Source organism: Thermobia domestica, chromosome 12 (assembly GCF_964235325.1).
Source record: "Thermobia domestica chromosome 12, izTheDome1.hap1.1, whole genome shotgun sequence".
Taxonomy (NCBI): domain Eukaryota; kingdom Metazoa; phylum Arthropoda; class Insecta; order Zygentoma; family Lepismatidae; genus Thermobia; species Thermobia domestica.
The window spans coordinates 102,758,305-102,885,855 of record NC_137465.1 but is presented as its reverse complement, the minus strand read 5'-3'; the positions used below and the strand labels follow the sequence as shown (position 1 = coordinate 102,885,855).

Sequence of the window (127,551 nt, the reverse complement as noted above, 5' to 3'; positions counted from 1 at the left end):
GAGAAATCAGAATGGGGCGCTCCGTGGAACTCACGGACTTCAAACGTAGTCAGGTGATTGGGTGTCACTTGTGTCAGAAGTCTGTACGCGAGATTTCCACACTCCTAAACATCCCTAGGTCCACTGTGTCTGATGTGATAGTGAAGTGGAAACGTGAAGGGACACGTACAGCTCAAAAGCGTACAGGCCGACCTCGTCTGTTGACTGACAGAGACCGCCAACAGTTGAAGAGGGTCGTAAAGTGTAATAGGCAGACATCTAACCAGACCATCACACAGAAGTTCCAAACTGCATAGGATCCACTCCAAGTACTATGACAGTTAGGCCTGAGGTGAGAAAACTTGGACTTCATGGTCGAGCGGCTGCTCATAAGCCACACATCACGCAAGTAAATGCCAAACGACGCCTCGCTTGGTGTAAGGAGCGTAAACATTGGGCGATTGAGCAGTGAAAAAACGTTGTGTGGAGTGACGAATCACGGTATACAATGTGGCGATCCGATGGCAGGGTGTGGGGATGGCGATTGCATCTTGCAACACGATCGAGCACCTGTTCATACTGCACGGCCTGTGGGGGAGTGGTTACACGACCGTAACATCCCTGTAATGGACTGACCTGTACAGAGTCCTGACCTGAATCCTATAGAACACCTTTGGGATGTTTTGAACTCCGACTTTCTGCCAGGCCTCACCGACCTACATCGATACCTCTCCTCAGTTCAGCACTCCGTGAAGAATGTGCTACCATTCCCCAAGAAACCTTCCAGTACCTAATTGAAAGTATGCCTGCGAGAGTGGAAGCTGTCATCAAAGCCAACACCATACTGAATTCCAGCAGTACCGATGGAGGACGTCACGAACTTGTAAGTCATTTTCAACCAGGTGTCCGGATACTTTTAGTGTATATGAAGGACGTTAACTGATACGTAGCTCTGTCTGTAGAAGATTTTTAAATTAGAGGACTAAATATTCTATATGTATATAACGTCCTTATTTTAATATTTCTTTTAATTCATTCTTCTGATGTTAGAACAAAATGGACTCGGAAACGTCATGAAACTTCTACTTTCGTTTCTGAATAATAACGCTGACGACATTTTTCAGTGATATAAGGAGTGTATCGAAAAGTAGTTAGCAACATTGCATATGTCAGGAAAGTCAGAAGAAAAGATAAAAAGTGAAGCAAACCCACATTTTTATTAATAGAGAACCTATATGTATCTACATTACAAAGAAAATACAACTTACATGTCCCGTCGTACATATGAACGTAGTTTCTGTTAAATTCCAGCCATTAACCGTTGCACAGTCTCGACGGTGCTTTCCTCGATGCTGCAGCCCAGTTTCTCTTGAAGTCCGCCATGTTGCGCACTGGTTTATCATTCTTTCGGAAGTTGCGTTTGACAATTGCCCAATATCTTTCGATTGGACGGAGTTGTGGACAGTTTGGTGGATTCATGTGTTTCCCTACAAACTCGATGTTCTGTTCATTGAGCCACCGTACTGTCGTCTTAGCATAGTGTGCTGTTGCTAAGTCTGGCCAAAACAAGGGGGGGATTGCATGCCTTTTATACAATGCCAGCAGTCTTTTTTGTAGACATTCCTTTCGGTACACTTCTGCGTTTATGGTGGATTCTACATAAAAAAAAACACCGGAGCGCAAACCACAGGAGCAGATTGCCTGCCATACCAGTACTTTTTTCCCAAATTTTTCTACGTCAACGTACCTCTGTGCAGCACATACATCCCCAGCATTGCGTGAAGTATAATATTGGGGTCCCGGAAGTGTTTTTGAGTCCTCTTTTACGTACGTTTCATCGTCCATCAACACACATCGCTCTGGTGACTTTACGATATTGTCATACAGCTTGCGGGCTCTTGTTTGTGCCGTTTGTATCTGCTTTGGTGTTTGTTTCGCACGTTTTTGCTTCTTATAGGTCTTCAAATTATGTCTGGTCTTGATACGCTGAATCATTCCTATGGACGTTCTCGCTTTGGTAGCCAAATCCCGCACAGACATTGATGGATTTTGGTGGATCAACTGCACAACTTCACGGTCGAGTCCAGGGTTTATGGGACCCTTTTTTCGCCCGGATCTCGGCATATCTTCAAAGCTGTAATGTTCACCGAATTTCTCAATGACCGATTTCACAGTTGTATGATGAACCCCACACTTTTTTCCTATCTGATTGTATGTTATGCCTTTGACGGAGCACCAATTGTGCAGGATTTCCCACTTCACTTCCCGTTTCACACGCGACATTTCCCATTCAACTCGGAACACAGCAACAAGCACGCATCTATCCGTTTACGAGACATCAACTGACCAGGTGCTTCCAGGTTTTGCCGTCTATGCAGCCTCGCAAGTGCACACCGACACCCCCAATCTTGCTAACTACTTTTCGATACACTCCTTATATATATAACTAGGAATGCAATGGATATACCCGATTGCAATGAAATGAGCTGAGCGAGCTTAAACTACGTAATCAGGAAGCGTTTTTCGGTGATTATTCCTCGATGGTACATCGGATTTTTGATTTCGACCTATGTTGTCACTCAGCACGACATACTCTATCAGCGTGCTAAGTTTGGTTGAGATCGGCGAAACGGTCTAGGAGTAAGCGTTTTTCGGTGATTATTCCTCGATGGTACATCGGATTTTTGATTTCGACCTATGTTGTCACTCAGCACGACATACTCTATCAGCGTGCTAAGTTTGGTTGAGATCGGCGAAACGGTCTAGGAGGAAGCGTTTTTCGGTGATTATTCCTCGATGGTACATCGGATTTTTGATTTCGACCTATGTTGTTACTCAGCACGACATACTCTATCAGCGTGCTAAGTTTGGTTGAGATCGGCCAAACGGTCTAGGAGGAAGCGTTTTTCGGTGATTATTCCTCGATGGTACATCGGATTTTTGATTTCGACCTATGTTGTCACTCAGCACGACATACTCTATCAGCGTGCTAAGTTTGGTTGAGATCGGCCAAACGGTCTAGGAGGAGTTCGCGGACAACCAAACGGCTAACCCGAGTATAAGAGCTTCGCTTCGCTCAGCTCAAAAAGTATTCTTTCATTGAATTCTGTTATCGTTTAATGACATTTTCTAAAGTATGGATTACATTTATGCAGTTATATCAGAAACCTCAAAACACATACAACATATACACACACACAAAGAAATGCAACGATTATCTATTATTTCACTGCATTCCTTAAAGCAATAAATTTCGATATTCTTACATCATATATTAATTAGGGTACTTCAAAATACATAAAAATTAAAACATTTTATTCAAGCTTCGAGTATAAAAAATAAAATTAATTAATTTGAAAATCCATTCCTATACATTTATCCATTATTCGATTTTAAAAAGTAAATCAAAATGAACACAATGAGAAAAATGATTTAGAGATGGACAAATAATTAAAATTCTTACCAGATAATTATTATCGTACTTAAATTTTTACCATTATCGTTAATACTATATTATCTTTAACAATAAAAAAATGTATGTTTTCGCGGAATAGTACTTTTGGCCCCTTACTACGAGAAAACTCCGTACTCGTACCTTTCTATAACTCCGCGATTTAACTAAATATTTTAAAGCCTCTAAGGCACAATTTCTGCCAAAAATCGATAAATATATATGGTCTTGTTTTTTGCAGCTCACATAAGACACTACAGAAATAGCATAAAAGTTAATAAAAAAGAAAACAAGACTTGTGAGCAATTACATTTTTTATACAGCCTAAATCAAAACATTTTATACGTTACATGAGCGATGCTACACGTTTTTCCGTGGATCGATTAATCCACACTGGGCTATCATTCGTTCGGCCTTTGTTCGATTCTTCGTTACATTTACTTGTTTTTTTTTATTATTATTTTATTCATTTTTTCATGAAAATGTGAATGTGTTTACCTCAGCTTATATAGGATAAAATGTTGACAATGCAATAGCGTTTCCCTGTAGCTTATTATTATATTTTGATATTTTATAACGCATGCGTAAATACTATTTTCGTAATAATCCTATATTCTGTCTATTATAAGTAGTAAATTAAGCATTATATCTTAAATTATCAAGGTCAAACTCGGAAAATTAATTCCGAAGGGATGCGTCTTCTACTACTACTATTATTAGTATTATTTATTTATTTATTTATTTTTAAAGAAAACAACTTGAAACTGACTTAGAGTGCAGTTTTATACACTGTAAATGTGAGATTTTTTTGAGTGGGAGGGGAAGGGGTCCTCTCGCAACATCCTTAGATAGTCCTTGGATCCTCTAAACCCTTTTTTGTCCCTCTTCTGAATAACATTACATTTTGAAGAGGCACGCTTGAATTCGGCAGTGAAAGTTGAACATACTAATAGAAAGAGCTCTACCACAATAATGTATAACACTGCTCTACAATGATTTTGCTGTTTGGAAATTATTAATTAAGTTTTTCTTAATGTTTTTGCCCTGAGAAATCCAAAAATGTAGTTAGTTTCGCCCTATCACGTACAGTTCTCTTAAAATAGAGGGGAAGGGGAAAGGAAAATAGCCGTATGTATGTATATTTCGGAAGAAGTACTGATTATAATTACAAATATAAAAAGACACTTTCTATGGCATATCCTTCTGATTATCTTTGAATTTGTAATAAAAGACGTGCGGTTACTTATTCTGCTAACATTGAAAAAATATGTACTGTATCTGATAGCACTGAATGATATCATAAAGCGTTACGCGTTGGGAACGCAATAACAGCGCTGTGTAAGCTGTGATTGCGAGAACTATAATGCAGAAGAATGGAGGCTTTTCATTGATTCCAACAAGAGAAGTTTGAACGATCTGCTTCTTCACAACAGCAACCAACGACCCTCTGCATACCCATTATTCATTCTGTACATTTAAAGGAGACTTACGAAAATATGATAATGTTTAAAAAAATACGAGGATCATCAGTGGTTATTGTGCGGCGATCTGAAGGTGATATGTATGCTTCTTGGACAGCAGTAAGGGTATACCAAATATCCATGCCACATTCCGCGAATGGAATACCAGAGAACACGATAAACACGACTCAAATTGATTGGCTTGTCAGGGAAAGCTGCAATATAGGAAGTAAAAATGTAGAAAACATCTGCCTCGTAGACCCTTCAAAAGTCATATTACCACCTTGCATATTAAACTGTGCCTAATGAAACAATTTGTCAAAGGTCTGAATAAAGATGGGAAGTGCTTCCAGTGTCTAGTGACAAAATTCCCAGAACTTTCAAGTGCTAAGTTAAAAGAAGGAATATTCATTGGTCCTTAGATCAGAAAGTCTCAGATCAGTCAGACTTTGAACATTGTATGACGATTGTTGAAAAGAATGTATGAAGTGCATTCAGGGACGTGTGTCATAATTTTCTCGGGAACAACAGAGACAAAAATTACAAGTATATTATGTCTAATATGCTCCAGAAGTTTAAAACATTAGGGTACAAAATGAGTCTTAAGATTTATTTTCTGTATTCACATTTAGACAGCTTTCCTTCTAACTTTGGTGATTAAAGTAAAAAACATTATGAAAGATTTCACCAGGTCATCAAAGCAGTTGAATTCTACTATCAGGGACGTTGTAGAACAACAATGTTGGCGTATTATTGTTGGACTTTGGTACGTGAAGATTCCCGAACTACTTACAAAAGGAAGTCTAGTTTTAGGAGTTTCCAAGTGAAAAGGCAGAGACAAAAATGAGGTCAGTTGTTTGTCAATGACCTTCAGCGACGTAAATACGCTAGTTGTCACCTGGTGCAAGAACGCGCCTTAGCGCCCCCCTGACCAACTAAACCAAAACGCTCTCTCAAATATTTGCCCAATTTGGACACTTCCAATCCGGCGCCGGAAGCACAGGCCCCGTTTTCCCCCTAGTTACGTCACTGATGACCTTAATTATTTAGAATATCGATCTTCAAATTAGTTCTGACACAAAATAATGTTCCTTTGTAAGAAATATATAGTCATGATGTTGCTTTAAATTAGCGTTGCTGTGTAAATAGCACAATTTACGCAATCATGTTTTCCGATTTGTGAAAAAAACTGACGTAATGGGGGAAAACTAATTTCATTTTCGTAATTAGCAACCTCAAATTATATAAAATCAGGTGTCAAATCAAAAACAGCTTTGAAAAAGTTTCATTTTGTTGAGCAGTGTAATCAGCACAAGCTTACAGTCACGAATTCTATTGCAGTTTATTTGTTTCCACTCCTCTTCTTAGTCTAGTGGCCAGAGTGCGTTCAGTTAGTTTATCGGATCTCAGATCGAACACACACAATGGTCAGATCCCACTTTAAACTGCAGGTCTCGTCTTCAACAGCTTAATACTGATATAGGACGTAAATAGAAATCAATTAATAATTTGTTTCGTTTCACCTTACTGTACTAGGGCTTTTTCTCTTTTGGGACATCATTTAATAAATATTAATATTTTAAATGATTGATCGGTTTTCAATCAATAGGAATTACCGTGAATTGGAAAGCTATTGAATTTGATGCTGAAAATACCCTGAAAAGAGGAATTTCTCTTTTGTGAGTAGTAGGAGTACATGTCAAGGTAGGAAAAAAGAACGAACCGCTATTACAGGTATATTTCTGCTATTATCAATGTTTACTCTCCCCCTCAACACATGTATTAGCACCTATTAGCAGCAAATATCGTTAACCCAGAAACAGCACCGTAACTTGGAACTTATCCTGGGAGAGCAAGTATTAATATTTGGGACCCTAGAAAAATATGAAATGTGAAATTTGAGCCGCCTAGAATTTAAAACCATAATAAGCATTGTTATTACTTCCAGTAAAGGGCCCTAGTTGACGTTTTACTGAAGTAGAGGCCAGATTACATTTATGCTTCATCTTATGGGAATATATTTCGTACAGATGGTTGTACAGCACCGTAAATTATTTTCTGTTGTTTTGGAAATGTTGTGTGGACCCATTCCATGTTTCACATGTTAAATCCAGAAGGAAATATTTGACATAACTTAACCTTAAAAGTATATAAGTCTTATATAATTTTCTGGGGCCATAATAGTAGGCATTTTACGATGTGATCCTACTTCAAAATTTTCTTTCATTTAAGTTTTTTTTTTTTTTTTTTTTTTTTTAAATTTGTAAGTCAACTCCATGCTTAATTTATACATTTGTGTTCGTATCGTGTAATATGGAGTAAGAAATTTTGTTTTAAAATAGGCCCCCTTCAAATGGCTGGAAGGGGGCACGGTGGCTCAGTGGTAGAGCGCTTACTGGTGCGTAGGATCCCTGGTTCGATCCCTGGCCAAATAAGTTTGTGGTGGAGAACACCGTGTCCGTCGATTTTCTCGCGGTACTCCCGCGTCCTCACACATTCTCGTTCCACCAATTCTTGCATCATCATTCAGATACCTTAATCATTCGTCTCCTTTAGGCAAAAGGCATAAACGTGGGACGTTGAACTGAAAGATTTCGAACGGCTGGAAGCTTAAATGGGAAACAGTTGCATCCTGCCCTCCACAAGCTTCGACACTGCCCAGAAAAGTATTTGAAATTGTATATCCAGCACACTGTGCCATCTGCCCCTCATAACTAAATGTCTGCTTGAAATTTAAAAACGGATCACATTTTTTATCCATGCATTCAATTACATTTTAAGTAATGTATACCAGGGTGTCTATCGGTCATGAAAGTCATGAAAAAGTCACGAAATCAGAAAACGGTCATGAAAATCAAGACAAAGTCACGGAATTTAGCTTTTGGGTCAAGATTTTTTTTATCTGTACAAATATAAGTAGAGACTGGAAAATTTTCTTCTATAAAACGTCAAAATTCACTGCCAAGATGTCGATGGTTAGCTTTGGACGCTACCAAATCGTAAGCAAACCACGCTTCTATCACAAGCATGAAAATTCGGCCCAATTCGTACCCAAATTCGCTCTTGAGAATGTTACTAAATTTTACAGTTTGGGAAAGAAAGGATCACGAAAAAATCACGAAATTTCATTTTGGAATTTTAGTAGACACCCTGTATACTCTCTTCTGGAAAATTTTACATATAGAGCGTTTAGAGCACAAGGGATTGGAGTCCAGGAAAAGTGAAATACTGGGTTTTACATTATGAGAGTTATTTACAATATCTGAACATGAATCTTTTAAGCACTGAAAGGAGTTTCAGGTAGAGATTGTAAATACGAAATGTGTTCAAAATGACCAAAAGTGCACTCGAATCCTTTGTATACTGAGCGTACCATAGCTTCAGCTGATTGAATTCTACATACGACAGGCTTGACGTTTCAGACAAAATATAGAAACAGTTAAAAATGCAACTAATCAAATTTGTTACTGTTGGCCAGAGCATTGTGTACTCACACGACAAGTACTGGGCACTCTTGACCCTAAGACTGTATCTTCTCTAGTGAACGAAAAATAATTCTATGGCGTATATTCATTCAATTTAATTCATTAACACATTTGAGCTAGAAATTCGCGAAAGTGAATTTTGTCCAGCAAGATAGAACCATTGTGGATTGATCCGAATGCAATATTTGTTTTGACGACTGATGAGAAAGTCATCCCAGTAATACAACACAGGGATGCACTAAGATTATGCATCCATCCTTACAAACTCTGTACACGTCCAGCAAACAGGTTGGAGTACCCAGACAGTCAGACCCTTTGTTGAACAGGCTTGTATATAACTGCATCATGGTGATCACATTTAATATGACCACATGGTGACCATTAAGAGTACATTTGGGTCAGGAATTGCGAATGAAAGCACTATTCACTGTTGGTTCGTCAAATTTCGTTAAAGTGACAGCATTGCGAAATAAGCTCCATGGGTATTGTCCAACAGCAGTTCGGATGAACTCCTTAGGTACACCGTGGAAGAAAACTCGCGGAAAAATGTTCGTACTGTTCCAGACGAGTTAGGTATACACATACTACTGCATCGGATTGCCACTTTAGATGAGAAATGAATTTGCTATGATAATCATAAACGATCACAAGAATGATTGGATCGTGATCGACGTCCAGGGCAGTTTTCTAATCCACCTTTCCATCCACACAAGGTGATGTTGACATAGTGATCTATGATGCGAGTGATCCATCATGTCTTCCTCAGGTGAAGTGGAACCTCAAATGCAGATCGTTACTGTGCTAAACTACACGAAGTGCATCGCTAACTTGTCCACAAGTATCCAGCAATGATCAACATAGATGATGTCCTCATGTTGCACAACAATATTCGCCCACATGTCGCGCAAAAGACTGTGTAGACTTCCCATAAGTTGCAGAATGAAATCTTTCTTCACTACCCATCATATTCCTCCGATGTCTGTCCTACTGACTACTACCTTTTCCGGCATTTCTATTACTTCTTGGAAGGGAAGACCTTTCCTGATAATCGCGTGTAGTTGAAGACCTCTTTGCATCTCAAACTCCAGGCTTTTGTCACGGAACCCAATCGTTGACTGAACGATAGCAAAAGCGTGTAGTTACAGAAGGCAACTATCTTGATTAACCAGGTATTGCAGTTACCTTTTTTGCCTTTGGAAATGATACGCTTAAGACAGACATTTCATCTGTACCAATCTAATATTACGGTCTGATAGCTGAATCTCCAGCTACAAACAAGGAAAACTTTGTGAAATTCCATACACTTATTCGATATAAGTAACCTTTCAAATAGACTCAAGTCGGCCTCTTAAAGCAATGCGTAATGATTTAATCATTAACAGCGGAAAAAGTAAATCGTAATGAAATTATTCATTGGTCAGAATAAATTAATAACTTATCGATGTTTCTGATCTGTCAAAATACTGGTAGACAGCTCTGAGATTCATCCTCAGTGATCGCTTATCTTTTTCCGATTCAAGAAATTTTGCTGCCACCTGCTTACCTAACTTATCACTAAATCCCAGAATTAATGGCAATTTTCATGATATTTTCAAGAATCGTGCAATTTCACAATTTGGAAGCAATTTGTTGTCATTTTCCATGGTCTCTTTTCCTGTTCTTTATATACGCATGAATGACAGCACGCCAAAGATTTGGCTCGCTCTTATCCGGCCAGACGATAGGAGTATGTGATAATAACTGCAGTCTTTTGCCGTTGGAATGTGGCAAGTGAAAGCGGGATACTAATGTGTCTCCAGTTCTTGGAATTTTGAATGACAATGATAAATGACGATGCTTACTTTAAAGAAACACCCAGGTATGGACAGTTATTGTCAGTCGCTGGCGTGCGTGACATATAGCTACTGTTGGTGTGCATTTCAGTGTTTCAAGATGCCGAAAGTAGGCCTTTCTTGTAAAGAAAAGATGGAAAAAATTGTGAGTGAGTTTAGATATAATGTGTTTCCAGCAGATGGTTCTGTACTGTAATTTAACGCTCCCCACCGGAGAGTGTGTATGTTGACCAAACCAAATGGCACGACTTTCTGGAAAAAAAAAAAAAAATCAAAGGTAGGAGGTAACAACTGAATTTTGATTTAAAAAAAAAAATCTCAGTTTTGTTTATCTTTTGGTATTATCTTTTGTGTTACATTTCCTTAAACGCAGTTTAAAGGACAGACAATATAACCTATGTATGAGTAACCTGAGGAAAATGTATGTAATATAATGCAATCAGAAGTGAACTATGTGTTATTTGACATGGTTGCTTTATTAAATGTAAAAGTGTTGTTAACTTAATATAAACTAAGTGTTGTTTTGCTTCGTCTTCTTCTTCTTCTTCTTCTTATTCTTTTTTTTTTTTTTTTGTGTGTGTGTCACATTCGTTATTATATTTTCTCTGCGTTTATGAGATTAGTATTTCTGTGATTTGTAATTTTCTATCTTTTTGTCTTGATGAGCTGTAGTTATTCATACTTTTAAAGTCATACTTATCAATCAGTGCAATGTACAATCCTTAGTATAGATTAACGCATTTAGTGTGAACTTTCGGTAACTTAATGTAATAAAAATTCAATGAATATGTTCAATGTTGCACTGTAAACTGCCATTTTTAAAATTTGCTTTGCCATTTTCGGTATTTTATCTGGTCACAACTTCCAGTCTTTACCGATTTTACTATCAAAAATTATACTTACAAACATAAAATATTTTAAAATTCTACGTTCGTCGGCTGAAAAACTGTCAAAATCTCATGTATGTGAGAATAGAAAAAGCACACAGATCTGCACCTACTGCCACCTGATAGCTGTACCACCCACTAGAACCATGTCAAGATTCGTGAAATTTCATTCCCTCGTTTTGTAGGAGTAGCTTATGCTATAGAGTTAAGTGTGACTTTTATATGAAAACCAAGAAATAAAAAGTTTTCCCGTTTAGAAAAAAGTTTCTGAAGAATTAAACAAACTTACAGAATAACTTTACTAATAATAATTTGCTATAAGAAACCCTTTCAAATTACGATTTAAAAAAATCTGTAAAACGTAATTTTGATTCACTTTGTGATATACAACATTTTAGTTTTCGGTCAAACAATAACAACAATGTGTATTCTATAAATAATTTGTTTAATTGAAACACATAAGGAACTGTCGAAACACATACTTGGTACATTTCGTTTACTACTGTTATTCGTCCTCTTCGTAATGACTTTCAATTGATATATTAATAGTTATTAAAATCTAAAAAAAATTCTACTTAATAAGCAGATTGTAATATGTGTATAGAAACAAAGGTGAATTAACAAATAAATAAACATTTTAAAATTTACTTAAAAATTTTAGTTTAGGAGAGGACTATAATTTATTGATTATAATGCTAAGTTAATATTTTAGCTAGAACCAACACTAGCTTAGTAAATATAATATAAATTAGTTACCTATAAGTAATGTTCACTATATTAGTCTTCATACATCACATTTTATACTGTTAGAATATAGTTTGATACAATGATTGGATATAATAAGCAGATGGTAGTTGGTTAAAGTATGCAGTAACGCACTACTTCAAATTAAAAGAATAAAGAATATTATACATAAGGCATGTAAGATAGATAGATATAGATATCTTCTAGATTTATATGGCATTAATGTATACTTCATATGTACTACCACTGAATCTCATCATAAATAGTACATATTATTATAAAATTCCAAACTATTTTATGGAATTTATTCACAAACAAATAACTAAAATATGAATACTAGTATATACAAGTGTGTCGGCCTAACCACTCGACTGAAAATGCAAATACACATGAATTCTCAGACAACAATTGACATGTAACTTCTAAAAAAGTTGTAGAAAGAAGTGCCATGATCTAAAAATAAACGAAAACGAAAGTTGCATAATGAAGAACATGAATATTTGTACTTTTTTAGGTTTAAACTTACTTTTTCGTAGTATTACTTCTATAAATATATTCTAAATGAGTCCAGACCCAATACATTCCAGTTAAAAAGATTACACTCTAAATCAGTTATTTCTGCATGGAAGGTATGATTTCATTAGAATTTTCTTTTCTCACACGTGCGTTAAGCAGTGCAAACCATTAAAGAAGGAGACTAGTTTCGGATTATCGTCTTGTTCTAACATTGAGTTACTGTTAACAAACAAACAAAAAGTTACTTTTAAAAAATCAAAGCACAACATTTTTAACAGATTAGAATACTAGATTAAAATAGACAACAGTTTGTAATAAACATGAAGAATTTCCCTCAGTGATATAAGTAAGTAAATATATATATATATATATATATATATATATATATATATATATATATATATATATATATATATATATATATATAATCATCTGTTTCTAACATCAAGTTTCTGAACTTAAACGTTAATAAAAACTCACTTAAAGCAAAATTTCTGAATAGATTAAGACAGATAACATTATATAGTAACAAAGACATAGAATTTCTACCTCCATTGCTGTACTCTTAATTTGCAGGTCAGCAGGAACATTAAAAAAGCGATCTTTTTCGGTATGATTGCGTAATAGTACTTTTAGTAACTGTAATTACAGTATTCATAATTACAAGCCATTTTTGTTTGAGTTTAATTTCTTTATTTAATTGATCTAATTAAGTTTTTCATGGTCTCGCTGATACCAAAATTAATCAAAGCTATAATTATCTGTAAAATTTTAAAGCTTTAAGTATCTAAATGATGTCAGATAGAAAGAAAAAGTAGGAAGAAACATTAAAGATTTAAAGTAGCGCGTGTAATTAAACTACTTAGTATTTTGTCACAGTGTAATGAAATTTTAATTACCAGGTGCAAATAAAATTTGCAACTAGTTTCTAGTGCAAAGCGTAATTTTGTATTAGGCAAGTGATCATAACACTCATTTGCCGCTGCCATGTTACAGTCTTCAATAGACTAAATGGATGAAAATTTCGCGGCCCATTGCATATAATCTTTTCAATAACTTGAGATTTAATTTGTAAATAACTTCTAAACAGAACTGGACAATTTAAGTACATGTTTTGCTAACAGTGCAACAAATTCATTTTAATTTGTAGAAAACTACATTGAAGACGATTCAATAGAGAAAGAAGTGTTTTCTACAAACATTACTTTAGAAGTTACTCGAAAGACATCTGCAAATTTTATTAGTTACATAAACATAGGGTTTGCTTGAAACTGTTAGATCCATTTACGGTAATGACCTTCTAGACTTCTGGAGTACCAAATGAATCAAGTTTTTGATTTCGGATATAACAAAAATATTGGAAGAAAGTCCGGAAATATTTTATTGTATTGGCATTATCTTTTTCGCTCCAAAACATGTTTCTGACGAAAATTTTACATTAAGTTTATGAGTACATGTTATTAATGAAAAAAGAAATCTAAATAAAATATCTTATTCACATTAATTCTTTTCTAGTTTTGCTTTTATTCCTTAAATAATTCTAGTATCAGGCCATAACAATACAGAAGTCAATAAGAAAATTTTATGTATACGTAAAACAAATTACTTACCAAAAGAAAAAAAGCAATAATATTTTCATAGAGTACAGAAAACATTTGAGAAATGTATACTGTAAACATTTATGCCAAATGCTTTTTCAGATAGGAAGAAAAATTAAAGAATAGAAATGCAGTTGGGATGTGTGTGTGTGAGTGCCATCTTAGAATGCAGCCACGTGATAATGTTGCATGGTTCAAAGTTGTGTGTGTTTCAGGGAGAGGAAGATAAAAGTAATGTAAAGAGTTGGTCGCTAAGACAATTCGTGAAAGAAATGATAATATAATGAGAAGAAAAAAATATCTAATTGTATAAAAAATATAAAACAATTGAGTAGAATTTTAAAAAAATACAAAATTGAACAATAATTGAATTTTTTTCAAGTTATTTTGTACAGATTTATTGCATATTTATGTGTCACATTTCAATACATGTTTATACACAATATAATACATTTTCTCATTCATTATATTGTTCTTCATTTATATAAAACAAGAATTAGCACCTATTTGCACATTTTCTTTTTTTCTTTTTGTTTGTTTTATCCACGTTTCACATCAGCAAAACATAAATATGATTTTAGGCACGCAATGTAATTTTTCTTTTTTTTAAATTGAATAATCATTCTGATTTTTTAATTTTTTTTATTATTGATGAATAATTTTAATTGAATGAATATTCAATTGAATAAAATAATCAGAAGCAATTATTACGGAAACTATTTACGAAAAAATAACAGTATATTTTTTTAAAATGTTCATTTTTTAAATGCTTTTCTTTTTGAATTATCTTTATTTAATTTCTCATATATTGGCTGTCTTGTATAAAAGCACTCCACATTGTAGATGCTGTATGTGTCATGCGCAATGATGGACAATGATGTATCAGGACATAGGCAGTAATTATAATGAGATTTAAGCCACATTATCCACGCTATCTGGCGCGTTTTACTGAAGATTCATACTAATTTATTTTGTTTTATAATTTTGTATTTAATGGAAAATGGTCAAAGTTTTGCTTGAAGAACAAGTAGACAATACGGGAATTTACGTAAAGATGCGCCTCATTAGACGGATGAAAAACATGTTCAGGCAAAAAAAAAAAAAAAAAAAAAAAAAAAAAAAAAAAAAAAAAACTGATTTTAATAACCTTCCATTACAGACAATTCAAGGTCTGTATAGGAATTTGAGGACATCATTATTATTATTATTTTATTATTATTATTATTATTATTATTATTATTATTATTATTATTATTATTTTTATGAGTACGAAGTACAATAAGCTTCCGAAATTAAAGACCCAGTAGATTACTAAGAAATATTAACAGAATTCCCGGAAAATCAATTCGGAACTTAAGTCAATGAGCTGGTGTATCCTACTCAATATTGCCCAAATGTTGAAGAACTTTTTTCTCAGCACATTTGTGATCGTAGTGCATGAATTCCACAGAAAAATAAAATGAAACTTTTTTTTTTTTTTTGGTTCTATTATGGTAAGGTTATTTCCCAGAATACCAGATAATGGCCATAGATTAACACATATATATCAAAAATAATTTCCAACTACAGACGATACGACGTTTGTTGTTCCATATCAGGAATGCCCATTATTATCTGTATAATTTTTATTGATATAATTAACAACACACGCTATCTGGAGATATCTGAGTTATTCTACGCACAGTAAACTGAAGATGAAAGACAGTATGGCATATGTCAACAAGATGGTGGAACTGTCACACATTAAATGAAATGTGGCGCAGTATTTCTCAACAACATGGTTGTCAGCAAGTACCTGTGATCTATTAGTGATCTATCGGTAGTATACACGATTAGAGGAACGAAAGTTCGTACAATGAATGTGGACTTGTGGCTCGTTGATGAGCGCCTGGATACAAGGATTGTTCATACAGTCTTGTGATGGACAACTATTATAAACTTATATTAAAGGTGTTGGTTGAATTTCACAGTGCACATTTTTAATTTCTAAAAATGTAAAACTTAAAGAATAAGATGATAATTTTACAACTCAATTTTATAATGCTTAAGAAATTATTATGATCTGAATTGATTAATATTCTAGAAGGTTCTCATGACTAAGGTTAATTATAGTCTTTAAGTGAATACTGCTTAACAAGAAGGAGCTCCTTAAAGGTACTCTATTGTATTATAGTCCTTTTTTGTAACTACGAAAAGGCTTTGTTCTGTAAGCATGGTGTCGAATTCTGAAGTGTATTTTCACATCTTTCATAACATTACAAATGTACTGTATATTTGATTACACCAGTCACGAGCAACATGGCGGTGATTTTTTATGCCTCTCAGATTTTATCCTTTCTCTTTATTTATTGCCCCTACTTCTTCCTCTCTCGGACTAATGAAGCATTATATAAAAATCGACTACAAGTCTTTTAATTGTGCTTCGTTTAATACTTTCTATTATATGTTAGGATTCAATATATCAGAACATGACGAAAATTCCAAATTGACGAAACTTCTAATTAACTGGAAGCAGGACAAAAACAATAGTTACTTATATTACAGTAAACAAACTGAAAATAAGGCCATTGGTAATGCTTATTTATTATTAAATATGGTTTTTAACAGTGGTATGAATGAGTAAGTAAGGGAAAAAGAAAGTTAAACACCTACTTGTCTGCATAAATACATTCACATAATTACAGTTTAATAGTTGTCAAGTACTGTATTTACACGTGTGGCAAATAGGAATCTTAGTAAGAAATTCAGAGTAAAAACAACTGGAAAATAGTTATTGTAGACGTTTTTTATGTATTTTTTACCACATGGAAAATAACTTCATATTACTAGGATATATATACACACGTACTTAGAAAAGGAAAATTACCTTTTATGCTTGACAGATCGTTGATATCCTATTCTTCGCATCTTTTAAGTGGGTCTTACGTAATCTTAGCTCGAAACGAGAATATAATAAGCTGAAGATACAGGCACATTTATATATATATATATATATATATATATATATATATATATATATATATATGCCTAACTTATAAATTCTTTTAATTTACTTGATAATACTGTCTAACTATTACATTATGTATTTAATGCACAAATGGTCTCAAACCCAATGATACTGCCGACCCACTTGTCTTATATTGCATACAGGACAACTCATGCTTTCAATAATAAGCAGAAAGTTATTTAAAAAAAAAAGATTGGGAAGTACAGAAAGATCAGTTTGGGTTTAGAAATAAGAGCACAAGATATGATATTGGCTTATTAAGAATAATCGATGAAAGTATAATGCACGAAAATGCGTGTAGTGTATTATTGACTTAGATTTTGACCAAGTGATTTGAGAAATATTGATGTGAGTGCTACGTGAATATAAGTAACAGTAATAGGGAAAGAAGTGACAGAGTTAGATAGATGTACATGAAAGACAGTTCGAGAGTTAATGTTGCTCTTTATCATTATTTAATATCAACTTAGAAGAAATAAGGGTCTATTGGTAGAAGAACGTTATTTTGATAGCAAGTAGAAGGAATAGATGTATACGGTTTGTAGATTATATGACTCTTACAACGAAATTTAAAATTGAAATATAATGATATTAGAAAAGTTGAAGGAAAGATCTAAAGAATGTGATGTGAAAATAAACATGAAAAATATAAAATGGTGATTAGTAGAAAGCGGTCTGTATCAGCTTCAGAAGTAGAAGAGGAGAATACAGAACAAGCCACAAGTTTTCGTTATTTAAATGGTATAATGAAACATAAGGACTAATGTAGAGAAAGATTATGAAGATGAATTGTATTGAACAAGAAATCAGTAAGGACTTGCTAGGATAGTAGAAGAGAAAAATAACAATATTGAGGGTAATTAGAAAGATGAAATGAAGCTGATTAGTACTTTTTCAGAAGAAATTGTAATCTGAAACAAATGAGAGAAGGCATAGAGAAAGGAGAATCGGAAGCTGGGAAAGACTACAACTAATGAAAGATAGATCAAAAAGATATGTTGCTTAAGAGCAGTGTAGTGTACGTATGGAGGCTTCTCAATTTACATTAAATCGCATCTGATGCACGACAGTGGTAGAATTCTCATTATATATATATATATATATCAAAATTCCATTCTCATCATTTTCTATATTTTGTCAAAAGTCTGTTTATTGGTTCTTTAAAGTAATAAAATGATAGCCTATGTTCTGCAGATATGATAATTGTGTTGCATGTTCATTCTTTGTGTTAAAATACGTAAGATTTTGATCAATATATTTGATAACTTAATGCTAAAAATGCGCTCTACTACCTCTATTCATTTTGACAGAAAATAAGTTAATCCATATTAGCTGCTTTAATCCATTCTCTTCGTTATTGTTCTCTAATAATCTTCCTCAGGGCCAGTAACAAATGGCATGTGTTCTTGCTTCTGTAAAATAAAGGACAGTGAGATTATTAATGTGTTACAAGAAACCTAATACAGTTTACTCATGCTATTATGATCATTGTAAAACTTACCTCATAGGTAGATCTTACGAAATCATCCTTTGTAAATGCAAAGTGAAAATTGTCAACTCTGTATCTACGGAATTCTGTAGTACGAATTCAATTGCCAGATATCGGAAAATTTCCAAGAAATTTACACAGTAAATTTGGATTAAATCTCAATTATTAGGGTAAGAAGTTTGTATGTAGAATTTTAGAAATGTTGCAAACTAATTTTATTGTAAACCATTGTATTTCATTGTTGTATCTAAGAGAAATAGATAAATTGCTACATACTTGTCTTTTAGAAATTATAGAAAGATAATATTATTGTAAATATGGGTTGAGCAAGAAATATTATATAGAAGGTCGTTTCAAATTTATAGTAACAAATTCGATCGCTAGCATGCGTGAGTACCCCCAAGAAGTTATTGTAGGTAGTTCGAAAGTGCTATGTGTTGACTTGCAGGGAGGATGGCTGTTGGGTGTATGTGAGTGGTCATTTGGCTCAGAAAATTACAGGCTTTTGCAAGGCCGATCTGTTCCGTTTCCGACATCGGTTATAGTTATAACCAACAGGGTACGAAAAAGATTTCCATGTTTCAAAGAAAAGGATTATCTCTGTATTAAATCGCAACAAAACGGGTACCTCTGCTGTTGCTGCGCCTTCTAATATTAGGTATTGTAGATATAGGAAGGCTGGCGTACTCTGATAAGGGGCAAAAAGTCTGTTCCTTGGTGCGACGCTAGTTTTGTGCATGCTAATAGTCATTGCACATCCGGATCCTGCAATTTTACGAAGGCTGGATAAGGTATTACCAAAATTAAAAGATATAATAATAATAATAATAATAATAATAATAATAATAATAATAATAATAATAATAATAATAATAATAATAGGTTAAAAATTACGAAGACGAAATTATACCTTCAAGTATATAAGATAATTTATTGATGAAAATATTAATTGTTTTAATTATGTACTTAGTCAAGAAATCCGCCTAGACATTTTTAGTTTGTTGATATAAATCAAATTTATGATGCAGTAATAAAAAACCCGGTTAGGTCTAGATTTTAAATGCCCTTTCCCTGGACTAAGAAAATCTTTGGTAGCAAGAACAAAAAGAAATTACTTTTGAAATAGTTAAAGCGTGTTCGTGTATTATCTTATTGTCATAAGATAAATAAGCAGCATAAAAAGAAACAAATCACAACTGTATATAAACAATACACTAAAAAATAAACTTTGATAAAAAAAACTAAACCTAAGCAGTACGATTCACAAACTCAACCAAGTTAAGACATAATAAGAGCTATGTGAAATATAATAAAAGATAAACTACATATGCTAAAGAAATCTGAAGAGATCTGTTTTATTAATCATGAAAGTAAGAGTACAGAGTGTCGAAGTTGCAGAAACATTGAATAACTGTTTCGTGAGTGTGGTTGAGGATTTTTCTATTAATAAACAAGACGCACTAGATAATAAGAAATTTTAGAAAATTTTATTTTTTAATTCGGTAACCGAAAACTAATTTTAAAAACTGCAATAAAATCGTTCAAAATAATAAGTCATAGGTATGGATAAGGTGTCAGATATTTTATTGAAATTGGCGTGTAATTTTATAGCAAAATCTTTAGAGAACACATAGGAAATTCGATTTTTGCACATCCTCCTCCAGGTGACTCTTCAACCGCTTACTAACGACCTCGGCCTATAACATCATCTATGCAGGCGGGTGAGCCCACAGCAAATGAGCATACTAGCAGTCAGTGAATGCGACGTTCACCCCAACAATCAAAATTGGCCCGTCCTTTGAAGTTTCACCGACGGTTACGGATGTGTAAATTCTCGTAGAATATAACATTGAAACAACTAGGAAAATAATACAAGTATGAGAATCGTATGAGAAAAAGAATGTTACATGAAAACAATAAATAGTACATTAATATCTGTGAACAAACAAAATTAAAAATGTTGAATTTTTTATACTAGCTCAAAACATATTTATAAGCACCTTCTAATGAATAATGAAGTAATACCTAAACCAATTTGGGATAAATTTGTTTTCAAAGGTAATTATATTATTTATATTTTAACTCTAAAACAATTTGTACTTTTTTAAGGAAGTAAATAATCCCCTTAATTTATGTTTTTAAAAACCTATCTTTCTCTCGTTCGAAATGTGCTTGCTACTGTTTTTCATCCCTCTTCTCTAGTATTTAAGTGTCTGAGACGTTAAATCTTGAGAAGTGTGGTTAAGAGGCCTTTCAAAATATATTTAGAATTTTATTAAATGAAATGACATTTTATTTATTTAATTTAGGGACGAACTTGTGATATAATGAAAGTTCATAAGAAAAAAGTTAAGTAATTCTTTTTCTTGTATATTTTGAAAGTACTACACTTAATTTGTTCCCTTCAAAGATTTTTTTATATGTATTTGGTAGGAGAAAATCTTTGAAGGAAACAAATTAAGTGTAGTACTTTCAAAATATACAAGAAAAAGAATTATTTGACTTTTTCCTAATGAACTTTCATTATATCACAAGTTCGTCCCTAAAGTAAATAAATAAAATGTCATTTCATAAAATGTCATATATATATATATATAGTGACCAAAACATCGAGAAATTCTTAGTGGGTGGTAATCGGAACTGTCCTAACAGTTGTATCCTTTTACTAGTGACATTGTAACTTAATGTGTGTCCAACGACGTTGCCGTAGTTTTGGTAGCAGATATACTGTGATTAATGACTTACACATGTGGGTTTAAGAGGTCACTTTCCTTTTTTCTATTTCTTTTTCCCCCTTGCCAATGAAAGATAAATGCTTCCTTTCGTGTTACTTCAAGTAAATAAATAGAAATGAGAGACTTTAACGTATACTACCACACCAATATTTTAATATTTCAGAGTGCACTATATTTTTACTGTTTGCTCTATCCACACCAAGAAATTATGTGCTGAACAGTTTAAAATCAATTTTTGAAAATAGCACTTGGGTATCATTTAATTTCGATTCAAATACCTATTCTAAATGCGGAAAGAGGGTTCAAATATGATACACATTGTTCAAATATGATACACTCTTCCTGTGAACGCCGGTTCTTCAGCCAGTTAATACATAATTTTATGATTAGCGGTAATAAAATTAATAATTTACTAATGTTACAGATCACCAAGAACTAATGAAGACAAGTTGTCATGTGTAGTCATCACATTACTTTCTTTGTTGTTGTTCTAGGCCAAGGTTCCCTGTTTCTTAATTTAATTGTCTAAGGATGTAGGTTAAAAACTGTGAAAATTCTGTGTGCTTGATCGGAAGTCGATTCGAAACAAAGCATATTAAAAATAACTATAATAGTAAAACTACATTTCCTGGTGTTAAAACTCACATCACAATTGGGAATTTTTCAGAATTACGCAGCGGGAAATCTTGACAGAATTCTCCACGATTTTCATTTTCCCATCAAACGAATTGTGAAATACTATCTTTTACTTATTACTTGTCAGAATCCTTTCCAAGTTTTCCCCCATATCTCATTCTAATGTTAAAATGTATTCAAACTATATCTAGACTTCTATTAAATACTCTCTGCAATAATAATAATAATAATAATAATAATAATAATAATAATAATAATAATAATAATAATAATAATAATAATAATAATAATAATAATATTAATAATAATAGTAATAGTAATAGTAATAATAATATATAACAGTGTTCCGCTAATAACAAGCCATGTTCAATCCTGGGTACACACAATCTATACCCCGTGGCCTATACACAACACTAAGCATCTTAAGTAATATCTTTATTGAGTAGCGAAGAGAAAGAAGAAATATTAATATTATACCAACGTTCTGATATCATGAGGAAAAATCAGTGAAAGAAAATTAATTAAGACGGCCTGTGCTCTCGTGTTGAATTTTATAAAAATAATCGATGTAAAATATACTTTAATTATGTAATAAAATAAGTATAATGTAATAATTTAATAAAATGTAAAATATAAGATAATTAAAATTCATTATTCATGAATTTTTGATCTCTTGTTACCTTATCTATTATGTAAATGAGAAAGTTAGTTACTTCTTCATCATGCATTTCAGATATTATTATTATTCGACTAGAATTGAAGAGACTTTTATATAGATTAAAAACTTCTCTCGCGCTTTTTTTTCAATAGATGCATTCATATTTATTGTTTTTTCTTAAAAAATGTTCAGTCCCAAATGTATTTCTTGCCTTCTTTCTTTCTATATAGAGAAGGGGGAAATGAACAAATATGCTGAAAGTGTCAAATAACAAAGCATACACTAAACACTGCTCATCCCCCTGTTTTAACCGAGAGCTGTCTGGGAGTTCGAATTTTGTTGGCAACAGTGCCGTAACAATGAGCGGTGCAACACACCGGGGCCCCGTCTAGTCCGTTAATTACTCAGTAGGCTACTGAATATATTTTATTATTCGTTTCTTACAATCATTGTTTCTTTTTAAAATCATTGTCAATTTTAAAATTGCCAGCAGTTTTAGTAATATTTTTTTCTGTTTTTGGGGTTCCCAACCCTAGAGACCTTGTTGAATCCGTTTACTACTTAGTACTGAACACGTATATTGTTATTCACTTCTTATATGTGGGAAAAATCATTGTCAATGTTAAAATTGCCAGCAATTTTAGTAACTTTGTTGTTGTTGTTGTTGGTTTGGGCCTCTCAAGCTTATAGAGTAATTTTTTATGTTGAAAAGTAATCATTGTGGTGAAGTTCTAGATTACTAGTAACTTTCGTAGCATTTTTTTTTTTTTTTTTTCGTTTTTGGTGTCCCTAAGCCCAGTGGTCCCTGTTAACCCGTTTATTATTGAATACTTATAGGAGAAACTATACAGTCGTGGGCACCTTAAGGTAATTTTTGTTTAGTAATTAATATATAACTTTTGTACATTTGACCAAATGTATCTAATATTTTGTAAATAATATTGTTAAAGTATAGGCTCTAAAATAAACACGATATTGGACTGAAATATAACATTAGGTACATATAATAGTTTTTTTAAAAAAAGTACTTTGACTTTTTATGGTGATGAGTCCTACAGAGACTAAGTTGAGCACTTTTGATTATAATTATGGGCACCTGTGCATAACTTTCTAAATTTAACAATGTCAAGATACATTCCTTTGTTACATAAATACATAATACAGCAAGCCGTTTGTTGTTTTGAAGTTTTATAAAATTAATATTAAGTTTAACAAAAATGAAGGACGTGTTCGAAATAAGATACTCTGTTTAATTACTGTCACTTTCAGCTTCCTCTAAGATCTGTAGACACTAGATACAATAAAGTATATTATCATTATCAGAGTCCTCGCCGTAGGCTGTACCTCCAGCAAGAAGGCAAGCTTTATGAAAAGCTTGCCCACAGCGATCGCAGTTCATTCCTGGTAAACGAGGCCGTGCACTCTGATCACAGTGGTTACATAATCCAGCAAGTGGGAAAAATACTGTTTTCTAATTGTTCCGTACTGTTTTGCAGCACCCTCACTTTCAATATGTTCGAATCTTCTTTACATGCTAAAGAGGAAGGAACTTTCTCACTTTTGTTCTCTTGCACCTCGTCAAAAAAACACTCGTTTAGCCGGAGGGGCAGAAGATAATTTCTCCACATTAGCTCCAGTTATACGTTCAGAAGAAAATAGACTAACACTAGGAGTATCTTCCTGTTCTTTTCCTCGTTTTCCAACTGGACCCGACTGCTTAACTTCTCCTTCCCTCTTTGTTTCCTTTTTCCCCTTCTCCTGTCTCTCTTCTGTATGTCTTTTCTCTTTGTGCATCTCTTGCCATTTTTTTGGTGTTATTGCAAACGGGAATCTTTGAATATTGTGACCTTTCCGCCTTGGCTTTTCTAACCATAACAAACAGTCCTTAAGAAGCGGCATATCTGATGTCTTGATTGGATACATTTGACCCTGATCAGTAGGTCTACTTTCCTTTTCTGGTGTGTCCTCAACCTGTAGAGAAGTGCTTACTTCCTCAAGCTGTTCTGCTAAAACAGTTTCAGGCTGTTGTAATCGTGCTGAGCATGATGCTTCACCTGACGGCAATTTCTCATCACCGTTAGTGTGGATTCTTATGAGGTTTTCATCTTTAGAAAATTCTTTAAATATCTTACAGAGAAGGAAAAATCTTCACATTTCTCTTCATGACCATTTGCAGCTTTATCTTTAAACTGTTTTATTTGGTTACACTTAACAGGTCAAAGCAAAACACGAAACTTCTCACAAGTCAAATCACAAAAACTTTCATTGCTGGAACGACTCGAAGCTTAATTATAGTATTACCTGTATCTTTTCCCTTGCGTCCAAGACACTTGCTAAAATCAATGTTTTTAGGGTCCCACGGAAACATACCACAAGCTTTGAACCCATTCTTAAAAGTTTGTGGTTCATCACATTTATCTATTAGCTCCGCTAATACGGGAGCAATTTTTTTTTTTCGTGAGGGATTGTGAAGAGTTTTGACGACGATCACTACTTCCTCTTTCCCTGCAAGTTTAATTGGTCGGAATGCCGAAAGGTCTGTTGGTTGGAGGATTCTAATAGCATTCGGATATAATGATATCAAAATGATTTGAAGTTCGGAGCAGTGCTAACTTTCCTGAAAGGTAAGATCCGTTTTATGATCATCAATGAAAGGAACTGGAAATTGTGTTCCACTTTTCACCAAAAAAGACTGTACAATATTTCCTTCAAATTCGAAAAATATTTCCGACTTCATCCAGCCTGTGTCACTACAGCCGATCCCCCATCCAACAGGAATAGAAATGGCTATATCGGTCGGAAGTCTTTTATAGCTGTATACTATCATTGGAGGACACATTACGCCATTCGCTGAGAATGTGAAAAGTACTGTAAGTGATTGCTTTTCATTTCCTCCAAGAACTTCGGAGACCCTTTTTACTCTTTTTGGTGCCAAGTCCTTTTGACTTTTAGGACACAATTGAAAATTGGTTTTATCTGCACTAAAAATTCAAGAAGGGTCTTTAACAATATCAAAGAAGTTATTCTTCTTTAGGTACTGCTCAATTTCGTCAAACCATTTACGAATATTTGATTCACTAACACAAGACCTGTAGTCAAAATTGAGTATTTCAGAAGCATATCAAGAGAAACGTAAAAGTTTTCCAAAGAAATATTTTGATAAACTGGCTAGGATAGTAGACTAGATGTATCGGAGGATACTTTTAGTGTCTCTGTATTTCATCCTGTTCTGGATTGTATTGTGTCACAACTTAGCACCATTTCCGTGGCATGACTGAAGTGCTCAATAGCTTTTCATTTTTCTCCCCAGCAGCATTGTCTGCATCTGAGGAAGACATTCATAAATCTGGATATTACCTTGCTACAAAGTACAGTAGCGATGTAAGCTCAGATTTTCCACGGCAAATACTGGAATTCAGAGATTGAATAGGGCTGAAATTGGTAAACTTCGAACAAATCGGGAAATAGCTTTATTCTTAGTGGAAAATGGGTATTCCACGTCTTTTCCTGATATGTTTAGTGCATGTAGTGTGGCTTGTGCTGAACGCTCGTTCTCAAAATTAAAGCTTGTAAACAACTATTCGAGAAGTAGTACCTCTCAACAAAGGTTGCTATTTTAAACGTAGAACGAAAACTAACTTCAAGACTAAACATAGACAAGATTGTTTCAGATTTTGCTGATGCTAAAGCTAGGAGGAAAAGCTTATCGAAACAACTTTAAATTTTCGATGAATTGTATGGTACCTTGCATGTTTGAATATTTGAATCCATTACAATAAATTTATTTTGAAATTGTTTCAGCAGTTGTGCAACATCCCTGATATTCCCTTTTTATTTCTTAATCATGATGTTCTTTTCTTTAAATAACATGTATATAACTATAGTACACTATGATTAACATCATTTCTTATATTTTTTGCTTTCTTTTAAAAATGTATGTGATTAATACCTTTTTTCACTTCGACTAATATTGAAAAGACATTTCACTTACTTTACACGATGGATATGATACTGTGCTTTTTAAAACCCCGTAACATTATCGTAAATTGTGAAATGCTATAGTATGCAAATATACCCTTTCTACCTTATGTTATTCCATTATTTAAGATTATTTTCGAGGAAAGTATTTCCGTGTACGTGTGTAATATTGTGTTCATTTCTTTTACTGAAAAATACATTCGCTTGTGGGGGCCCTCAAATATCCTCTTGCACCGAGGCCCCGAAGAGTTTTATTACGGCACTGGTTGGCAACACCGAATTTCAGAGAAAACATTGTTTCATTACCATACAGTGAGAGGAAAAGGCTAATAGGTGAATTTTCTGTACCACCGACTAAGGCTTATACATTCCGAGGAGGTGATTTTATGCATTATATAAGTGTGAATTTATGATCCAAATTTCAACGAAAGAGAAACAGTTCCGCACTTTATTAACTATGAGTGAAACCAAACTGTGAGTTTTGAAAATTAACAGTTTTTTAGAAAAGTTATTTTTGAACCTCGAGGTGTCATATGACGCGAAAGACTACTTTTGTTTTAGTCAATTTAATCTTCCAATGAAATCTAATATAAACCAACTATAGGCACTTTTACAATATATTTTTAAATAGAAATAAATATAATTGGAACTAAATTCTAGATACTATATTATGTACGTACCCTAGGGTCCGAAAGCAATGGATAAAATTTATCTGGATTTTGAGAGTTCCACAACATATCTTCATTGATTAAGGAATATTGCATATTCGCATAATTTAATTTCCTGTTCTGGTATGTATGATAATTATTAGGCTTATTTTGCTTTCGTGACTGAGAACAATTTCTGTACTCACAACAATAATCATGAATATCTTCCATTGGAACATTTATGTCGGATTGTGTGCCACTTTGGTGGTCACTAATATTATTAGTTTCACACAGAACTTCTTCAGACCTTTTTGCTCCAATAACACCTGTATGCACATTATTTACACCTGAGCAAGACTTAAGAGTCGTGGATGTCTTTGTCAATTTTAGTCCATTTATGCAATAGACATAACCATCTACAGAATTATTCTTACACATCTGATGATAATAATCAGTCTTACAGCTAGGGTTAATTTGTGCGCTTCGAAGTCTGTTAGAATGTAAATTGTATGGATGTGCATTACAGTTTTTATTCAACAGTCTACGGTCTTTCTGTACCATTTCTACATCATTCGACTGATTCATACACATAATTTTATCTTTTATGTTTACATTATACTTTGAAGTATTAATATTGGCACTTTCATTGTAGTTCTGACATTGTATATCCTGATCATTGCATAAGATGCGTTGATTCAGTTGATTGGTTTCTGTATCACTAACACCACTATTTTCCGTAATGTCCGATTTCTTACCAAATTGAGTATTACTTCTCTGTATGGAAGACGGAACTTGAAATGCTTTGTAATCCCTGTTATTTACGATCTCAAAATTACTGTAATTATCAGAAACTTCTTTTGCCATTTTTACACTGATTCCATAATCAATACGTACGCAAACTGCGTCATTGATGTCCCTCTCCTTTTCACACAAGTAATTCATTGTTGACAGACGCAAACTGTCTGGTTGATGGTCATAAGTTGAATTGTGTAAATCATCATGAAAACTATTATTTTTGCACGACTTTAAAATACAATAATTTTTTCCCACAGTGGAACTAAATTGTTTAACCTCATTTTCTCCATAATTTTGTTCATCATCCATTATCATGTTATCTTCAGGTGTGTACACTAAGTTGGTTTCACTATAGCCACACTCTGGCAAAGCAGGATGAAGGAAATTTTCTATTGCAGTGTAAAAATTTTGAGCTTGGGTGACCTTTGAGGTTATTGTTACAGGATGGTATTGGTTTGAAGTTATATTTACATCCTTAGTTAAAGGATATTCAAAATAATCTCGATTTTGTTGTAAAACTGCTTTTGGTGATGATTTATTGTAATTATTTGAAATTGAGTCACAAAATTGACATTCTAAATTATCCCGGTTAGAATTTTGTTTGCTATCAACTAAAAGACTTTCTGAAGTGGCTTCTTCCAACACTGGACTAGGACAACAATTTTCTTCCATTTTATAGATATTATCACTTAGAATTTTGTCTTCCAACTCGGCTTTACAGCTTGAATTGTCGCTGAAGCTGCTCATGCTAGATTGAATTATTTCGCTGTCAGAAGACAACAGAGGATCTTCATTTACTATAGTATTTTCACTATCTTCTGCGGCGTCTTCTGATTTGCATTGCTCACTTGTCCTGAAATAAAATAACAAGAGCGAAGGTGAAGTAAAAGTGGAGACAGATGACTTCATAACTAAACGGTGAAAGTAAAGAAATATTAATGGAATGACGGAATGAATCATTGTGGTTATGACAACAAATTTTAACCTGAAGAATTATACCTAAATCTAATTTAATTAGTTTTGAGGAAATTCGATTCTGATAAAATGCATTATTTAATTTGATTTTGATATAACGCATTATTTATAAAGCTTAACTGGCAATATTTTGAAGATTCAATCATGATTTTAATTTTTTGTGCTTTTGTAAATTATTATTTAGAATCTTTACTTGAACGAATTGTACGAATCAAGCATAACTGAAAAATAAATTTAAAATTTAACGTATTAGAATTGATATTAGGACTAGAAAATTAATTAATTTCAATTAAAAATTGTTGATTAAAATTAAAAGTAAAAAATTTCAATCTGTAAAATATAAATGAAGCGGAAAGTAAAGTAATTGTAGTTAAAAGTAAAGTTCAAAAACTGCTAAAATCAAATACTAAAAAATGAAGTGGCTAAAATTACAATACCACAAAAAAAAATCAATTCAGAAAGATAGAACATAACATTTTTATTAATTTTCAACAATGACGATTCGGTTATTATAAAGATAATAAAAGAAAGTTTCAGTGTAGTTATTGCAGCAATACAGCGTAGATATTTTTCTCCAAACTAAAACCCTTTCATTCCTTAGAATATGCACTTCAATCAAAGTGAAAGGATAAAAAGAATCATATCGCCCTAAGTGCTAAGTTATTCAAAAATTTCTTTCAAGTGGTTTAACTGTTTTCCCACAATGATGAAACAGATAACCTTGAAATCATTTGAGAGAAAAATTAGAAACTTTCCCCCTTCTCCTGTTAGAAGCGGAATTTCTGGAAACGCTGTGGCAGTGCTCACTTGTGTTGAATAAGCAGTTTAAATACTAAATTTCATTTCGCTAACATGCCTTAATGGATTTTGAGATATGGCCATCTTATTATAACATTTGTAACCCATCCCTTTTCTCCCCTTCTATCAGACATTTAAAAAAACAATGAAAAATGAAATGAAATCTTTCAGTTTTACGTCCCACAGTTATGCCGTGCAGGTTTAGGTAGACAGTAGTGAGGAGAATGATGGGATGGTATAATAAAAAATGCGGGATGAAATGGGAGACCTCTGATAAAACTCACGCACACGGTGTTTGTACACCACAAAGCCCACTTGGCGCGAGTGGGATCAAGCCAAGGGTCCCAAGAACAAGAGCTGATTGCTCTACCACTGAGCCACTGCAGCTTCCTCAAAAACTCTGAAACACGCCTTTAAGTATTTTAAATAAAAAGTCTAAATACTAAATTTCATGTTTCTAACATGAAGAGATTTCGAGATATAGCTATCTTATTACAACAACTGCAACTCCCACCCCTTTATCTTCCCGCCTTTTCTCTTCCCTTCTAAGGAACATCAAAGAATGCTGCAACATGTCTTTAATTAATCTAAGTGGAAAGTCTAAATATCATGTTTGTTTCGTGGCTCTAACTTCAAAAGGTTTCGAGATACGGCCTCTTAATAACAAATGTGACTCTTACCCCTTTTTTCTTCCCGCCTGTTTCTTTTCTTTTAGAGGAAATATTTTAAAAAAAAATAGCTGAAACACATTCTTTAATTATTTAAATTAAAAGTTTAAATACCAAATTTCATTTCTAACCTTAAAGGATTGGGAAATATGATATCTTGCAAATTCCATTTCCACAAGTGGGCACGTGCTCCACAGGCTTACCAACTGCTTGAAAATTTACGTGGGTTGCATCTATTCAGGCATTTATGATAGCATCTGACCTATGGACCTGACCTAATGGAATTATGGCAGTCAGAGGGTCAACTACTTTTGTCGTGGACTGAATACGTAAAGGAACAAATCTGAAATTCCAAATTTTCCGCTCCAAGGAGGAAAATTAGAGGGCAAGGACAAGCTTGTGAGAACGGTTAGAAACTTATAACGTTCTTCCTACATACGTGGGCACTTTGAGTTAACTAAAATATAAGACATAAGCTATAATTAAAGAAAAAATGCAAAAACTCTAATTTCTCCCTCCAACGGGTAAAATAAGAATTGAATATTCATAACTATTTAATACATGTAAGAAGATCATTCTACTGGTTTTTCAAAAAGTATTGGTATCATCAAAAATATAAATATTAAAAAGAGAGCAAATTTTCGTGCGTTTATTACTTTGTTGGGCCAGAAAAAGAATAAAAATATTAAAGAACGCTAAGTTCTATTGAAATTCGGAAACCGGAACAGGACACTTTCAACTTTCTGTGCTGAGAACAATTGCCAGTTAAAAGTCTCTCGAGATGAAACTGTATAGAACTTCCTCTCAGCACTAAATCTGCAAATTTCATTTTTCAATTTTCGGATTTCAGTCGAATTTGGCATACTTTTACTCAGAATACTTTTACAGAAACTTTCAATTCCGTCAAAAATAATAGAAAGAAGGGTGTGAACTGCGGTAAACTTCAAACTAAATTTACCAGAAACATAAATGTGCAAAACAGAGTCAAGTACTAGTACATTTTTCAGTTCGTTTGAACAGCCAAGTTGTGTTGAAATCGTAAAATTGGAAAATGAAATTTGCAACTTTAGTGTCGAGAACAAGTTATACATAGTATCGCCTCGTGAAATTTTTGCTTGCTTAATTGCACAATATAGAAAAATTGTACTAAAATTGCAAATTCCATGTTCCGGTTTTCAGGTTTCAATAGATTTTGTTATTTTTCAAATCTCAATTATTTTTCTAGCCGAATGAAGTGCTAAACATACGAGACTTTAGCTCTATTTTTCACATTTATGTTTTTGATGGGATAAATATTAATTGACCACATACATATAATTCCATTTTATAGAACATAGTTAAGGTCTGAGATATCCAATCATACAAAATTTACTATGAAAGAAAAGGAGAACACTAATCACATCAAAGTGTTCTAACAAAGAAAGAAGCTAATAAGTAATTTTTTTTAAAAAAATATTCTATTTAAACAAATACATTTTCATTAGTAAAATTAGTTTTGTAAAAATCGGTCTTTTACTCTGCAGAATTATTAACTAGTAATTTTCACATATCGACTGGATAACTACATTTCTTATTGTACTCACCTGTACATTGTACCGATCTTCCTACGAATCTCGTGGAGAAAATATGGTTCACAAGGACGTCGTCTCTTACTTTTTTTGTGTTTTAGATTTTCTGCAAGAGGCAACCTATGGGCATAAAATTATAACTATTAAAAGACATGGGTAAGATTAAGAATATTGATACCGGTTGCTATCTTTGGTTTTTCTTATAGCGTATTCCAGAACAAAGTTGAATAATAATGGTGACAACGCATCCCCTTGTTTCAGGCTATTCTCGATTTGGAAGCTCGTGAAAAAACAATTTTCGTACTCGGAATTTACTTTAGGATTCATTTAAACACGTCTTAATTAATCTAAATAGCTTTTTTTAATATAGTATACCAAATTCTGTAAGAATGTTGTACAATGTTTCCCTCCTAAGCAAGTCTAAAATCAATAAATAATGGATGTATCGGGTATGAATTTCCCACTTCTTTTCGTGTATTTGTCGAATGGTGGTAAACATCTGATCGATAGTTGAGCTACCAAATGCTTGCCTTATTCTTAATTTTCTCGCTATTTGCCAGAGGAATTTATGTAATAGTGATAACTGTCAGTCTGTGCGTCCAGAATGATCTGACACACAATAACAAAGGATTCGACTAGCATTTAATGAAAAATGGAATACATAATAATTATATTCAAGCTCGTATTGAATAATTGCAATAATTATTTGCCTAAGAATAAGTAGCGACTAGGGTAATTACTTGTTTCCTTAACAACAACAAAAGTAGGCCTACCTAAATCTATAAGTTTTGTGAAAACTTTAGATTCATATCTATATATATAAAAGAGAACGTACAAATCCTTTGTCCGCTCATCACGCTAATACGGCTGAACCAATTTCTTTTATTTTTGGGGGGTTATTAGGATTTGGACCCTAGATGGTTTTTATCATATCACTTTAATTTTCAATTACCAGTGTCTTGATATAATTGACCATTCAGGTGTCCATTACGTACAAATCCTTTGTTAGTTCATCATAGGTATAAAAATAAACGTATTTATATGCAACCCGCATGACCGTGTCACTCGGCGGGTTAACATAAATGACAGGCGTTATAATGGTTTTTATCATATCACTTGAAAGCGAAAAAGTAAAAATTATCTAAGTAACAAAGTTTATTGCGTTCCGGGGTGACCGCAGCGAAGCGGGGTGAACGCTGCTAGTCAATATATAAAATAACAACTGTTATTTACCTCTTAAATTCATTTATTCAAAGAAATTGAAAATCAAAATGTAATGTTCCTGTAGAGAAAATTTTCCTGCTAAGTACGAACTGGGAACTCTCCCCTCTAATTTCACTAAGATAACCTCACTAAGATAATCTTTATGTTTTTGGTTCTCTAAGGTTCTCTGAGGTTACTTGCCCATCAACTAGCGTCTGTGTGGTTATGACAGTAGCGGTTCGTGATCTGTACACGCACCGGTTGCAATGTTGCAATATCAAAGATATGTAGGTACGCGCAAGCAGGGACGAATTCAGGGATAGTCCGGGGGAATGTCTCCCCGAAGAAAATTTATTCCCCCAGGAGAAATTCAAAATTTCAACCACAAAATGTAGAAATTACTTCACCCAAACTCCCCTTTCCCCTGAGAAGTTCACATTCTACCCATGTGAAAATGTCTGAATTCAACACTGCGCGCAAGTGTTCCACTCTCCCAACATTCTTGAATCTTATCCAAAAAATATTTAGGAAATATGAAGAGGAAAGTCTTTTAAGCTCTATTTGTATATTATTGATTAAAGTATATCTCTAATATTGATTTAATATATAAGCTATTTCTTTTTTAAAAAACAACCACTATCAATGTATATCTATACACTATTTATATACAAAACTTCTACACTCGTGTTATTGAACAAGAGATAAATCGAGTATATAGCAGGGGCGGATCCAGGACCGACTTCTGGGGGGGGCGGTGGGTTGTCATAATGCTACTTTTAAGGACTCCAAATTCTGGGATGGATTTTATTTATATATATAAAACAAGAAAGTTTCCTCTCCGGGGGGGGGGGGGCGATCGCCCCGATCGCCCCCCCTGGATCCGCCCCTGGTATATAGCATGTACTGTAAGCCATGAATGATGGCGTTAACCCAAAAAGAAGAAAAAAAAGCAACAAAATTGCATATATTCATGCATGCAGTTAAACAAAATTAGTTATATAAACTATGCATTATTTTAAAATGGAAGTTCTTTCTTTGTTCTTTTCGAGCTTCAAATTTTTCTATGGCTTCATTGAAATCTGAAATGCTGCTCGCCAAATTTTTCTGAATAGAGTGCATCGCTACCGCAAATATTTTCCGCTTTCTTTTCTTTAGGGTACAGAAACACCTCTCTCCTCCGACAATATGCATTTTGTTAGCATTTCTTTGTATGAATATAAGGAACAAAAAGTCCATTTTCAGAAACCACGCATTTTTGTCTGCTATTCTACTATAAAGAAGTATGACATCTAAGATGTTTTCCTTCGAAAATTAATAATAATAATAATAATAATAATAATAATAATAATAATAATAATAATAATAATAATAATAATAATAATAATAATAATAATAGTTTAACATTCCAGCAAATTAGGCTAAATAAGACAGATGAGTATTGGAAGTGAATGATTTGATATTAATTTTTTATTCTCTCCGCCGAAATCGAACACGGGATCATGTGCACGAAAGACACAGAGCTAGGAATTAGACCACAGTGGTAAGACATTTTCTTCTTCGAGACTCGATCTTCCCCCCACCCCAGAATAGGATTTTTTTTTTATTTTAAAAATAAAACTTAACCCAAGAATTTTCACCTTTGTATTATAAATGTTCAATAAAATCTATTGACTTCGAACGACCGCTACCCAAACTTTCAGCCTAGATCCGTTCCTGCTACTACCAGACCTGTATTTGTTCTTTGCAAGTTCGTGTTTTGTGAATAACTTCTTTCTTCCGAGCGTATGTATCTCTCTCACCCTATCAATTGAGTCAAGCGCTGCCAAGTGGAGGAATTCGTAACTATTACAAAAGCTGACCAGTTGCGGTAGAAGGTACAACCAGTACAACTGAAAGAAGGCAATACGGGAAGATAGGAGCGATGCAAGAGTAAATCCACTTCCCCTGTTAACAGATAAGAGCTCGCTGCCATATGCTCAATGTTACTGCTTCCAGTGACAACGCTCTCTGCAACTGGAAATGTAAATCACTTTCAGTTTTTTAATTATTTTTTTAAATGCATCAATACTGTTTTGCGCTCAAGAGCAAAGGTTTATTTTTTACTGATACAGTACTTTAATACTTAAAAATATTTTTAGTATTAAAAAAATATCCAGTTGCACAACCATGCAACATATAGTACCAGCCACCGCTGGGTTATGAAGTGTGGATTTTAATATTTGAATATTCTATTTTTATCTAATAGATTGAATTTGGGAACGGCAGGGAACAATTGTTCTCCTGAGTTTCAGAAGTCCATACTTTTAAATCTACAGTATAGTATAATGATATAGTAATAAAAAACGGAACTCTTCTTGCTCTCCGTGGAAAAATCTGAAGTGACGTTCCTGATTTGATCTTATCGTAATGTTATCATAACAGAAATGTCATCTTGTTTCAGGGGCGGATCCAGGACCGACTTCTGAGGGGGGGGGCGGTGGGTTGTCATACTGCTTCTTTTAAAGGCTCCAAACTTTGGGATGAGTTTTATATATATATATCTATACAGGGTGCGGCACGTACATCCGGCCCGTAAAGTGTACACATAAAATGAAATGTAATGTATTGAATATGATTAACTACAACACATAAATGAAATGTAATGTATTGAATATGACTACTCATCTTTACAGCAGGTGCTGAAAGTGTCCTCCGCCCACTTCAACACACATGTGAGCACGATTGAGGAGATTCATATATACCCTTGTCAGCTCTTGTGTTGTAATGCTATTGGTGACATCCTGGATCCTGGTCTTGAGTCCTTCAATTGTGTGTGGATTTGTTTCGTATACTCTTCCCTTTAACAGTCTCCATAAGTAAAAGTCACACGTGGACAAGTCTGGTGACCGAGGAGGTCACAAGCCGTTGCTGATTGTCCTCTCTGGTGTAAACATCTCATGCACAAGGGACAATGATGCAGCTGATGTGTGGCATGTTGCACCGTCCTGCTGAAAGTAACATAACTGACGCTCCTCTTCGGTCAAGTGTGTATAAAACTCCTCCAGGATTCCCATATACACGTCACTGTTCACTGTCGTCTCAAAGAATATGGGCCCAGTAACGCGTATGGCGGAAATGGCACACCAAACACCAATCTTCTCATCATGCAAGGGTAGCTGGTGGATTGTGTGTGGATTTTCTGTCGACCAATACCGGTTGTTTTGGGAATTTACGTACCCAGACAGGTGGAACCACTCATGATGAGCATTAGTGGATCCAAGAAACCACTGGCAATATTGCTCAACAGCCATGAACAGAAATGCACCCTCTTCTGCAGGTCAGGCTCCTTCAGTTCTTGCACAACACTTATCCGGTACGGTTTTAACTTCAGTCCCCTTAAAACACGTCTGCAACTTCTCTCACTCGCATGAACCTGTTGACTCAATCTCCTGGTTGACTTTCGAGGACTTCTTGTCATTATCTCCTCCACCTGCATCTTTAATTCAGGTGTGCAGACAGATGGTCGTCTGTTCCTGGGAGCATTTTGAACCGATCCTGTACACCGCCATTTTTCAATCAATTCCTGAATGGTGCTTTTTGCTGGCACAGAACGTCCTGGAAATTTCTCCCGAAACAAATTCTTTGTTTTCACAAAAGATCCAGTGAGAATAAACCCTTCAACAATGGCAACACGCTCGGGTATCGAATACGGCATTATCACACACTGACACTCACCCGACTTAACACAACGAGGCCTTTTTCTCAACTGGTTTCGACAAGTTTCACTGGCTGCGGCTGCACGTGACTGCTGCAGGTCACGTAAGTCGACCCGACCTCGACACGCCATCTCTTGGTAGGAAGGTAGATTATTTAAGTGTTGCCAAAAACACAATATACCAGAATATTAGGACGGGCCGGTTTTACGTGCCGCACCCTGTATATATATATAGATATATATAAAGAGAAAGTTTCCTCTTCTGCCCCCCCTGGATCCGCTTCTGTCTTGTTTCTAGTATATATATTTTATTGTTATTATGCTATCTTGAAATCAGTAGTGTAATTTCAGATTTGGCCAAGAGAGAGGCAAGAATCTCCACCGATAAAGAATTTTGTGTTCTTATTACTGTATTAATGTACAATTTTCCGCATGTCTTTCTCAAACACAGTGGGGGGGGGGATGCGAAATGCTCTCCAAAATCACGTCCCTCTTAAAATGACGTTCAAATGATTAATGGAGGGCACTTAGTCTTGCAAGAGAGAAAACACCTGTGACAATTTAAGAAAAGATTACTTGGTAACTCTAATGCAACTCATGAGAATCACGTCTTAGTTTATAGAAATCTGGTGAAATTTAATATTTACGACCAACAGTTCTGTTGGTCTGTGTGCAGAAGCCCTAACTCTGCATGTGAAATACCTAAAGATCAATTTAACTAACAGGTAGCAAACGTATGTTAATTTACACAGCTGAGAAGACTGAAGATCACAGTTGATTAACATATACATACATATATATATATATATATATATATATATATATATATATATATATATATATATATATATATATATATATATATATATATATATATATATATATATATATATATATGCACATATATATATGTATATATATAGGCCTGGCTTGGATCTACAAACATAAGATTAGAATCTTTAACGAGAACTGTCAAAAATACATGTCAGGCAACTAATCATTGCAATTTTATTATTTATGTGTTAATCAGTTATAGCATCGGAGATAAACATAAATATTTATATTATTTACCTTCCTTTGTTTCCAAATATATGATCATCATTTATATTAATTGCTTCTAAAACTTGTTCAAAATCTTGCTCCCGTTTGGCAGTATTCGATACGACCATATTCATTGGTAATTTGGTTCCAATCGCTTTAAAATTGAAGTTGTCAGTACAAGTCTTAGGGGCTTCGTCTCCTTCTCTTGGACTTTGCTGCAAAATTGAACCCTTTAAAAAAAAGAATGAAATAATGGGTACGTTATCAACCATCACTTACGAATTATTTCAATCTCAGGAATTAGATATATAATTCTAATCCGAAACTAAGCTTGAACGCACAACAGAAAATTACACCAAATTTAGAAGCCACATATTTGTATCTGGCATTATTATTTGGAAAACGAAGATAAACTTTAGTTTTTGTAAATTAACTTCAGTGTATAGATTCCCTTCCCTATGATCAAAATTGCGTAAATATTATAGTCATTTCATAGCATACTGCATTCAAAGCAAGTGCTTAAAGTATGAAGATGTATTAATTTCTAAGTTGAGATTTTTTATTTGTACTCTTTAATATTTCGTATATACAGGTAGTCTAAAACCACTAAGCCTTTTGCACAAAAAATGACGTTAGCGTTCCATATTTCAGGGTATTTGAGTTGCAGTGGACTAGATCTAACGTCATTTGACAGCTGACAGTTGAAGCAAGTAGATGTACAAAAAAGGTTACATTTTTGAGACGTAAGGGAATACGTTGTGAAGATGAGTAAACTTTTTGCAAAGCTGTGCTATATTTCACAATTTTATTTCGATAAAGGTGTAAATGCTGCACCGGGCCATGAATAAATTTGTGTTTTTTATGGGCAAGATAGATATCAAAAGCAATGCCCAAAAGTTGATTTAGTTGCTTTCGTTATGGAAAACCCGATGTCCAAAATACTTGTCGCAGTGAGTGACCCATTACAGAAAAGTGATTCAATTTCTGGCAAAAGTCAAGCAAGACTGGTACGTCACTAGTCATGACATCCCCAATAACTTAAGCATCCATTACACTAATCAGTATTAAACCATTTAGAGAATAATAGATACAAAAAGAAGTTCGATGTTTGAATGGCAATTGATCTGATTTTTAAAAAATACTCGAATTCCTGTCTAGGATAATTCCATTTCAAATCATCTAGAGCACTGTGCTTCAATGTCTCAGATTCTCTTCAAAATTTTTTCATACATAAACACCAATGAAATTATGCTAAATTATTTTTTCCCAGTTTTTTGGATGAGAAATAGGCCAAGGAGAAATTTTTGAAAACTCTGAATTTTGCGCCAACTTCACTTTCTGGCACTCTGCATCATGGAACTGAAATGACTTCCTTATTTTTGAAGTTATTGAGCTCATCCAGGTATCAAATGAAAGCTTAAGTTTTGCCTTTTCAGTAGATTATAAGAAACTTTGCAAAAGGTTACACTGTCAAACATTAATGGGCATACAAAGCAAATTTTATGGTTTTTTACAAACTGTGATATTGCTCAAAAGTTACAACTATCATCTTAACACGTACATGGTATGGTTAAAAAATAAAGAGGGTGTTTTTGTATTTTTGTAATTATATTTTTTTAATATTTTACATGTACGGAAATACACACTTTTAAGTTTGGTTACAAATTATGTCTTTGCTTGTAAGTTACAACCATGAAACTTTTGAAACTTTTTAAATAGAATCATCTTAGCACTTACATGATATGGTTAAAAAATAAAAAGGGTGCTTTTGGTATTTTTGTAATTATTATTTTTTTTTAAATATATTTTACATGTACGGAAATATACAGTTTTAAGTTTTGTTACAAATTGTGTCATTACTCGTAAGTTACAACTATGAAACGTTTGAAACTTTTTAAATAGAATCGTCTTAGCACATACATGATATGGCTAAAAATAAAAACATTGCTCTTGATATTTTTGCAATTATTATTTTTTTGGTATTTTACATGTACGAAAATATACAGTTTTAAATTTTGTTACAAATTGTGTCATTGCTCATAAATTACAACTGTAAAACTCCTGAAACCTTTTTCATAGAATCATTTTAGCACATATATGATATGGTTAAAATATATATAAAAAGGTGCATTTGGTATTTTTGTAATTATTATTTTTGTACGTCATAGTGCAATTAATAAATAGCTCTTGGCCTTCTATATTCTACTGGCCAGAAAATGAAGATTTTTGTTGGTTACCTTTGGAAAATATCATCTGGGAAGTTCCTGTTCCATCTCTTTTAAAGTGAATCAGCCCGGACTTACGCAACTAAAAGCAAAATTAAAAAAAGACATCATATCATCAAAAAATGAAAAGAATGAGCTGTGAAATATAGGACACAACATTTTGTATGCAAATCTATGTAATTTTAAGAAGTATTACCGGTATGTATGGTTATTGTTTTCATCTATGTACATTAGTCTATAATAGGGTTTGAAATAATCACTCAACCCCTTACATTGCTAGGCCTATATTTTCTATTCACAAAACCGCAAAATTATTACAAAAAAGGTATCCCTTTTTGTTATTTAATCATACCTAGTAAATGCAAACTAATACCATAAAAAGTTACAAAAGTTTGATAGTTGTAAGCGATGGTACAATTGGGAAAAAAGTTGAAAGTCATAGTTAAAGTACAAAAATATAATATTATGGTAATACTAAAACTACACATTACACGTTCTATTTTTAAGCATACCTAGTATTTACTAAGATGATTATTTAAAAAAGTTTTAAAGTGTGACAGTTGTCACTTCAGAGTAGGAATGGCCAATAGTTTCCGGAATCGGAAATTTCACTTTCCTGGATTTTTCCGAATTCCAGATTTCTTCCGAAATCGGAATTTTTCTGAATTCCGAAATTTTCCCGATTTTACTTTCCGGAATCCGGAAAGTAAAAGTTCCGGAATTGGTCATCATTACTTCAGAGGAAAGGCATAGTCTCTTAACAACATTAAAACTATATTTTTGTACATTTAAAACACAAATAATAATAATAATAATAATAATAATAATAATAATAATAATAATAATAATTGCAAAAATACCAAAAGCATCCTTTTTATTTTTTAACCACATCATGAATGTGATAAAATGATTCTATAAAAAGAAGCTTCAAAAATGTCCCACTTGCGACAGTCCTACTAGCGGCAGGAACTGTTAACTGTCCTATGAGCGACCGATTCGATCTGTTAACTGCTCTGAATCACCGATTCGTTCATACTAAGATAATGAAAGAAAATAAGGTTCTCTCTTCTTTAACTTGTTTCATGCTAATGTGATTTAAGAACCTAACAAAATGTACTATGAAAAATTTCGCTCTACGTGAATTTAATACGTGAGAATGCTCTCATTACATTAACAATCTTTTATACATTTTTCCTAATATTATATTTTTGAATTAATTTTTATGAATACACACTATATCGAGGGGAAAACTAACTAAATATTTAGAGTACATTAGCCTTTAAATTTAATGTTAAAATGATACGGAGCATAAGTTTAGATTGAATATGTTTATGGCATAAGAAAGAGATCAGAAAGAGATAGGGGCGCCATAAGAAAATTTTGTAGGGAGGGGCATCTCCATTGTTACTGTATTACGTCTGGTATATCTGGTATTTAATATACGTGGTTTGCTATATTATATATACATTTTCGTGAGCAAGGGGGGCGATCCCTGACTTCCCATCGGGCGCCATGGAAAGAGGGTGTTCACCACGTAAGGATATCAAAGAAATCTTAAAACACGGTGTATTCGAAGAAATTATTACACAAGTTACAAATCTCTCGCAGGACTTACAGTTGGTCTAGTTATAAGGGATTATTTCAGATTGCTATACGACAAGCTTTTATGTATATGTCAAAATAAGGGAGGAAGGCAAATTAGGCAATTAGTTTACGTTTTAGTAGCTTACAATAGGAGGGAAGGTAGTTTAAAGAGTTTGTTTACCTTTTAGATTGTTTAGAGTGAACGGCAATGTAATTGGTGGGATTGGTTGAGAATAGCCAATCAGGTGTAAGGGATCTCAAAAGCTGTCTTTTACCATTGATATTTTTTAAAATTTTATTCACAGTGTCTTAGGAAGTTAAAAAGTAGATAGTTGGCGAAACAGTTACACGTTTAAGTTTTTCAAAATAAAATATATTACTGTCCTTAGTGAGTAATTAGATTTGAATCAAATTAAGTACAGAAAACAGAGCTTTTGAAGAAAGGGGATATTACAACTGGATTTTCAATAATTACATAGGAATATACTTTTCATGGAAATATCCCTGTTGTCTCGTTCAGTTATTTGATAAGTTTCATGTCAAATCTAACTCAAAATTGAAATAAGATTTCACAGTAGAGGAAAAATACATTTGACGAACAGTATTACTGGCACGTACATATTTCATACCAATGTTGTTCGGGCGCTAATAACGCCAGAGGCAAACATATTTTACGAGAAGGAATCATATCATCTTCCATTATCTTAATGTAAAAGAATCAGTCGCTCATAGGATAGATAACAGTCCCTGTCGCTAATAGGACTGTCGCTTCTGGGCCAAATTCCATATTTGCAACTTATGAGCAATGACACAATTTGTAACAAAACATAAAACTGTATATTTCCGTACATGTAAAATTAAAAAAAAAATACCAAGAGCATCCTTTTTATTTTTTAACCATATCATGTATGTGCTAAGATGATTCTATTTAAAAAGTTTCAAAAGTTTCATAGTTGTAACTTACGAGCAATGACATAATTTGTAACAAAACTTAAAATTGTATACATATTTCCGTACATGTAAAATATAAAAAATTATAATTACAAAACTACAAAAAAACACCCTCTTTATTTTTTAACCATATCATGTACGTGTTAAGATGAATGTACAAGAAACATTTCAAAAATTTCATAGTTGTAACTTTTGAGCAATATCACAGTTTGTAAAAAAAAAAACATAAAATTTGCTCCGTATGCCCATTAATGTTTGACAGTGTAATCTTTTGCAAAGTTTCTTATAATCTACTGAAAAAGCAAAACTTAAGCTTTCATTTGATACCTGGATGAGCTCAATAACTTCAAAAGTAAGGAAGTCATTTCAGTTCCATGATGCAGAGTGCCAGAAAGTGAAATTGGCGCAAAATTCAGAGTTTTCAAAAATTTCTCCTTGGCCTATTTCTCATCCAAAAAACTGGGAAAAAATAATTTAGCATAATTTCATTGGTGTTTATGTATGAAAAAAATTTGAAGAGAATCTGAGACATTGAAGCACAGTGCTCTAGATGATTTGAAATGGAATTATCCTAGACAGGAATTCGAGTATTTTTTTTAATCAGATCAATTGCCATTCAAACATCGAACTTCTTTTTGTATCTATTATTCTCTAAATGGTTTAACACTGATTAGTGTAATGGATGCTTAAGTTATTGGGGATGTCATGACTAGTGACGTACCACTCTTGCTTGACTTTTGCCAGAAATTGAATCACTTTTCTGTAATGGGTCACTCACTGCGACAAGTATTTTGGACATCGGGTTTTCCATAACGAAAGCAACTAAATCAACTTTTGGACATTGCTTTTGATATCTATCTTGCCCATAAACAACACAAACAACACGACCTCGAGCCATTTCTGACGCGGTTGATTGCCAATAATGAAAAGTAGATACGTTACAACAAATGTGCGAAAAAGATTGTGGTCGAAGCAAGAAGCTTCACAGTCTGTAACAAAACCCACATTGACGCCCAGGAAGGTTATACTGTGCTATTGATAGGATTGGAAGGGCATCATGCATCACAAGCTGCTGTCGTTGGGCACAACAATATACTCGGACCTTTAGATGAAAGTCACCAAAGCCGGGCCTCTTTATTTCTGAACTATAAAAATGAAATGAAATGAAATCTTTAATTTTTACGTCTCACAGTTATGCCGACTAGACTAAATGTGACGCTAATGATGAGAAATGAATAAAATGGTGGAATAAAGAAAATGGGAGGAAACGGGAGAACCCCGAGAAAACCCACACACACGGTGTTTCTCCACCACAAAGCTCACTTGGCGCAAGCAGGGATCCCATGCACCAGAAGTGAACGTTCTACTACTGAGCCACCACAACTCATGCATTGGACCGTATCTCTTTGTATTTCATTGAAATAATATCTTTGGTATGTTGTCAAACACTAGACATTAGTCAATGCAGCATATAGCTCATAAGAATTTGCTGATGAATTATTTAATGAAAAGTTACGAAAATAGCGTTTAGGGAAAAGGTCCCCAAAGTCGGACCCCGGTAATGACTGACATGAAAGTCACAAATAAAGTATCAAAATAGCACAAAACTTTATTTTACAAATACGATACACATCTCTGAACAACATAAAAAATTCACGATACACTCTTAAGTCAAATGAAAAATAAAAACAAACCTCATTAGTCGTCTTCTTTACGACAGAAGTCAAAAATGTACATCTCACGATCATTTCCCGTACATGCATTGTGTGCCAACATAGCACACATCGTACACTATATCCACAATTCATTCCTGCTATCCATAGAGAAGTTCTCTCCACAAAACAAGCAATCAGCATCATTGTCGTTGGGCATTCCTCCTTGTGGCATATCCAAGTTGCTGTCTCCGCTAGAAATAAATGAAACGTAACCATTCTCTGAACCGTCGTCGTCCCAATCACGAACTGTGCACATAAGATCTCTAGTTCGCTTGTTACATCCTCGTGTTTGTAGTACGTTGTCTTGAGATGTAGGGCCAGCCTTAGGTAGTGCGGGGCCCGGTTGGGAACATTTTGCGGGGCTCTAGGTTTACAACTAATTTGCACTAAAATCTGTAGAACCAATATATATATACGAGGGTTGGGGCAAAAGTCATGGCAACTATTTTTTTCTTGAAGATACCAGTCCGGTTGGAAAATGTGACATATGCAGACGAAAGGACAAGGTGTTATCTACATGTGTGGACAATGAATAGCACTGAAATATCGTAACACACTTATTTATTACGGTAGTATACAGGGCAATATGGCCTTTACGGTGCAAAAGAATAACAACACAGTACACATACAGTTGACATGACAAACCTGGGTCTAAAGTCCCTTAAAGTAGTCCCCTGCTACTTGCACCATTCGCTGCCAATGATGTGGGAGGTGCTGAATACCATCCGCCTCAGTATTTGCCGCACCATGTGTGAATCGGGTCAATTGTTCGCGCACAGCATTAACAATGTTGCAAACCGCCTATCACGTAGTGGTTCCTTAATCTTTCGAATGAAATCAAAGTCATAGGGTGAAATGTCAGAAGAGTACAGTGGGTACTCCAATTCTTCCCATCCTTAACGTCGCATTAGCTGCCCTACATACTCTGCTTTACGTGGTTTTGCATTGTCATGCAGGATTATTGCACTGTCCACAAGATCCGGACGTTTCTCTCGATCGCCACGTCGTACCTGTCGCACCAGGAAGTCCCTGAAGTACTGTACGGTCACTGTTCTGCCGTGTGAAACAAAGTGGTAAACAATGACACCCCTGACGTCATACGCGACGATCACCATCAATTTGACTGGGGAAGGATTCTGACTGAACTGCTTGCTTGGTGATCCAGCCTGTCGCCACTCCGCGGACTAACGCTTCAGTTCTGTTTCGTATGCCCTGGTCCAAAATTCATCGATGGCGATTATTCGTGACAAGAATTGATCGCCGTCCTGCTGCCAGCGTGCAAGGTGGTCGGAGCATATTCCATAGCTCATCCACCTTTGAACTTCCGTCAGTGCATGCGGTGCCCACCGCAATGCGATTTTGCGTAATTGCAGCTCATTACGCAATATCCTGTGAACGGTGCGTTTCTCGATGCCACTTGCTCCGCCAACTCCAGTAGCGTCAATCGTCTGTCTTCATCCAGGAGCTGCTCGATGACGGTACGTGCCAAGTCGGTTCGCACACTGACAGGCACACGTTGTTCATCACTGGTTGACACACGTCCTTGCTGAACCTTTTCTTCCCGCCGTGCTACTATCCGGTATGGTAGGGCATTATTCCCGAGGGCTTCCACTAATTCACTGTGACATTCCATCGCATTTATCCCTCGGAGAACGGCTATTTTGATGTAAGCGCGCTGCTCAACACAGGTTACTTCCATCTCGCACGACACTCACCAACTGACTGATTTCACAGCCCTCGCTGTGCTACTAGTAGCTATTGCAGAGCCATCTGTTGTTCTGCATACACACTATGCCTGCATAACTTCCACATGACACATAGAAGTTTGTGATCCGCTCACATATCTACAAGAAAAAAAATAGTTGCCATGACTTTTGCCCCAACCCTCGTGTATATATATATATATATATATATATATATATATATATATATATATATATATAGCGCTCTCCCTGGTGGTCTACCTACTTCACTTTATAACGTTTTTCTGTCTGTAAAATGTTCTGGTGAAAACGCTCACCCTGTTCATTGTTTATAGCAGCTAATTTTTCAAAGAAATAGCTCCAATGGAAATGCAGACACCGGACAGTGAAAACCTATTTCACCCTTGTGCCTCGTAATTTTTCAAGAAGGTTCTGTACTAGTATTTCATAATTTTCTTTCCTTACAAGCGCACCTATCGATGACAAAATCTAGTTTCATGACCAAACTTGGCAGACAAGTTTGGAATATCAAGAAAAGAGCATAAGCAAAATTTAAAGTGCTTCCATCCATAAAGGCGACCGCAGTAGCCAAAAACCTGATTGATCAGACAGAATAAGCCATAACAGTGTGTTTCAATGGAAAATTCAACTTTATTCGTAAAACGGGTAAAGGGATGAAAAACAAAAAAACACATTAACCGACACCGGGAGGAAGTAGACATCTATTTGAGGGTATGCTTATCATGGACGCCATCTTGAAGTCGGCCACCTTGTATCTCGCTTGACTGTTTTTAAATAGGAAGGGGGTCATGTAATATATGAAATTGAGCTAGAATTTTACGAGAAATACAATGGTAAAGACTGTTTCCATAAATTTATATTTGTAAGACATAATAAAATGCACACTGATATGAATTCGTTGGTCCAAAGATTTCTTAGCAGCTGTATCTTTTGAAAAGAATTCAAGTCAGAAAAACCTAATGTACGCTAGTGAGAACATCGTAGGTAGCTATTTATGAAAGGTATAATCAGCTTGAAATCGTTATCGACGGCAGACAAAACGAAATGGTGATGAGACTATCACAAACCTTAAGGAACTGATATAAGATAGATCATATATTTTCCATTGGATCATTCGAGTCAGAAGACAAACCTTCATAAGCAGCCACATATTCAGTACGCACTAGTATACATTCGGTTTTCCTGACTTGATTTTTTTTTTAAACACACCCACGGAATTTTTCGCAGGAGAGGGCAAAGTTTATCCTCTGGTTTTGTATTTTTAATATAGCTATAATAAGAGAAAGGGTATGCAAAGAAGTCGAACTGAGGCTGATTTTTTAGATACCATATTGGTATTCACAGTAGTATAACACAGGCACGTAGTCAGGATTTCGTAAAAGATGGGATCTAGGGATGCGCACGAGTCGAGACACACTTTGTAAAATTCGAGACGAGTCGAGACAAACATATTTCTCGACTCGAATTTTCGAATCGAGACACGAGTCGAGTCGACACAGTTCGTAAAATTCTCGACTCGACTCGGATGTCTCGAAAATCTTTCTATAATTTTTAATATTATTTTTAAGAAAGTACTCATTCAGAAATACTCGGCACGAGGATTTCGGAAACGGCAGGACTTGTCAGGTGTTCGAGGAGTGCTGTGGTGAATGTCTTGAACAAGTGGCGAAACCAAGGGGCAACGACGTCCAAACGTCGAGGTGTTGGGCGCCCCCCACCTCATTACATATGTCGGACGTTGTAGGCTGAGGAGACTAGTAAAACAGGAAAGGCAGCAAACTGCTTCGGAACTAACATCAGAGTTTAATGTTGGGCCAAGTAAAATTGTGTCTGAACTAGTGTTGTAAAATTTCCGGAAATTTTGAATCTGTTGGTAATAAACCGTTTTTTCGATTTCTTTTCGAAATAATTGTAAACTGAAAATAATAAAAAATGTTTGTATTAGGTTAATTTTACTAGTAATAATATCCTTTTTTTTTCAAACGCGTGAAAAATATGTCCAAAAATTTCAATATTGGGAATATTAAAAAATAGCACTCGAAAATAAAACTATTCCAATTATTATATGTATTAAAATATTTGATTTACGCGTATATGATTGTCCCCACAGAAAAGTTTATATTTTTGTCTCCAGTCCTTTCGACAATGAGATATTGAACCCACAAGTGCTAGGAACGTGCCGTTTTCATTGGTCGATTCCAAATTTTGTGCAAATTGTTCAGTTCTAATGAATATTTAAACAAGTATGGCCATTAGTTCTTTATTACATTTTTAGGGTACACTGGAAGTACCGAAATTTTTGAAAAAGTAAAGCTTCATACCCCTACGAGTTATATATTCGAAAATCACATAGTTGTATATAGGGGTTGTATATCTCTCAGGTGCTTGTTTCATGGCCAAATGATAAGAAAACGAAGGATAACCATTTCTCCAGTCTAAGATGAATCTTCATTCTTTGAAGAGTTTTTCTTTAATGAACTCCGTATTTAACTGACATAATTAATTGTGTGTGTAATTTATTTACTTATTACATAATGCATGCAAAAAGAAAGAAAACACTGGCCATATGTGAATTAGAAATTCCATGATATCCCTTGCCGAGTTTTATGAAGGCGTTCTTCACTTGTATCTGTAAAGGGACATGTACAGATATGAGGAATGACAAGGAGATTCATGCGCTGTGTAGAGAGCGAAGGTTCAGCTAGTTGAAAATTAATAGTCTGCACTTATTTCTGTTATGTCCTTTATTCGTGGATGTGCATTAATTACAGAAGTTACAGTTACATACAAGCCTACCAACATGAAGTGTTCTGTTGCAACAAATAGGTCTCTTGAATAAAACTGAGTTCTCAATATGCTCTTTGGTCTGGTGAAGTTTCGTTAATTTTAACCAAATTACTTCTTAAGAGAAAGAGCAGTAGGCAAATTTCACTAATACTCATGCACTAAAACATATAATTACGCTTAATTAATTTCTTAACTATATATAAAACTACAGGAGCTGACATAAATTATTGAGCACTTCCTGTAGGGCTACAGTGATTAGATTTGGCATGGTTGTAGCTTTCCGGAACTAACCCACAGGAAAATTGCCAAAAGTGAATATTTTTAATATTTAGGGGGTCTAAAGAGATGAAAAAATCCCCATGCCTTGTTATTTAAATGTGTTTTTTACCTATAATCTCATGTTTTAGATATTTAGAATTGGAATAAAAACTTGAAATTCGGTATGTTTATACGTTTTCGTTAGCGCTACCTAAGTGAATCATCAGAAATGAAAATTTCCAAACGTAGAGTGGTTTTATGGGGAATTGAAAAATCTTTCCAATGTTATTTATATGGGACGTCTTCTACACCCCAAAATCTTTAGGCACTTCCGTCAGGATTAGAATGATGAAATTTGGCATCATTGTAGCGTTGCAGGGCTAACCGAGAGAAAAATTGCCAAAGGTTAATGTTTTTAATTTTTAAGGGGTCTAAAGGGGGCAAGAAATTCCCATGCTATTTAAATCGGCGTTTTCTTTGGATACAAAATCTTATCTTTTAGATAGTTGAAAAAGGAAAATAACCGATAGAATTGTGGGTTGAAGGGGTGCGAGGCCGTAGGCGAGCAAAGACAGTGTGTGGGGTGAAGCCCCCGGATGGGCAGATTCAGGAATTATGAAGAGCAAGTTCACGAAATTCACCGTTGGTACAATGGCCGATGCGAGGCCGTAGGCCGAGCAGATTTTGGAGTCTGGGGACAGAGTTCCCAGCTAGCCAAAGGCTAATTTTAATATAGACACTTACATAAAATGTCTATATAGACACTTATATAAAATGTCTATATACAAACTTATATAAAATGTGTGTTTTAATATAGACACTTATGTACAAAATCCTGTATGTAAATAAATACATGTTTTTTAGTGCCATAGATTATCTATTACAATCAAAATGAAAATGACTGTTTCTAACTTAATAACTCTTGAATCATCAGACCGACCTCGATAAAATTTTCAACATAGATGAGGTTTAGCATGTTTTTTATCATTTCAGTTTGAAGGTGCAACTTAAGGGAAGGGGACAGGGGAAAATGATATATTAGTGTCGAATCCACAATTTTCGGGGTCGCTGAAATGAAGAATGATACTTCCGATGCCATTTAAATAAAAATTCAGCCCCACAACTTGGAGGAGGGAGGAGATATATAAAAAATATTGAAAATGACCGATATTAATATCGAAGTATCGAATCAATAGTTTTCGGGGTCGCTAAGATGAACAGTGACACTTCCGGCCGTTTAAATCCAAATTCAGCCCCACAGAGAGGATATATATACACACACCACAGAGAGGAGAGAATTCTGAAACATGGATATTTAGATAAGAGCGTATACCAGTTCCTGTGTACTTCCTTAAACCGCTTGCGATAGGCTATATAGTTTCTAAGCCAGGATGTTTTGAAACCTGATATTTCGAATTTTCGTTAGTTCATAACTCTGAAAGGAGACGTTTTTTCTACCCATGTTTATTAGAACTTTTTTTCTTTCATTTCGTATAAGGAACCGCCTCCAAAAGTTTGCCAGTGGAATTTTCTGCCAACCAGTACATATCGATTTTTCTGTCGGTACGCAACGGTACGGCATACTGACACCTTTTAATGGTAGCGGAATATTTTCTTTTCTGTCTGAAAAATGGGTTGACAAGAAACTTAAAAAATTACCAAATAGTAAATGTATAGGTTTATTGAAAATCAGAGTTTTTTTTGTTTGTTTTCGTTTTCCTTTTTCTGCCAATCTATGTTCCTTCTTGAAGCAAGTTAATAATATTCAGGGATCTTTCCCTCGCTGGTACGTCCTCGCGCTTCTCTTTGTTCATTCCTTTTTTGCACAATAATATAAAATATAAAGCTCTGAACGACCAGATTTTTTTCTGAAAAGATTGCTGTCTCACACCAAATTTGTCTGTCTCTAATTCAATGGCCATTAGAGATGGAAAGTTGAGGGTTGAATTCCTAAGATAAATAAAGCAATAAAGCAAAAGTGGACGGTGAGCAAAAGCCAGACTCTCTCTCTCACACACACAAATGGGCATTCAGTAAATGGAAATGTGCATTCAAGGTGTAGAAATACTAGAAAATTTTCATTCTATTATCTATACAAGCCGGCTACGAGCCTTTTGTTTTCGCCACGGGTGCAGTCCAAATTACCCTTTCCTCCTACCAATTTTACAATTTAGAATTTAGCTTCTTACGGGATGTGTAGCCCACCGAAGGACCACACAGATGTTATCGAAACTATTGTGCTATTGTTTCTTTGTATGTTTTGGCAGAAACTTCTTTGGATATCGAAGCCCGTTTACTTTTGTTAGTTGCGGACACGTTGAGAAAAGCAATTTAGTAAACCAAGCTTTCTAGCTAAAATATTAGGTTTTTTGCATCGAAAAGCAATTTCAACTCGTCGCGCTCTCGAGTTTGTCCCCAATTACAGGTAGAAAAGATTGAAGTTCCGACCACAGCGGCTCAAGAGATCCTGTAAATCTGAACATTTTGCAAGCGACTTCCGTTTCAGGGACACTAAAACGTCGTGGCTCATTATTATTATTATTATTATTATTATTATTATTATTATTATTATTATTATTATTATTATTATTATTATTATTATTATTATTATTATTATTATTACCCTGAAAGGTATGCAACCAACTTTCCAAGTTTTTAACCATTGTGAATGTGAGGTGCAGCGTACCGGCATCTTTATTATTAAAAAACTATAGTTTCTTTTAATAATAAAGATGCCGGTACGCTCCATCTCGCTAAAACCCCCGAAGAAGACACCAACGAGAAGACCAGTGGAGACGAATACAGAAGTAATGCAACCAGAAACTGAAGCCTACATTGAGCCTTACTTGAAAGTTGCAGCGGTGATCATCCAGGACGCCTACCCAGCATTTGGTGTACGCGACGTAATCAAAACCATAGCAAGAATTATTCACAGATATGAGTTTGAAGTGAAGCACTTACGTGAGCACAACTATAGTGTATATTTCAGAACAGAAGTGTCGCAAAACATGTTCCTGAATGTCTTCAGAAACTTGGATTTAGCTACAACTTTTGGCTCCCATTCAGTTATTCTGGAAACTCACGATGACCAGCAAAAAGACACAGGCAGAAAAACCAGAACTCACATAGGTGAAAAAAACCACGCTCAGGCTCTTATGAGGGCCACACAAACATGCAGGTGGAAAACCAATCCAGGCAGGTCGTCTAATTGGTAAGCGGAACGGGAACCAGCGTGCGAACTGCGAACGGGAAGCCCGGTGACGGCACACGGGAATTCGAAGCCTGGTACGAGCAATAATGGCGTTGATGCTACAGACAAGGGCGCCGATTTCTCTGTAAATTTGGGGGCCCATTTAGATGCAGAAGTATATATATGAGGGTTTTAAGACAAGTTGCATTCAAATTATGCCAAATATTGTGTATTCATAAATACAATAGGGGGCCCACATGAACTTTGGCGGTCCCGGGCCCCCCAGGATCGGCGCCCTTGGCTACGGAACATGTTTTAAGATTGAATAGTGTTTCCTATGTTTCCTATTGCATTGAATGTATAACATATATCATATATACAAACTTGATCAATGCATATGAAAGATATAATTCATTTAATACTTTTTGAAGGAAATATGCAGGAACAATATGTACGGAAGAAAAATTTACTCGTTATATGTGTAATATAATTTCGGGGATATACCGTATATATATGATCCGGTAGCGATGTAAATGAGGAAATACAAGTGGAATTACTGGTTAACTTAGACGCAACGTAATTCCTGAAACAGACAAGTTTATGTAACAAGTGGTAACAGAATGACATATTTGTTAAAAGAATATTTTCGGCGCGTTAAATTCACGAATATTTGTTATAGTATTATATTATGACAAATTTGGGCGTTATCAAGTGATTGTTGGCATCATTTTTGAATTTTGTTTAAATACTGGCCTTGAAAATGTCTGATAATATTGTACTCATGACGTCTTCAGACTCCATTATTGAACGATAAATTGCAAATATAAATGAGTTTGAGTCGGACAGTAATTTTCTTCTGGGATGATTCCCAGGAAACAATTTACTTACCTTACCACTTGGCACTACAGCTCTATGTGAGCCTTGGCCTCCTCAACTATTAGCCTCCATTCGTCACGGTTCTTCAATCTGTTAGCCCATCCTTTTATCTTCATCTTTTCCAGATCTCTCCTTATATCGTCAATCCATCGCGACTTGGGTCTTTCTCTTCCTCTGTTTGTATACATTCTTTCGTGCAGGACTTTCTTCGGCAGTTTGTCAGCCAGTATTCTTTCCACGTGTCCAAACCATCTTAACCGCTGAGCCCTAACTATATCCTGATTCCCCAGTATATAAGGTATTTCCTCATTAGTCATTTTCCAATCATCGCCCTCTTTCACAGGTCCGTAATTTTTTCTTATAATTTTTCTTTTAAATATCATGAGCATGTTCTCATTCCGCTACGTCATGGTCCATACTTCTACCCCGTAGGTTATTACCGGCCGAATCATTGTTTTATAAATCTTCATTTTTCTGCCCTTACTAATTAATTTACTCTTCAGCACCTGCATGTTACAATAGAATGCTTTGTTTCCTGCTTGTATTCTTTCTTGTATTGTATCACTCAATCTGTTTTGATTGTTCAGTGTCATACCTAGATATTTAAAGTTTCTTACAGCCTCGAAGGTCTTGTTTTCTATATTCAATTCCGTTATGTTCCTTTCTTTCATTTTTGTGGATATTATCATGTACTTTGTTTTTCCTACGTTGACTCTTAATCTCATTTTTCTGACCTCTTTTTCCAATTTGATGTATACTTGTTTCAGTTCTCTTTCAGTTCTCGCTATGATTTATAAGAGGAGTTTCGTTTGACTACCGTTTGTTCCTGTTTTATAAGAGGAGTTGGTAACGAAAGCCAGATATAATAATATTGGGATTCGAACCTTGGATCTCTTTTGGAGTCTTCCTTAACATCATTCATTTGTAAAAGACTAATAGATCCAATAAGGAACTGGCAAGTAAACAAATAGTCTCACTCCCACGGTCCTAGGATTCGGGCGTTAAATATATCAGAGGCATGAGCCGTATACCCACCGTCGCTGTTGCGTCAGCTCCAAGTTACACTGATCAATACCTGTAAAAAAGTGCAAGGTAGGACAGCCATGCGTGATTAACACCAGACGAGTAGTGGGAGACGGAAGTAATGTTTGTTCTCCACTATTTAGAAGTACCTTACCTGTTTGGTTCTACTGAAAACCATGTACACTATTAAAAGGTAATATTTTCCATTTGCTGAGAAAGAGACAATATGGATCACACACTTTGAAATTATTAATATTATTTTCACTGCATATTAAAAAAAGAAATGTTTACGAAATCACTTATATTTAGCTTCTCAATTCCAGGAATATAAAACATTTACAAACTTATGAAAACACAAAACACAATATTTCACTAAGACGAAAAGATGGCCCAATCACTGCGATATGCGACCGATACGTAAGCGAAATAATACGCGAAATTTTGACCGAACGAAGATGATAAATCGATTAGTGACTATGCAGTTCACTACAGACACTTCACTTCATCACTATATGAAGATAAGTTTATTTGGTGTCTTCATGGTACGGCTCACAGTGACACTCCTCTCTGCGTTTGTTCATTCAAAAAGTCGACCATAAATATGAGACGAAAATGCATCCTTTACACAACAAGGTTACAAGTCGCTAATTTTGGTAGTTGTACCATTGTAAATATTCCGTGAAACTTATAAGGGAAGTTAAAGTCACTAAATTTATACTGAATGCTTCACTTTATCTGTTTGTTAATACGATTTCCATGTTAGAGAGCTGGTATTTTTTTACGTTTATGTTGCTTAAAAGGTGTTGACGCTCTCTCTGCTTTTTCGCGCGTCACATCGTTGCCAGTTCACAGCGCAAGAATACACTGAGTAAACTAAAATATAGTTCGTAGAGAGCATTGAGTTTTTGCATTATTATAATGTTAATAATATATAATGAATGGTCCACAGGTTAATAGAAATCACATTAAAACACTGATAGTTCCAATAAGTTGTGGAACTGATAATTATTGATAATTTTCACATTGTCACATAAAACTCTGTCATCATCATGAGAGTTCACTGCGTGGGCGTTTCTCTCGAGAGTAGCTAAATTTTTCCTCCAAATATGGGCTGACGGGAGGAAACAAGACTGTCTGGTGAAGTGAGGTACCTTTTGGGTGAGAAATTCCTGAGCATTGTTCTTCTCCAACTGTTGATTAGTCGCATTTCATTTCCAAGAATTGATGTTGGAATAATACGAGGGTTGGTTTAAAAATTCACGCCAATCCATCTTGTTATAGATTATAACATCATCTGGGTAGGCTAATATTTGGCTCAGTTTGGTGAATATGGTTCCTCGTTTGTCTATTTTATTTATTGCTCTATGTAAGGCTATATTGAATAGTGTCGTCGAGAGACATCTCCCTGTTTGACTCCACCATTATATTCCAATGAGTCTGTTATATTGTCTCCTATTTTCACCTTAGCTTTAGTTTGTTCCATTGTCATTTCTATTAATCGCAGCAATTTCCTAGGTATGCCAATTTCCTTCAATGTGTTAATCAGGATCGTTCTATTAATGCTGTCAAAAGCACTCTTAAAATCTATAAATAACATGTGCAAAGTAACATTATGCTCATGATGCTTCTCTACTATTTGTTTTAATGCAAATAACTGATCTGTTGTGCTTCTGTTGGGCATAAATCCTGTTTGATATTCCCCAATTATATTCTCAGAGTATTTCCACAGTCTTTCGTTTATTATTTTATTATTATTTTGTATTGTGGGCATTATTTTGTATGCTACGCTAAGTAATGTGATTCCTCTATAGTTTGTGCAATCCAACCTGTCACCTTTTTTTGTGAATTGGACATATTATTCCCACTTTCCAGCTGCTGGGCATTCTTTCTTTCTTCAATATCACTTTTATAAGCTTGTGAATTTCTTGTTTAAATTTAGGTGCGGAGTATTTAACAATTTCTGTGATGATGTCTTCGTCGGGTGCTCGATTATTTCTGTTTCTTAATTGCTGCGCATATTTCTTTCTCAGTTGGATTTGCTACTCTTTCTTCCTCATCGCGTTGTGGTTCGTATAGTTTCTGCTCTTCGTTTTGTTGGTCGTCCCGTATCTCTTCTATATTCAGCTGTTCACGGAAGTACTCGGCCCATCTTTCCATCACCTTATCTTCTTCCAATACCTTCCCATTTTTATCTCTACAACCTGTAGTCCTAGGTTGATATCCCTTCAGCATTTTATTAATTGCTTCATAGAGCTTTCTTATCTCATTCTCTCGGCTTAGTTCCTCGAGTTATTCTCTTCTAGGGTATATTTTAAGCTGTCGCTCTTTTTTCTTCTGCAGACTATTTGCTTTATGTCGCAGTTCTATATACTTTTCATAATTTCCTTTTGTTTCTCTTTGAAGCATTTTCTTCCTTGCTTTATTCTTTTGTATTATCTCTCTATATTCATCATCAAACCAGTCCCTATTCGGTGTTTTGTTTTGTCTTTCTATCACTTCTTCTGCTGTCTCCTTTAACACCACTTCAATCGCCTTCCACCTTTGTTCCACGTGTTCTGCCTGTTCTTCCGGAATTACTGCCTCTCTTACTCTTTCTCTTGTTGTCGTTTTATACTTTTCCTTAGTTTTTCAAATTTGAAGTTATCAATGTTCAATTTCCTTCTTCTTTTGCCCTTTATCCCGTGCCATTTGCTTATTCTCTCTCTCTTACCTTAGTTCTCACTACATAATGATCTGAATCACAATTTGGACCTCGACAGCTTCTTACATCCATAATTGAGGTGGCACATCTTTTATTTACCAATACATGATCTATTTGGTTTATTGTATTATTATCGGGCGATTTCCATGTTTCAAGATGGATGTCTTTGTGTGGAAAGCATGTGCCTTTTATTAGCAGCTTATTTCTTACTGCAAACTGCCCTAGTTTGATCCCATTTTCATTGCTTTCCTCGTGGAGTGTATATCTTCCCGCTACTTTTTCCTGAAACTCTTCCTTCCCGATTTTTGCGTTGAAGTCTCCTAAAACGAGTACCTTGTCATGTTTTGGTATTTGGTTACAGACTTTCTCCAAGTTATCGTAAAATTCCTCTTTTCCTTCCTCCTCTGTTTCCTCTGTTGGGGCATATGCCGAAACAAGTGTTATATTCTTAAATTTTCCTTTAATTCTTAGTTTGCATATTCGTTCATTTACAGGTTCAAATTTTTTATTTTTATTTATTTATTTATTTATTTATTTTATTTATACAAGTAACAATACAGAACATAGTGGACACACACACTGCACACACAAATAGTGTATCTATTTTTAGGCCGGAAATTCTCCTGTACTCCAGAGACTTATTATCAGGCCTATTCAAAAAAACTTAGTTTACCTACCAGCCTATATGGCCGGATGGCCTCCGGTATTCCACGAGGCCAAAAAAAAAACATTAAAACACATACTATGAAATACATAAAGACAGACAGACACATACATATATATATATTGGTGGCAACACTTCTATTACACACACCACAACTATAAAATTATTTAATTTTTTTCTTTTACATATATTAGCACTACAACTGGTAACCTCCGGACCTCCTTGAGGTTCCAGTCCTTGGCAGGGTTTCTTTAATATTAATCAGTATTATATTATAAATCATTTTTATAGCTGTTACTTTTTTTTACTACAATTTTAATTAACTATCATTTAATTTATTATTAATTTTACATTATCTTTCAACAAGAAGACACATAATATAATACAACCTAATGACATAATATGATTATGATAGATGGCTCTTCACAGAAGCTTTCGCTTGTGAGTGAGAAACCATCTTCATAAAGTATATATAAGTGTAATTTTATCATTTTCTCCTCTTTTTTCTCTTTTGCTTCCTTCTCTCCTCCATTATTTTTTCTTTTCCCTTCCCCTCTCTATTTTTCCTTTTTTAAAAAGGATAATTAAAAGAAATAAACCCCAGTAGTTGTAGATAAGCATATTTCAAGTGACTTTGTCGATTATTTACTAATTTAATACATTAACGCTCTTAAGTCATCATTCTTTATTTCCTTTAACCAATTAGTTATTAGTATTTTTAATCTATGCATTTTTCCTTCTTCCTTAATTTCTTTTGGAGTATTATTATAAAGTTTCGGAGCCAAATAATATGTTTGATTTTGTGATATACCCTTATTTACTTTTATTGTTTCAAGATCTTTTTGAGTTACTTTTCTTGTTCCATACCCATGAGAAATTTTATTCCATTCATTTTCATGTTTTTTTTACATAGAGTAGGACTGGTTTTATATATAATTTTTCAACAGTTAAGACTGAAAATTCTCTATACAGGTTTTCTAGACTGTCTTCTTTGTTTTTATTTAAACATATTCTTATAATATTATTTTGCTGAACTTTCAAAGGTCTTATATGCGTCTCATAGGCAGATCCCCAACTTAAGATACCATACTGTAATATATTTTGTGTTAGTGCATAATATACCATACGTAAAACTTTTAATTCTAAACACCCTCTTAATTGTACAAATTTATACAGCAATTTTCTTAATGTCTTGGCTACATGTTGAATATGCGATGTCCACTTTAAATGTTTATCAATTTTCACTCCTAAATAATTTTGTTCAGTTACTTTATTTATTATATTACAGTTACAGTCTAAAGTATTAATACAGTTATGATATTTTAAGACAAAATTTTGTGGCTGTCCGGTTATTGTTGGTGAGAAAGCAATATAATTGGTTTTCGTTAAGTTTAGTACCAAGGAATTTTGTTCAAGCCATTGTTTTACTTTCTTTACTGTTATTTCCGCTTTTTTATAAGTTTCTTCCCACTTTTCCCCTGTTATTGTTATAGTGGTGTCATCTGCAAAAGATTGAATATAGCCATCAATGCCTATATTGTACAAATCATTTATATAAATTATAAATAAAATTGGACCTAATACTGATTCTTGTGCCACTCCATAGCTAACCTGTGTTAAGTCACTCATAACATTTCCAATTTTAACAGCTTGCAATCTATTACTTAAATAACTAGTAAACCACGAGAGTACTACACCTCTTACTCCATAATGTTCTAGCTTAGTTAACAATATATTATGAGATATTGTATCGAATGCTTTGGTTAAATCCAAAAATATTGTTATTACTTTTTCATTATGATCCATGTAATTTGTTATTATTTCCGTTAGTTTATAAATTGCATCAGATGTACTTCTCTCTTTTCTGAAACCAAACTGATTTAATGCAAGTATGTTATTAGTTTCAAGAAAGGAAACTAATCTCTTTTTAACACATTTTTCAAATATATTAGCACAATTACTAAGTAGCGATATTGGTCTATAGTTATTGAGATCCTTTCTTGACCCTTTTTTATATACTGGTTTCACAAGTGCTAGTTTAAATTGATTAGGGAAAATACCTGTTTCTAAACTCATAATATATATATGCAACAGTGGTTTAGTTATTTCTTCTTTTACATTTTTCAACATTTTAGCAGTTATTTCATCTAGTCCTGGAGCCGATTTTGCTTTCAGTTGGTTTATATAAAATGAGATTTCTTGTTCAGTAATAGGCGTAAAAAACATACTGTTTTTAGCTTTGTTCCCTAGGTTTTCATTTATTTTGGTTAAATTTACATTTTTTACTAACCTTTCACCTATATTGCAGAAATATTTGTTGAATGTGTCAACTACTAGTTTAGGATATTGCTGAAAGTTAATGTTACCCGTAGCCGTTTGTATTACTTTAATGTCCATGCTTTTGTTTTCTTTTTTGTCAATAATGTTTGATATTACATTCCATAATTTACCTGTATTGTTTTCACAATTAACAATCTGCTTTTTATAGCACTCATTTTTTACCATTTTTATCAGTTGAGTTACCTTATTTCTATATTTTTTGTAGTGTTCTTTTATTTCTAGATTATCTTTATTTTTTATTACAAGTTTGCTTAATTTGTCTCTTTCTCGTATATGTAATATCAATTCATCAGTTATCCATGGCTTTAACTTACGATATTTTGGGATAGTTTTTTCAATTACTATTTGTGAAGTTTTAATACATTTTTGTAATGTCGAAATGAAAGCTGAAGTAGCTAAATTTACATCCAAACTTTGATACACATTCAACCAACTACACTTCTGTATTTCATCTTTTAGTCTTTGGTAATCTATAATAGTTCTAGGTTTGTTTGTTATTGATTTATCGGCAATTTCCATATTTAAGTTAACACTAGTAATATAATGATCTGTAATTGCCGTATGCAATATTGCTGCAGTGACATTTTGATATTTTTGCCTTAAAAAGATATGATCTATACATGTTTTAGTTGTTTCAGTTTTCTTGTATAATTATTTATACATGATATATACCCGCTTTTATAAAGTATGTTTAAGTAGTTGTCTACATTTTCGTCGTACCTATTACTTAATATGTCAAAATTTATGCCTCCAATAACCAACCCATTTGTTTTGACATTTTTAAGTTCATTTTCGAAGGAGCGTAAGAATTCTCCTTCATTACCACTTGGCGTTCTATAAATACACATTAAATTATAGTTTTCTTTGCCATATGAAATATTTAAACTTAGACCAGAAGCATCATTTAATTCTAATTCTGTAATATTCTCAATACTAATATTATTATTTATGAATACCATTACACCATCTGCTTTATTTAGAGATCGTTTTGTGAAGAAACAATGATAATTTTTTAAATTTATTTCATATTGATTATGCCATGTTTCGGAGAGAACTAATACATGTAAATTAAATTCTAAATTTTGTAATAAAATTAAAAGCTCATCCCAATTTTTACGAACACTTCTAATATTAAGATTCAAGATGTTGATACCAATTTTATCTTTAAACACATTATTAAATAAAGTAACAGTTTCGCATACATTAGTTTCGATATTTTGTTGAGTATTTATATCTTCAATTATAGAACTTGTTTCAAGCATTTATTTAACCCTTCCTACAATTCTTACTACCTGTTTTTGCTTAAAATTACGTCAATTTATCAACATCTTCTAGGCTACGTAATATAAAAACATCTTTATCACCCTCTCTTTTACGCAACTTTATGCTACCTGTACTATCTACCCACAGGAAGGCATAATTCTTTTCGCTTTTAATTTTCCTGGCTTTTCCAAATACCTTTCTGCGGTTTAGAGTTAGACTTTGATTGACATAGATGGGTTCATTATGGTTATATCCTAAGTGGGTACAATTGAGATTCCTCTTTACTTTACGTTTCTGGAGGAAATTTTCTTTAACCTCTCTCCGAACAAACAACCATTATTGTTCCTGATGTTTGGTGAGGAGCTTTTTTACTCTATGGCATACATCTATCATTTCTCTTTCAATGTTTATGTCTAAAGCACGGCCCTACTGTTTTACAACTTCATATGTATCTTCGTTCGTTTTTTCTGGTACACCCTGTATTTCTAGCGTGTTTCGTCTTCCATACTGGTCGAGCTCATCTAATCTCATCTCAGTGTCTAGTAGCTGCTTTTTGAGAGCGATGTTTTCTTCCTTCAGCCGTTCAATAGTAGCAAGGCACGCAGAAATGCTTTCTGATTGTTTTTTGATGATGTCTGCATTTTCATCCAGTTTCTGATGCGCCAGGTCAAGAGACTTTCCAAGTTCACGCTCAAGGTCGGTGTTGTTTTTTTTAATCACGGAGATATCATCTTTTAGTTCTTTTAACAGTTTATAAATGTCTTCGATAGATGGAAGCACTTCATTCTGTTCTGAATTGGTATTACGCCTAGCTTTTATGCAACCTTTACACTTCCAAGGCAAATTTGATTGTTTCATATATTCCACGTCACTTTCTTTTAACTGCGAACATTTTAGGTGGGTCCAGTTTAGACACTCAATGCACTGAATTTTGGAGGTAACGTCTTGTCTCAGAACAGGTTTGGAACACTCAATGCAGGAGCTCATGATGTTTGTTTATATCTTATGATCGTACTCCTATTCAGGTATTTGATGTTTACGTGTCAATCAATTTATGATTTTTGCAACAGATAGTAAAGTCAGCGATATTATTTAACAAAATGTATCTAGTTAAATGTAAGAGTACTTACCGAATTCGTTATTCTTGTATCACTTCACTCACGTAAACAATATCACTTAAATTTAAACTAAATATTAGGAGCACTTTATAATGTGTCTTTACACATCCATACCAGTGTTGCCAATTGTAGAATACTTTTCATTAGTCTCTTCCTGACCATAAATCCCACTCTACACTGCCCTATTTGCTCTATTGTTCCACTATACATGATAACATAGTCGGATTTGTCAATCCTGGAACTATTTTTCCATCGAATTTCCTGCATCGTCACTATATAGATGTTAAACTTCTCTATTTCATCAGCAATCTCTTGCATTTTACCCGGTTGCATCATTGTTCGTATATTCCATGTCGCAATAGCCAGATCCCGCTCCGCCATCGTCTTAGTTCTCGTCATCCTATCTATCCGAGGCTTAAGTTGAGGTTTCTGAACTTGTTCCTTTTTACAAGGTTGGGTTGCTAGCCCAGCGCTTAACCCCCAACCAGGTGGACCAGGAGTTTTCTGTCAGGGTCCTCATCCCTTAGCCTTTGTAATCCCTCTACTAACTGCAAGGCAGCAGTGCTGGTTTTGGTCCACCCCGGAAATATCCGGTACCCACCATATTTCATGGGCGTTCCCCTATCCGCCACCTAGGGAGGCGCCAGGTAGGAGTCCAGCAACTCCCGCAGGCCTAGGAAACAATCTTTTTGTCAAATTACAGTAAATAGCATGTTATAGTACGCGATCTTACATGGTATAAAACAACAACAACAATATACTTATCATTTTCCACCGTCTCCAGATATTATTACCGAATTAGATCTGGAAGATGGTTATTCAAGCAGGGAAAGATATAGCTGTGAAATTTAAACTCAATTAAAAGCCGGAAACCTTAATATTCTTCACAACAGAGGCGGATCTAACCTGGGGCCGCGGAGCCTAAGCCCCCAATTACAAAATTAATTTAAGCTACTATTTTTGAAAATTCGTAGTAAACTCATGATATACCTTTTGTAGTCTGGGTTTTGACTGTCGGAGTTTTTATCTGCTAGATCCGCCACTACTGCAATCTCCTAAAGATTCATCATATTCATACTTAATTTGAGACAAAGAAAGTGTGTGAGTGTTCATTTAACAGTGTTGTTATTAAATGTGTACAAGATAATATGAACCAATGGAATCCTGATTACACTGTTCAACAAATTTTGATCGAAAGAATGTAAATCCTTTGAAATTGCGATTTTTACATTCATTTAAGCATAATATGAAAGGAAATGATAATAGAAGAATTTTCTTAGCTCAGGTTGTAAAAAAAACGCCCTTGTACAACAGTAGCTGTATATATACAAATGTATTAATATTTATAGAACATTTAAGCAAAATCCTTGTAAAAACCTACGTTTCACTTTTTTTTTATCTATTTCACTGAAGTACCCTAACTTATAGCTTTCTATACCGTTGTACTTCCTTTTTCAAAATTGCGCAAATACCAGTTTCACAGCGATACAAAAAATAAAGTAACCGTGGTCAAGCTAAACATTAACAATTCCGTAATAAAAATCAGTATTAACATCAAAACATGAAAAATATGTACAAATACCTTTTTGTGCAAGAACTACACTGCAATGCAGACAAAAGTTTCAAGTGATCCCTTGTACAGGGTTATGTTTATTTTATTTTGAGCGTCTTCGCTTGGCTTGCCTTTTGTAGGTTACATCTGGAGCATCCCTTGCAATAGTCCAACAGTAGTCGGCCAATATGTTAGAACTCCACTTTCCCTCATATCTCTTCTCCATGGCTGCAATATCTTGATGGAAACGCTCACCATGTTCGTCACTTACTGCTCCACAATCTTTGGGAAAGAAGTCTAGATGTGAATGAAGAAAGTGGAGTTTCAGAGACATATTGCAACCAAGATTTTCGTAGCACAATAACAACTTTGCTACCAGTTGTTTGTAATTTGTTGCTCGGTGTCTTCCCAAGAACTGTGAACAAACACTCTTCAAGCTTTCCCACGCAGCTTCTCCTCACCTTGGAGAATTTCGTCGAACTTGTGATCTTTGAATAGTTGCCTAATCTGTGGCCCTATGAAAACACCCTCTTTAACTTTGGCATCACTTAATCGAGGGAATTGTCCTCTTAGGTACTTATAGGCCTCATCCTCTTGGTTCATGCTCTTAACAAAACTTTTCATAAGACCTAATTTAATATGTAGAGGGGGAAGCAAAATTCGGTTACGATCTACCAGTGGTTCATGCTGCACATTTTTCACTCCCGGCTGAAGAGTTTCTCTGGTACTCCAATCACTTTTGCGGTAATGAGATCCACGATCTCTACTGTCCCATTCACATATAAAGCAACGATACTTTGTATACCCTAACTGCATACCTAGCAACAGTGCTATTACTTTAAGGTCACTACAAATGAGCCACTGAAAATCGTAATATTTAATGGCTTGAAGTAAACGTTTCAAGTTTTCATAAGTTTCCTTCACATGAACTGCGTAACCTACAGGAATTGAAGGAAGTTCATTTCCAATATGTAAAAGCACTGCCTTTAAACTCACCTTGGACAAATCTATAAAGAGCCTCCACTCCGTAGGTTCGTAATTAATTTTAAGTGCCCTCATGAGACCATTTACGTCTGTACATGCCACAAGTGTGTCTTCCATAGTAAAAATGAAGTGAACATCTTCTCCCTATTACGATACACTGAAATATTTACTTTTTCCTGCAATAAATTTCATTGCTTTAAGCGTGACGCTAAAATTTCGGCTTTGCTTTTCAAAAGGCCCAAGTCTCTGATTAGATCACTTAGTTCCTCTTGGGTAAGTCTATGTGGTTCACATGGAGGTTCTTCTACAACAAACGTAGGTGTAACGCCCCTATACAACTTGTCTACAATTGTATTACTAGTATAACTTACAATGTACTTCTTGTAAATATATGCATTTGGCAACCCTGTTGAAACATCATGTTCGCGGGTTCGCGCAAAGGATTCTGGGTACTCAACCAGGAACCTGAAGACGTAATGGTGATAGTAATCTTCGCCTGCTAACATAATTTTGTTACATCTTACTTTTTAGTGGTCATCGTAGTATTCAAAATGGTTTTAGTTTACTCTGCAACCTAGGGAACAATTTCTCACATTTTTTTCGTGTGCAACTAGTTTGAATAGCATCAATTTTTAGATGGTGTTGGGAAACAGTCTTCCGCCTTAGCTCACCACGTGAGTCGACCTTGTGTGTGCGAATTTTTCAAGCTTGCTTTTATAGCGTTGTAAGAGCATATGTACATTTCCAGTGCACAGTCTTTTGGAGTGGTTTAGTCATCATGTTAGTATCAGCACACATTTTCAAATTGCAACTTGAATTAAATAATATCATGCACAGCTAAGCTCTTAGTAGCGGGGCCCCAACCCATCCACACTGTCCATGAAGCAATGTATAATTGAGCATCTTCTCCGTCTATTTTATCAATTTACATCAGTGCAGTTATTTACTATGGAAGTACCAGGAGCGTATAGTAAACCCATCAGTGACAAGATAACTTTCTGTGAGTGGACTCCAGGAAGCAGCCAACTCAGCAAGCCAAGTGAACAGTACGTATGGCTGCGTGATTACCGTATTTTCATAATAATCTTGAATTTATTGCTCAGCAACTCAAGCTCGTGTAACCCTTTAATCAATGTGAGCAGTCATTTTCGTTGGCTACGCACGAGGTTGAAAATGTAACATCACGTCAAGTAGATAAAGTGGAATCTTGTATTTTACATATGTAGAGTTTCAGCCAGTGAGAGTTATTTGCACGTACTTTTATTAGTCATCTCTTCAAAATGTTGACAAGGCACCCAGTCTCCAGTTCATTGTAATAACCCAATGTTCGTGCTATTCACCTGTTGGATTCAGGCTTATAATCTTAAATAGGTGTATCATCACCCTATCATCCGGACTGCCCAGTGATCTCCAGGAAGTGGATGCCCCACCAGCTCCTCCATGCCCGGGATAGGCCGTTTGAAATGAAGATATTTTCTTCCACTTAATCTCCAATACCAAATAATCCAGGGGACCAACCCAGCAGTAGTGATTGGTTAATTTATCCAAGCCTCAGTGTCACGTGTGTGGTTGATGCAGTAATTTGTGTGTATCTCGTGTAATTAGTGTTCTGTTGGAAATGTTTCTCGCTTGTGTCGAAAGTGCATTTGTGAAAATAATAGTAAGTCTCATTTATCCCATACCTGCCATAAGGGTAAGTACCTTGTGTTATAAGAGCCCGCCTTCGCAGCCGGCTAATGATTCTGCTTCGCACAGAATTTTTGTCTTCACTTCTCGTGATTTGTTGAATTAACGTGTACATATTGCACCCTCATGTGGATTCGCCGGTGCACGTCTAAAGAATGTTGGTTTGCAGGTATTTATTTGTACTTATCAAAGTCTTAGCTATGTCAGAAGCAGCATATATGTAAGATAAAGTGCATAGCTTATTACTATCCTTCGAGATTATCACTGTTAAGCCACGGGCACGTCTCTCACGTTTAAAGTTTGCTTGACCATCTAGCACAGATTGGTCAAGAGTGTTGTCCCCTTAGTTCATTATGGTTGTGTGACAACTGATTTAACTTTGCAAAATTCATAATGGTCTCTCTCTAGTTCTTTCTTTTTTATCTCTGCCTGAGGTGTCCAAGCCGCAGCGGTGTTCCACCGCAAACTGATTACATGGGTTTTATTAAGTATGTCACTATGTCTACATTACTATGGTAAGTCACAATGTTTATTGGCGTGACTGGTTACAATGTTTTATGGCTGTATTTGTCCAATTTGTCTACCTCTTGTCCACCTTAGAAAGTCTTATTTAGTCAGGATCGTTCGTTCGTTTTTGGCGACGTTTACCATAATTAAAACCAATCTAGCATGATGTTTCTTTGGGGTTTATTAGTATTCTAATAATAATTCATTGGTATATGATGGTTATACTTATGCATTACTTAACTCTATGTCCACCCGACTAGTCGTGGTTAGTAAAATTAACTAGCTCGAGCTATTTTGTCCTAATACATGTCAAAACCATGGTGAACTCTTTAACATGACAGTTTTCTTATAGAGTATATTATTTGCGTGTATGTTTAACTGTATAGTATGTTTATTTTATTACTAGCGTTCTGTTGCATCCAGTATAATTCTATTTAGTCATGTAACTGTATAAGTTAAATATGTCACAGAAAGTTCTTTGACTGAGTCCAGTCTCAATTTCAGCAAACCACGTTATTCCACTTACTTGTGTATAATTAATAATGAATAATCTTAATTGTGAAAATATACTTGGCGAAATAAATGTTGCTATCCATATAATCCCAAGTATCATATTCCATAAAACCAAACTTTACAGGTTCATTTTTAGCGGCTGAGTTTTCTTGGATTACTTATAGGTAAGGAAATCACTACACGAGGAAAGGGCTGTTCTCTGTGCACTCGTAGAGTGTACAGGGTGCAGTCTCGCACATGTTGGATTCGTTTACCGTTGTATAGTTGTGTTATGTTTCTCTATTAGATCGTTTAGATGCAGGTTTACCCTGTCTTTGGTGTTTTGCTTACTTCTTTCCTGTGTTCTAAGCAGTTCACAGGTGGCGACCCCTTTCTCACATCTATTAACTCGGTGCTCCGGCACTGAGCGTCAGACTTAGCCGTAGCCTGCCAGGGATTGGGGCGCTACATAGGGTCCTTCGAAGTACTTGATTCAGGAGCTTCAACTTCTTGATCATCATCAGAAAAAAGATCTTCTTTAGGTGGGTCAGGAACAGGTAGTCCTTCTCCATGTGGAACAGGGCGCATTGCAGAAGGAATGTTAGGATAGATCAAGCCCCGCTTCTTCTTCGTGGAAATTCCCTTCTTGGCGGAAGGAACCATACAAAAATAACCGTCTCTGATGTGGTCGCTTGGCTCCCTCCAAATCATGGGCACTGCAAAAGGCATTGAGCGCCCCTTCCCATTAATCCAATTTCTTAGATTGCTGGCACAAGTGCTACACACAATGTGGGGTGCCCAAGATTTATCTTGGTCTCCAATTTTACAACCAAGGTAATATTGATAGGCTTTTCTTATTAGTGGTCTGCTTTTGTGAGGAAAATGTCACTTCCCCACACACGTAGCAGAAGCTATCCGCACTGTTTACACAATTTCGCGGCATTTTTGTTTATTGAAATCCTCAAAATGTCACTTGAAATAGTTCCGACAACTATTTAAAAATATACATTCGAAATACCAGTATTTTTGCGTACTTGTAGTTGTATTTTTATGTCCTGCACTACACAAACGTCACACCCAAAACGCTGATAACTGCACTAAACCTGTCTTTTCTAACAATAGCAGAACACTACTGAGATAAGGAACACAATGAAACCAAGCGTTTATATAGTTTCTGCAGTGTTGCCGGATCAGTGTAACATTTTACCCCAAACGAAGCGAATATACTTATTTTTAAAGCGTTATTATTAGACATGCCTATAAAACGAAAAGTAGAGCTAATATTCGAAAATAACTTTCAAATTCGTGATCAGCACCACAAAATCAATAAGAATTAGCTGATTTTGTTCAATTTACATTTTCGTTGTTGAACAGTGTTACCTATTAACGTGTGGCACCTGTGCGATAGGTACATACAACCAAAATGTTTCGTTGTAGACATATTTAGTGTCAAACCTGGGAGTTGGTTGTTATTACTACACTGAAAGTTCAAGAATACCTGTTTCTATATTATGCAAAATCACATGTGGTCGGATTCACGTCACATGAACATTTTCACAGTGGCTATGGCAGTGTTGTGACTAACCCCGAATATTTAGCAGACTTGGTAAAAATTTTGTAGTAAGAAGATATGGATACCGGTTGAATTGTACTTTAAGAAATGTATGTGCAAAGTGTTGGAACTTCGTAAATATTGGTTTTCTTTTACTTTATTTGTTGTGGTTATAGAACCTATATTCTCATTTAATTATGTTTATAATATTCTAGAGAAAGAAACTGTTTAAATAGTAGACAATGTAAATACTACCGTATATCTTTACGTGTGAGTGAAGTTGATCGTACGTGTACCAATTATGTGCATAATATAACTCCATCAGCGCGCGAAGAACATAATTGATGACATCGTTTGTTTAACTGAAAGCTCTCAGTGTAGTGTAATCATGTAGAATCTTCACTTCAGTGCTCATGTTTTGAAAATTTGTCTAAAAGGGTTATTCCATGGCAAATCACCTAATTTTAAAACATGTCTCAGATTCTCTTCAAAATTTTTTCAAACATAAATACTAATGAAATAATGCTAAATTAATTTTTCCGATTTTTTAAACGAGAAATGGGCTGGGGAGAATGATTTAAAAAATGTGAATTTGGTGCCAATTTCACTTGTCGGCATTCAGCAACATGGAACCAAAATAACATAAGTTCCTTATTTTTCCAGTTATTGAACTCATCCAGGTGTCAAATGAAAGCTAAATTTTCGCTCTTTCAGTAGATCTCAAGAAACATTGCCAAAGGTTATACTGTCGAACATTAATGGGCATACAAGTAAATTTTAGCGTCTTTTACAAATTGTGCCATTGTTCAAAAGTTACAACTACGAACCCTTTGAAACTTTTTAAATAGAATCATCTTAGCACATACATGATTTGGTTAAAAAATAAAAAGGGTGTCGTTTGCATTTTTATAATAATTATTTTTTTTTTGTATGGAAATATAGTTTTAGGTTTTGTTACAAATTGTGTCGTTGTTCGTAAGTTACAACTATGAAACTTTTAAAACTTTGTTTTAATAGAATCATTGTAGCACATACATGATTTGGTTAAAAAATAAAATTATTTCTTTTGCATTTTTGCGATTTTTTGTATGGAAATATACAGTTTTATGTTTTGTTACAAATTGTGTCATTGCTCAAGAGTTACAACTATGAAACTTTTGAAGCTTTTCTTATAGAATCATTTTAGCACATACATGATATGTTTAAAAAATAAAAAGGGTGCTTTTGGTATTTTTGCAATTATATTATTATTATTATTATTTTAAATGTACAGAAATATAGTTTTACTGTTGTTGACAGATTATGACATTTCTCTGAAGTAGGAATGGACAATTCCGGAATTTTTACTTTCCAGATTCCAGAAAGAAATCGGAAAATTTTCGGAATTCGGAAAAATTCCAGAATTTTTCCGATTTCAGGATATTTCTGATTTCCGGAATTTTTAAGAGATCTGGAAAGTGAAATTTCCAATTCCGGAAAATAAATTCAGAATTTTTTTGAATTCCGAAATTTTTCAGAGATCCGGAAAGTGAAATTTCCGATTCCGGAAAATAAATTTTGCGGTATCCGAATTCCGGAAAATTTTGACCATTCCTACTCTGAAGTGACAAAGTGTCATACTTTAAAACTTTTTCAAATAAGCATCTTCGTAAGTATTAGGTATGCTTAAAAATAAAACTGGTGTACAGTATAGTTTTTGTATTACCATAATATTATTTTTTGTACTTTAACTAAGCCTTTCTTTTTTCCCAATTGTACCATCGCTTACAACTATCAAACTTTTGTAACTTTTTATAGGATTAGTTTGCTTTTACTTGATAAGTTACAAAAAAGGCCTTTTCCTGTAATGATCTTGTGGTTTTGTAACTGGAAAATATAGGCCTAGTAATAAAAAGGGTTGAGAGATTACAAAACCTATCAACAAAACTACGAAATAATAGACTAATGTATATAGATGAAAACAAACATTTATTCCGGTAATACTGCTCAGTATTACACAGATTTACATACAAAAGTTGTGTCCTATATTTCACAGCTCAGTGTTTTGACATGATATGATGTCTTTTGTAATTTTGCTTTCAATTGCGTAAGTCCGAGCTGATTGGCTTGTAAGAGATGGAACAGGAACTTTCCAGATGATATTTTCAAAAGGTACCCAAAAAAGTCTTCGTTTTCTGGCCAAGAAAATACTGAAGGCCCAGTGAGATTCATGAAGAATACGCGACAAAACGTACTACCGACAAAACGTACCACTTACCCTGAGAGCTGCTTGTGAATGGTTCTCTAAATACACTTTAAATAATGACAAGCGACTAAACGTACCACTTGCCTGGAGGGCTATTTGCGAAGAGTCTTCCAATCAGCCATCAAATAATGTCAGGCGACAAAACGTACCACCTGATAGGACGGTATATAAGTATATATATATCGGCCAAAATAAGGTTAAAAGTTGAGCAGATTGGTGGTGAGAAAAATACCGATGCAAGCCCAAGACTAAGACTAAGACCATGCCTACAAGATTCTGGCAACACCAAGACCATACCTACAAGATTCTCGCCAGACCAAGACCAAGAATCTTGCATATACAATATTTGAATATTTGCTGATTTCCATCACACTTTATCTAGGCTTTGAACCAGAGACGGATAGGCATTATTAGAGGGGCGCGGGCGCTTTCTCCCACAAGGGCCACCAGCATCTATTTGTCACAAATCAAGTTGCACAGTTTTCTTTCTACAGTAAGTCAATAGTATTAACAATCGACAATTAAAACCTGATATTCTTTCATTAGTATATTATTCTGAATTGTTCAAAATATATGAAGTTCAAGGAGAACGTATACTATATTACAAAATTAGCAGATGTTTTAGTGTACTAGTTTCTGATGCTACTGTATCTATCACTTTTGCATTCGAAATATTTTTTTAATAAATATTTTTCAATAGGCATCAACAAAATGTTTTCAAATGTTCCTGAGACATGGTACCCGTCAGCCTATTTTTAAAGTATTTCAGTTTATTTCAATTTTGAAAAATTTCTTTCACATGTTACCTGAGTTACGGGCAAAGTCAATAAAAATTTGTATGCTGGAAACCTGGATAAGTATTACTGCACAAATTACAATTCTGCAAAATTAAAAAGCAGCACATTGGACAGTTTTGCAACACGTTTTGCATTCGCTTTCCTTGTAAACAAATGTATTTTCTCCTAATTCTGAATCACTTGCACCATCAGCACAGTCATTTTTCCTCGGCTGTGCTCGTCATCAAGACTGACTTTCAAGGATATCCACGTCCTTCAAAAGTCCAAGAGAATACATTTATAGTATCCTTGGAAACTTCTTAACTGAAGTTTTTCAGAAAATATATAAGTTTATCGAAAGGCACGTCTGGAAGTTCTGTTACTTGGTTGAAGTGGCTAGGGTCCAAATAATCCATAAAGTACATTGCTTCTTGAATATTGAAGAAATACTCAAAACTACCATGTCCAATATTGTGTTGAATACTTCGATGGAGTACCCGATCATTGGATAGAAGCAGCTTCATCTTCATAGTCACAGGAAAAATCTTTGTCCATCTTTGAAAGCGAATTGTCGACAGGTCAATAGAAAAAAAGAAATCATGTTCTAAGTCTTCAAATTTGTTATTGGCCCATTCTGCAAAGCTTAATGCTGCATTCTTAACGGATTCAAAATCATCTCTCTACTCTTTCAGTTGGAACAGAGTAGTCTGCACCATCCGATAGGACTACACTAGCAGCACCCTCTATTTGGAGATAGTTTGACAGAGAGGTCGTCACTTGAAATATCTTAAGGAACATTTCTGCTGTCCGAATTGTTTTGAACTTGAAGATCTTTTATACACCCTTTCGCTTTACACCTAGGTTTTGGTTTGATATTTTCTGTAGAAGCAATTTTCTTAATTGTTATGGTCAACTCTATATACAAAGCACTTTTTGGGTTCGAAAAATGACCAAACTTTTTCTAAAAACAGTGTGTTTTCTACCATCTTGTTTCCGCAATAACTGTAAGACGCCTTTGTTAACATTTGATCTTCCAAATGTACATTCGTTGATAAGACTCACGCATAAGTATCGCACAGTTATTCAGCAGAACAATGACACAGAATTAATGCAATTTTTGTCAGATCACATATGACATGATTGAGTATATGAGCGTAACCCCACACGTGTAACTGAGTTTCTTAGTAGTTAAGCGGTTAGCGTATGCGCCTTTGTCGTGGGAGACCTGGGTTCGATTCCCAGCGAGAGCTCATGTGCTTCGGATTTCCCATAAATCAGTATGTCCCGTCTCATGTAGCCTCGCTGCTAAAAGGGCCGTTAAACTCAAAATCAACTGAATCAGACATGTAACTGATCATAGGTGAATTGAAAAAAAATCCGAATATTGTCCTTGCATGTTACTTGAGCCATCCGTTGAATTTCAAATACACTTCTTAATATCAAGGTTCAACTTCTGCAGAATTTCCAGCAGTAAACTGCAAAGACACTGGCCTGTCGTAGATTTGCATTTTACAATGACAACAATACTTTGTTTAGCAGCCATTTTTACAACATACCGTAAAACAACAGAGCACTGGCCTGAAACTACTATATCTTGAGTAGTGTCTAATAGAACAGAACATATTGAAGCTTAAGAGACTTCTTTCGAAATATCTTCTCTGATAATTGTGCTGATAGCATTCAAAACATAATTCACCGTGTTTAGTAAAAGTTATGCGACCACTATCCTGCTTACTTCCTCGTATATGGCTCTTCTCGGTGACCTTATCTAAATTACTTTTAAGCGGAAGATCAAATTTGCTTGGGAAAGGAATAATATCCAAAAAGCTTCCATGATCTATAGCTGTGTCTTTCAGTTTATAGGCTGCTACATTTCCTGTGTAAATGAGCCCTCTTTTACCAATGAGTTTCTGCACTTTGACAACTCGATACATTACCTGTCTGTTCTTCTCAATCTTATACTGCCGTTGTTTTACCTGTTCATGAGGAAGTAGTTTCTTAACATGAAGTAGTACGTTTTGTTGCGGATTAAATATCCGAAATGTTTTAATTAGTCCATGACAGGTTGTAATTTATATAAGTGGTACGTTTTGTCGTGGAATAAATATCAGAAATTCTATAATTAATCCATGATAGGTTGTCATTTATGACAGGTCGTCAAAAGTGGTACGTTTTGTCGCGAAAATTCAAGTGGTACGTTTTGTCGGGACACCATTCATGAATTGCTGTCTGACGTGCAAAAATAATAATTACAAAAATACCAAAAGCACCCATTTTATATTTTAACCATATCATGCATGTGTTAAGATGATTCTATAAATAAAGTTTCAAAAGTTTCATAGTTGTAACTTACGAGCAATGACACAATTTGTAACAAAACCTAAAACTGTATATTTCCATACAAAAAAATAACAATTACAAAAATACTAAAAAAACACTCTTATTATTTTTTAACCATACTATGTACGTGTTAAGATAAATGTACAAAATGTTTCAAAAGTTTCATAGTTGTAACTCTTGAACAATGGTACAATTTGTAAAAGACGCAAAAATTTACTTTGTATGCCAATTAATGTTCGACAGTGTAACTTTTTGAGATTTACTGAAAGAGCGGAAACTTAGCTTTCATTTGACATCTGGATAAGCTTAATAACTTGAAAAATAAGGAAATTACACTGAGAAAAAGAATTGAAGGTGGCGTACTTAAAAAGATAGGTTACATGCGTAATTTCTGTAGTTTTTGAACTTAACGTACAGCAGACGTATAACTAAAAACGCATACTTTATAATACTTTCTGTATAAGTGTTCCATCTATACGTACTTTCCGTATGATACAATGTATGCGGTCAGGATCTCACATACAAATGGACGTATATAACATATAGCTGACGAAGGTAACATAAATATATGCATGTGATATACGGAAAACTGTTAGATGTAAGACATCCTGCAACGGCGTGATGTAACATCTAAGGGCAGTGCCTATGTAGCATACGGATAACGTATGCTTCGTACTGATTTCTATAGTAAGCAAGAGGATACCGTATATTTGTACACTATAACGCTGTCCGGAGGACGGATTTTTCTCTGTGTACGTTAATTTTAGTTCCATGATGCTGAATGCTGAAAAGTGAAATTGGCGACAAATTCATATTGTTCAAAAAATTCTCCCTGGTTCATTTCTCATCCCAAAAAAATCGAAAAAAAATTAATTTAGCATATTTTCATTGGTATTTATGTATTTAAAAAATTCGAAGAGAATCTGAGATAGAGACATTGAAGCACATTGCTCTAGGTGAGTTGACATGGAATGGCCCAAAAGGATAAAATAATAGGACTACCGAGACCTACCAAACTCTAATTTTGAGGAACATGAAAATTTCTGTTTCTCAACAGATAGTGAAAACAAAACTGATGTTGCCGAAAGCATGATGCGTATAATATCGAGCAATACTACGGGTCCTACCAGACAAGAAAAATTTGTGCTCTGCAAAATCTATTATTCTTAGGCATGCGCACGACTCGAGACATGTCTCGAATTTCGACTCGACTCGACTCCAACTCGAGTCGAGATTCGAGTCGAAACAATTTTTTTAAATTCGAGACGAGTCGAGACAAACTTATTTCTTGACTCGAATTTTCGACTCGAGTCGAGACTGCTCGCAAAAATCTCGACTTGACTCGAATGTCTAGAAATTTTTTCTATAAATTTTATTATTATTTTGAAGAAAGTATTCAGTCAGAAACAGCCTTGAAACCAATTCCAGCATTTATTACTTTAGAAAGGTACAGAACGCATAAACTTAATAGTTAACCTTTTGAGATCAAGATTTAATTTCCAGTTCAATTCAGTTAATTAAAACTAATACTTAATGTCGTGATATAGTAATAATAATAATAATAATAATAATAATAATAATAATAATAATAATAATAATAATAATAATAATAATAATAATTGATTCTCTAGTTTGTATAATACTATTATCCGTAGCCTATATCTAGTTTGTACGGGCGTCTCTGGAGGGGGGACGAGGGGGACGCATCCCTTCAATATTTTGAAGTAAAAATATTCAGTATCTTATTCTAATTTAATTTATTTACTAACGACAGAATAACAAATAATAATAATTATTATATTTATTCGAAATATAATATTCAGGCTGTGAAACGATTATAAGAGTTCTTGGTATATCTTACGGGGTCCGCGAAGGTAAGCAGAAGGGTAACAAATGAAATCAAAGATAAGTAAGTTGGGTTAGCTAGTAAGCCTACCATTTAAATCACTTTCTTTGATGCCCCCAAATTTTACATGCCAGAGACGACAGTGCTAGTTTGTATAAAACTATTGTGATAAAGTGACCTTCATAAATTCTCTGAATGAGCAATTCGCAGTTTTTAGTAATTTAGCATAGTTATAATTATTGTGTTTTCGTTTCTATGAACGCAATAGGGCTATATAACTTCTGGGTTATTCGCTTCCCCAACTATTTTGCGGCTTTAATGTTTTGCAGCATATCACGAGTTACTGATAATATATATAACATTTGTTGTATCATACATCACATATTATGATACGAGACTATTTTATATAATAAAATATATTACAATAAATGGACTGCTTGGATGCCAAGAACTAGTACAGATAGATACCTTTCACTTTTATAGATAAGTATTTTTTAAAAGGATTTTTGTAAACACTAAATTATAAAACAATAAACTTCCTTACATTAGTTATGGTTTTGGTTCCCAATATAAAATAAATATGGATTGTTCATGAGATATTGAACTTCAAGTTTCACTCCTGGAAAATTTCAATTTTGGAGTTAGGCCACTTGGCGTCAAAGCAGTTCACTGTAAGATAAATACACTCCTTACTGTACTCTAGTAACATAGTTGTTCAGGAGCTTGGGATTTCCATCCTCCCAAATTAAATCTGAACAATTGCTTGATACATACTGACTATATAGGAGTAATAGTGTATTAAATTTTCGAGCTTTGGTTCGTATCCGTATTTACACACATATATAACTTTTAATATAAATTTATTTAGCTTTCTTTCCTTATTAACTTAACACCGATTTCTCTCTGTTATCAAGAAGGTTTCCATTCACTAGACATCGATTCTGCGCACTGCTGAAGGAAGGATGGGTTTCTTGTTCTTCTTTTTCACCTCAACCATAGGTTGGGGAGCAACATGCAAATTTTAAAACTTTTCTCTCCTTTGGGAGAGCTGTTTTATTCTTTGATAAGGGCTTTTCTTTGTAACTGCATCTAGATATTCTATTCTTGGTCTTCCTCTTCCTGGTTTTCCTTCTGCCTTTCCCTCTATCAACACGGTGATCCAGTCGGAGTGCCGATTAAGATGGCCAAGCATGCTGTTTCTTCTTTTTTTCTATTATTAGTCCGGCAGTCAGCCCATGGTACCGTGCATGTGCGTCCGCATAAAATATTTTTGCACTTTCATGTCCTCTACATCCTCCTAAACAATATTAGGAAGGGTGTCGCTCTTACACCCTTGGGCATTTTGCATAATACCCATTAACCCTTTCGAATCCAATGATGTTAAGCAATTTTTAGGACTTTTTTTTTAAGTATCTACTGCTTCAGCACAATTCATCAGAATTTTATGGTTCACATTTCATTCTCTTTAAAACAATGCAGTCTTTCAAATGATATAAAGATCATACTCTTACAACGTAGGAGAAAAGAGAAATTTAGAACAAAATCGGAAAATTACTCTGAAAAAATCCCTTTTTCGACGTTTGGGGCCCTGGGTGAAAGCACGGTATCCCAATATACATTGAGATATTGGTAATGTTCATGCCAATTATTATTTTGATATCTTATATAATGACGTAGTTATAAAATGTTTCTCAATTCTGTGTGCAAGTAAAAAAAAAAAAAAAAAAAAAAAAAACAGGTTTCACCGTTGCGTAGGTTAGGTTTTGATGCAAACTACAGGCTTTGTTACAATTAAGCAGCTAATGTTTGATACTAATTGTCTGTAGTACTTCACGACGTTGTCTTGTCGTCATAGGATTCGAAAGGGTTACTATGGAAATTAAGTGCTGCTATTACTGATAAATCAAATTTTGTGCATACACCTCAAAGTTATTATCCTACCAGAAACTTCCCGTTGTGTAACACTCAAAGTTTTTTTTATCGATCACAAGTTGCTTTAAACATTTTAAAAGTGTTGAAGAATATGTTTTTAAAGTATATATATTTTACAGAAACTATATATATATATATATATATATATATATATATATATATATATATATATATATATATATATATATATATATATATAGTTTCTGTAAAAAATATCCTTGGCTTCCTGAAAGCATTGAACGAATTATGTGGTTTTTAGCACTGACCTGAACACTTGTGTATGAAACTAAACAACACTTTCATTTTCACAGTCACTGCGAGCAAAACGAGTTTACAAGTCATGAATAAAATATTTGGTCTCCTCTTCGTTTACGTTTGTATTTGCAGCGGCGATTGTTTTATTTATTTATTTTTTTTTCGTTATTACACCGTGCTTCGTCATGACAGTTTAGCTGCATTGCAACGACAATAAGCTGTTAAGAATGGTTTATCAGATGAACAACGACAACGAATCATATCAAACACTTCCGGAGGTGCCAATGCAGTATTTGATAGCAGTAGCACAAGAACCAAGAGATTTCGAGCATCTTCACGTTTCCAGCCATACAAAGGGGGATCAAACTTGGGAGGCTAAAATTCACAATCCCATATGACAGTTTGAATGTGTGCTCTACGTACATTTAACTCGAACACTCCCGTTGTAAATGAGAGACTTTTCAAATCAGGAGATGACGTAGCCTTTCGCCTTGATATCTTTGCCATCCACGCATCGACTAGTACATCAGATATATTTTCTCTCCTTTTGCTTTCGTAGAAACAAACATGAAATACTAAGTTTCTTTTAGAACATCACCGATATTTGCATGAAATTTTCCAAGTAGTTTGAGTTTGATGCCGCAGTGCACTCCCTTTTCGATGCCAAAACACTGGGCAACCCACCCTGAGAGAGCATGTGCTCCTGGAAGATCTGGAAGAAATGCCTTATCTTATTCTACGCTTGCACCAACGTCGATAACGGTCCTGATAGTCCCACTGCTTTCTATAGTTAACACTCGCGACAGTTTAAGCGTGAGAAGGAAGTACATGAGAAGTATGAAAACATCGGCATTGTCGCACAACTGTGATACTCTTCACTCCCTTTTGGGCAATCTTCACAACTTGTTGCACTATGATCACACCTGCTTCTTCGTATGTTGTTCGCAAATCAGTTCTGTGTGCTATCTCTTTGGAGTGGGGTCCTTTCCAGTTATGACCAATTTATAGTCCAGATTTCTGATATGAACATCAGTTAGAAATTGCTAGATAATTAACTCTGTCAGTTGTATCTTGTTTTCAGCGACAGTAAGTACATATTCCGGGATGAAAAAAATGTTCCCAAACTCGGCTTTTGCCTCCTGCTACCAAATTGGACAGCTGGGACCAATCGTGTGCCAGTCTTAATGCTGTAGTTGCAGTATCTGTCGAATACCAAATACACATTAGAGAACCTTGTCTTCTGAAACACGTATTCACATACGTAACTGGAATAGCCATGAACAGTTTTATTGTTCGGACAGTCTACTACCCACAGCATAGCACTTCCATCAATCACTGTATCTTCTGGTCTGAGGATTACTCTTGCAGATGCATCAACTTTTAGCTGATTCATCATGAGTGATTTCGCCTTTGTTATTCTCATGTCCCAGTAGTCATCAAACATGGTAATTGGTACCGGGGCAAGTTTATGTTTGAGGACAGGTTGAAAATTGATGTCTCTTGGCCCTTGTAATTCAGGAACACGAAGAGCAGATCAACGTGGCATCACATACATCTGTAGTTCCAACGCATATGGACTTCCTGTTAATAGTCATCGTTATAAATTTCTTTGGCATGGAGAAACCTGCCTGCCAAGAAGCTGAATATTTAACCATTTGATCCATTCCAATATTCAACGCATTGTGAACATTCACTTTTTCTGACGCGATTCTGCCAGTGGCTATGTTGGTAAGAGAGTGGGAATGGTCCTTCGTGTCAAACGGATCAATACACGTTTCTAGCTTACTCCTGATTTTCTCTTTGTCAATGCTATCTGCTCGAATCCTTGCTGGTTTCTCTTCTTTGTGAGTAGTGACTTCATCACTGTGACTGTCGTTGGTCAAGTCGGATAGATCTTGCAAAATACGACTAAAAATGCGCATGCTGTATGCCCACATCTTCATACTTTCTGGTTTCATTGTCAGTTCGATGATTCCATGGGATCCTTTACCGTATCTCGTAAATGTCGTTTCGATATACATGTCAGACCAGATGCCGTTCCACTTCCCTTCCTTGTGGTGTATGACGTGCTCCCTTTCCATGAATTTCTTTAGTACATCACCATGATATTTTTGCATTGACTAAAAATAATACAAACGGTACCCTGTATATTTGTGATGACCAGCAGAAAAGAAATACGGCAGCATTTGCTTTACTGCTCACAGCTGTAGTGGCCATTCACTTTCACGTTCAGCTCTCACAAACACCATCATAATAAAAAAAAAAAAAAAAGAAGGTTTACTACATTCTCCCCACCATAGTTTGGATGTAGAGTTGCTTGATGCTTTTTTTTTTTAATATAAGCTCTTCCTTTGAATTTACCGCAAGAAAAATAGGCCCCTAAACTTCTTCAACAACCAATTGAAGAGCTTTGAAATTCTATGGGAACATATAACCAGATAGCATTTTTGGAACACTTCCAAATGCTGCCTTCAAAATATAACCAAGATAATTTCATGTCATCAGACATCCAACGCAACCAATAAAGATGATTAGTCTGTGCATTCCCCCAAGTTTTGGAATGAAAGTTGAAAACCGTTTGGGGTAAAACCAGCTGATGTGCACAGCCAACTTGTACAGTTGCTGGTCGTTTGTAAATATAGTCACATTTTGTCCGCACATATTGGTAAGTCGTATATCCTCAACCATTGCTGTGAACATGGTATCGAGGTCTGCAGGATCCATGTCTATTAAGGTGGTATATATGGCCCTTGTGGCTGTTAGAGAGTCTTGTCCTTGCTGGCGGCACAATTATGTATTAAATCTAGCAAATTCTAGGGTATCGCGCTCAGTTACTATCCGTTTTATAAATTGGAAATCAAAGTCTCTACATCTATACATTATTCGGCGTAAGCTCTAAACTGCGATAAACAAAGCCACGTGAAACTAAATCTCGCTGATTTGCTGTTGTCCTACCGACGCTTGTACTCCTCCGCAAGATAGTTCATGTGATTGCATTATTACTTTTACTATGAAGCTTCATATAAAACTGCTATATTATTATAAATGACAAAAATGTAATACGGATTACCTAATAATACTGCAATCGAGTGTGGCTAATGAAACAATAGAAATAAACACTAAGCATGCGCAGTAATTCTGGCGCCAACTCAACTGTGGACGCGTGTTCTGCTTTTAAAGTCTGAAAGATGACTGGCATGAATCCCGGTTCCGCGAGTGTTGTGGTGAAACACCAACAAGGGAAACCTTTACTCACTAAGCAACAATTATTTACGAGCGAAATTCAAATACTTTTTTTTAAATCTTTCGAGTTTCTTTTCTTTTTTTTTCTGCTGCTGCTGTAAGTATCTGGACAACACGAGACAGTATTGTCAAAATGCACGTGTATAATTTGCTCCTCCCCGTGGGGAGTGGGAGTGATACATCACTAGCCAATCGTATTTGTAACAAGCGGAAGGATACACATATTTTGTTTATCGGAGTTTAAAGCTTACGCCAAGTGTGTGCTCTAAAATGATTATCTATAGAAATATCTTTTTCTTACTGGCAAATTAATGTTTTCTCGTCTCACGCATATTGTATTTCCTATGGTTAATATATATATTTTTTGGATTTTCTGTATATACATACATTTTACATTATTAAATAAGGACTCAACAACAATGGTAAACTGCTCAAAGTATTCTTTGGCCATTAAAATATAGGAGTAGACACCTATATTTCTATGATAGAACAAGATCTTGGAGAGATATAAATGAAAATAGAAATTCCGTTAATGGCGGTAGCTTTTTGTACATACATAAATTTTACATTATTAAATATGGACTCAACAACAATGATAAACTGCTCAAAGTATTCTTTGACCATTAAAACATAGGTATATACACCTATATTCATATGATAGAACAAAAAGTTGAAGAGAGATTAATGAAACTAGAAATTCCGTTAATGGCGTCAGTCATTTCATATTAACGTGTTTTATACTAATTGCCCAAGGGTGTTAGGGCGACACCCTTTCTAATATTACTTGGTAGGGTTAAAAGATTATGGAAACGTGAAAATATTTTATGCGGACGTGAATGCACGGTACACTCAAAATCAGGGGTTTGACAGCCGGACTATATCTTCATGATCTGCCTCCTTCACAAGCTTCCTTTAATACGCCTTCGTTCCTTTTCCTTTCGGTCCATGATATGTGCAGCATTCTGCTCCAACACTACATTTCAATTGCTTCCAGCTTGGATATTTCAGCTTTACTCAATGTCCACGTCTCCGATTCGTGGAGCACCACGCTCCATACCAGGGTCTTAATACATCGTTTTCCAACGACACATTTCTCGATGTTAGCAGCCCTATTTTCCTATTGAATGCTTGTTTAGCCTACGCTGTTCGGGAACTTGCGTTTTTTCACTTCTTCCTTCCGAGAATATTAGACTCCCTAAATAGGGGAACGTCTTAACGTCTTCGATTTTCTCTTTTAGTTTCCGAAATTCACGTCTGAAATGTATTTCACATACTTAGTAATCTTGTTGCAACGCTATTTCCATTTTCCCCATCCTTTCTTTTCACGAAATTCCAGATAAATTTGTTTTGTGCTGGGAGTATATTTTATATTCACCTTAATAAAATAACGGATTCATTTTGTAATCAGTTTTAAATTTACAGAAACTATTAATATAAGCTCACAAATCGCACTAATTTTTTTAATGCATTTCGAAGGCTTTTGTTTTTATGCAGCTTATTAAGGAAAATCTATTTCATGATCGTAATATTTATGTACTAAGAAACTATGAACGTAAAGTGGACTCGACCTAGCCCCGGGGACGCTGTTACTCAGTGGCACAGCTTCCACCCTTGGTGTGTGAGGACTCTGATTCGATCCCAGCTGGTGCCAAATGGGCTTTGTGGTACAGAAACACCATGTGTGTGTGGACTTTCTCGTGGTTCTCTAGTTTTCTCCCACTTACTTCATTCTCAACGTCACCGTTTTCTTTAGCTTACAGGGCATAATTGTGGGACGTGACGTAATACTGAAAGATTTCATTCCGAGTTAGCCACTCAAAATTATCTTGTCCTCACCTGTTTTAATGTTATGGTTGGGGGCCTCAGTTGGAAGTGTGAAATTCAGTATGCTAACACTTCTCTCATGAAGTAAGAAACAGTAATACCTATACTGCTCTAGCCTCAGATCTTATAAGCACATAATGTTGAATGTGAGAATTCACCTAAGTCAGAGACGTGAATTATTGATTATAACCTTCTCAATAAGAACGAGCAAATACATATTTTAGCTTTCCAGTTTTTAAAGGAGGAAAGAAGTCATTTCCTATAACACTGAAAATTCCGGGATTTTATTCATTAAACTTTATTCTTCCTACGTAACTAGGACACTTCTGCTAGTATATGTACCTAGGTATATACTGTTGTGCAACTCTTAGGACAAAAGTGATTTCCGCGAGGTATGTCACTTGCGAAATTAAGTTTTGTGTGCTCGAAGTGGCATAGATTGGTGGAACTTGAACCATACATAGAAAGTATGATATAGGAAGCAGTACAAAGAAACACATGTTTATAAAAAAATGACACTTTTCTTCAAAGTCAACGCTGAAACAACTGCGATTCATGATGTCTTCTCAGACATTACAGAAGGTATTAAGTGATCCTTACAAGGTTCTGCGATCACCACAGACAGTCATGCATGCTCTGCACTGTTTTCCCATGCTATTTACAAGTTTGGTAATGAGTTGTTGAGATATGGCGCTCCATTCCTCCATCAGCGCTGCTGATAACTGCTGGATGGTCCTTGGTGCGTCTGGACGTGTTGCAAGATGTCTCCCCATAGCATCCCAAATGTGCACGATGGGATTTAAGTCGAGGGAAGGAGTAATTCAGTCAATTCGCCGAATATTCTCTTTCCAAGAGTTTTGTTACCTGCACTATTCGATGCGAGCGCGCATACGGTAATATGTACATTAAGTTGTGGAATTGCGCTTGTATAACGGAATGCAATTCCTTCTACAACATAAATCTTCACAATACTCAGCTGGATAAAGTATCTTTAAAAAGAAAATGTCACTCTTTATGTTTCAGTTCCTGGTTCGACTTGAAGGATGGTACAGTCTGCAGCAAAAAATAAATAAATAAATAAATAAATAAATAAATAAATAAAACTGCAACATGAGCATGTAGGTTTATTGTAAAACTACTAAGTCTTTTGCTCCAAAATAAGTGTGCATGGGAGGAAGCCGAGGTTTCTCCTGGCGTGATTCGTGCCACTTAGACGTTGATTTCCTGCGCTGTTAGGCGTAGTTTCACAATACACTTACATGCTCCTGTTGCAGGTCTTTTATTGCGGACTGTACAAATTTCAATGAGCTTTTTTTTTTATCCTACTTTATGCAGTAGATCCATCATAAATTGGGTATTTTATACGGGTATAAACTAAAAACGTATAAATATAAATTTAAGTCACATTCAAATATCTTTAAACTAAAATTGAATGTATATACCTAGGTGTATATATATATATATATATATATATATATATATATATATATATATATATATATATATATATATATATATATATATATATATATATATATATATAATGTGCCATTTACTAATTCGTTTCATTATCGTTCGTGAAAGAGTCATGTTAGTTCTTTAATACAAGTACGTGAATACAGTTAGCTCCACTTAATAAAAATAAGTGGTGGCTGGTCTTTAAAACTATCTGTGGAACTATAGTGTGGAAAGATAAATAAAGAATCAGGCATAATTTAGAAAAATCTATCGTAATTCAGGCCCGTGTTTGGCATAATCGATTGTCTCGTGTGGCAACCCTGACTTAAAGGTTTCGCTTCGAGAATGATGGATTCTCTGGGATATATCAGATATATAGTCTCGAGTTGGAGCAGTAAAGATTTTTTCATCAACTATCCGCTGTCTTGTCCAAGTCAGTTGCTTCTTGTTATAACTTGTGTAATTTCCTGCAAGTTAATCAGAATCTTCAACATTTCCTATATTTTAAATTTATTTATGATTCACCGATCAGCCTATGACCACCTACCTACTATCGATATAAACCCGTCCAGGCGATAGAAGCGTCACCTGCCGAGGAATGCCTGCTAGTCAGACAAACGTACGGTGCATATAGTATCAGTGAGAGTGCTGGACATGTGTAGAATGGGAAAGGCGCGCGATCTATCTGAGTTTGACCGAGGGCAGGTTGTAATGACCCGGAGACTCGGCACGAGAATTTCGCAAATTGCAGGACTTGTCAGGTATTCGAGGAGTGCTGTGATGAGTGTCTTCAACAAGTGGCGAAATCAAGGGAAAACGATGTCCAAACGTCGATGGGTTAGGCGCCCCCACCTAATTACAGATGTCGGACGTCGTAGGCTGGGCAGACTGGTAAAACAGGACAGGCAGCGAACTCTAGTGGAACTAACATTAAACTTTAATGCTGGACAAAGTACAAGTGTGTTTGAACACACAGTGCACCGAACATTCCTAACGATGGGCCTCCGCAGCCGACGACCCATTCATGTGCGAATGTTAACACCACGACATCGACAACTACGACTGAAATGAACACGTGACCATCGTCGCTGGATCTTGGTGTACTGGAAGAGCGTTGCATTGTCTGATGAATTTCGATACCTTCTTCATCACGACGATGGGAGGGTGCAAATCCGTTATGTTCCAAGGGAACAGCTACTTGAAACTTGTACTGCGAGACGGAAACAAGCTGGCGGCGGCTTAATTATGCTCTGGGAAACATTCACGTGAGCATCCATGTCTCTAGTGGAGCTCGAGCAAGGCACCATGACGGCAGAGGTGTATCGCACACTGCTTGCAGACTACGTACACCCGTACATGACGACCATGTTTTCCAACGATAGTTGCATTTTTCGACAAGATAATGCACCATGTCACAAGCTTAGGAGTGTGATGGAGTGGTTCGAGGAATACAAGGGCTGGTTCCAAGTGATTGGCTGGCCTCCCAACTCGCCGGATCTGAACCCAATCGAACACATATGGGATGTGATTCAACGTGACGTCAGAGCGCATCGCCCGCGTCCCCGGAATTTACGGGAGTTAGGTGACCTGCGTGTGCACATGTGGTGCCAACTTTCTCAAGCGACCTACCAAGGATCATTGCGTCCATGCGAAGACTCGTCGGCGTTGTTATCCGTGCCAAAGGTGGACATACTGACAATTAGGTAGGTAATCATAATATTTTGGCTGATGAGTGCGTGTATTTTAACTCGTACATTTTGACTCGAATTTCGGGACGTCTCATATTTTCGAGTCGAGAGAACATTTTCTCGAGATGAATCGAGACAGGCGTATCGCACACTGCTTGCAGACTACGTACACCCGTACATGACGACCATGTTTTCCAACGGTAGTGACATTTTTCGACAAGATAATGCATCATGACACAAGCTCAGGAGTGTGATGGAGTGGTTCGAGGAATCTCGACCTGACTCGACTCGTGCGCATCCCTAATTTTTCTGCACTTGAGAAACTGAGCTTGGGATTTTGACACAAGATTATGCGGTTTCAGGTTTTCCAATTTCTCCTCAAATGATTCAAAAATCTCCACTTTGCTCTTGAGAACTGTGGTATCGGGCAACTCATCAGTTTCGTTGGAAATACTAAACATGTTCAACAATGCCTGTTATTTTGCACTTGTTTACCTGCCTGTTTACATGGTACCTACAACATAAACATTCGGATTTTAAAAATATAGATTCGCATGACACTATTAACCCCTTCATAAGCTTCTCCCATTTGCTACAGGTGTGAACAGATAACTCACTACTGTCAGACTGACCGATCATATACAGCATAGCTACACTATGTGTGACTCATCAATACTTGCGGTTCGCCTCTGGTGCTTGGGGTCCCGGATTCGATCCCAGCCCCCGCCAAGTGAACTTTGTGGTGGACAAACACCGTGTGCATGGGTTTTCTCGGGGTCCTCCCGTTTCCTCCCACTTTCTTCATTCCACCATTTCATTCATTTCTCATCTTCACCGTCTCCTTCAGCCTAACTGGCATAACCGTTTGACGTAAAACTCAGATTTCATTTCATTTCATTTTCAATACTTGCTACTATAAATGACCCCAAGCCTGTCACAACGTTGTTTAGCCGTGAAAGTGTTCAAGTGTAATTTATTGCAACTGTACTTCGATACGTGTGAAGCTATCAAAGTGCTCTGAAGACAAGTAACCCCTACATAGCACTTTAGGACTATGTTTCATTTTTGAGAGGCTGTAACTTTTGTAGTAGTAAAATACACAAGAATGTCTTTTATTTGGTACCTATATAAACATATACAACAGCACTACATCCTGTGCTAATTTGAGATTTTTATCACTAGCCCCATCAGAGTTATTTGAACCCAAACTTTGGGTTTTTCGACAAAATCGGGATTTTAACACAATCATAAAAACATAAGGGTAAGTATATCACAATCAATAATTTCTCTGGTAAAACTACTGACATACTATCTCTTCATATCACAAACTAACAAGTAAAGGTTCTCCCCCAAGAATCGGGGATCCGGCAACTGCACATACAGTATATTTACATAAAGGAGGGCCACGAAGGAATACTGGTGAAATATGCCGGGCCGACAGCAAAGGATACATCCAATATGGCCGCCCGAAGGTCATGCCAATCGACTTTTGCAAGCAACCTCTCATCCACTTCCCATGGGCAGATTGACTTAATGTTTTGCAGATTGATATACGTATGTACACTATACATCTATTGGTTTGAAATTTCGCGGACGTTGACGTATTGAACCCAATATGGCCGATCAAAATGTCAATGTGTCAATGGCTCGTGTCTGGAAAACGAATTGTACTACGGAAGTACAGTATCACTAGAGTGTATGAAAAGCATTAAACGGTTCAAAATATCGCCATCTGAAAACCAACATGGCCGAACAAAATCCCGAACCAAACAGCTCGTACTACAAAAACGAAATTTGGTGTAAAGGTCCATTACCACTATTAGGTTAGGAAAATAATACAAATGAATCACAATTTCTACATCGTGTATCCAATATAGCCGCGAAATACGCATATAAAATATACACTGTAAACAGTTCAGGTGGTTTCGCATGAAAATCACCTACAATTCACTGGAACAGATTTTGCAGGTGAAATGCCAGTAAGTTAAAAATGTTGCCAGTGCCTGTGTTATCTGTGAAATGTTACACGTAAACATATACTGTTCATTTGGGAAACGAAAAATGTTTTTCGTTTGCGCCGGGTTCGAACATCGGACCCTTGGATCGTAAACCACGATGTTACCTGTGTAGCCACGGTGCCAGTGTTGGCAAGGGCTATTTTTTATATATATGATATGGTTTGCAAATTTTAAGACGCCTATTCTAGGACGTTTGTGGCTAGTGGGTTCTAGACCTTCCCAAATTAACAGTATATGTTTGCGTGTAACATTTCAAACAGATAACACAGGCACTGGCAACATTTTTATCTTACTGGCATTTCACCTGCAAAATCTGTTCCAGTGAATTGTAGGTGATTTTCATGCGAAACCACCTGAACTGTTTACAGTGTATATTTTATATGCGTATTTCGCGGCTATATTGGATACACGATGTAGAAATCGTGATCCATTTGTATTATTTTCCTCACCTAGTAGTAATAATGGATCTTTACACCAAATTTCGTTTTTGTAGTACGCGCTGTTTGGTCCAGGATTTTATTCGGCCATATTGGTTTTCAGATGGCGATATTTTGAACCGTTTAATGCTTTTCATACACTCTAGTGATATTGTACTTCCGTAGTATAACTCGTTTTCCAGACACGAGTCGTTGGCACATTGACATTTTGTCGCCATATTGGGCTCTATATGCCAACGTCCGCGAAATTTCAAACCAATAGATGTAGAGTGTTCATACATATATCAATCTGCAAAACATTAAGACAATCTGCCCATGGGAAGTGGATGAGAGGTTGCTTGCAAAAGTCGAGTGGCATGATCTTTGGGCGGCCATATTGGATTTATCCTTTGCCGTCGGCTCGGCATATTTCACCAGTATTCCTTCGTGACCCTCCTCTATGTAAATATATGTGCAGTTTTCGGATCCCCGGTTCTTGGGAGAGAACCTTTATTTGTAGGTCACACTGTGTATACCTCTCCTTCCTACTTACAAAACATTACAAAACGTGAAATTGCACTGATATTAATGTTTACTTTTAATGGTAAGTTTCTAATAGAAAGGAGAAACATAGGTAAATACTTATATGCCTAGTTTTTACTTCGATCTATTACCAATCAAATTATTTTTGTTTTATCCTTCTAGATCAAGTACTGTTTTCGTAACGAACGTTTTCGTTAATCCTTACACTCTTGAAAATAGGCGCGCCATGAAACAAATATGGCCGCCACTGGCAAACCGCTTCAGGTAAACATTGAAAACACAGTTTCAAAGTCTTAAAACATGAAGCAAACAACTGCGTAGTTTTCATCATTTCAGAAATGGTCGAGCAACCACCCCTGGATCACTTCAAATGGATTGACCCATTGTAGAACATGTTACGTATGGTTTCACGCCTTTCTGCGTGAAGGCAAACGAGGCGATGACGTCATAACTTTAAAAAATGTTAAACGTATTTTTATTATCTTTTGGCGGGCTTACTTTTGCACCTAAAAGATGAAATTTTGAAGAAACATTCAGTCTACCGAATAGTATCTATCAGATTTTCTTAGATCTCTACGTTAGCACAGGGTGGTCGAAAGGGTCTAAAGGGCGAAGAAAAGTTTTTTGTTCCAAAAACTCCATTTTTTCGCGATTTTCACGCCTGAGATACATGGTGAAAACATGTGAATGGTATTGCGGGCTTACTTCGGACCTAGAAGATTGAAATTTTGCACAAACATTCAGTTCAACGAATAGTATTTATCAGTTTTTTTTTTCTTCAGATCTCTGCGTTAACACAGGGGGTCCAGAGGGGCAAAAACTAAAGTAAAGGGATATTTTAACCAATAATTTCCCCTTTTCGCGATTTTCCCACCTCAGATCCATGATGGAGACATGTGAATGGTTTGAAAGGCAGTTCTATTCTGAAGAGAATGATGGACGAACCATGATTCTAGGGTAAATAGAATGTCTCAGGAATTTTTTATCTGAGATCCTGAAAACAAAATTATAGGCGTAATTTTATAATTTTTGGCGGGCTTACTTTGGCACCTAGAAGATTGAAATTTTGCACAAACATCCAGTCTATCGAGTAGTATTTGTGGGATTTTTCAGATCTCTGTGTTGACACATTGAGGGTCCAGAGGGGCAAAAGGGTAAAGAAAAGGATTTTTTTGTCAAAAATCCCTTTTTTCGCGATTTTCACGCCTCAGATACATGATGGAGACATGAGAATGACACCATTTGAAAGGTTGTTCTATTCTGAAGAGAATAATGGACGCAGCATGATCCTAGGATAAATAGGGATGTCTCAGGAATTTTTACCTGAGATTCTGTCTCATACTTGAATCTGGGGTATTGTGGGATATATTACTTTTGACGGGCTTATTTTGCACCTAGAAGATTGAAATTTTGCACAAACATTCAGTTCACCGAGTATTACTTATCAGATTTTTTCATACCTTTTGGTTAACACAGAGGATCCAGGGGGGCAAAGAAAAAGAAAACGGATATTTTAACCAAAAATTCCCCTTTTTCGCGACTTTCCCGCCTCAGGTACATGATGAAGACCAGTGACGACGCCAGCTTTAAGTTCTTAGGGGGGCAAAGGAGGGGCAGATACATTTTCCGGGGGCGGCTATTTGCCATACCAAAAATTACATATTTATTACGTTTGACTTATTTTACATTACATTGTGTATTTCGTTGCTGTTTTCATATTAGACCTAATATGATTATAAATTAAACTTGATTATAACTAACAAATAAGTAACGTCTGCACATGAAACATTTTTCAATGAAACTTTTGCAGCGTCAACATTAATTGAATTACTTTCGCATATGCTACAAATAACACATTCGTCTAGTACTATATGCTACATCTCTCTCTCTCTCTCTCTCTCTCTCTCTCTCTCTATATATATATATATATATATATATATATATATATATATATATATAGATAGATAGATAGATAGATAGATAGATAGATAGATAGATAGATAGATAGAGATAGAGAGAGAGAGAGAGAGAGAGAATTTACGAGGAGCTGCTGAAAATGTCGTAGTCCAATCCAGAAGGAGTGTAGGTACTAGATAGAAAAATGAAACCGTAGTTTAGAAAAACATATCTCTGTATGTACAAATACAAATTTTCATATTAATAATGAAATTCTTATTGTTTCTCAGGCCTCTGAAGTGATTATGTGTGCCCGAACAGCAAAATTTTACGAACATCCAGATCCTAACTGTTATAACATTCTTGTTCCACAAAGGAAAGTCACCGAAGTAAATTAATTAGGAAATCAGTGAAACACCACGGGACTCTCCTCTGTTATATATAGTGGTGAAGAAGTAAGTGATTTAGCATAAACGTGGCGATTTCTCAACAAATTATGCTTTACATCCAGGACGATTAAAAGAAATGACTCTTCCCGAAATCATGGATGCAATATGTGACATTATTCTTGAAAATTGCAGCATTTCAGCCAGTGGTGGATATAGCCCGGGGCCGAAGGGCCTAGGCCACCCCAGTTTTTAAGTGACAAAAATAATTTAAGCTATTATTTATATAGTTTTTAAAGTGTATAGTAAACTCTCTATATACTTATTATAGTCTGAGGTCTAGCTGCACCCCACTTTCTCAGTTTTTACCTTCTCAGCAAACCTTGTGTCAGAGATTCTTAGCATTTCTTTGGAATTCGTCGGTAGCATAATTCAGAATGGTTTCTGTATGCGCAAGTTCTCGGCATAGTGGGTTTCCAAAAAATCTGTCAGGAGAATAAAAGAGTGACGGCATTAAGAGAAGTCTTCTTCCAATTTGACCGTAATGCTGATCAATTTCGCTCACGAATAGTAACCATGGACGAAATATGGTTGTGCCACTATGATCCTGAAACGAAACAACAGTCAATGGAGTAGTAGCACTCATTTCTTCCTCGCCCCAAGAAGTTCAAGACACAGAAATAGGTTGAGAAACTGTTTGCAATATTCTTCTGGGATAAGTATGGAGTCATACTCAGACTACCTCCGCAACGGTCAGATATTTAATCCAGAATTTGTACATTACTTACAAAACTGAAAGAAAAATTCAAAGTTCAACGCCGCGGAAAATGAAAAGAAAGGAATTCTGTTCCTTCAGGAGAATACACCTGTCCATCAAGCCCCTGCGGACACAACTGACATTGCATAATCTAGGATTTCAATGTCTAGATCACCATTCTTATTCCACAGATTTAGCTCCGTCTAACTATTATTTTTCTACGTGTACTTATTTCCCAAACTTAAATAACACTTGAAAGGACGCCATTTTAGATCTGATAGGGATAGTGCTACGAACAGTGGTACGAGGAAATCTTCAGATTTTTAAACTTTTCTGCAAGAACTGGAGCACTGTACGAGGTAGTATATTGACTCTTGGGGGAAGTGTAGAAGTAAAACTTCACCATTCCATATGCACTCCTTCTGGGTTGGGCTTCGAATTTTTCAGCACTTCCTAGTCAATATGGTAGACGTCACGTCAGTACTTTGAAACAAAATAAGTAAGAGAGCACTAGTATAAACCAATTACTAACGAAAGATCAGCACTCTGACAATACGTTTTATTGGGAATCAATTTAATTCCATAAATTTATTATGATTTGCAGGAAGGGAAAAGACAACTCTTTATATCCCCTTCGAAAAATTAAGCCCTGGTAGTTGCAAACTAAGCTGTTATAAGCACATCCTCTGAATATTGAAAGCCGAGAATAATGTTTCAGAAAAAAGAAGTATGGAACCTTTAAATAAAACAAAATGTGGAACTGAAAACTTCAAACCTGGATAATTACAAACAAGTTACGTAACTGGTTTTACCTCTCTCTTTTGTTTCCAATCGAAGTTGATCCAATGAGAAGAAAACAAGTCGACCAAATCTAGGATTGTTCGCTAGGCACAATAATTAAAAATCATAAGAAAGAAGTATAACTAAAATTTACCTCAAAAGGCGCTAAATTAGAAACCAGAAAATGCGTGCATACCCAGACGCTCAAAGAAGAAAGCTTGAGGACTAATCTGCCACATAGTAAATGCATGGAAAATATACTACAATTTGACGATGAGATTGGTTATGATACTGATATAAAATACTACATGTAGAATGTTTAAAGATTGTAGGAGTCTGGGGGGGGGGCAGTCTAGGTGGCAGAAGTAGCTACTAGGGGGGCGCTCGCCCCCTTGCCCCCTTCTGGCGTCGTCACTGATGAAGACATGTGAGTGATATCGTTTGAAAGGCTGTTCTATTCTGAAGAGAATGAACTACAAAACATGACCCTAGAATAAATAGGGATGTTTCAGGAATATTTTAACCTGAGATCAGGGACTTTTGCGGTACTGGGGCATTGTGGGGATCATTGATAAATATTTTTCCGCCCTTACTATTCAAGATAGAAGCTTGAAATTTTTTACACACATTTAGTACACCCCTTAGGGGGGCTCAACATTTAAAAAACAAAATATTTTCAGAGAAAATCTCGATTTCTCTCAAAATTTCCCGCCTCAGGGACATGATATGGAAATGTGAATGACACCGTTTGAAAAGTTGCTCTTTTGTGAAAAAACGAGGTATGAACCATTATCCTAAGATAAATAGGGATGATGCTGTATACTCTTGACTGAAAGTCTATAATTTACCTTTAAAAACCCGGAATTTAAAAGGGTTAAGAGGTTCAAAATTCGGCTCCCAGCCACCCAGACAAGAAACACTCACTTACATTGAGCTCCGTATTGCTTCGATATTGATGAGGTAAAGTACAATAATTTGAGTTCCGGTTAAACAGTTTTATCTATAACCTTGGTTCCTTGAGGTGAAGCTTATTTTTTATTCTGGAAAATCTCACTTCTGGGAATGCTGTCGTGAGTATTGGTTCACGGTGATTGGAATTTGTCTACGTAATTGCTTGAAACGATCTATTAAGTAGATAATCAAGGGTGGAAACGATTGAGAGGAATGAAAAGCAATGCTATTCAACCTGTTACACAATTCCCTAGGGCCATTATTTTTCCAGACTTTTATTCAACAAATCATTGAAATGATTGAGAAAGAAAAAAACGTACAAGAATATATAAAGTATAAAATGTCAATTGATTTCTGATCTATCTATCTATCTATCTATCTATCTATCTATCTATCTATCTATCTATATATATATATATATATATATATATATATATATATATACAAACACACACACACACACACACACACACATATATATATATATATATATATATATATATATATATATATATATATATATATATATATATATATATATAAGGTGTTTCCAAACAACACCGACGTTTGGGAGATGATTCCTGACACCAAGATAAGGCAAAAAGTATAGACCAACCTGGGTGCACTAATGTTTCCTTTCGGAGTTATAGCTGCCGAAAACATGAAAAAATGAACTTTAAAAACTTATAGCTCCAAAACTATGGGACCTACCCTAGTCGGGTCAATACTTCACTTAGGAACTAATATGTGCCCTATCCAAAAATAGACCTATATGTTTCAGAATCCTGCGATACTTCTGTAACAATTTTTATTGAGGCAGTTTGTCTACGGGCATATAATCTGAAGTACCCACCAACTACCTCTTGCTGTGGAAGTACCTCATGATTGTAGAACACCCATATTTGGATAGGGCACATACTAGTTCCTAAATGAAGTCTTGACCTGACTACGGTAGATTTTATAGTTGTGGAGCTATGGACCTTTAAAGTTTATTTTTTCATGTTTTCGGTAGGCTATAACTCCGAAAGGAAGAATTTGTGCACCCAGGTTGGTCTATAGGCCCCTATTGTTTGCTTTACCTTAGTGTCAGGAATCAGGAATCACTTCTCAAACGTTGTCGGTGTTGTTTTGAAACACCTTATATCAGCGTTTCCCAACCGTGTGCCGCAAATGGGCCGCTGGTGTGCCGCGAGGAAATCGAAACAAAATTATTAATTATATTTCGATCAAATTGCAAGACATTGAGTCTTACATTATATTTATGAGGGAAAATGTATATCTGTGTTTTACATTACTATGAACCTCTACAGTACTATGAATCTACAATTTTAAGTTTCATACTCTGTTAATATTCTGTACATTTTTAATGTTAGAAAAGTATTTGTTATCATTGCTATCACCATTATTGCTTCTTTATTGTTGCAGATTATTTCGTAACTTGAAATTTTAAAATATCATTCAATCCTTTCGACAAAGCAAACATGGATATAAATGACCTACATTTGTGTTTTAAAAGTACAAGAGATTTGTTTCTTTGTTCTTTAATGATCTTCCTTCTTAATGAAAGTTTGGATACAGTTTTCGAAAAAGAAAGCGTATTTTTAAAAACCTGAGTGCTATACTTCATTGTAATTGTTTTCTATTTTTAAATTAGAATGAAAAATAAGCATAATGATTTGCCATGGGGGAAAAAAGTGATCGAGCTTTCTTCTCTGTGAAAGGGATATCAGTAATCACAGAAAAAAATTACCACGGTATTTTATATTTACATTTACTACTACTACTACTACTACTACTACTACTAATAATAATAATAATAATAATAATAATAATAATAATAATAATAATAATAATATCTATATGAGTGTGCCGCAAGAATTCAAGTTACACCTGTAGTGTGCCGCAAGTTGAAAAAGGTTGGGAAACGCTGCCTTATATATATATATATATATATATATATATATATATATATAGTCTACTATCATTCATCCGTTATTCTGCATATGCTTATTTGTACGGTATAACATTATGTTTTCAGAATAAAGGTACTTACAATGAAAGCTGAAACTCCTATTTTTGAGAATATTTTAGTATAGAGCTGTCATGGGAAGGAATTATATGTTTACCAAGGCCTTCTATCTATCTTATGTTTCTGAAGTTTCTGAAGTTATATATTAAAAACCCAACAAAACAAAGGGACACATCAAATTGCTGAAACTGTCAGATATTCAGGAAAGCTGAACCTCCTAATCATTTGATTTCTTACAGAAATTGTCTGCAACATATGGGACCTTTTCGTCTATAACTGACTGTTTCAAACAACAATTTTACCGATTCATATTTCTTGGATGACAACAACTAATACATAGTCCAGTAGTTTACAATTTGCTGAGCATTTCGGTTTTCATTCTACATCGATAGGATAATTAGGGCCTGAAAAACTCTAGATTTGGTAGCATTTTCCAACACCACAAGGTGGCGCATCTTCGAAAACACATATTGGTACTCGAAACCTGCGGTCATGACAAAAACTAATGATTCTATTGAAGTAAGAATTAGTTTTCTTTTTAATTGTCGAGCAACATGCATTGGACTACTTGACATAAGTTTACTCATATTCCACAAATTGACACTTTCGACTAGTTTTTAATGTTTTATATACTATTTCATCTGTACCATTATAAAAAAAGTCAAAATCTTTGTTTGGTAGATAGAAACGAAGACTCACCAAAGGAAACAAATTTTACTACAGCTGTCCGTGTTTTGATATCATGATATTTACTCAAGTTTTTTTTTTTTCAGGAAATAAATGAAATTGAATTTTTTTTTTAACATAACGTTATTTATTAACTGAATATTGCGTACTTTCTATATCTATTCACGTGCAATGAGAGTTTATTATTAAGCGGATAATTAGCAGCATATTTTTCTAATGTAATTGATTAAATTACAGAAATTTTCCCTGTGATCAAATCTATATTATAAAATTGAAAGTGACTATGTTTTTGGCTCTTAATTTCTTGAACCACCCGACCAATCTCGATCAAATTTTTAACGTAGATGCAGTTCTGACTTGGAGTGTTTATAGCTATTTACTATAACGGTAGAACTTAGGAGAGGGGGAGGAGGGGAATTATAAAAAAATAAATAAAACTTAATAACTCTTGAACCATATGACCAATCCCGATCAAATTTTCAACATAGATGAGGTTTGTGCGTGGGGTGGATTTTACCATTTCACTTTGACGGAACAATGTAGGGGAGGGAGAGGAGGGGAGATATACAAAAATCAATAAATATAAAAATAAAAGTAACCATGTTCGTGACTTAATAACTCTTGAACTACTCGATCGATCTTAATCAAATTTTCAACATAGATGAAATTCGAACGTGGGAAGTTTCTATTATTTCAGTTTGACGGTAGATCTTAGGGATGGGGGAGCAGAGGAGGGAAAATATTTGAAAACGAATAAAACTTAATAACTCTTGAATCACCCGACCGATCTCGATCAAACTTTCAACATAGACAAGGTTCGCAACTGGGATGTCTGAATCATTTTACTTTAACGGCACAACAATGTAGGGGAGCGGGAGGGGGACATATATAAATATCTATATCTATCTATCTATCTAACTATCTATCTATCTATCTATCTATCTATCTATCTATCTATCTATCTATCTATCTATCTATCTATCTATCTATCTATCTATCTATCTATCTATCTATCTATCTATCTATATAAATAAATAAATAAATAAATAGATAGATAGATAGATAGATAGATAGATAGATAGATAGATAGATAGATAGATAGATAGATAGATAGATAGATAGATAGATAGATAGATAGATAGATGGATGGATAAATAAATATAGGGATGCGCACGAGACGAGTCGAGACAGGATCTTCCTGACAAAATTCGAGTCGAGATACGGCTCTTCCAATAGATAAATATACATTTTTCGAGTCGAGACATCACTTTTGCAGCACATTTTCGAGACGAGACAACCACAAATCTTGTCTCGTGCGCATCCCTAGATAGATAGATAGATAATAAAAATAAAAGTGACTGTCTTTGTGACTTTATCACGCTTAAGGCACCCGACCGATCTTAAATCAAATCATCAACATAGATCAGGTTCGGACCTGGGGTGGTTTTTATCATATCACTTTGACGGTAAACTTAAGGAAGGGAGAAGGGAGGGGAGAGATATACAAAAATAAATAAAACTTAATAACTCTCGAACCACTCGACCGATCGCGATCAAATTTTCAAACATAGTTGAGGTTCGGACCTGGAATTTTTTTTTATATATTTTCACTTTGACGGTAGAACCAAGGGGAGATTAATATATAAAAATAAATAAAACTTAACTCTTGAATCACCCAACCGATATCGATCAAATTTTAACATAGATGACATTCGGGCCTAGAATATTTTTTTAGTTAACTTTGACGGTGCAACGTAGGGGAGAGAGAGGAGGGGATATATGTAAAAATAAAAAAATGAAAGTGACTGTTTGTGATTTCATCACTCTTCAACCACCCGACCGATCTCGATCAACTTTTCAACATAGATAAGGTTCGGCCCTGGGATTTTATTTATCTATTCACTTTGACGATAAAACTTAGGAGAGGGGAAGTAGGAGTTAAAAAATAAAACTTAATAACTCTTGAACCAAACAATCAAATCTCGATGACATTTTCAACATAGATGAGGTTCGATTGTGGGATTTTATCTATGTATTCACTTTGACGATAAAACTTAGGGGAGGGGGAGGAGTTTAAAAATAAAACTTAATAACTCTTGAACGAAACGAACAATCTCGATGAATTTTTTAACTAGTTGAGGTCCGGGCCTGGGATTTTATTTATCTATTCACTTTGACGATAAAACTTAGGGGAGGGGGAGAAGGAGTTTAAAAATAAAACTTAATAACTATTGAACCAAACAATCAATCTCGATGACATTTTCAACACGGATGAGGTTCGATCCTGAGATTTCATCTATCTATTCATTTTGACGATAAAACTTAGGGGAGGAGGAGAAGGAATTAAAAAAAATAACTTCATAACCCTTGAACCAAACGATCAATCTCGATGAAATTTTTAACATAGTTGAAGTTCGGGCCTGAGATATTTTTTATCATTTCCTTTTGACGGTAGAACTTAGGAGAGGGGGGAGGGGATATATAAAAATAAATAAAACTTAATAACTCTTAAAACACCGGACCGATCTGGATCAAATTTTCAACCTAGATGAAGTTCAAATCTGACATGTTTTTTGTCATATCACTTCGACGGTGTAAGTTAAGGGAGGGGGAGAGACATTTGAAAATAATCGAAAATGACCGATATTAGTGTCAAATCTATAGCTCTTGGGGTCACTGAGAGGAACAGTGACAATTCTGATGCCGTTTAAATTCAAATTCAGCTCCGCAACTTGGGGGAGGGTATATATATATATATATATATATATATATATATATATATATATATATATATATATATATATGTGTGTGTGTGTGTGTGTGTGTGTGTGTGTGTGTGTGTGTGTGTTCAAAATGACCAATATCAGTGTCAAATTCATAGTTTTTGGGGTCGCTAAGATAAACAATGATACTTCCGATGCCGTGCCCCGCAACATGGGGAGGGGAGAGGGATAACAAAAATCATCGAAAATGACGAACCTCAAAGAGCGCTTTCGCAATAGTAAAAAGTGACTGACTAACGGAACTTATTACTATTTTATCTTTTAACCCATCGAAGCAGGTAATTTCTTGATAGTTTAAAAGGAAAGCACCAAATATGCCTTACTACTGTTCGAATATTTAAATGAGATGTATCAAAGTAACTATAATTTTTTCAGTATTTACTTATTTTTGATGTGTTAATAAAACTTGAAATATCGAATAGAAATAACAAAAACACCATGCAAATAAACTTTATTTGGAAATTACTTTTCAGATTATTAAGAACACATAACTAAACAATGATAATAGTTTTGAACTATCTAATATCAAGGTACGTAAAATAGTATTAGATACAAAACTACTGGTGTGTACTAATATTTTGCTTTAATGTGAGTTAATTTATCATTTTAACCTTAAAAAGTCTACGAACTGCTCTCTTTATGTTCGAAAAAGGAATGAGAAAGAAAATGAATGAATGAATTTTAGATTTACTTACTTCTATTCTTCCCATATTGTGTATATCGAAAACTCCACGGAAAGCTGTAGGACCAACTATTTTGGCTCTTCTGACCCATGATTTAGCTTCTTCTTCCGTAATATTGTTCAAATAGGAAGCAGTTGAATTCATTATAAGTTTTACTTAAAGGCACATTCACAAAATTGAAACTTGCATGTATTTGTCTCCCATAAAATCTTATTGATCGCTTCTTACATATGTTGATCTCTATGTTATTTATGCATCTTGTAATACGACTTTTTGAATACATTCAAACGCAGTCAATACACAAGTCTTTCTAATCATCTGAATATTCAACACAACACAGTTTTTGTCGCTATAACGAGGTTTCTTTCAAAACACTATCCTATGTTTGCGCAATATTAATAGTTATTTTACCTGAAATACAATTTAGGTAACAGTTAGTTATTCAAGATATATTAGTATGAAAATATAAATCTGTACCTTAAAACATATAACTATTACTATCTTTTCTAGCGTTTACTTAAAATATAATTTTTTTTTTTTTACTGTTATTCATATACAAGAAGCCTTCAAATATAAATTAAAATTTATTGTTTAATCAAAATCTAAAAATTATAGAAAGTAATTTATTTACTATCATTTTGAAATGTAATCTACCCTCTTTTGAATGCATTAGTCATCTTGTCTATATTTCTCTTATTTAAATATCGTTGCGAATTTACTTATTTAGGAACAACATTGGTAAGTTCCTCATTATAAAATAAATTTATCTCTCTTTCTCCTTAAAACTATTAAAGTTGAACATGGACGTCAGATGAAGAGAGATCTAGATTGTAAGACACGCGGGGAAGAACAGCCAACTTTTGGGTTGTTGTAATCATTATGAGCACCGGTATACACATGTTCATTTTCCAACTGCTTACTTAAGTAAACTCGGTTGATAGGTAGCGTTTATAGTTAGTTTTCTTAGGAAATCAAAATATGGTAAAAGATTTCTATTCTAAAGATTTTTCCTGATGAAGGTATATATACAATTGATATTCTTTTGCTTTCTGGGGTAAAATGACATACCCAGACTTCATCAGCAATAGAATTAGATTGTGAAAGAGCATCCATCAGTTCTCCGGATCGACCAACAGTGAATAATCTTGAAAACTTGTCTGCGTGTGTTCGTTCATTAGCATTCTCGAAATCCAAATTACTCGTATGTATGCTATTCAATACTGATTTCTGATGCAACCAGTCGGGCTAGCAACATTACCATTTCATGTAGAAGCAATGTCCTGCACTGTACATCGACGATCATTCGGAATAGGTGTATTAATACCATCAACCATCTTGCTGATGGTTTTGGGTGTCAACTGCTATTCATTCTGTACATATTTCACCATATATACATTATTTATAGGGTGCCATCAAATGAAAGTATCCATTTCAAAATGTCCCGGCATACATGTTACAAGAAACAGGCTCTACGTCGTCTTCTGTGCGTATACAAATGCGTGTGGCATGACAGTGCAAGAATGTCAGTTCACACCAATTGTTTCCAAGATGATAAGGATCCCCTGACTGGTCCCGATTTGCATTACTACTATTCTTCCTCACCTTAACTTCTAACTCTCAAAGAAGAAAAGATGACAGACATTATTTTCGCATTCTTTGAATTGTATGAAGACGTGTAGAAACAGAAAGTTATATTTTTATCTTCCATAACTACTAGCTTATTTTCTTATTTTTGTATGAGGAATTGTTAGCAGTTGTAAAGCATAAACCTCGTATGACAGAGACCCAGGTTCGAATCCCTTCGTGACAATTATTTTTCTTTAATGGGAGATATTGTTTACGTAATTGGTATTGAAATTCTGTTATTTCATTTATTATTATTATTATTATTATTATTATTATTATTATTATTATTATTATTATTATTATTATTATTATTATTATTATTATTATTATTATTGGAGAGTCAAGACTTGGATACATATTTTATATTTTATGAAGTTTTTGATTAAATTTCAAGTCATTTTGTTGATATGGAATGTATCTGAAATGGTGCATTCCTTTAAACATTAATATTTCTAGCAGTAGTACAAGCAGAAGTGCTCGTAGTAGAACTTATAAGCAATTACTGGGAAACCTTTGTGTTTGATCATTCATATGTTTGACTCATACTAACGATATGCCTTACGCATTCATCAGTTGTTAGCTACACACGTTACACTTATAGACAATACGAATCAAGGTTGATATGGCTGACGTCATCTTTCGTAGTTCACTTTTCTATTGCGAGTGCATTGAAGAAAGTTGTCTCAACACTAAGACTGAGACAAATTGAATATTTTCCATGTTATCTTACAGTGGGTGTATCAATATTACAAATGATAAAAGTTTCCTTTCATTACCCAACGGAAATCGAACCCACTACCGTCGGGATATGAAGCAAACGCTTATCCCACTACTCTAAGATATCGTTGTTAAATAAGGGGGGAAAACTTGGTGTAAAATGTCTTCAGCAAATTGCACACTTTTACGGTTCCAATATTGTAAAACTCTTGTTTCGGTCATAATAAAACAGAAAGTATTAAGCAAAAACAATAGTCAAGAGCATTCAAATCTAAATTTTCAAAGTAAATTGTTGAAAATGAATGATAGTTGTAGTATTAATGGATGTTGTTGCGGCATTTAGATATGAGGAAGTTTAACGCCCTGCTTGAGCATCGAGGCTAAGTTGTTATGTGAAACTGCAGTTAAAATGTATCTCTTTGCTTATTTCTTTACAATTATATTCTTTCACAAGCCATTAATATGCATTGAGGATTGTCGAGTTCAACATTTTATCCAGCCTACTTGATATTGGGAAAATCAAAATCTATTGGTCCGCGAAGACGTGATGTGTGGCCCGCGTACTCAAATGTACTTTTTTAAAACATAATTTCTGTTTATTACGTTATTTTGTATGTAAGTTTTGTTATTGTGCAATGTAGAAAAGGAAAACTTTTAATATTAACAAACTGAGACTCAAGCTATCCCACGCCAAAAGCGTCAGTGGACCAGCGATGGGCAACTAGTGATTTCTCGGCAAAATTTGACGGCTTCGCAGCTACAATCCACTGTAGCCCCACTTCCGTTTTGAAACTTATAACACCAGCGCCAGAGACGCGTCGAAACGCTAATGAGCCATAAAATTACTCCCCAAAAATATGTTAAATCGCCCATGTGCGTGATTTGATGAACTACCGAAAATTCGAAATATCACGTTTCAAAACATCCTGGCTTAGAAACTATAGGGCCTATCCCAAGCGGTTTAAGGAATTACAGCAAAAGCTCCTTATTTGCGCTTCCTTCATTCGCGTTTTCACTATTTGCGGATTAAAAAAATGCGACCCAATTCCTATATTCGCGGATCTAATCAGTACGTACACACATAATAATAAAAAGGATTCCAATAGGTATCCAACCCAATATCCTTTGTAAACGCTGTCAAATGGACTAATAAAATGTAAAATAGACCTTATTACAACTTTGCCTAAAGTATGTTGTTAAATGATATCGCCGTTGTATTGGTTCGGACTTTGACATAAGCCGCCTTCGCCGCGTTCGGTGTTTTTGAGAATGTAAACAAACAGAATGAAAGCAACCTTATTACTCAATGAATAAAGTATACTTTTAAATGCCGCCACATTATTAGATGTTCCGTCCTTTGGTAAGAGCCGCTTTGCGTCTTTTATTGTTTCGTCTTTCCATTCGTTACAAAAATTGTGATCGAGTAACACGTCTCTACCGCCGTAGTAGTAGGGGTCCCCGTTTCTTGCGTCGAGTCAGCAAAAATTTTTGTGACGGCATAGGTCAAAGGTCAATGACCTTGGCCCGGGGTCAATGATCTAGGAGTACTTAGAACCACCCCCTCTAAATTTTGACAGGCGTACCATGGCCCATCCCCTAAATTTTAGCAGGGGTACATAGGACCACCACCCTTAAAATTTGGAAATTGCCAAATCTAAAAATTTGGTGTGGTAGCCTAGGACCATAGTATGTACCTCTATCAGTATTGGGGGTCTATGTCGTTCCCTTTCATGGGTAAAAAAATGCCAAAAATTCACATTTCGGGGGTTTTTAACCTAATTTATCGCCTTTGATGAGCTGTTATTACCATATATGGTTATATGGGCGTATACAGGGGTCTATTCCCTTTCATAAGACATGGGTATATTAATGCACCCCTTGAAAGATTTGGGAGGGGTACCTTGGCCCACCCCTTAAATTTTGGAAATTGACCAATTTAAACATTTGGTATTATAGTACTGGACCCTAATATGTATTATGATAAATTTGGGTGGTCCACCTCGTTCCATTTTAGGGGTACAAAATTGCCAAAATATAAACGAAAGCAATACGTTGTACCACGTGTTTGGTTTTTGACCTAATTTATCTCCTTGGATGATGTCCTATTACCTTATATGGTTATATGGTCGTGTATAGGAGTCCATTACCTGTCATAAGACATAGGTACGTTTGTGCACCCCTTTAAATTTTTGGGAAGGGCACATTGGCCCACCCCTTCAATTTTGGAAATTGCTCAATTTAAACATTCGGTATCATAGTATAGGACCCTAATGTATTTCATGATAAATTTAGGTGGTCCACCTCGTTCCTTTTAAGGGGTACAAATTTGCCAAATTTTAATATAACCACGTGTTCGGTTTTTGGCCCAAATTTTTCCCCTTTGATGAGGTCTTATTACCTTATATGGTTATATGGTCATGTATAATGGTCCATTTCCTATCATAAGACATGGGTATATTGATGCACCCCGGGAGGGGTACCTTGGCCCACCCCTTTAATTTTGGAAATTGTCCAATTTAAACATTTGGTATTATAGTATTGAACCCAAATATAGATCACTATAAATTTGGGTGGTCCACCTCGTTCCCTTTAGGGGTACAAAATTGTCAAATTTTAGTACAACCATGTGTTTGGTTTTTGGCCCAATTTATCCCCTTTGATGAGGTCCTATTACCTTATATGGTTATATGGTCAAGTATAGGGGTCCATTCCCTATTATAAAACATAGGTACATTGATGCACCCTTTAAATTTTTGGGAGGGGTACCTTGGCCCACTCCTTCAAATTTGGAAATTTTCCAATTTAAGTATTCGGTATCATAGTATAGAGCCTCAACATGTATCCGGATAAATTTGGGAGGTCCACCTAGTTCCCTTTCGCTGGTAAAGAACTGCCAAAAAATCAAATTTCGGAGGTTATTGACCCGTTTTATTTCATTTGATGAGGTCTTATTACCTTATATGATTATATGGGCATGTATAGGGGCCTATTTTATTTCTTAAGATATAGAAACATTGGTGCTTTCGTTGAAAAATTGGAAGTAGTACATTGGCCTCTACCTTAAATTTTGGAAATTGCCAAATTTAAATATTCAATATAGTACTATAGTACCCTAATATGTATTAGTATAAATTTAGGTGGTCCATTTTGTTTCCTTTTATGGATAAAAATGTTAAAAATTCAAATTTTGGAGGTTATTGACCCCTTTGATGCGATTTTATTATCTTATATGAATATATGAATATATGAATGTGTTCAGGGTCTATTTTATTTCTTAAGATATAGGTTCATCAATGCTTCCATCTTAAAATTTGGCAGACGTACATTGGCTCACCCTCAAAGTTAGGTAATTGCCCAATTTGGTATAATAATATAGGTTCTTATAAATTTCGTTTCATTTCATGGGTAAAAAATTGTCCAAAATGTAAATTTCGGAAGTGATTATTCCCTTTGATAAGGATGAATGTGTACAGAGGTTTATTACCTTTATACTTTTATGTTCCCTTTTAAATTTTGTTGGGGTACACAGAACCATTCTTTAAATTTGGGAATTATCAAATAACAAGTTGGTGTCCCTCTTATGGCTAACTATTCAAATTTTAAGGGTTATTGACCTATTTTATCTTTTTCGATACGGCTTTATCATTGAATGAGTACAGGATTTATTACTTTTATCATAATACACAGGTGTATTTATGTACCAATCTTAAATTTTGGGAGGGGTACACTTCTTATTGTCAAATTAATAATTGTTCTTAGAATTGGGTGGTATCTCATTCTTTGGGTAAATCATTGTCAAATATTAGTATGATCACGTGATCTGTTATTGGCCTATAATGAGATTAGGAGTCTAGTACATTGGTACATTGAACCTTTGTAGGATAATTTGAGAATTGTCAAAATGAAATTACGTCATTAATTTTGTTTATTCCTGCCAAATATAAACGTAAGCAACATGATGTATCATGTGATTGACCTTGATGAGGTAGTGTACAGGGATTCATTTCCTTTTCAAAATTCGTGGAAGTTATCAAATAACACATTTCTAGACAACAGTTAGTTCTGCTAAGATAAACAATTGACCTAATTGAGACCTAACTACAACATGTAATTATATGATTAATTCTAAGACTTAGGTATATCGAGAGAGGTATTCTTTAAATTTGGGAATTGTGATAAACAAAATTTTAGTATGAGGTGCAAAATTTGAAACAATACTTTGAACTTTAGTTAAGCTCATAGTCTAAGATCATTGGTGGTGGTTGAATTAACCTTGAATTTTCCGAAATCTGATAGGTAACCTTATTGAATTTTATGACTCATAGACGAAAGGCAATACATGCTACATCACTTTGAAATTTAATCACAAGGTGATGTAATCTGACACTGGCAAAGTTATTGTTGATGCAATTTGATTGGTTGATCACTATCTTTCATGCAATCTGATTGGTTGATCATTATCTTTCGTGCAATTTGATTGGCTGATGATTTTTAAATTTTTGCTGCATTCAGTTTTGTTTTGTTTAACATTTAAAAATCATGGTTTTGTTCAACATTTTGTACTCACTGATAAATATGATCAAAACCGTTTATTTGTTAATCGAATAGTTAAAAACCGGATAATGTTTGACGGTTAACCGTGAAACGTAACATTTTTAGTTTGTATTTTTTATGAAATTTTTTTTCGTTTCAAAATTTTTTGTTTGAAATTTTTATTTAATTTTTTTTCGCTTCAAAATTTTGTTCGAAAATTTTTTAATTTTTTTTTGAAATTTTTAAAAATTTTTTCGTTTCAAATTTTTGTTCGAAATTTTTTTGAAATATTTTGTTTCCAAATTTTTTGTTTAAAATTTTTTGTTTGAATTTTTTTTAAAATTTTGTTTGAAAAGTTTTTTCGTTTCAAAATTTTGTTTGAATTTTTTTCGTTTGTTTTTTTGAAATTTTTCGTTTCCAAATTTTTTCAATTTTTTTTCAAAATTTTGTTTGAATTTTTTTCGTTTTAGTTTTTTTGTTTGAAATTTTTCGTTTCCAAATTTTTTTTCGATTCAAATTTTTTTCAAAATTTTTTCAGTTTTTTTTCGAAATTTTTGTAAACTTTTTGTTTGAAACTTGTTTGGAAAATTTTGGTTTGACATTTTTTAAGTTTATGCACTCATTAGTAAAGTACCGGAACTGTTTAGAACAAAAACATCTGGTAACACTGTTTTTTTCACGATGCAATAGTACACGTCAGAACATGATAATGCAACGTCATCAGTTTTGCATCATATATAAGTATCGTTCGAGTTAGTATTCATGATAACGTCATCATGGCTACTTGTCTGCAGTTTCTAAACACACGTGATATGATGAAATCATTTACCAATAGATTCTTAGCTAGCCAAAAATCCCTACAAAGTTTGGATTACGAATCGTAGTGAATCTTGAAACTGATAATATAATTTTGCCAGCAAGATATTTACCCATGGAAGCATGAAAACAAGAAGAACTATTACGTTTCTTAAATACTGGATCTGTATCTTTATGTTACAAAGGATTCTTGGGTCGAAGTCACACATTTGCATTTAGTACACAGCCGGATCAGTGAATTTGGTTTCGTCAGCAATTGTGATGAAATCATGAATTCAAACGTCAGCACATTCGACGTCAGACGTAGCTGTATGCTGAATGCGATCTATGAATTTGGTTGGTCAGAATGACGTCAGCAACTGTGATGAAATCATGAATTCAAACGTCAGCACATTCCTTTCCAATGACGTCAGCAATAACTCTATGAAATCGGCAAATACAGTGTCAGCCAGGCACGTAGCCAAAGGGGGGTCCGGGGGGTCCGGACCCCCTCCCTTCGAGACCAGAAATGAAAACATTAAGGAAGGATAAAACAAAATGAAATGACAAATAGAAGGATCAGCGTTAAAAATTAAAAAGAAAACCACAGGAAGCTTTTGCTTACTCTTTCTTATGAGGAGATTTGTATTACTTGCAATATGGTGGCGAGGTAAGCGAGGTATTCTTGAAGAGTCAGGGAATTTGAAATTTCAAGAAAAGTTATGGAATTATCAGAATTCCTGCTACTAGTCAGGGAGATTTCAAGCTTTCGAAAGCATAAGTGCCGTTGTGTAACAGCGTGGAGATTTTTAATCATAACTTTCCGTCATCGCATCCTTGCAGTATCAAACATGTTATTTCAAGAACAATTTTCTATTGCTCCTTTAACCTGTCATTTAGAACCGACAGTAGTTGACGGAATAATGAAAACAAAAAATTGTTAAAAGTAAGTTCTGTTAGCATTTGATTCAACAGAGAAAGGAACGCATATATTGTAAAACTAGTTGAATATACACATGCTTACACAGGGGCTGTATTTGGAAGTCAACGCCTGTGGGAGTATCACCATTGATCTCAGCGACCGCGAAAACTATGGATTTGATACTAATATCGGTCATTTTGGGCTATATTTTACATGTCTCGGTATCCCACCCCACGCTGACTTCCGGCCCGCATACTTGCAAGTCATCGCTAATGGAAGCGTCACCATTGATTTCAGAGACCGCGAAAACTATGGATTTGACACTAATATCGGTCATTTTGGATTACTTTTATATGTCTTGGTATCTCACCCCCCTCCGGTGACCCCCGGCCCGGAGCCGATAGCGTGAATTTGGAAGTTAATGCGACTGGAGTTTCACCATTGATTTAAGCGACCGCGAAAACATGAATTCGACACTAATAACTCAAGTGGTAGAGCGTTGGCTTCGCATTCGGGAGGTCGTGGCTTCGAATCCCGCTGCCTACCATCCTGACTGAGGTTTTCCAGGGTTTCCCTCAGTCCTACCAGGCAAATAACGGGATGGCACCTACTAAACAGGCCCTGACCAATACCTTCCCAAATCCTTTCCATTGTTAATGTTGTTGGATATTCAATGTAAAATGGCCTTTGCGCTGTATCTGGTGATTGTTAAATAAATAAATAAATAAATATCGGTCATTTTCTACTACTTTAACATGTCCCGGTAAACGCCCCCCTGAGACCCCCCTGGTTCGAATTTCGACAAAAACGTTTAACTCTGGTCTGGAGCCTGGACCAAGGTATTCGTGACTAAAATTTGGTAACTCTCGGTCCATTTGTCTGGTTCCCAAGCCGGTTCCGGTAAACGCTCCCCTGAGTCCCCATTGTTTCGAAATTTGAAGAAAAAAACGCTTCGTCTTGATCTGGGGTCTGGGCCAAGGCACCCCTGACCAAAATTTGGTAACTCTCGGTCCACTCGTCTGGTCCCCAGGCCGCAAACAGACAGACAGACAGACAGACAAACACACAAAGTCTTTATTTTATTTATATTAGAAGATAGTTTACAAGACAGTATTCAGTATGTACTTTTTATAATAATTGAGGTCATAACGAAAGGAAAATTGTTATGTTTGAATAAACAGGAGAAGGACGTAAATATTGCAAAATCTTTTTCAATACTTTTTTTTTATTATTTTGCTCGAAATTTCTTCATAGTTTGTTATTAAAATACTTGCCAACATATCCTCATTTTATTGTCTTAACAAACCAATATATATTGATAGTAAAGTAGTTTAGATTGGTCGAGCTCCTGGGCCTTCAGAATTTCATATCACCCCCCCCCCGTTACGAAATCCTGGCTAAACGAACCAATATATGTTCCAGTAAAATAGTTTAGAGTGATCGAGCCCCTTTTGTGATGACCACAGTATTTCATCTCACGGACCCCCCCCCCCTCCTTCACGAAATGCTGGCTACGTGCCTGTGTCGGCCCATGAAATCATTTGAGCAAGTGTATTTCAGCAGGAAAGAAGTGTACTTCTAACGATAAGGAATTCCTCTTCGCAATCTATTATCCAATAGATATATTTCAAACAAAATATGTGATGATTGGTATTAGTGCTAGAACATTTGAACCTGTGATTCGATTGGGCAAAGCATAATTGGTGTGCAACTGACCTGTAAAGAATGGCAAATATTATGTTCACGAATCGACCAAATGAATGATGAGCTAAATGTGACCATAGTCAAATCATTAGACTCAAATCATGAAGTGGTGCTGCGTACAGTCCTCGAAGAGAATATGGTGTTGTTACGTAAAAAGAGTACATTGCATGTCCCTCGCAACATGGTGTATCTAACGCAAACAGAATGGAACAAATTCACCAATGTATTCCTGTGTGTAAAACATGCAGTGAAAGTGTGCAACAAAACAAGTATATTCCTGAAAAAGTACTATTTTAAGAATTGTATCATGCATATTGTACAACATGTATGTAGATGTTGTGATGGTTATCAACATCGTTCGTGGGTGCATACCTGTATTGATAAACAGTTTATTTGTGATCAAATGGACATTGACTTTCCACCAATTGACATTGCAATAGACCTTAAAAGACTTCAGCTGGAATTAAAATTATACGTTAAAGACAAACTAGTGCAAGAAGTTCAAAATACATTGTATCGACAATATTCAGATCCTTTATCTGGTATGGATGTATGTGATTAATCAGTGCAGTGTAATAAAATGATCTATTTTAATGATTTGTGTTTTCTCATTTCAAGTACAACGCCATGTTCTGACGTGTACTATTGCAACGTGATAAACAGTGTTGCCAGATGTTTTGTTCTAAACAGTTCCTGTTCTTTACTAATGACTACACAAACTTAAAAAATGTCAAACCAAACTTTTCCAAACAAAAGTTTCAAAAAAGTTCACAAACAAAAATTTCGAACAAAGTACTTCAAACAAAATTTTGAAAAAAAATGAAACGAAAAAATTTGGAAACGAAAAATTTCAAACAAAAAACTTTCAAACGAAAAAAGTTCAAACAAAATTTTGAAACGAAAAAACTTTTCAAACAAAATTTTGAAAAAAATTTCAAACAAAAAATTTTAAACAAAAAATTTGGAAACAAAATTTGGAAACGAAAATTTTTTAAAAATTTAAAAAAAATTCGAACAAAAATTTGAAACGAAAAATTTTTAAACAAAAATTTCAAACAAAAAATTTGAAACAAAAAATTTTCAAACAAACGAAAAACTTCATAAAAATTCAAACAAAATTTTCAAACTAAAATTTTACATTTCACGGTTAACCGTCAGTCAAACTATCAGTTTTAACTATTCGATTTCACGGTTAACCGTCAAACATTATCCGGTTTTAACTATTCGATTAACAAATAAACGGTTTTCATCATATTTATCAGTGAGTACAAAATGTTGAACAAAACCATGATTTTTAAATGTTAAACAAAACTTAAAACTGAATGCAGCAAAAATTTAAAAATCATCAGCCAATCAAATTGCACGAAAGATAATGATCAACCAATCAGATTGCATGAAAGATAGTGATCAACCAATCAAATTGCATCAACAATAACTTTGCCAGTGTCAGATTACATCACCTTGTGATTAAATTTCAAAGTGATGTAGCATGTATTGCCTTTCGTCTATGAGTCATAAAATTCAATAAGGTTACCTATCAGATTTCGGAAAATTCAAGGTTAATTCAACCACCACCAATGATCTTAGACTATGAGCTTAACTAAAGTTCAAAGTATTGTTTCAAATTTTGCACCTCATACTAAAATTTTGTTTATCACAATTCCCAAATTTAAAGAATACCTCTCTCGATATACCTAAGTCTTAGAATTAATCATATAATTACATGTTGTAGTTAGGTCTCAATTAGGTCAATTGTTTATCTTAGCAGAACCAACTGTTGTCTAGAAATGTGTTATTTGATAACTTCCACGAATTTTGAAAAGGAAATGAATCCCTGTACACTACCTCATCAAGGTCAATCACATGATACATCATGTTGCTTACGTTTATATTTGGCAGGAATAAAAATTAATGACGTAATTTCATTTTGACAATTCTCAAATTATCCTACAAAGGTTCAATGTACCAATGTACTAGACTCCTAATCTCATTATAGGCCAATAACAGATCACGTGATCATACTAATATTTGACAATGATTTACCCAAAGAATGAGATACCACCCAATTCTAAGAACAATTATTAATTTGACAATAAGAAGTGTACCCCTCCCAAAATTTAAGATTGGTACATAAATACACCTGTGTATTATGATAAAAGTAATAAATCCTGTACTCATTCAATGATAAAGCCGTATCGAAAAAGATAAAATAGGTCAATAACCCTTAAAATTTGAATAGTTAGCCATAAGAGGGACACCAACTTGTTATTTGATAATTCCCAAATTTAAGGAATGGTTCTGTGTACCCCAACAAAATTTAAAAGGGAACATAAAAGTATAAAGGTAATAAACCTCTGTACACATTCATCCTTATCAAAGGGAATAATCACTTCCGAAATTTACATTTTGGACAATTTTTTACCCATGAAATGAAACGAAATTTATAAGAACCTATATTATTATACCAAATTGGGCAATTACCTAACTTTGAGGGTGAGCCAATGTACGTCTGCCAAATTTTAAGATGGAAGCATTGATGAACCTATATCTTAAGAAATAAAATAGACCCTGAACACATTCATATATTCATATAAGATAATAAAATCGCATCAAAGGGGTCAATAACCTCCAAAATTTGAATTTTTAACATTTTTTATCCATAAAAGGAAACAAAATGGACCACCTAAATTTATACTAATACATATTAGGGTCCTATAGTACTATATTGAATGTTTAAATTTGGCAATTTCCAAAATTTAAGGTAGAGGCCAATGTACTACTTTCAATTTTTCAACGAAAGCACCAATGTTTCTATATCTTAAGAAATAAAATAGGCCCCTATACATGCCCATATAATATAAGGCAATAAGACCTCGTCAAATGAAATAAAACGGGTCAATAACCTCCGAAATTTGATTTTTTGGCAGTTCTTTACCAGCGAAAGGGAACTAGGTGGACCTCCCAAATTTATCCGGATACATGTTGAGGCCCTGTACTATGATACCAAATACTTAAATTGGAAAATTTCCAAATTTGAAGGGGTGGGCCAAGGTACCTTTCCCAAAAATTTAAAGGGTGCAACAATGTATCTATGTTTTATAATAGGGAATGGACCCCTATACACGACTATATAACCATATGAGGTAATAGGACCTCATCAAAGGGGATAAATTGGGCCAAAAATCAAACACATGGTTGTACTAAAATTTGGCAATTTTGTACCCCTAAAGGGAATGAGGTGGACCACCCAAATTTATAGTGATCTATATTAGGGTTCTATACTATAATACCAAATGATTAAATTGGACAATTTCCAAAATTAAAGGGGTGGGCCAAGGTACCCCTCCCGGGGTGCATCAATATACCCATGTCTTATGATAGGAAATGAACCAATATACATGACCATATAACCATATAAGGTAATAAGACCTCATCAAAGGGGAAAAATTTGGGCCAAAAACCGAACACGCGGTTATATTAAAATTTGGCAAATTTGTACCCCTTAAAAGGAACGAGGTGGACCACCTAAATTTATCATGAAATACATTAGGGTCCTATACTATGATACCAAATGTTTAAATTGGTCAATTTCCAAAATTTAAGGGGTGGGCCAAGGTACCCCTCCCAAATCTTTCAAGGGGTGCATTAATATACCCATGTCTTATGAAAGGAATGGACCCCTGTATACGCCCATATAACCATATATGGTAATAACAGCTCATCAAAGGCGATAAATTAGGTTAAAAACCCCCGAAATGTGAATTTTTGGCAATTTTTTACCCATGAAAGGGAACGACATAGACCCCAATACTGATAGAGGTACATACTATGGTCCTAGGCTACCACACCAAATTTTTAGATTTGGCAATTTCCAAATTTTAAGGGTGGTGGTCCTATGTACCCCTGCTAAAATTTAGGGGATGGGCCATGGTACGCCTGTCAAAATTTAGAGGGGGTGGTTCTAAGTACTCCTAGATCATTGACCCCGGGCCAAGGTCATTGACCTTTGACCTATGACGTCACAAAAATTTTTGCTGACTCGACGCAATAGACGGGGACCCCTCCTACTGCTGTCTTTCTAATTTATACAGTAATGTCAACTAAAAAAAATGAGAACCGAGTTTCGACACGAAAAAAACTATTACCGCTTAAAGTGAAAATAGAAATGCTTGATCGTTTACGCCTTGGAGAGTCGTTTGCATCCATATCACGCTCATTCAGTGTCAACGAATCAACTATATGATCGATAAAAAAATCCGAAGATAAAATAAGGTCGTCTGTAGCTTCAACTTCACTGTCAGTGAAACTTGTTCGTGATCCAGCAATAGAAAAAAATGGAAGTGGCGTTGTCATTATGGATCAAAGACCGCAACCAAAAAAGGGTGCCCCTGAGTGGTCCAATGGTCTGGGAGAAGGCAGAGGGTCCGGGAGAAGTGGAAATTCAGTATCTTATGAAATTATTTGATCTGTGCCACTAAACCTGTGAAAATTTTATGATTTAGAAACAATCTAGATTTTTTTTTTTCGATTGCCGAGTTCTCACAAAATTCTATTTAACCTTTTCTGACTTCCACCATGAACCTTTATTATTATAATTTTTTAATAACCTATAACTCCGAAATGACGAATTTTTGCACCCAAGATGGTCTATACTTTTTGTCTTGTGTCAGGAATCACCTCGCACACGTCGGTATCATTTTGAAGCACCCTATATACAATTATTGTACAGTTGTGCGTGATTTTCGCATCAGTAAACTTTTTCAAGGCGTATCAGTTTGCAGTCATATTATTGATCTGTAGATTATTTTGACATGCACCAAGACAATAACATTCTAGAATGGATTAAGGAATTTCAAGAAAGGGAATTGAAATAAAATAGTATCACAAAGTAGACGACAGCTCGTAAAACTGCATACCATGCTACTAAGTAGTGATCAAGAACGATACTCTCCTGTTACTCTTAAAACTGTAAATAAATAAATACAAGTTGAAAATTTAGTGTCAGTTTCCTACACTGTTCTACACTTTATTTTTTCCTCCTACCACCTAATTGTATCATTAACTTTGTAAATATTTGCCCTTCTGTTCGCAAGTGAACTGTACTTATTTTGTACCGACGCTAATATATGATGTTAGTATCAACGTTATCGGCTTTAATTGCCATCTGGAATGAATCGACGTAACTATTTGATGGAAGATTAACGGTATGGTTCTTTATCTGTAATGCGATGTATCCACATAGTGCAAATCACGTCTTCAGACGACCATCAGAAAGATGTACAATTATATATATTTCTTACTTTATTTTGACCTGTAGAATAATGCTCTGTGGTCCCGGTATACACCCGATATATATATATATATATATATATATATATATATATATATATATATATATATATATATATATATATATATATATATATATATATATATATATATATATATGCTGGCCTGTAGTGAAGCCGGTAAAGCGTCCGACTATTAATCTAGCGACCCGGGTTCGTTTCCCGGCGGGTAAATAGAAAGAACTTTTCATCTCAATCTTCAGAAATGAGTAGCGGAAGCAACCATGGGGCCAAACCGGCACTCATAAAGCGCTGGGAATACCGGTTCGCTGACCACGTGTCGTCCACAAAATGCCACGTGGCAGGCCTTGACCCTTTAAGACGAGTGTGAACTTAGCAGGACGACTTTTGAAAATTATAAATATTTGCACACCATACGTTTGTACTGCGTTTGTACCGGTTTGTAGCGTAAACATTTTCGTTTGTACCGGTCTAAAATCCAAAGAAATCGAAAAATGAAGTGGTCAAGCTAAGTTGAGGTGAGGTTGGGCATTAACTGAGACAGAAACACGGTCAGTGATACTGCTACAGCACGAAGTCAACAAAAGACTGGTCTTGTAAGATCTTGAGGTTAAATCTACTAAAACAAGAATTGAGCTAGTATCAAACGTGTTAGTTTCAGTAAAACTATTGTTCATTGTGGATAGGATACTAAACAAACAAAATTTTTATTGTATCATATAAATTTGTGATTTAAAATATAAAAATAAGAAAGTAGAGTGTAACGCCCCTATTGTATTCTTGTAAGGTTGTAAATATTTCTAAATATTCCTGTAAGGTTGTAAATATTCCCTCTAGCACAAGTTGGTGCCTCATTTGTCCGCTCGTCTTGTCTTTAGTTTGTTCCTTAGTGGACGTATGTTACGGTGAAAGTTCTTATTGATCTCACTTAAGTTCTCTCTTCTCATCTCTCAGCAGGGTATCCCAACCACATTTATCAATTGTTTGGGTAATACATACCACGATACGGACTACATGGGTCTTTCTCTTATCCCCATTTAGAATGTTTTTATAAAAGCACTTTGTCAGTCGTCCCTTTTCTACGTCTCCGTGTCTAATCGCTGCGATATATATATATACATAATTCACATAAAGTGCTATTAACGCATGATGTCTCTTCAATTATATTGGGTTTAATTTATCCATTTCTATTAAGAAAAGCGTATACAGTAAGTTTATTGAGTAAATCATTAAATGTATGGCTTGGTCGCCCGACTAGTCGTGGTTTGTTACAAAATGCGTACGCAATATAGTTCCTATAAGTGTACACAAAATGATGGTGATTTAATTAACATACCCGTTGTTTATCATTGCCTCATTTATGTTTTTGTTTATGTATTTACTTTGTCTCATATATATATATATATATATATATATATATATATATATATATATATATATATATATATATATATATATATATATATATATATATATATATATATAATCATGTTATACCTTCACAGTTTACAAGTATATAGGATCAATAAAGTAAATTATTTTTTTTATTATTATTCAAGTGAGTTGTATAGCAGTGCTCATACGCACTTACTTGTCTTAAGATGTTTTATATTAATCAATATGGGTAAAAATAAAAACTTTATGCCCCTGTATGCCAGTTTTTACTATTTGGCTGTTGCTAACCCAACAAATATTCTTAGATTGGTTATTGGAACCTTCAGGCTATCTGCAGGTAAGGAAACTTCAACACAAGAAAAGGGCTGTTTTCTGGGTACTCGTAGAGTATTCAGGCAGTAGTCTCGCTCAGGTCAGATTCGTTAGTTGCTGTTTCTTTTAATTCCGTTTTTCAGTGTAATCAGTTTGTTTGGTTTTCTTTTGTATTAATTTTTTTTCTTTTGATTCCTGTGTTCATTTTAGCACAGGTGGCGACTCCCTTTTTGCTATTAACTCAGTGCTAGGGTGCTGAGCGTTGAACTTAGCCGTGGCTTCCCAGAGATTAGGGCCCTCTGAGGCGCTACAAGAGTATTCTTTTGAGTTAAACTGGCAGATAATTGCAAGTAGCCAAAAACGTAACCGGTCGCCCAATTTGAAATTTTGGTAGGAACTTTTGGGATCAAAAATTGCCCAATCCGGTTCTTGTAGCTCAATCTGCCTACACTGCTGAGAAGGCGCACGAATCATTGAAACCACCTTTACAAAACAGCAACTGATTGGACCAACGAAGATCGAGAAGCAAGAGGCGATTCGCAAATGAGCAACATACAGTCAGAAACAATATAAGGTGTAGGTTGGAGGTACCAGTATAAACAGTGGTGCCCACCCCCCCTTATGTCCATGACGCACCCCCCCGCAATTGTCTATCTATAGGTATTCTTCCATGAAAAAAAATCTTTTCGATTAATTTTACCCCCCCCCCGCCAAACATATTTATATAGATTTTTAACCCCCCCCAAATATTTCAATGACGCAGTTTGCGTCATAGCCCCCCCTTGTGGGCACCCCTGGTATAAAGAATAAAAGCTCCAACCTATACTTAATATTGTTACTGGCTGTACGAGATTCATATGCTACAAATATTGTCAATCCCAAACTATCGTGTCTCCCTCAAAACCGTACTCCTAAAGAAACCTGACTGCCAAAGACCATGACCCTAGAAGAACCACGTCTCCTTAAAAACTACGACTCCTGAAAATACACGAATCACGAAGAAATACGACTCATAAAGAATCGTCGATCATTCCTAGTCAGAGATGACTCACTCGCTCATCCAAAAAAAGTAGTCAAAAGATTCGGCTCAATCGCGAGGGACACATTATTAATTAACCTTTAAATTAGTACCATAGTTTGACTCCTAGCGTTTTAACAACAGATAATGCAATGTAATATAATGAAAATTGTTCGAAAAACTATTACACGAATGTCTCATTTTGTCTTAGCAGAACACTTTACTTTCCGAATTTTTGAATTTGACGCCGATACAAACGAAACTTTTTACGGTACAATCCGGTACAAACGATTTGTTAAGAAAAAATCTTTAGAAAAAATCTTTGTATTCTAGTCCTGATACATTCACGTGAACGTAGCAGGACCGTTTTGTTTTTCGAATTTGAAACCGGTACAAACAGTGACGACGCCAGAAGGGGGCGAGCGCCCCCCTAGTAGCTACTTCTGTCACCTAGACTCCCCCCCAGACTCCTACAATCTTTAAACATTCTACATGTAGTATTTTATATTAGTATCATAACCAATCTCATCGTCAAATTGTAGTATATTTTCCATGCATTTACTATGTGGCAGATTAGTCCTCAAGCTTTCTTCTTTGAGCGTCTGGGTATGCACGCATTTTCTGGTTTCTAATTTAGCGCCTTTTGAGATAAATTTTAGTTATACTTCTCTCTTATGATTTTTAATTATTGTGCCTAGCGAACAATACTAGATTGGACGACTTGTTTTCTTCTCATTGGATCAACTTCGATTGGAAACAAAAGAGAGAGGTAAAACCAGTTACGTAACTTGTTTGTAATTATCCAGGTTTGAAGTTTTCAGTTTCACATTTTGTTTTATTTAAAGGTTCCATACTTCTTTTTTCTGAAACATTATTCTCGGCTTTCAATATTCAGAGGATGTGCTTATAACCAGGGCCGGCGAGAGGGGAGGGCAGGAGGGGCCAGAGCCCTGGGTCCCATGGCTCCAAAGGGGGCCCGACGGTCGAGGATAAAGAATTACTAAATGCCAGGTCTAAACAAAATCATAAATAGTGAATTAATGAGTTTTTTTTTTATACAGCGCATAGTAAACATAGGCTAAATTCAGAATTCTTATTAATCACTTATTTGGAGATATAGCAATACTGTTTAACATGTAAATTAAACGCATTAATGGTCTAATGAAGAGTTTAAAATAAGCCTTAATGTTCATTTTAGTGTATTTCCGTCCAAAGTGGTAAGAACGTAAAAAGTTATAAGGGAACATGCAAGGGGCCCGGGATTGCTCAGCCCCGGGGCCCGCGACCGCTCTCGTCGGCCCTGCTTATAACAGCTTAGTTTGCAACTACCAGGGCTTAACTTTTTGAACGGGATATAAAGAGTTGTCTTTTCCCTTCCTGCAAATGATAATAAATTTATGGAATTAAATTGATTCCTAATAAAACGTATTGTCAGAGTGCTGATCTTTCGTTAGTAATTGGTTTATACTAGTGCTCTCTTACTTATTTTGTTTCAAAGTACTGACGTGACGTCTACCATATTGACTAGGTAGTGCTGAAAAATTCGAAGCCCAACCCAGAAGGAGTGCATATGGAATGGTGAAGTTTTACTTCTACACTTCCCCCAAGAGTCAATATACTACCTCGTCCAGTGCTCCAGTTTTTGCACAAAAGTTTAAAAATCTGAAGATTTCCTCGTACCACTGTTCGTAGCACTATCCCTATCAGATCTAAAATGGCGTCCTTTCAAGTGTTATTTAAGTTTGGGAAATAAGTACACGTAATAGTTAGACAGAGCTAAATCTGAGGAATAAGAATGATGATCTAGACATTGAAATCCTAGATTATGCAATGTCAGTTGTGTCCGCAGGGGCTTGATGGACAGATGTATTCTCCTGAAGGAATAGAATTCCTTTCTTTTCATTTTCCGCGGCGTTGAACTTTGAATTTTTCTTTCAGTTTTGTAAGTAATGTAGAAATTCTGGATTAAATATCTGACCGTTGCGGAGGTAGTCTGAGTATGACTCCATACTTATCCCAGAAGAATATTGCAAACAGTTTCTCAACCTATTTCTGTGTCTTGAACTTCTTGGGGCGAGGAAGAAATGAGTGCTATTACTCCATTGACTGTTGTTTCGTTTCAGGATCATAGTGGCACAACCATATTTCGTCCATGGTTACTATTCGTGAGCGAAATTGATCAGCATTAAGGTCAAATTGGAAGAAGACTTCTCTTAATGCCGTCACTCTTTTATTCTCCTGCCAGATTTTTTGGAAACACACTATGCCGAGAACTTGCGCATACAGAAACCATTCTGAATTATGCTACCGACGAGTTCCAAAGAAATGCTAAGAATCTCTGACACAAGGTTTGCTGAGAAGGTAAAAACTGAGAAAGCGGGGTGCAGCTAGACTTCAGACTATAATAAGTATATAGAGAGTTTACTATACACTTTAAAAACTATATAAATAATAGCTTAAATTATTTTTGTCACAAAAACTGGGGTGGCCTAAGCCCTCCGGCCCCGGGCTATATCCACCACTGGCTGAAATGCTGCAATTTTCAAGAATAATGTCACAAATTGCATCTATGATTTCGGGAAGAGTCATTTCTTTTAATCGTCCTGGATGTAAAGCATAATTTGTTGAGAAATCGCCACGTTCATGCTAAATCACTTACTTCTTCACCACTATATATAACAGAGGAGAGTCCCGTGGTGTTTCACTGATTTCCTAATTAATTTACTTCGGTGACTTTCCTTTGTGGAACAAGAATGTTATAACAGTTAGGATCTGGATGTTCGTAAAATTTTGCTGTTCGGGCACACATAATCACTTCAGAGGCCTGAGAAACAATAAGAATTTCATTATTAATATGAAAATTTGTATTTGTACATACAGAGATATGTTTTTCTAAACTACGGTTTCATTTTTCTATCTAGTACCGACACTCCTTCTGGATTGGACTACGACATTTTCAGCAGCTCCTCGTAAATTCTCTCTCTCTCTCTCTCTCTCTCTCTCTATCTATCTATCTATCTATCTATCTATCTATCTATCTATCTATCTATCTATCTATATATATATATATATATATATATATATATATATATATATATATATATATATATATATATATATATAGAGAGAGAGAGAGAGAGAGAGAGAGAGAGAGAGACGTAGCATATAGTACTAGACGAATGTGTTATTTGTAGCATACGCGAAAGTAATTCAATTAATGTTGACGCTGCAAAAGTTTCATTGAAAAATGTTTCATGTGCAGACGTTACTTATTTGTTAGTTATAATCAAGTTTAATTTATAATCATATTAGGTCTAATATGAAAACAGCAACGAAATACACAATGTAATGTAAAATAAGTCAAACGTAATAAATATGTCATTTTTGGTATGGCAAATAGCCGCCCCCCGAAAATGTATCTGCCCCTCCTTTGCCCCCCTAAGAACTTAAAGCTGGCGTCGTCACTGGGTACAAATGAAAATTTTTACGGTACAATCCGGTACAAACGCAGTATCAACGATTCGTTAAGGAAAATCTTCAAATTTGTATAAATTTATCAGTGGTCCTGCTATGTTCACGTGAATTTAGCAGGACCATTTATTTTTCGATTTTTCCGAGTTTGAGACTGGTACAAATGAAAATTTTTACAGTACAATCTGGTACAAACGTAGAACAAACGATTCGAACAGAAAAATCTTGAGATTTGAAGAAATTTATTAGTGGTCCTGCTATGTTCACGTGAACTTAGCAGGACCAATTTATTTCTCGATTTTTTCAAATTTGAGACCGGTACAAACAAAAAATTTTATGGTACAATCCGGTACAAACGTAAAACAAACGATTCAAGCAGAAAAATCTTAAGATTTGCAGAAATTTGTATTCTGGTCCTGCTAAGTTCACGTGAACTTAGCAGGACCACTTTATTTTTGGATTTTTTCGAATTTGAGACCGGTAGAAAAGAAAATTTTTACGGCGCAATCCGGTACAAACGCAGTACAAACGATTCGTACAGAAAAATAATCAAATTTGTAGAAATTTATCAGTGGTCGTGCTAAGTTCACGTGAACTTAGCAGGACCACTTTATTTTTCGATTTTTTCGAATTTAAGACCGGTAGAAACGAATTTTTTTACGGTTCAAACCGGTACAAACGTATGGTGTGTAAATATTTATAATTTTCAAAAGTGGTCCTGCTAAGTTCACACTCGTCCCTTTAAGGGCGTTGTGCCATGTGGTTTGGTTTATTTATCTACCTACCTGTTTGTGTATCTTTGTCGTACAGGTATAATCAATCACCACTGTTTAGTTAGTTTTTTTTTAGGGACAAAAATATACTCCTAATTCTAATGAAAAATACCTTCTTGGCATTTATTGTGTGAGACTGAAGACAAGAATGAAAGTCTCAGTAATGATGGCCGACCCAGAAATTCGAACCTCGAACTCCCCGGTTATACAGCAAGCGCGTTCATGCACTTTGTACTGATTATATAGAAATGTCAATTTAAAAAAAAAAATATTGTAATATTTACATGGCTTAGAAAGTAAACTTGTAATAAAAGAATATAAAACCTTACCTTAATAAATTTGGAGTGACTTGCAAGCGGTAAACAACGTGGAAGAGCTAATTCCTTCCAAAGTTCCTTTATGGAAACCTTCCGACGGGAACTTTGAAACTGACTCCAATCAGGGTACTTCGTAATGTAAATAATTGCTTTTATCAGCAACTTAATAAGTCTTTATAAAGATCATTAGTATTCATGGTGTACCTTGGGTCCTCCACTATAACTAAAAGTCAATACAAAATTTTCGGTTGGGAGAAGGTATACATACAGTGGGGGACCTGAGGTCACCCAACGCTTATAACAAATAAACAAAGAGCTTCATGGGAATGACCGTCACATGAGCATATGCATACTTCGAAAATATTAAAATACCTAAAGAAACAATGTTCTACGAAACTAACACTCAAAATGATTTCAAAAAATAGTAATCTAGGGGACCTAAGGTATCCCACTTGGCCGTGCGAGGGTTAATAAGACAGCACACACTGTCATATTATGCTCTATTGTATGTTAATTTAACATCGCCTCAAAATGCGAACTCATATAGTTCAGAATTTAACTACGTTTTTCTCCCGAATTAATCACACTGCACTCTGATAACTTTTACCTTTTTAGTTACTCTTAGGCTGGCATTTTATTTGATTCTGCTCACTTTTTTTTCCGTAAATATGTATTTCGGGGCCGTCATGTGAATAACTTAATCCTGATAATTTTTCAACAGTTATTTCGAGTGGCGTATCTAAACTTAAGTTTTACGCTCTTGTTCTTAAACTGAGTTACTTTGAGGTAATGTATAATCATGTTTGTCAGCTCACATAATGCCATACTTCAAAACTCAGCAGTAACTTATCTTGCCAAGTCGGCTTTTGATGGACAAACACTGTATTCATGGGTTTCCTCCGGGTTCTCCCGTTTCCTCCCACTTTATTCATGCCTCCATTACATTCACTTATCATCGTCTTCTTATCCTAGTCGCCATAAACGTAAGACGTAAAACTGAAAGATTTCATTTCAATAGCAATATACTTAAGGGACTTAACATACTTAATTTACATAACAACGTATCTCAAGATAACTTCCAGGAAGAATAATATTAGATATATTGCTAATATTACTAGCCAACGAAACGTAAATAGCCTACTTCTTTATTATTAGTAGTAGTATGTACTGTACAGAAAATTTAAAGAAATTATTCCATTGTAGTAAGAAAACGTTCATTTTCATAGAGCAGCTTTTAAAACTCACCATGATATACATTATTCTAGTTGCTTCTATTATAGATGTATTTTTGATGAAAATATAGGATGTTTAAATGTTGTTACCAGATGACACAGCAGATGTATTGCTTATATGCGCAGCAACAGAATTGCCAAATTGTCAAATTAAATGCTTATTACAAATCAAAGTAATATCATGTCTTCGGTAAAATCCTCATACGATATCATTTGTAATAAATAAATAAATATGAACAAAATCTTGCAGTGTGTGACTAGTGTTTTTTCTTATTCTTAAAATAAAAAATATGAATTAAATAATCATAGTTATATTCATATATTATTAGTTTAGGTGCAGACCTAGTGTGATCAATTAGCGCTGGAAACCAATGTTCTGATCAATGTTGCCAAGCCAGGGATCCAAAATATTAGTAGCAAGCGCTCGAAAATTTCAGCAGATATTTTTAATATTAATAAAGCATGTAACACCAATAGGTATATTAATGTAATTTCCGACCTATTTAGTTCAAGCAATTTACATTATATTGTTTAAATAAGTTACACCTACTTATATTTTATTGTAAACTAAAATCACACACTCTATTTGTCAGTGAATAATTAAGCTTTCAGAATAAACTTTTAAATAAGATGAATCATCTTATTTATTCCCATCACAGCTTCCTCCTACTCATTCGTCATCATTGCTGTTGTTTGTTTAATCCTTCCCCTATCCTCTTCTTCCTGACTGTCGTGCACAGTGGCGTATTTACGATTTTCTTTCGGGGGGGGCTTTGCTAACTTTCGGGGAGGGCTTTGCCTGAAAATGTGAAAATTCTGCAAGATATTTCATATACTTTACTATTGTAAGTAAGATTTCGGGGGGGGGGGGCTTAAGCCCGGAAGCCCCCCCCCTAAATACGCCACTGGTCGTGCATAACAACTTGTATTCTTTCACTAGTGGTACTGGACTGGTAACAAGTAATAGTTGTAATTTAAAAAGTCTCTTGGTATGTAGTGGCCCGCACAATGTTTTTGTTGCCAGAGTATTCCTTCTTTTTGTTTTCAGCAAGCTGATGCAGACCGTGGCACTCGAATGAGTAGGGTCAGGAACTTACGCAGGAATTTATTTCAGGGGATCCAAATTAAATATGAAGATAAATAATATTAAAATTTGTAAAATTGTCCCTAAAATTAGACTAAATTTACAGTAAAGTCGAAATTTCCGTGGGGGTCTGGACCCCTCCCAGGGAATAACATATGTATAGTAGTTCGGGCAGTCGCAAGAATAGGACAAGTTACAAAGTATCAATTGTAACACAAGTACACTCATGTCCAAAATTATTGTCACATGCCTATAAATATGTTGTTGTAGAAATATAATTTGATAACGAATTCACCGGGTATTTCTTATAATGTTAGTATTGTATAATCGGCAAAGACATGTGTGTGGCAAATTTCATGTCAAAAGAACAGTAAATAAGAACCATAAAACGAAAATAAAACTTCCTTGTCCATTTAACAACATTTAGTTTTTCTCATTCTAATTTTCGTATTTATAATTCCTTTCCTATGAAATTTACCAGAAATATAAATTTTCCGATTATACACATAGTATCAGTATTAAAAGTGCCTGCAAAATCATTACCAAATTATGTTTTTACAAGAAGACAGTTATAGATACGCGACAATCATTTTGGACATGAGTGTACGTATGTTAACTTACGAACTCAAAGCTGATCTCATAGATAGTCCATCTGCTAATTCTAACTCGTTTATAATCCCTGTAACAGTCTTTCTGTAGAGATAACACACAAGAAGTAGAATTTATGTTCCCAGAAACACGGAATAAAGTAATGACTATAATACAGTGTGTCCGTAAAGTTGCGCAACTCAAAGTTTGATTACGTATATCTTTTGAACCAAAAACGATATAGACATGAAACTTGGAACAAATGTAGACCTAAGCGTGTTCTATGCAGATTTTCGAGATCATGATTAATGTTGGAATTTGTAATTTTTTATGTAGTGACGAAAGTGTTGTAGCAGGGGCGTCGGTAGGATGTGCCGAGCGTCCGGCCTCTGCTACAGGTAACTCTTCGGAGTAGGGTTTCGAGTAATTTTCTTTGAAATGACTGAAGAAACAATTGTCCTCTGCTACTACTAGTTTATGGGAGTCTAAATTAACTACAGTTCTCCCAGATACTAAGAACAAAGTAAGATAGATAAAATGTTCAATAGTTACAATTCTTAGAAAAGTCCCAAAGCGGGCTGCGAACACATCTTGAACTCATAGTATGTATGCGGCAATGGAGAGGACGAAACTTGCTCAGTTCAAAATGAATTAGAAATAGAAAGTGAACAATACAACCTGAGTAATGCTGGCAGCTGGTGTTGATAATGAAGATTGACAGTGGAGGCGGCGGCGGCAACGGCGACGGCGGCCCTAAATAGCAGAATTCTTAGCTGATCACTAGACTGACCCAATATAAAAGGTGTAGTGCGTTTATATAGGGGGTAAGTATTGCCAAGATGTGACGTAGGCCGCTTTGAGTGCACATCCTTGACTTGATACAAGTTTTTTGTAATTGTCCTAGTTCCTTCTCTGCTTCGCAATTACTGAAGTTATCATGAATTTTGAAGCTGTCATGCGATTTGGGTTGGACGTTAACGTGGTTCCTTTTGATGGAAATTTACATGTTCCCTTTGTGATAACTTATAGTTACATTAACTGATAGTTTCAGTGGATAAGCAATCCAGCGCATGACAGACATGTGATTGGCAAATGTATCAGTAATGCCAAAATGATGAAACGCAAGAAAAATAAGAATAAAGGAGGTTGAGGGCCATGAAGGGGACCAAGCAAAAAAAAAAAA

At 35.1% G+C, this 127,551-nt stretch overlaps 1 protein-coding gene across 1 annotated transcript; it reads right to left on the bottom strand.

The window, feature by feature from the left end:
* Positions 1 to 16,965: 16,965 nt before the first annotated feature.
* Positions 16,966 to 124,870, bottom strand: LOC145666561 (uncharacterized). Its single transcript, XM_081733903.1, has 6 exons — positions 124,710 to 124,870; positions 100,585 to 100,983; positions 37,875 to 38,074; positions 31,922 to 32,026; positions 27,136 to 28,750; positions 16,966 to 18,371 (listed from the first exon to the last, which is right to left on the bottom strand). The coding sequence occupies exons 2-6, from the start codon at positions 100,714 to 100,716 to the stop codon at positions 18,324 to 18,326; spliced, it is 2,100 nt and encodes a 699-aa protein (XP_081590029.1). The 5' UTR covers positions 100,717 to 100,983; positions 124,710 to 124,870; the 3' UTR covers positions 16,966 to 18,323.
* Positions 124,871 to 127,551: the final 2,681 nt, after the last annotated feature.

Excerpts from the sequence above, each read along its gene's own strand:
- LOC145666561 (XM_081733903.1), bottom strand. The coding sequence starts at position 100,716 with ATGAATTCAACTGCTTCCTATTTGAACAATATTACGGAAGAAGAAGCT. Across the intron at positions 38,075-100,584 it reads ACAATATGGGAAGAATAGAA|GGTTCAATTTTGCAGCAAAG; the intron begins GTAAGTAAATCT and ends TTTTTTTTAAAG. Across the intron at positions 32,027-37,874 it reads ATATTTGGAAACAAAGGAAG|GTTGCCTCTTGCAGAAAATC; the intron begins GTAAATAATATA and ends TTATGCCCATAG.